Here is a 105,000-nt window from a genome sequence, read left to right on the forward strand (position 1 = left end):
ACGCGGGGACTGAGGCTTCTTCCATATATTAAATAACAGGTTGTATTTGTTGTTCTCCTTTATAAACAAGTATTGCTAAATGCTTATTGCTATTGTTTAACGTAATATCATTATTTTTAATACGGAAATATTGTCCTGCTATATATGAATAGCATGTTAGGGCTACACCAAGGATGACATTAATGGGCAACAAAAACACCTATTGAATGGGCAAAACGCAAAATGCAAATCAACATTGAGGAATTGTCCTTCAGAGCAGGGGAAATCGAAGGGGAATTTGGTACAGCATTAAAATCCTGTATTTTTTTTAAGAGATGCATATTAGGACGTTTTGTAGCCTATATAACTCTCACATAGTCAGATCAATAGACAATTACAGATACATTTGGTTATTTCGGTTTCAACCATGGTTGATGAATCCACAATATTGACATCCGGGGAAAAACAGGCCAGGTAGAAGAAGACGATATTTATGTATTTGATTTGATTTCTATTAACCCTATTTATTACTAGGTAAAGTCAGTTAAGAACAAATTTTATTTACAATGACGGCCTTCCAAAAGGCAAAAGTCCCCATGGGGGCCTGGGATTAAAAAATACAATATAAATATGGGACAAAACACACATCAACAACAAGAGACAACACAACACTACATAAACTGAGACCTAAGGCAGCTACACTATGGTATTAAAGTAGTCAAAAGTTTGGGATTTGGTCCCATATTCCTAGCATGCAATGATTAATCACAGCCAAGTCACCCGTGACACAAGTCAGTATTAGACTGAGGACTTTGGGAGATGACATGGAAACCTGCCACTAGGGGACCCCTGATTCCAATGGTTGCAAGTTCAAATCCAGGCTCTGATTCCAAAGGTAGCAAGTTTGAATCCTTGATAGAAAGTAATTTTATTATATTTTGTTTTATGCCTATCCAAAAATGTAACCCTTACCTTAGCCATTCAGAGTAGTTAATGCCTAACCTTAGCCATTCAGAGTTAATGCCTAACCTTAGCCATTCAGAGTTAATGCCTAACCTTAGCCATTCAGAGTTAATGCCTAACCTTAGCCATTCAGAGTTAATGCCTAACCTTAGCCATTCAGAGTTAATGCCTAACCTTAGCCATTCAGAGTTAATGCCTAACCTTAGCCATTCAGAGTTAATGCCTAACCTTAGCCATTCAGAGTTAATGCCTAACCTTAGCCATTCAGAGTTAATGCCTAACCTTAGCCATTCAGAGTTAATGCCTAACCTTAGCCATTCAGAGTTAATGCCTTAACCTTAGCCATCAGAGTTAATGCCTAACCTTAGCCATTCAGAGTTAATGCCTAACCTTAGCCATTCAGAGTTAATGCCTAACCTTAGCCATTCAGAGTTAATGCCTAACCTTAGCCATTCAGAGTTAATGCCTAACTTAGCCATTCAGAGTTAATGCCTAACCTTAGCCATTCAGAGTTAATGCCTAACCTTAGCCATTCAGAGTTAATGCCTAACCTTAGCCATTCAGAGTTCATGCCTAACCTTAGCCATTCAGAGTTCATGCCTAACCTTAGCCATTCAGAGTTAATGCCTAACCTTAGCCATTCAGAGTTAATGCCTAACCTTAGCCATTCAGAGTTAATGCCTAACCTTAGCCATTCAGAGTTAATGCCTAACCTTAGCCATTCAGAGTTAATGCCTAACCTTAGCCATTCAGAGTTCATGCTAACCTTAGCCATTCAGAGTTAATGCCTAACCTTAGCCATTCAGAGTTAATGCCTAACCTTAGCCATTCAGAGTTAATGCCTAACCTTAGCCATTCAGAGTTAATGCCTAACCTTAGCCATTCAGAGTTAATGCCTAACCTTAGCCATTCAGAGTTAATGCCTAACCTTAGCCATTCAGAGTTAATGCCTAACCTTAGCCATTCAGAGTTAATGCCTAACCTTAGCCATTCAGAGTTAATGCCTAACCTTAGCCATTCAGAGTTAATGCCTAACCTTAGCCATTCAGAGTTAATGCCTAACCTTAGCCATTCAGAGTTCATGCCTAACTTAGCCATTCAGAGTTAATGCCTAACCTTAGCCATTCAGAGTTAATGCCTAACCTTAGCCATTCAGAGTTAATGCCTAACCTTAGCCATTCAGAGTTAATGCCTAACCTTAGCCATTCAGAGTTAATGCCTAACCTTAGCCATTCAGAGTTAATGCCTAACCTTAGCCATTCAGAGTTAATGCCTAACCTTAGCCATTCAGAGTTAATGCCTAACCTTAGCATTCAGAGTTAATGCCTAACCTTAACCATTCAGAGTTAATGCCTGTACTTAACCTTAAACATTTTGAGTTCATGCCTAAAGTTAACCTTAAATACTTCAACATTTGTCACTTGGAACAAACTGAAATTTGACATTTGAGAACGTGAATGAACGTCTAATTCCGACATGAGAATGTCTAATTCCGTCGTGGTAGTACATCAACCTTGTGACTCTACAAACTTGTTGGATGCATTTGCTTTTGTTTTGGTTGTGTTTCAGATAATTTTGTGTTCAATAGAAATTATTGGTAAATATTGTATTGTGTCATTTTGGAGTCACTTTTATGTAAATAAGAATCTAATATGTTTCTAAACACTTCTAAATGAATGCGAAGCTACCATGATTACAGATAGTCCTGAATGAATCGCGAATAATGATGAGTGAGAAAGTTACAGAAGCACAAATCATACCCCAAGACATGCCAACTCTCACCATTTAAAAAACAGGGGAAGTTAGTTTGGGGGGGGGGGGGGGGGATATATTCCTCTGTAACTTTCTCACTCATCATTATTCACAATTATTTCAGAATTATCCGTAATCATTGTATCAGGATTATCCGTAATCATGGTAGCAGTATTATCTCAAAACCGAAGTGCTGGACTACAGAGTCAAAACAACAGTAAATGTGTCACTGTCCTAATACTTTTGGAGCTCACTGTACATATTGCAGAGAGCAAATAAATTGTGTAACTTCTTTGACACAACAGTATTGATGTAGGACTTGATTGTCTGGAACGGAAAATACAGTAGTCCAGCACATTTTTGTATCTTCAAGACAAAGGATAGGCCTACATCCTATCCATGCATGTACTGTGCATGTTAATGTGTTCTGTCAGTTGTTGAACATTGCTGCTTTGATTTTGAACCATAATTTGAATACAAATGCATGCAAATGGTTGATTAGTGAGGGAGGGACAGAGCATGCCGAAACATCCATATTCAACCGACATTGTGGATCCTTCCCCTGGTACTGTATGGCTCTGTGATCATCCAAAGCATTCCATATACAACAGAGCAGGCTACTGAAAGACAGGGTGGGAAGTGATGGTTTGTTTTGATTTGGGAAGTCGTTATAAACGGTTAGAGAAAACGTCTTGTCTGAGTTGTAGAGGGACACCATTAAAACACCAGATTTAGGAAAGGCCTGCCATAGTAGCTTTCAGTTCTGTCATAAGCCTACCTTATACAGTATATGTATTCAGTTCTTCGGCATGGTTGAAAATGGCTTCTCAGTCCCAAACGTCTCTAGGCTATTATTTCTTCAAGAAAAATGGGTTTGCATGACTACAGAGTTTGGGTATTATGGCTCTATCACTTATGAACTGCTTTTGTAGGTGTTATAGACAGGTTGGTTGTTCAGCAACAGAACCAGCGGGTGTCCAACTATGGGGAAAAACAGACGGGTGGCTTAGAATGCTGACAACATGTAACCTATATTTAGTCTCCAATGTTTATTGAAAACATAAATACATTTGCACAATGAGCACTTGTTGTCTCTCAAATACATCATTACAGTTGATGGTTAGATAGCTAGCGAATTGTATCCATATTAGCATAAACATAAGATCAGTCAAAACAAGACATGGTATCAAGAACAAGATAAAACTTGCTGAAAGGGCCACCTACAATGTCCTATATGGCAGCTCTTTGTCATTGTTGCTAGCTATCTGGCCATCCAGAATCACAACACATGGACTTCTGCCCTATTGAATCGCGTGCATAATTCGTGACATTGTCAACTAACCAGTCTGTACAGCCAGGGGTGTAAAGTACTTAAGTAAAAATACTTTAAAGTACTACTTAAGTCGTTTTTTTGTGGTATCTGTCTTGTCTTAATTTATTTAATTCACTATTTATATTTTTCCAAATTTTACTTTTACTTCACCACAATCCTAAAGAAAAGAATGTAAGTTTTACTCCATACATTTTCCCTGACACTCAAAAGTACTCGTTACATTTTGAATGCTTAGCAGGACAGGAAAATGGTTAAATTCACAAATGTAGCAATCCCTGGTCATCCCTACTGCCTCTGATCTGGCAGACTCACTGAACACAAATGCTTCATTTGTAAATTATGTCTTAGTGTTGGAGTGTGCCCTGACTATCTGTAGATATAAAAACAAGAACATTGTGTCATTTGGTTTGCTTAATATAAGCAATTTGAAGGGATTTATACTTTTACTTTTGAAACTTAAGTATATTTAAAACCAAATACTTTTAGACTTTTACACAAGTAGTATTTACCGGGTGAGTCATTTTTATTAAGGTATCTTTACTTTTACTCTAGTATGACAATTGGGTATTTTTTCCACAACTCTACAGCAACATGAACAGTGTACCATTAAATATTTAGAAGCATGCTTATTTTCCCCAAGTGAACTCGCCCTGGTTCCTCTCACGCAGTCGAGTGACAGCGCACGCTGTCGTTTCAGCACCAGTGCAGAGTGGACATCGCTCACTTGAGCCGCTGCCACGTCCCCACTCACTATTCAGAAAAAGCGTGTGGACAGGACAGCACTCTCAGTCTGAGTGTATTACCATCATCTTTCTATTCACTCTTTTAGCATGGAGAACTGTTCTGACTATAGGTCACTGTGACTGCCTGGGCTAACGGCTCTATTTTAAAATCTTGTCATTGACATTTTTCATATTCTCATTCTCCTCTCTTTTTTCCCTCCTTCTTCCCCAGATTCAAGGATGAAAGAAAACAAGCACAAATGTAGACTGTAACTTTTCCCCATCCGGATTGCCTGTTGGACAAATTGGAACTCGGTGGAACTCTCGTTAGTTCAAAATGGAGAAATCCTCAACGGGATTGAATAAGAATGGCTCGCGATCGACCGCATCACTACCCCCGGAACCGGCGTACATAATCCACAGCAAGTCATGCTACCGCCGGGTAAGGCTCAACGTTGGGGGTTCCACATGAGGTCCTCTGGCGAACGTTGGATAGGTTACCACGCACCCGGTTAGGGAAACTACGAGACTGCAACACCCACGACTCACTCATGGAGGTATGTGACGACTACAACTTGGATGAGAACGAGTACTTTTTCGACCGGCACCCAGGGGCGTTCACGTCCATTTTGAACTTCTACCGGACCGGTAAGCTCCACATGATGGAGGAGATGTGCGCCCTGTCGTTTAGTCAGGAGCTGGACTACTGGGGCATAGATGAGATCTACCTGGAGTCCTGTTGCCAGGCCAGGTACCACCAGAAGAAAGAACAGATGAACGAGGAGCTCAAAAGAGAGCAAGACACCTTGAATGACAGAGAGGGAGAAGAGTTCGACAACACGTGTTGTGCTGAGAAACGAAAGAAACTCTGGGACCTTCTGGAAAAGCCCAGTTCGTCTGTCGCAGCTAAGGTAACCTTTAATTCTACATATCACATGTGGACAGTATGCATTTAACTTGTTTATCATGACTTATTTTTATTGATAAAAATGCACCACGTTATAGCAGTGGTAGAGAGAGAGAGAGAGAGATAGAGAGGGAGAGAGAGAGACAGAGAGAGAACTGATAATTAAACATGTGTGACTATTGACTAAATTAATCAGAATTAGGAAAGTCAATCAGAAAACAGTCATAGCTTCTGTGCGGTCATGATGGGTTTATTATATTAGGGCCTTATCAGGCCTGCTGAAATACAATCACTATTCCTTTGCTGTGTTACATCAACGTAATACCAACCATGAGCCCAGTCGTGATGTGATCAGGTTGTAAACTGGAATGGATGAGCTCAGCCAGCATTGCTCATTACTTCTTCCTCTAAGGCCATGTCAGGAGGGCTCAGCTAGAGCTAGCTTTCTTCACGCTGCTCAGAGAGCGAGAGAGCGAGAGAGAGAGTTTTAAATAATCTTTATTGGGTCTGGGGGCCCACCACACAATAAATACTCATACAAAACCACAGTTACACATCAATTAAAAACACAACTCCAATTCCTCCTCCACAGTAACTAAACACAATAGCCTCTGAATACCCATATACTCAAAAACAGATCAATGTTGTTGACAAGTTTATAATAGGCAAACTCAACCCTTAGTCTCGCTGCCAACATTCCCTCCAGCATTCCCACCACATCCACAGACCCCTGTCCCTGAATACTGTTCTTTCGGGTCTTCCACATCGCTAATTTTGCTGCCCCTAACGCAAAATTAAGCAACACAACTACACCCTTTTGACTGAACCTGTACATTGGCCCAAATATATACAGTTGGGAAGAGAAAACCTCTCCCAACGTTGAGAACCAATCAGTTCAATCATCCTGACCAACCTGGGACACAGTAAAAACAGATGTGCCAGAGATTCAGACTCGGCACAGAATGGACACCCCTCCCCAACAGTAGGGTCCAGGTGTACCAGATGCATGTTGGTGGCTATAGCTCCATGTATTATCCTCCATTGGAGGTCAGCTGTCCTCTTATCAATAGGCAGTTTGTATAATGATCGCCAACAGCCTTTTGGAGAGGCACCTGGACCAAGCACACCCGCCCACCTCATCGATTTTACCCCTTCCAGGGAAGAGGCATGGGACACCTTTACACATATTCTGTACCTGGCCTTCTTTCCCACCTCCTTGAACTCCCCCAGCTCCAGGGTATCGAAGGAAAACAGCATCCCCACATCCTCCTCGAATGCCCCCATCGCAGCACTAACAATCAGTGCAGGGAACACATAATCCAGACCCTCCTTCCACCGATCAGAATTGGAAGTGTCAGTCACATACTGGAGATGAAGCACTGGCAAGGAGTCGCAGACCTCAGCGACGACCTTCCTCAGTAGGCGAGATGATCGGATCCCCGCTCTTTCTACCAGCTCCTCCAACGATCTGCTCCTGCTCCGCATCAGATGACCCAGCTTGGTACACCCCACGCCTAACAGGCATGAACGTAGGCTTGCTGAACCCAAAACACGGGACTGGATGGCAGTATTGTGAAAAAGAGGCTCTTCAAAAAGCCACATCCCTGGTGGCGTGCCAGCCTTACGGGACTTGACAAGGACTCTCCAAGTCTGCATAACAGACTCATAAAATGGAGTCAGGCCAGACAAATCACCCCCCTCCAGCTTTAAGAGGAAAAGGTGCTTGTCTAAGCCCAAACAGCCCGCTCTCCTCATCAATACGTAGGCTGTTTCGACCCAGCAAGAACCGTCTCTGTACAACAATCTCTGGGCTGCTTGAAGCCGGAAAGCCATGATTCTAGAGGAAATGTCCACCAGGCCTTGCCCACCCTCATGCAGTGGCAGGTGCAGGGCTGCAGCTTTAATCCAGTGTTGTCCAGACCAGAAGAAATTGACAAGAGTCCTCTGAAGCTCTTGTATCAGACCCTTTGGTGGCTGCAAAATCATTAGTCTGTGCCACAGGGTAGAGGCAGCAAGATTATTAGCTACCAGGACCCTTCCCCTATAAGACAGCTGGGGCAGCACCCATTTCCATCTTGACAGTCTGGCACACACTTTCTCAAATACACCCTCCCAGTTCTTTTTCTGAAAGACATCGGAGCCTAGAAAAACCCCCAAAGTCTTCATCGCATCTCTGCCCCACTGAAGCCCCCCTGGTAATTGTGGAGCGGACCCCGTTTGAAGCTGACCTGCCCACAGCGCTTCACTCTTTCCCCAGTTGACTCTAGCTGAGGAGGCCCCCTCATACAGCTTTAAAGCGTTTGAGAGAACCTTAACATCCTCACCCCCTGTAATAAAAACAATCACATCATCTGCATACGCAGACAGTGCTATCGTGGGACCCTTCATTACACCTGGCACAGAGAAACCAGTAAGCTTCGCTCTTAAAAAACAAAGCATTGGTTCAATCGCCAGACTATATAACTGCCCTGAAATTGGGCATCCCTGGCTGATGCCCCTTTGGACAGGGATAGGGCAACTCAAACCACCCCCCACCTTCACCATACACGAGGCCCCAGCATACAGTAAATTCATCCAAGACAAAAAAACATCCCCAAACCCAAAGGCTTTCATCGTTTTAAACAAGTACTGGTGGTCCACACGATCAAAAGCCTTCTCCTGATCCAAAGAAAGTAAACCCACATTTACATCAGACAGTTTACAAATGTCTAAAACATCTCTTATCAGAAACAAGTTGTCAAAAATAGAGCGATCAGGTACACAGTAGGACTGGTCCTTGTGGATCAATAATCCCAGATACTCTTTCAACCTGTTTGAGAGACATTTAGAAACAATTTTGTATTCAGCGCACAGAAAAGCAACAGGTCCAATTTTTTATGAGAGCCAATCCCCCCTTTTTGGCAACAGTGAAAGCACCGCACGTTGACAGGATACAGGAAGAGAACCCTCATGAAAAGATTCACACACCATTTCATAAAAATCCCCCCCAATAGACCCCCAAAAGTGCTTATAAAACTCAGATGGTAAACCATCGATGCCAGGGGCTCAGCCTGTTGAGAGCTGCATAACTGCTGTGGACAGCTCTTGCAGTGTAATTTCAGAGTCCAATGCGACTCTCTGCTCAGGTCCCAATTGAGGAAGACCGTGTAACAACTGTTCAGTACACAGAGAGTCACAAGCCTTATAGAGGGCCGAGTAGAAATCCAAGTCATGTTGACGCATTTCAATGTCATCCGTGGTCACCTTCCCATCAGGGAGACGAAGGCAGACCATCTGTTTACGTTGAAATGTCAACTGTCCTAGTTTTTTTTTTAAACGCTAGGAGCATCCATATCCTTGAGGGAAGCGAAACGAGATCTAAACAAGGCACCCTTCACTCTTTCATGCAGAAACGACCTCAGTTTATGTCTCTTGTCCTGTAAGTTCATGACTAGTCCAGGGTCATTCTGAGTGAGCAGCTTCAATTCAATAGACTTGATGTCCTGTTCAAGGGCCTGATAGTCTCTTTAACTTCAATTTGAGACAGAGCAGTATAATGTTGACAAAATACTTGTATTTGGGCCTTCCCAACCTCCCACCATTGTCTCAAGGACTCAAAATTCCCTTTCGTAACCCTCCATTTTTCACAAAACAACAAAAACCTGTCACAAAACATGACATCATGTAACAATTTAACATTAAAATACCAGTAAGGTGATGACCTTTGTGGACAGGACAAGTGAATATCAACAGTAACAATATGATGATCAGAGAAACCCATAGGAGTAATGGCACACTTTCCAACATTACTACAGTATTGCTCAGATACATACAACCTGTCTAACCTTGCTGCACTGACATGACCTTCATACATTTTTTGCCATGTGTACTGCCTAACTTTTGCATTCCTTACTCTCCACACATCAGAAAGCTCAAACTCAGTTAATAGGCCAGACATGCAAGTGGCTGACCGCAGGTAAGGTTCTTCAGCGGTGCGATCAACAGTAAAATCCACTGTACAGTTCCAGTCACCCCCTAAAACCATACACCCCTCTTGATCACACTGTCTTGAGGTTTCCTTTATTTGATCAAATATAGCAATATGCTCTCTACCCTCATTAGGAGCATAAACATAAAAAAAATAACTAAAAAAACATAACATCCACCTTGACCAATAAAACTCGACCCTTGACAATCTCTGTTGTAGATACCACAGTCACCCCTAAACCTGAGGAAAACAAGATTGCCACCCCAGCACTGAAATTAGTACCATGACTGAGTACATGCTGCCCCTCCCACCACATACCCCAGTCAACCTCATTTTCCTCATCACTATGTGTCTCCTGTAGGAAAACTACCTTAAGCCTTTTCTGTTTTATTACTTCTAATACCCAAGCCCTCTTATTCCTGTCCCTTCCCCCATTAATATTGAGAGAACCTACCGTTAGTACCTCCATATAGAAAAGAGAAAAGAAAAGCAGAAGAAACCACAGAGAAACCAAGGAGAAAAAAGACACCCTATGAAGCATGAAGCATGATCCTCATCATTGTTTTAATCTTCTCTTATTAACCTGACCACGTCTCCCACCACCTTTTGCTGCTGCAGCAGCAGTAATACATTTCCTCAAGTGAAACCGCTTCTTCTCACTCAATTGGTCTAACCCCACCGTCTTCTGTAACATCACAGCTGACCTCACAAACTTATCAACATCAAAATAATCTGCCAATTTGACAGATTTCCCAAAAGTCTGATCCAGAAACTAATTTACCTCCTCTAGATCGTAAATTGAGTCCTCACCAGCAGCTATCATATCAAAAGAGATATCAATATCCTTCTCCTGATCCTCAGCTGAGACCACAGACAACTGACTCCCCTCTACCACATCCCTTTCAACACTCCCCACTTGCACCTCATTACTCGTACCAGGCATCTCCTCCACTACCTGGGAGACTAGCCCCACCTGAACCTCATTACTCGTAGTGGGCATCTCCTTCACTACCTGGGAGCCTAGCTCCACATGAACCCCAGCACTCGTAGTGGGCATCTCCTCCACTACCTGGGAGCCTAGCTCCACATGAAAACCCTCCTGTACCTCATTACTCGTAGTGGGCATCTCCTCCACTCCCTGGGAGCCTAGCTCCACATGAACACCCTCCTTTACCCCAGCACTCGTACTGGGCACCTCCTCCACTACATGGGAGCCTAGCTCCACATGAACCCCCTCCTTTACCCCAGCACTCGTACTGGGCACCTGCTCACCAGTCTGAGGAACTGGCTCTTAAGATACATCCTTACCTTCTACAACAATACTTTTCTGCTGCATAACATTTCCCTCTAATGCAAGTTGCAACTCCGTGCCCTCAACACAGATAACTTGTTCCTCAACAACAGGTGCTTGTGGCTGCTCTACCGCTGTCGGTCCACCTCTCCCTACATCAGTGGGTCCAGTCGTTACGATGACCACCTGCGCCCCTCCCTATGCCTTCTCCCTTTTCGGGCAAGCATGTCGCTTATGACCAATATCCCCACACTCAAAACACTGTTGACTACCCGTACTAGCATAAGCCATATACATTCTATTGTCATACTTGATTTTAAACAATAACTCTAAAGTCTGCTCCGGTGAGTCCAAAAACATAAACACCTGTCGCCGAAATGACATAACCTGTTTCAACGCCGGGTGTTTGCAACGGGACAACCTTAATTGAACTGGCGAACTTCCCAAAGCGCAATAACTCGCGCTCCAATGGCTCATTTGGAATAAACGGAGGTACATTTGAAATCGTTACCCTTGTTGACGGAGAAAAAAAGCAGCGTAACTTGAATAAACATTCCTTTAAGAAGTACGCCATGCTCAACCATCCGATCAACCAGACACTCTTCTTTAAGAAGTACGCCATGCTCAACCATCTGATCAACCAGACACTCTTCTTTAAGAAGTACGCCATGCTCAACCATCCGATCAACCAGACACTCTTCTTTAAGAAGTACGCCATGCTCAACCATCCGATCAACCAGACACTCTTCTTTAAGAAGTACGCCATGCTCAACCATCCGATCAACCAGACACTCTTCTTTAAGAAGTACGCCATGCTCAACCATCCGATCAACCAGACACTCTTCTTTAAGAAGTACACCATGCTCAACCATCCGATCAACAAGACACTCTTCTTTAAGAAATACACCATGCTCAACCATACGATCAACAAGACACTCTTCTTTAAGAAATACACCATGCTCAACCATACGATCAACCAGACACTCTTCTTTAAGAAATACACCATGCTCAACCATCCGATTAACAAGACACTCTTCTTTAAGAAATACACCATGCTCAACCATCCGATCAACCAGACACTCTTCTTTAAGAAGTACACCATGCTCAACCATCCGATCAACAAGACACTCTTCTTTAAGAAATACACCATGCTCAACCATACGATCAACCAGACACTCTTCTTTAAGAAATACACCATGCTCAACCATACGATCAACCAGACACTCTTCTTTAAGAAATACACCATGCTCAACCATCCGATTAACAAGACACTCTTCTTTAAGAAATACACCATGCTCAACCATCCGATCAACAAGACACTCTTCTTTAAGAAGTACACCATGCTCAACCATCCGATCAACAAGACACTCTTCTTTATGAAATCCACCATGCTCAACAATCCGATCGACAAGACACTCTTCTTTAAGAAGTACGCCATGCTCAACCATCCGATCAACAAGACACTCTTCTTTAAGAAATACACCATGCTCAACCATCTGATTAACAAGACACTCTTCTTTAAGAAATACCACCACCGCTTTATTCATCCGGGATGCATAAGCAACATTCTCATAGCCTACCTTCTCTCCTACGGTGACCAGAAACTCCTGCACCGTGACAGTAGCTTCAGTAACACACCTAAAGTCGTGCCGAAGTGACAGGGACGGCGTCCCCATTCGGGCTGCCTTCCCCGCCAAAATCAGGGTAATTTCGATACGAAAAACAAATACTTAATTCTATCACAAGAAAAATAATAACCTTAATCATGCACAGAAGAAAACCAAAAAAAGACACCAAGAAATAGAAAACCGAAAGAAAGTTGTGAATATCTAACTCTCCACAAAACACGCAGTCCTTCGCTCATACAATTCCCAGCATGCACCAAACACTCCCAGCATGCAGAGAGAGAGACGGAGAGAAGTGGAGAGGTACAGAGATGGAGAGACAGAGACAAACAGTAGGTATAGGTATTGAGTACACACAGCAGAACACTGAATATTTCCTGGAGAAGCGACCTGGGGGAACAGAGCAAAGAAGTGTGTCTCTCACTCCCACCTGGTTCTTAGCTGGACTGGAGGGATCAAACATAATCCTCCCTCCTGCTAATGACATTTAAAGGGTTAGTAGTACGCACTGCCTTGTTTGCAGACTTGGGTTCAAATTATATTTGAAATCTTTCAAGTACTTAAGCTGTGCTTGATTAAATGTGCCTGGCACAATGGAATAGGCCCGAAAGTGCAAACCCCATCCCATTTGGCAGGTTCAAGCTAATTAAAAGTATTTGAAAGATTCTCCCTCCACCACCCCTTCTCATGATGTCAAAAGGAGCACACACTTGTAAAGGGGTTACCATGAATTTGACAGTAGCTTACAGGCAGCTCGGTGGGAAGTAAAATTCTGTATTTCATATTAGAGTACTTATAATGTACAGTAATATAAATGCAGTATCAAAGCAAGTACTGTGTAAGGACACACAGTACAAAACCATACAATTGGCTGTATTATACTGTAAAAAATGTTATAAAAATGTAAATACTACCATAATTGGAATGAATGAATGAAATCCATTGGGGGGAGGGGTTAGAATTTCACAGTATTTTCCTGTAATTACAAGAGGTTGTTGCAAGCAGGTTGGCTGTTAGGTAAAGTGTTTACACATTACACTATGTTACAGTACATACAGTACCAGTCAAAAGTTTGGACACACCTACTCATTCCAAGGTTTTCCTTTATTTACACTATTTTCTGCATTGTAGAATAATAGTGAAGACATCAAAACTATGAAATAACGCATGAGGAATAATGTAGTAACCAAAATATAACCAAAATATATTATATATTTGAGATTCTTCAAAGTTGCCACCCTTTGCCTTGATGACAGCTTTGCACACTCTTGGCATTCTCTCAACCAGATTCACCTGGAATGCTTTTCCAACAGTCTTGAAGGAGTTCCCAAATATGCTGAGCACTTGTTTGCTGCTTTTCCTTCACTCTGCGGTCCAACTCGATGCAACATATATAGCCTCGTACAAGGCATGCCTCAAAATATGTTATTGAGCCAGAAACAACAATACCATACACCCACTAGTGGTCAAAAGTTTTTTTGCGCGCCAAAGTTATGGTACGGTACTGTATTATGTGCGGTGGAATTACAGTACCATTCGAAATACAGCAATGTTTTGCTCCGCCCACATCATTTTCCCACAATGCTTTAGAATTTACAGTTTGCTGCAGTAAAACGTTTCAGAGTATTTTACTGTTGATAATACCCTAAATTAGCACACACTGCTTTATTGTGCGGCCTGTAGCTGTTCTTGCCTTGTTTTTGAAATAGAATTAGAGCAGGAGTCGATGTCGCTGCTGAAGCTTTATAGGAGGTAGCTACGCTACTGTATATGTGAGGGCTGTCAGTACTTTACAAACAGACCGTGGAGTAGATGAGATCAGTGAGTATAGTGTATCAGCGTAATGACTCGTTCACATAGGCATCAAGGAGATGCAAAATCAATGTTTATCAGGTTAACTTGAGGTTATGTTGTAGTGCTACTATAAGATTGTAAGTAGGTTGATCTTATACCGTTCTGTCTTAGTTATTCTGACATTGGCGATTGACCTCTCTTCAATCACCTCTTCAATTAATAAGTCAATGGAGAAACTTCAGGCTGGTCAAATTCCCTACCTAATTAGACATTATTGATATCTTGTAAGCTATTGATATTAGAAGTATTGAAATCTCTATCATGAGGACTAGATTTTTTTACACCAGTACTTCCTTCGAGGGCAGGCTGACTGTGTAGTTAACAACCCATTGACGTAATTTCTTGATGTAATGCCTGGCTGCAGCGCTTTCAGTCAGATAGCCGTTTGGCCATACTGGAAATGTATGTCACTCCTCGGAGTCTCTGGAGATTGTAATGTTGCCTGGACGATGTGTGTGCCAGGAAAAATGGCAGCCTCTACACAATATGTGGGAGTGTTTATCGATTCCTAATTAGTTTAAAAGGACAAATTAAAACCACAGACCGACACTACTAAAAGCATTAATACAGCTGATGCATTTCTCCTACCAACCTTGTTTCAGTTGGCAAACTGTGTACACTGTGGGCATGTTGAGTTGAGTCTCACCAGCACCTTAAGCCCCAAGCCCTTCTGCTTGACTTCACCTGTGTCCCTGTGAACGTACCACTCTCCTTGGCTAATGGTGTGATCATCGAACACACACACACACACACACATTCGCACACACACACAGCTAACCTTGTGGGGACACACAATTCAGTCCCATTTAAAATCCTATTTTCACTAACCCCTAAACCTAACCCTATCCCATACTCTTACCCTAACCTTAACCTTAACCCTAACCTTAACTGAAAAACCTAACCCTAAACCTAACCCTAGTTCCTAACCTTAAAACTAACTTTAGCTCCTAACCCTAACCCCTTAATGTAATTCTAACCCTAACACTAATTAGAACCTTAACCCTAAACACCCTAGAAATAGCATTTGACCTTGTGGGTACTAACAAAATGTTCCCAGTTGGTCAAATTTTTGTTTGTTCTTGTGGGGGCTTACAAGAATAGTTAAACACGTCCACACACACACACAATAACCCATCAACAGATGGTCACCTGGCAACAATAATATAATTTTATTATCTTTATAAAAGGGTTAGTCACAGAACGACAGTTCGTGTGTGTGCGTTTGTGTGCATGTGTGCGGGTGTACTGTATCCGTGTGTGTGTGTGTGTGTGTGTGTGTGTGTGAGAGAGACAGAGAGAGACAAAGAGACAGAGAGAGATTGAGAGAGAGCGTCACACTTCATTCTGACTCTTGCATAACTTAGTTAGCCAATGCCAGTGGCTGCATGCCAAGCACTAAGATGTGTAATTACATTTTTAAACATTAATGCAGAAGAGGTGCAGTGACCTTCAGTACTCTTCACTTACTGTAAGCATGTGTCCCCAGTCAGTACACAAGAGAGACATTTAAAACATTGATGCTATTTATGTCTGTGCCTGACTTACCTTGTCTCTCCTTTAGCATCTCTCCCTTCTTCTTATTTTCTCTTCCTATCACTCTCTCGCTCAGTCTTTCTCTTTGACTCTCTCTCTCTCTCTCCCTCTCTCTCTCTCTCTCTCTCTGAGTCAATGACTTTGGCATGAAGTGAACATTTATTCGGTATGAAAAACCATAGAGGGAATATGTACTCTCTCTCTCTCTCTCTCTCTCTCTCTCTCTTTCCATCTCTCTCCTGGCCACAGGCAAGTCTGCCTCAGTCTCAAATCAGATTTGGGTCTATGGCCATACTACACAATGAGATTGTGCTTGACCGCAGGCGTATCATTGTGTCTGCTCCCAGCCTAGACCTGGCTTTTTTTCACATTCACTTCTATTAACCTAACAAACCTTACCATGGCCCGGCAATGTCAATAAACCATATCATTTAGTGGGATAGAGTAATGCATTCAGTGGAACAGAGCAATACATGTGATGGTTTGGTTAAAATTGCTGTAAGCCTTAGAGCCTTAGAGAGTTATGTTCCATGCTGTGACTACACAGATCTCTGGAGGACTGATATGTAGTCTGACTCATAGCTGTTATCTGATAATGACATGTAGTTGTGGTTGGCTGTGTGTGCTGCTGAGATGTGACTTGTCTGATTGGTCACAAGATCATTTGTGCCTCCATCCTAGGAGGGGGACGTAGAGCCCCTGACTGTTTCTCTCACTGACTGTCACTGACTATCTCAATCCAATACAGTACTGCCCTATCCCCAACTTGATTGTGTAAGTTTAAGGTATCATAATACTCATTAACTTTCTCAATACTCACCTTATTGTTTGCTTTTGGCTTTTTTTTTAGCTAACTGTAGGGCAATGATGAAATGAACTGTCTCTGAAAGCTACCCTCTGACACACTAAACTGATGTTAAGTTGAGAAATGGAATGAAATACCTAGATGAGTTTGGCTCCAGGGAAGTGTTCAGAGCAAACATAACAAACAAACATAGAAGGAATAAAAGTGCCACATTTGCTTGGTTTTGTCCCTGTCCAACTGAGCAGTGGGGAATTACAGCACTGTCAACTGTCATTGTGCAGCAGACGTCCAGGCAACAAATTCCAATTATGCCTTTCTCATGTCATACTTTAGATGGCAAATTAAAGCTGTTCGTCTTCATTCCCACTCATAAATCCGACGGACATCTGGCCTGACACCAAGCTGTGAGTCGGCTGTGTGTGTTTCACTGTGTGTGTGTTTTTCGCTGTGTGTTTCGCTGTGTGTGTGCGTTTCGCTGTGTGTATCGCTATGTGTATCGCTGTGTGTGTGTGTGTGTGTGTGTGTGTGTGTGTGTGTGTGTGTGTGTGTGTGTGTGTGTGTGTGTGTGTGTGTGTGTGTGTGTGTGTGTGTGTGAATAATCACTTATCACGGTGCTCCCAGCCTGATCTCCTGCCTCTCTGCCTTCCAAGGGGTTAGTGCATTCCACAGATACAGGCCCCTAACATTTGTGCAGGGGGAAGATTGAATGCCCAAGCGATTGCTGCTGCTTTCGTGGCAGACGCGCGATCTTGGCGGTCTCTCCCCTCATGGCGTTTTTCCATCAACAGCAGAGCAAGTGGTCTGTAAGGGCAATGTCCCCTTGAATCAGAGTTAGAATCATAGGCTTCATCCCAAATGGCAGCCTATTCCTTATTTATCACGATATAGTGAATAAGGTGCCATGTGGGAGGAAGCCAGAGGCAGAGCGAGTGCATCCTAACTCCTGAAAGTCAATAGGGACTGATCAGATCCAAAGACTTGAACCGTTCCTAGACCTTATTTTAAAAACCATATCACCCTTTTCCTTTAAGTAACTCTTAGGGAATCATGTGCAGACCTTTTACCAAGTCTTATAGGGTATCATGTACAGACCTTTTACCAAGTCTTATAGGGTATCATGTACAGACCTTTTACCAAGTCTTATAGGGTATCATGTACAGACCGTTTACCAAGTCTTATCGGGTATCATGTACAGACCTTTTACCGTCTTATAGGGTATCATGCACAGACCTTTTATCAAGTCTTATAGGGTATCATGCACAGACCTTTTACCAAGTCTTATAGGGTATCATGTACAGACCGTTTATCAAGTCTTATAGGGTATCATGTACAGACCTTTTACCGTCTTATAGGGTATCATGTACAGACCTTTTACCAAGTCTTATAGGGTATCATGTACAGACCTTTTACCAAGTCTTATAGGGTATCATGTACAGACCTTTTACCAAGTCTTATAGGGTATCATGCACAGACCTTTTACCGTCTTATAGGGTATCATGTACAGACCTTTTATCAAGTCTTATAGGGTATCATTACAGACCTTTTACCGTCTTATAGGGTATCATGCACAGACCTTTTACCAAGTCTTATAGGGTATCATGTACAGAACTTTTACCGTCTTATAGGGTATCATGTACAGACCTTTTACCGTCTTATAGGGTATCATGCACAGACCTTTTACCGTCTTATAGGGTATCATGTACAGACCTTTTACCATCTTATAGGGTATCATGTACAGACCTTTTACCAAGTCTTATAGGGTATCATGTACAGACCTTTTGCCAAGTCTTATAGGGTATCATGTACAGACCTTTTACCAAGTCTTATAGGGTATCATGTACAGACCTTTTATCAAGTCTTATAGGGTATCATGTACAGACCTTTTACCAAGTTTTATAGGGTATCATGTACAGAACTTTTACCGTCTTATAGGGTATCATGTACAGACCTTTTACCAGGTCTTATAGGGTATCATGTACAGACCTTTTACCAGGTCTTATAGGGTATCATGTACAGACCTTTTACCATCTTATAGGGTATCATGTACAGACCTTTTACCGTCTTATAGGGTATCATGCACAGACCTTTTACCAAGTCTTATAGGGTATCATGTACAGACCTTTTACCGTCTTATAGGGTATCATGCACAGACCTTTTACCAAGTCTTATAGGGTATCATGTACAGACCTTTTACCAAGTCTTATAGGGTATCATGTACAGACCTTTTACCAAGTCTTATAGGGTATCATGTACAGACCTTTTACCGTCTTATAGGGTATCATGCACAGACCTTTTACCGTCTTATAGGGTATCATGCACAGACCTTTTACCGTCTTATAGGGTATCATGCACAGACCTTTTACCAAGTCTTATAGGGTATCATGCACAGACCTTTTACAGTCATATAGGGTATCATGCACAGACCTTTTACCAAGTCTTATAGGGTATCATGTACAGACCTTTTACCAAGTCTTATAGGGTATCATGCACAGACCTTTTACCAAGTCTTATAGGGTATCATGCACAGACCTTTTACCGTCTTATAGGGTATCATGCACAGACCTTTTACCAAGTCTTATAGGGTATCATGTACATACCTTTTACCAAGTCTTATAGGGTATCATGCACAGACCTTTTACCGTCCTATAGGGTATCATGTACAGACCTTTTACCAAGTCTTATAGGGTATCATGTACATACCTTTTACCAAGTCTTATAGGGTATCATGCACAGACCTTTTACCAAGTCTTATAGGGTATCATGCATAGACCTTTTACTGTTTTATAGGGTATCATGCACAGACCTTTTACCGTCCTATAGGGTATCATGTACAGACCTTTTACCAAGTCTTATAGGGTATCATGTACATACCTTTTACCAAGTCTTATAGGGTATCATGCACAGACCTTTTACCGTCCTATAGGGTATCATGTACATACCTTTTACCAAGTCTTATAGGGTATCATGTACAGACCTTTTACCAAGTCTTATCGGGTATCATGTACAGACCTTTTACCAGGTCTTATAGGGTATCATGTACAGACCTTTTACCAAGTCTTATAGGGTATCATTACAGACCTTTTACCGTCTTATAGGGTATCATGCACAGACCTTTTACCAAGTCTTATAGGGTATCATGTACAGAACTTTTACCGTCTTATAGGGTATCATGTACAGAACATTTACCGTCTTATAGGGTATCATGTACAGACCTTTTACCGTCTTATAGGGTATCATGTACAGACCTTTTATCAAGTCTTATAGGGTATCATGTACAGACCTTTTACCAAGTCTTATAGGGTATCATTACAGACCTTTTACCGTCTTATAGGGTATCATGCACAGACCTTTTACCAAGTCTTATAGGGTATCATGTACAGAACTTTTACCGTCTTATAGGGTATCATGTACAGAACATTTACCGTCTTATAGGGTATCATGTACAGACCTTTTACCGTCTTATAGGGTATCATGTACAGACCTTTTACCAAGTCTTATAGGGTATCATGTACAGACCTTTTGCCAAGTCTTATAGGGTATCATGTACAGACCTTTTACCAAGTCTTATAGGGTATCATGTACAGACCTTTTATCAAGTCTTATAGGGTATCATGTACAGACCTTTTACCATCTTATAGGGTATCATGCACAGACCTTTTACCAAGTCTTATAGGGTATCATGTACAGACCTTTTACCAAGTCTTATAGGGTATCATGTACAGACCTTTTACCGTCTTATAGGGTATCATGTACAGACCTTTTACCGTCTTATAGGGTATCATGTACAGACCTTTTACCAAGTCTTATAGGGTATCATGCACAGACCTTTTATCAAGTCTTATAGGGTATCATGTACAGACCTTTTACCGTCTTATAGGGTATCATGTACAGACCTTTTACTGTCTTATAGGGTATCATGTACAGACCTTTTACCTTTAATCTAAGCTAGATGCCCTCAATCTCACACAAATCATCAAGGAACCCACCAGGTACAACCCTAACTCTGTAAACTATGGCACCCTCATAGACGTCATCCTGACCAACTGGCCCTCCAAATACACCTCCGCTGTCTTCAACCAGGATCTCAGCTATCACTGCCTCATTGCCTGTATCCTCTACGGAGCCGCAGTCAAACGACCACCCCTCATCACTGTCAAACGCTCCCTAAAACACTTCTGTGAGCAGGCCTTTCTAATCGACCTGGCCCGGGTATCCTGGAAGGACATTGACCTCATCCCGTCAGTTGAGGATGCCTGGTCATTCTTTAAAAGTAACTTCCTCACCATTTTAGATAAGCATGCTCCGTTCAAAAAATGCAGAACTAAGAACAGATACAGCCCTTGGTTCACCCCAGACCTGACTGCCCTCGACCAGCACAAAAACATCCTGTGGCGGACTGCAATAGCATCGAATAGTCCCCATGATATGCAACTGTTCAGGGAAGTCCGGAACCAATACACGCAGTCAGTCAGGAAAGCTAAGGCCAGCTTCTTCAGGCAGAAGTTTGCATCCTGTAGCTCCAACTCCAAAAAGTTCTGGGACACTGTGAAGTCCATGGAGAACAAGAGCACCTCCTCCCAGCTGCTAGGTAACACGGTCACCACTGATAAATCCATGATTATCGAAAACTTCAATAAGCATTTCTCAACGGCTGGCCATGCCTTCCGCCTGGCTACTTCAACCTCGGCCAACAGCTCCGCCCCCCCCGCAGCTCCTCGCCCAAGCCTCTCCAGGTTCTCCTTTACCCAAATCCAGATAGCAGATGTTCTGAAAGAGCTGCAAAACCTGGACCCGTACAAATCAGCTGGGCTTGACAATCTGGACCCTCTATTTCTGAAACTATCTGCCACCATTGTCGCAACCCCTATTACCAGCCTGTTCAACCTCTCTTTCATCTCGTCTGAGATCCCCAAGGATTGGAAAGCTGCCGCAGTCATCCCCCTCTTCAAAATGGGGAGACACCCTGGACCCAAACTGTTACAGACCTATATCCATCCTGCCCTGCCTATCTAAGGTCTTCGAAAGCCAAGTCAACAAACGGGTCACTGACCATCTCGAATCCCACCGTACCTTCTCCGCTGTGCAATCTGGTTTCCGAGCCGGTCATGGGTGCACCTCAGCCACACTCAAAGTACTAAACGATATCATAACCGCCATCGATAAAAGACAGTACTGTGCAGCCGTCTTCATCGACCTTGCCAAGGCTTTCGACTCTGTCAATCACCATATTCTTATCGGCAGACTCAGTAGCCTCGGTTTTTCGGATGACTGCCTTGCCTGGTTCACCAATTACTTTGCAGACAGAGTTCAGTGTGTCAAATCGGAGGGCATGCTGTCCGGTCCTCTGGCAGTCTCTATGGGGGTGCCACAGGGTTCAATTCTCGGGCCGACTCTTTTCTCTGTGTATATCAATGATGTTGCTCTTGCTGCGGGCGATTCCCTGATCCACCTCTACGCAGACGACACCATTCTATATACTTTCGGCCCGTCTTTGGACACTGTGCTATCTAACCTCCAAACAAGCTTCAATGCCATACAACACTCCTTCCGTGGCCTCCAACTGCTCTTAAACGCTAGTAAAACCAAATGCATGCTTTTCAACCGGTCACTGCCTGCACCCGCATGCCCGACTAGCATCACCACCCTGGATGGTTCCGACCTAGAATATGTGGACGTCTATAAGTACCTAGGTGTCTGGCTAGACTGCAAACTCTCCTTCCAGACTCATATCAAACATCTCCAATCGAAAATCAAATCAAGAGTCGGCTTTCTATTCCGCAACAAAGCCTCCTTCACTCACGCCGCCAAGCTTACCCTAGTAAAACTGACTATCCTACCGATCCTCGACTTCGGCGATGTCATCTACAAAATGGCTTCCAAACCTCTACTCAGCAAACTGGATGCAGTCTATCACAGTGCCATCCGTTTTGTCACTAAAGCACCTTATACCACCCACCACTGCGACTTGTATGCTCTAGTCGGCTGGCCCTCGCTACATATTCGTCGCCAGACCCACTGGCTCCAGGTCATCTACAAGTCCATGCTAGGTAAAGCTCCGCCTTATCTCAGCTCACTGGTCACGATGGCAACACCCATCCGTAGCACGCGCTCCAGCAGGTGTATCTCACTGATCATCCCTAAAGCCAACACCTCATTTGGCCGCCTTTCGTTCCAGTACTCTGCTGCCTGTGACTGGAACGAATTGCAAAAATCGCTGAAGTTGGAGACTTTTATCTCCCTCACCAACTTCAAACATCAGCTATCTGAGCAGCAAACCGATCGCTGCAGCTGTACATAGTCTATTGGTAAATAGCCCACCCTTTTCACCTACCTCATCCCCATACTGTTTTTATTTATTTACTTTTCTGCTCTTCTGCACACCAATATCTCTACCTGTACATGACCATCTGATCATTTATCACTCCAGTGTTAATCTGCAAAATTGTAATTATTTGCCTACCTCCTCATGCCTTTTGCACACATTGTATATAGACCCCCCCTTTGTTTTCTACTGTGTTATTGACTTGTTAATTGTTTACTCCATGTGTAACTCTTTGTTGTATGCTCACACTGCTATGCTTTATCTTGGCCAGGTCGCAGTTGCAAATGAGAACTTGTTCTCAACTAGCCTACCTGGTTAAATAAAGGTGAAATAAAAAATAAATAAATAAAAATGTACAGACCTTTTACCAAGTCTTATATTAGGGTATCATGTAATGAGTACATAATATAGAGTTTATATTACATCATATATTCCTGTAAGCTATTGATTGCTTGGTGCTGAATCAAACCTGAATAACGAGTTGCACACAGTACATTTGGCCTCGCCAACGTTCTTCTCATCTTTGTCCACTATAATATTAAAACTTGTCCCTGAGGACAGTCCCCTTGTCAGCTTAACTTTAGTCTTTCTTCTTTAACTTTTGTTTTAAACACATTTCAAGGTAAGACCCAATTGCAGACAATGTCAAAGTAACAACAGTTTATTTATCCAACAGGGGCAAGCAAAAGACAGGTCAAGGGCAGACAGGGGTCAGTAATCCAGATAGGTGGGGCAAAGGTACAGGACGGCAGGCAGGCTCAGGGTCAGGGCAGGCAGAAGATATCAAAACAGGATTAACTATAAAACAGGAACAATCGAGAGACAGGAACAGAGGTCAAAACGCTGGTAGGCTTGACTAAATAAAACAAACTGGCAACAGACAAACAGAGAGCGCAGGTATAAATACACAGGGGATAATGGGGAAGATTGGAGACACCTGGAGGAGGGTGGAGACCATCACAAAGCCAGGTGAAACAGATCAGGGTGTGACAGTTCTACTTAAATGAAAAATAACTACATCTTCGCAATCAACGTTAGCCTAGGCCAAGGCTCCTTTTACTCACTCTCTCTCTCTCTCTCTCCTCAGCAGCAGATGCAAATGAGGTGAGCAGCTAGAACCAGTTTCAGCTGGACATAAGCTATACGGTTTTATGGAGTTGCAATTGGCTGACATGGATAAAAAGCTGGAGCAGTTCTCATCACACAAACAGTAAATTAACAGAGGACAGGACCAATTGGGTCCAGTCAGTAAATCAACTTGAATTGCACATACCCGATACCTGTGGCAATTATATCAGACCCGATCTTGATCCAGGACAAAAGTCAGAATTTAGGACCCAGACCCAGATCCAGAATTTTGGATCTGTTGGACCCATGAAGACCTCTAAGAGAGAGTAGAGAGTAAAGGGAGTAGATAGTCGAGGGAATAGAGAGTAGAGGGAGTAGGGATAAGAGAGTAGAGGGAGTAGAGGAAGTAGAGGGAGTAGGGATACGCGAGTAGAGAGTAGAGGGAGTAGAGGGAGTAGAGAGAAGAGAGGGAGTAGAGAGAGTAGAGGGAGTAGAGAGAGTAGGGAGAGTAGAGGGAGTAGAGGGAGTAGAGGGAGTAGGGAGAGTAGAGAGAGTAAAGGGAATAGAGAGTAGGGAGAGTAGAGGAAGTAGAGGGAGTAGGGATAAGCGAGTAGAGGGAGTAGAGTGAGTAGGGAGTAGAGAGTAGAGAGAGTAGAGGGAGTAGTAGAGAGTCCCTCTAGTAGAGAGTCCCTCTACCCCCTCTACTCTCTACTCCCTCTACTCTCTACTCCCTCAACTCCCTTTACTCTCTCTACTCCCTCTACTAGAGAGAGTAGAGTGAGTAGAGAGAGTAGAGAAGAGTAGAGAAGGTGGAGAGGGTAGAGGGAGTAGAGAGGGAGTAGCGAGTAGAGGGAGTAGAGGGAGGAGAGAGTAGAGGAAGTAGAGGTAGGGAGAGTAGAGGGAGTAGAGGGAGTAGAGGGAGTAGAGAGAGTAGAGAAGGTGGAGAGGGTAGAGGGAGTAGAGAGGGAGTAGCGAGTAGAGGGAATAGAGTAGAGAGAGTATAGGGAGTAGAGAGTAGAGGGAGTAGTGCGAGTAGAGGGTAGAGGGAGTAGAGGAAGTAGAGGGAGTAGAGGGTAGAGGGAGTAGAGGAAGTAGAGGGTGTAGAGGAAGTAGAGGAAGTAGAGGGAGTAGAGGAAGTAGAGGAAGTAGAGGGAGTAGAGGAAGTAGAGGAAGTAGAGGGAGTAGAGGGAGTAGAGGGAGTAAAGGGAGTAGAGAGTAGAGGGTAGAGAGTAGAGAGAGTAGAGAGTAGGGAGAGCAGAGGGAGTTGAAGGAGTAGTGAGTGTAGAGGGAGTAGAGAGTGTAGAGGGAGTAGAGAGTGTAGAGGGAGTAGAGAGTTTAGAGGAAGTAGAGAGTGTTGAGGGAGTAGAGAGTGTAGAGAGAGTAGAGAGAGTAGAGAGAGTAGAGAGAGTAGAGAGAGAAGAGCGGGAGTAGCAAGTAGAGGGAGTAGAGGGGGTAAAGGGAGTAGAGAGAGTAGAGAGAGTAGAGGGAGTAGAGGGAGTAGAGGGAGTAGAGGGAGTAGAGAGATTAGTGAGAGTAGAACTATTAGAGAGTAGAGAGAGTAGAGAGAATAGAGAGTAGACGGAGTTGAGAGAGTAGAGAGAGTAGTGGGAGTAGAGGGAGTAGAGAGAGTAGAGGGAATAGAGAGTAGAGAGAGTAGAGGGAATAGAGAGTAGAGGGTAGAGGGAGTAGAGAGAATAGAGGGAGTAGAGAGAGTAGAGAGTAGAGAGAGTAGTGCGAGTAGAGAGTAGATAGATTAGAGAGAGTAGAGAGAGTATAGAGACCAGAGTGTAGAAGGTGTAGAGAGAGTATTGAGTATAGAGAGTAGAGAGTAGAGGGAGTAGAGAGTAGGGAGTGGGGTAAGGAGAGGGTGGTGACTATGGACTTATTAGCCACATCCTGTCCATTATTCAGAGTGGATCTGTCGTGTTGTGCAGTGAGAGATGAGCAACCAGGCATCACCAATAGCACAACTGCCTGAGAGAGAACAGGGAGCCCAGCCTGGATAAGCGAGAGAGAGAGAGAGACTGAGAAAGACTGAGCTGCACTTCCTGCCAAATGTACAGGAAAACCACATTACAAATACATATTTCCCACAGACTCACAACGAATTTGAAAACAAAGCAAACATTGATAAACTCCCATATCTGTAAGGCGAAATACCTCACATCACAGCAGCAATATTTGTGGCCCGTAGCAATGAGAAGAGGGCAACCAGTGGAGCACAAACAACATTGTAAATACCACCAATATGTCTATTTTTATTTATCTTCCCCTACTTTTCTTACCATAACTATTTGTACTAAATCACTGTACATGGCTGATAATATAGTATAACATTTTAAATGTCTATCATTTTGAAATGTGAGATGTTTACTTTTCATTTCTAATAGTGTTTTTGTTGATGTTGTTTTTTTAATTTTTAATTTCACCTTTATTTAACCAGGTAGGCTAGTTGAGAACAAGTTCTCATTTGCAACTGCGACCTGGCCAAGATAAAGCATAGCAGTGTGAACAGACAACACAGAGTTACACATGGAGTAAACAATGAACAAGTCAATAACACAGTAGAAAAAAAGGGGAGTCTATATACATTGTGTGCAAAAGGCATGAGGAGGTAGGCGAATAATTACAATTTTGCAGATTAACACTGGAGTGATAAATGATCAGATGGTCATGTACAGGTAGAGATATTGGTGTGCAAAAGAGCAGAAAAGTAAATAAATAAAAACAGTATGGGGATGAGGTAGGTAAAAATGGGTGGGCTATTTACTGATAGACTATGTACAGCTGCAGCGATCGGTTAGCTGCTCAGATAGCAGATGTTTGAAGTTGGTGAGGGAGATAAAAGTCTCCAACTTCAGTGATTTTTGCAATTCGTTCCAGTCACAGGCAGCAGAGAACTGGAATGAAAGGCGGCCAAATGAGGTGTTGGCTTTAGGGATGATCAGTGAGATACACCTGCTGGAGCGCGTGCTACGGATGGGTGTTGCCATCGTGACCAGTGAACTGAGATAAGGCGGAGCTTTACCTAGCATGGACTTGTAGATGACCTGGAGCCAGTGGGTCTGGCGACGAATATGTGGGCCAGCCGACTAAAGCATACAAGTCGCAGTGGTGGGTGGTATAAGGTGCTTTAGTGACAAAACGGATGGCACAGTGATAAACTGCATCCAGTTTGCTGAGTAGAGTGTTGGAAGCAATTTTGTAGATGACATCGCCGAAGTCGAGGATCGGTAGGATAGTCAGTTTTACTAGGGTAAGTTTGGCAGCGTGAGTGAAGGAGGCTTTGTTGCGGAATAAAAAGCCGACTCTTGATTTGATTTTCGATTGGAGATGTTTGATATGAGTCTGGAAGGAGTGTGTCTTGCCACTTTAGTTTATTGTTTATTTCACTTGCTTTGGCAATATAAAAACATCAAATCAAATGTTATTTGTCACATGCGCCAAATATGACAGCTGTAGACCTTATAGTGAAATGCTTACTTACCAGTAGAGATGCACCGATATGGTATTTTTGGCCGATACCAATATGCAATATTTTCCTTGCCAAAAATAAAACAATACCGATAACGATATTTTTTAAATTTGCGGCCTTTTAAGCATTCTGGTACAGTTAAATAGTTTAAACACACGCGCACACACACACTGACCAAAAAGTTATTTAGTTGACATTTACGTATGTATATTTTACCAGTAACATTTTACCAGTAAAACATAATCAAAACCTATTTCTTTCACTTACTTGCTGTGCTGTTTCGTTGTTCATTTGTTCAGTCTCAACCAGGTCTTCATCATACATGTCAAGCAGTGACGTTTCAGCTCGGTCTGTCCGTGGCCTCTCTTCCTCGGTGCGCACTGTCACTATGTCCGTTTCTATCTTGTACAGCTGTGTCACATTTCACGTAAACCGTGTTTCTTGTCTGCATCGAAGTAGCGGTTCTTGTACCTAGTGTTGAGCATGGTGGCGACCTAGTAGAGGCTCAGAGAGAACTCTAGTAGAGTACCTTTCCAAGTTAACCCGACGGTCTGTGTCAGCAGTTTTGTTGAGCAGGCATCTCAATGTCACGTTTGCTGCAGACGCAGTTGAGCTTATTTCTCGAGTCAGCTGCTTGAATGGAGCTAGGAGTGTTCATGTTTCCAAGTTTCAAACATGTTCTCTAATGCCTTTGAAATGGCCGCAGCGGTATGAGAGCCAGTACATTCTTGAGCATGCAATACGGCTTACCTCAGTACAAAATCCTCGTCGACCCACTGTGTTGTCAGACTCATAATGCTCATGGGGCTGACATCGCTGGTCCAAATGTCAGTCATGAAGCTAATAGCAGTGACGCTCATGGATTTGAGTTTCAAGAATGCTGTGTAACTTCGGGAGGGCAACATCCGAAAAATAACGCCTACTGGGTAGTGTGTACCGGTGCTCGACAAGTCAACATCATCCACAACAGAGAACGGTTGATTGTCAAGGGCAATGAATTCCATTATCTTAGAGTTAATGGATTTCGCCTTTGAGTTGTCTCGCTAAAATGTTCTTACTCTTTCAAATGGCTGCTCGACTTGTTGATTGCTAGCTCCACACAGCAGACGTTGTGGGCTAGGTTTGGAATGCTGTGTTGCACGTGTATCGCTATATTTTTCGTGGCATCATTATGTCATCTACCTACATTATATAGGTATGCTTTGACATGGGTTTTGCACAATGCCGTTAAACTAGACATCGGGCCAATGCCGATGTTGAATTTTTAGCACATTTTGGCCGATTCCGATATGCTTACTGATATATTGTGTATCCCTACTTACAAGCCCTTAACCAACAATGCAGTTCAAGAAATAGAGTCAATGTAGATAGCCCGGGTGGCCATTTGATTAGTTGTTCATCAGGCTTATGTCTTGGGGGTAGAAGCAGAGAGAGAGAACAGTCTATAACTTGGGTGACTTTTATATTTTTGGGGAAGGCTGTCAGGAACCAAGTGATGTACTGGGCTACTCACTACCCTCTACAGCGCCTTGCGATCAGATGCCGAGCAGTTGCCATACCAGGCGGTGACGCAACCGGTCAGGATGCTCTCGATGGTGCAGTTGTAGAACTTTTTGAGGATCATGCCAAATCTTTTCAGTCTCCTAAGGGGAAAAGGGTGTTGTTGTGCCCTCTTCACAACTGTTTTGGTGTATTTGGACCATGATAGTTTGTTGGTGATGTGGACTCCAAGGAACTTGAAACTCTCGACCCGCTCCACTTCAGTCCAGTAGATGTTAATAGGAGCCTGTTCGGCCCCGGGCCACTAGGAGTGCCGCTTCTGGATGAGCATTTTCTTGTTTGCTTATGGCCTTATACAGCTCATTGAGTGTGGTCTTAGTGCTAGACTCAGTTTGTGGTGGTATATAGACAGCTACAAACAATATAGATGAGAAGTCTCTTCACGGAGACATGGCTAGCTGGGGACATCCTGTCTGAGTCCAGACAGCCAATGGAATTTTCAGTGCATCGCACCGACATGAACAAACATCTCTCGGGTAAGAAGAAGGGCAGGGGTGTATGTTTCATGATTAACCACTCATTGTGTAATGGTAGCAACATACAAGAACTCAAGTCCTTTTGTTCACCTGACCTTAGAATTCCTCACAATCAAATGCAGACCTTATTTTCTCCCAAGAGAACTCTCCTTGGTTATCGTCACAGCCGTGTATATCCCCCTGCAAGCAGATACCAAGATGGCCATCAAGGAACTTCACTTGACTTTATGCAAACTGGAAACCATGTTTCCTGAGGCCGCATATATTGTAGCTGGGGATTGTAATCTGAGAACAAGGCTACCTACAGTAAATTCTTTCAGCGAATCGATTGCAGTACATGAGCGAATAACACACTCGACCACTGCTACTCTAAATTCAGCGTTGCATACAAGGCCCTTCCCCACTCTCCTTTTGGAAAATCTGACCATGAGTCCATTTTGTTGCTCCCCTCCTATAGGCAGAACCTAAAACAGGAAGCGCCCGTGCTTAGGTCTATCCAACGCTGCTCTAACTAATCGGATTCCACACTTCAATATTGCTTCGATCACGTAGACTGGGATATGTTCCGGGTAGACTCAGACAGTAACATTGACATATACGCTGACTCGGTGAGCGAGTTTATACGGATGTGTATTGGAGATGTTGTACCCACTGTGACTATTAAAACCTTCCCTAACCAGAAACTGTGGACTGATGGCAGCATTTGCGCGACAATGAAAGCACCTTTAATCATGGCAATGCAACTGGAAACATGACGGAATACAAACAGTGTAGTTATTCCCTCCATAAGGCAATCAAACAAGCAAGTGTCAGTAAAGTGGAGTTCAAAGTGGAGTTGCAGTTTAACGGCTCAAACACGAGACGTATGTGGCAGGGTCTACAGACAATCACGGATTACAAAAAGGAAACCGGTCATCAACGTCTTGCTCCCAGACAAATTAAACAACTTCTTTGCGCACTTTGAGGACAATATAGTGCCACCGACGCGACCCGCTACCAAAGACTGTGGGCTCTCCTTCTCCGTGGCCAACGGGAGTAAAACATTTAAACTTGCTAACTCTCGCAAGGCTGACAGCCCAGATGGCATCCCTAGCTGCGTCCTCAGAGCATGCGCAGACCAGCTGGCTGGTGTGTTTACGAACATATTCAATAAATCCCTATCCCAATCTGATGTCCCCACATGCTTCAAGATGGCCACCATTGTTCCTGTTCCTAAGAAATCTATTGTAACTGAACTAAATGACTATCTCCCCTTAGCACTCACTTCTGTCATCATGAAGGGCTTTGAGAGACAAGTCAAGGATCATATCACCTCCACCCTACGTGTTACCCTAGACACAGTCCAATTTGCTTACCGTGCCAATAGGTCCAAAGACGATGCAATCACCATCACCCTGCACACTGCCCTATCCCATCTGGTCAAGAGGAATATCTATGTTAGAATGCTGTTCATTGACTACAGCTCAGCATTCAACACCATAGTACCATCCAAACTCATCATAAAGCTTGAGACCCTGGGTCTTGACCCCACCCTGTGCAACTGGGTCCTGGACTTCCTGACAGGCCGCCCCCAGGTGTTGAGAGTAGGAAACAACATCTCCACTTCGCTGACCCCAAACACTGGGGCCCCACAAAGGGGCGTGCTCAGCCCCCTCCTGTACTCCCTGTCCACCCACGACTGCATGGCCATGCACGCCTCCAACTCAATCATCAAGTTTGCAGACAACACTACAGTGGTAGGCTTGATTACCAGCAATGATGAGACAGCCTACAGGGAGGAGGTGAGGGCCCTCGGAGTGTGGTGTCAGGAAAACAACCTCTCACTCAATGTTAGAAAAACAAAGGAGATGATCGTGGACTTCAGGAAACAGCAAAGGGACAACCCCCCTATCCCCATGATGGGACAGCAGTGGAGAAGGTGAAACGTTTTCAATTCCTCGGTGTACAAATCACCGACAAACTGAAATAGTCCACCCACACAGACAGTGTGGTAAAGAAGGCGCAATAGCGCCTCTTCAACCCTCACTAACTTTTACAGATGCACAATTGAGTTTATCCTGTCGGCCTGTATTGCCTTGTACAGCAACTGCACTGCCCATAACCGCAGGGCTCTCCAGAGGGTGGAGCAGTCCGCACAACGCATCACCGGGGGCATTCTACCTGCTCTCCAGGACACCTACAACACCCAATGTCACAGAAAGCCAAAAAAGATAATCAAGGACAATAACCACCCAAGCCACTGCCTGTTCACCCCGCTTCCATACAGATGGCGAGGTCAGTACAGGTGCATCAAAGCTGGGACAGAGCGATTGAAGCTGTTTTTCAATCGCAAGGCCATCAGATTGTTCAACAGCCACCACTAAAACAGAGAGGTGGCTGCCTACCAACAGACTTGATATTATTGGCCACTTTAATAAATTGGACACTAGTCACTTTAATAATGCCACTTTAAGAATGTTTACATATCTCGCATTACTCATCTCATATGTACGTATATACTGTATACTGTATCCTTCACTATCTATCCTTTACTATCTATTGCATCTTAGCCGCTCAGTCACTGCTCATCCATATATTTTATACTTATATATTCTCATCCCATTCCTTTACTAGATTGTGTGTATTATGTTTTGTTGTGGATTTGTTAAATATGTTTTGTTGTGGAATTGTTAGATATTACCTGTTAGATACTACTGCACTGTCGGATCTAAAAGCATATGCATTTCACTACACTCGCAATAACGTCTGCTAACCATGTGTATGTGACCAATAACATTTGATTTGATTTGGTAGATAGTGTGGTCTACAGCTTATCATGAGGTACTCTACCTCAGGTGATCAATACCTTGAGACTTCTTTATTAGACATCGCGCCCCAGCAGTTGTTGACAAATAAATATCGGTGAAAGTTTAGTGTCCCATTGGTAGGAATGTATACAGGAATGTATACAGGGAGTATACAGTGCCTTCAGAAAGTTTTCACATCCCTTGACTTTTTCCACATGTTGTTCTGTTACAAATTGGATTTACAATGGATTTAATTGTCTCTTTTTTTCAACGATCTACTCAAAATACTCTGTAATGTCAAAGGGGAAGAAAATCTTAATGATTTTTAAAGATTAATAAAAAATAAATCTATAAATATTTTGATTATATACAGTACATATTAAACCCCTGAGTCAATACATGTTAGAATCACATTTGGCACCTGTGTCTTTTTGGGTAAGTCTCTAAGAGCTTTGCATACCTGGATGTTATAAAATTTGCCCATTATTCTTTTTTATACTCTTCAAGCTCTGTCAAGTTGATTGTTGGTCATTGCTATACAGCCATTTTCATCAATTTTCAAGCCAATTTAAGCCAAAACTGTAACTAGGCCACTCAGTAACATTCAATGTCGTCTTGGTAAGCAACTCCAGTGTATATTTAAGCAATAAGGCACATATATTACGGTATATTAGACCGAATACCATGGGTATGACCCCCAAAAAAGTTGAATGTTCTAATTACGTTGGTAACCAGTTTATAATTGCGATAAGGCACCTCTGGGTTTTGTAGTATATGGCCAATATACCACAGCTAAAGGCTGTTTATAAACACGATGCAACGCGAAATACCCGGATTATAATTGGCCTTTAGTTTTAGGTTGTTGTCTTGATGAAAGGTGCGTTTGTGTCCATGGGTCTATTTGAAAGCAGAACTGAACCAGGTTTTCCTCTAGGATTTTGCCTGTGCTTAGATCTATTCTGTTTTTTTTTATCCTAAAAAACTCCATGGTCCTTGCCGATGACGAGCATACCCATAACACGATGCAGCCACCACCATGCTTGAAAATACGTTCTATTCTGATGTGTTGTGTTGGATTTTCCCCAAACATAATGCTTTTTTTTCAGGACAAAAAGTTCATTTCTTTTCAACAATTCTGCAGAATGTGTGTTGCAAACAGGATGCATGTTTTGAAATATTTGTATTCTGTTCAGACTAATTTAGGGTAGTATTGAAGAATAACTACAATGTTGTTGATCCATCCTCTGTTTTCTTCTCTGACAGTTACAGAGTTTAATGACTGTTTTCAAATCACCATTGGCCTCATGGTGAAATCCCTGAGTGGTTTACTTCCTCTCCGGCAACTGAGTTAAGATTCAGTGTCGGATTTTTAAAGGTTTACCCATCTACCAATACGTGCCCTTATTTGCGAGTCATTATAAAACCTCCCTGGTCTTTGTGGTTGAATCTGTGCTTGAAATTCACTTAAACTGAGGGACCTTACAGATTATTGTATGTGTGCGGTACAGAGATGGTGTAATCATTCATAGTTCATGTTTACCACTATTATTGCACATAGAGTCCATGCAACTTATTATGTGACTTGTTAAGATACTTATTACTTCTGAACGTATTTAGGCTTGCCATAACAAAGGGGTTGAATACTTACTTATTGACTCAAGACATTTCAGCTTTACATTTTATATTCAATTTAAAAAAATTATACAAACATTTTAAAAATCCACTTTAACATTGTGGGGTATTTTGTGTAGATCAGTGGCACAAAATCAACATTTAATAAATGTTATATTCAGGCTGTAACAACAAAATGTGGAAAACTTCAGGGTGTGTGAATAGTTTCTGAAGGCACTGTATGTGGTCATGTGTGGCTCAGTTGGTAAGAGTGTTCGCTATCAATGCCAAGGTTGATGTCACATACACTTACTAAAAATATATTGTAAGTCAAGTTGAATAAAAGTATCTACAAGGGCCATATGTTGCTTCTACACCTGCATTGCTTGCTGTTTGGGGTTTTAGGCTGGGTTTCTGTACAGCACTTTGAGATATCAGCTGATGTACGAAGGGCTATATAAATACATTTGATTTGATTTGATTTTGATTTGATGTTGATCCATGCAGTATGGTCTGCAGAGTGAGTAGAGCTGGTAGGATGTACTGTCAGTGTGAAATTTGTTTAAATGACCCTGGTCTGAATTAACATGCTCTCTAAGTATGTGAGATCTGAAAAAACATGACTTAATTCTCCCTTTGCTGAGATAAGTGAGATGCCTAATCTGAAGGTCATTGTTGATCAAAGAACAACGTCCCGCTTGTGGTTTCACAGAGGAACAATATGTCTAGTTTATGATTGAAGTCCCCTTCCAAGCCTTGAATATGGATTTCTCTGTTTTCTGATAACTAGCGATGGTTAGTGTGTGTGGGGGGGAGGCACTAATGTGTGTGTGTGGTCATGTCTAACAAACTATTTCCTTTGCAATGTATTGTTGATTGAATGTGTTTGATTGGTGAAGGTTGGTTGCCTTTACAATGAAGGCTTCTTGGTTACTTTGAACCTTGAAAGTGCTGATACAAAAATACCACACAGCTTCAACTGAATTATAGCATGAAAAACAATACAACTGGGGGAATACGCTTTAGAGCAATCCCTATACATAACAAACCAATCTTTTCACTATAGCAACTAGACTTGACATGTATAGTACCACACATTCATTCAATACTTCAATTCAATTCAAACTGTATTGTCCAGAATGGAAATAAATTCTGCAGCCATGCTTTAATATGCATAATTAATTCAGCAATCTATAAGCAGATAATTTTTATTGCTTGAAGAAAGTGGTATAAATGATAAAGTGTATCTGACATCATCTGCACACCTTGTCCTTTCAGCACCTGTGTATATTTGTGTGTGTGTTTGTGTGTGTTTGTGTGTGTGCGCGTACATGTGCGTATTCATCGCTGGCTGGCAGGGTGGCCCTGAGTCGTCCCTCGGCCTTGGCCCTAATAGGCCATGTCACCATTACAAATCAATCAATTTCAATCAAATGTATTTATAAAGCCCTTACATCAGCTGATGTCACAAAGTGCTGTACAGAAACCCAGCCTAAAACCCCAAACAGCAAGCAATGCAGGTGTAGAAGCACGGTGATGAGGGGCCTCTAACATGGATAGAGTGGTCAACACATTCAACAGACAAACAATACAGAGCCCGACATAAACAATAAACCAAACCAGAGATCAGTATAAACCAAACCAGAGATCAGTATAACCCAGACCAGAGATCAGTATAAACCAAACCAGAGATCAGTATAAACCAAACCAGAGACCTGTGTAAACCAAACCAGAGACCTGTGTAAACCAAACCAGAGATCAGTATAAACCAAACCAGAGATCAGTATAAACCAAACCAGAGATCAGTATAAATCACGGACTACAGGAAGAAATCCAGCCCAGTCACGGACCAGGATGTCTTGCTCCCAGGCAGACTAAATCACTTTTTTGCCCGCTTTGAGGACAATACTGTGCCACTGACACGGCCTGCAACGAAAACATGCGGTCTCTCCTTCACTGCAGCCGAGGTGAGTAAGACATTTAAACGTGTTAACCCTCGCAAGGCTGCAGGCCCAGACGGCATCCCCAGCCGCGCCCTCAGAGCATGCGCAGACCAGCTGGCCGGTGTGTTTACGGACATATTCAATCAATCCCTATACCAGTCTGCTGTTCCCACATGCTTCAAGAGGGCCACCATTGTTCCTGTTCCCAAGAAAGCTAAGGTAACTGAACTAAACGACTACCGCCCCGTAGCACTCACATCCGTCATCATGAAGTGCTTTGAGAGACTAGTCAAGGACCATATCACCTCCACCCTACCTGACACCCTAGACCCACTCCAATTTGCTTACCGCCCAAATAGGTCCACAGACGATGCAATCTCAACCACACTGCACACTGCCCTAACCCATCTGGACAAGAGGAATACCTATGTGAGAATGCTGTTCATCGACTACAGCTCGGCATTCAACACCATAGTACCCTCCAAGCTCGTCATCAAGCTCGAGACCCTGGGTCTCGACCCCGCCCTGTGCAACTGGGTACTGGACTTCCTGACGGGCCGCCCCCAGGTGGTGAGGGTAGGCAACAACATCTCCACCCCTCTGATCCTCAACACTGGGGCCCCACAAGGGTGCGTTCTGAGCCCTCTCCTGTACTCCCTGTTTACCCACGACTGCGTGGCCACGCACGCCTCCAACTCAATCATCAAGTGTGCGGACGACACAACAGTGGTAGGCTTGATTACCAACAACGACGAGACGGCCTACAGGGAGGAGGTGAGGGCCCTCGGAGTGTGGTGTCAGGAAAATAACCTCACACTCAACGTCAACAAAACTAAGGAGATGATTGTGGACTTCAGGAAACAGCAGAGGGAACACCCCCCTATCCACATCGATGGAACAGTAGTGGAGAGGGTAGCAAGTTTTAAGTTCCTTGGCATACACATCACAGACAAACTGAATTGGTCCACTCACACAGACAGCATCGTGAAGAAGGCGCAGCAGCGCCTCTTCAACCTCAGGAGGCTGAAGAAATTCGGCTTGTCACCAAAAGCACTCACAAACTTCTACAGATGCACAATCGAGAGCATCCTGGCGGGGTGTATCACCGCCTGGTATGGCAACTGCACCGCCCTCAACCGTAAGGCTATCCAGAGGGTAGTGAGGTCTGCACAACGCATCACCGGGGGCAAACTACCTGCCCTCCAGGACACCTACACCACCCGATGCTACAGGAAGGCCATAAAGATCATCAAGGACATCAACCACCCGAGCCACTGCCTGTTCACCCCGCTGTCATCCAGAAGGCGAGGTCAGTACAGGTGCATCAAAGCTGGGACCGAGAGACTGAAAAACAGCTTCTATCTCAAGGCCATCAGACTGTTAAACAGCCACCACTAACATTGAGTGGCTGCTGCCAACACACTGTCAATGACACTGACTCAACTCCAGCCACTTTAATAATGGGAATTGATGGGAAATTATGTAAATATATCACTAGCCACTTTAAACAATGCTACCTTATATAATGTTACTTACCCTACATTATTCATCTCATATGCATATGTATATACTGTACTCTATATCATCGACTGCATCCTTATGTAATACATGTATCACTAGCCACTTTAACTATGCCACTTTGTTTACATACTCATCTCATATGTTATACTGTACTCGATATCATCTACTGTATCTTGCCTATGCTGCTTTGTACCATCACTCATTCATATATCCTTATGTACATATTCCTTATCCCCTTACACTGTGTATAAGACAGTAGTTTTTTTGGAATTGTTAGTTAGATTACTTGTTCGTTATTACTGCATTGTCGGAACTAGAAGCACAAGCATTTCGCTACACTCGCATTAACATCTGCTAACCATGTGTATGTGACAAATAAAATTTGATTTGATTTGATTTGACCAAACCAGAGATCAGTGTAAACCAAACCAGAGATCAGTGTAAACCAAACCAGAGACCAGTATAAACCAAACCAGAGACCAGTATAAACCAAGCCAGAGATCAGTATAAACCAAACCAGAGATCAGTATAAACCAAACCAGATCAGTATAAACCAAACCAGAGATCAGTATAAACCAAACCAGAGATCAGTGTAAACCAAACCAGAGATCAGTGTAAACCAAACCAGAGATCAGTGTAAACCAAACCAGATCAGTATAAACCAAACCAGAGATCAGTATAAACCAGAACAGAGACCTGTATAAACCAGACCAGGGGCCAGTATAAACCAGACCAGAGACCAGTATAAACCAGACGCCTTACACTCCACGAGATGACCTGGGATGCGTCCCAAATGTCAACCTATTCCTTATATAGGCCAGGGCCCAATGGTCAGAAATAGTGCACTGTATAGGGAATAGGATGGCTTTTTTTTATTAATTTTTTTATATATATATTATGTTATTTAATTAACCTTTATTTAACTAGGCAAGTCATTTAAGAACAAATTATTTGCAATAATGGCCTAACAAAAGGCAAAAATCGTCCTGCAGGGACGAGGGCAGACCCTGTCTTTCAAAGATAATTCGTAAAAATCCAAATAAGTTCATAGATCTTCATTGTAAAGGGTTTAAACACTGTTTCCCACACTTGTTCAATGAACCATAAACAATTAATGAACATGCACCTGTGGGACACTAACAGCTGACAGTAGGCAATTAAGGTCACAGTTATGAAAACTTAGGACACCAAAGAGGCCTTTCTACTGACTCTGAGCACCAAAAGAAAGATGCCCAGGGTCCCTGCTAGTCTGTGTGAACGTAGCTTAGGCCTGCTGCAAGGAGGCATGTGTCACGGCTTTCTTCCTGGGAAGGAGAGGCGGACCAAAACGCAGCGTGGTTATAGTTCATGGTTCTTTTAATAAGAAAATCTCAACATGAACACAACTACAAAACAAGAACCGTGAAAACCCGAAACAGTCCCGTGTGGCACAAACACTGGCACCGGAAACAATCACCCACAAAATACCCAAAGAATATGGCTGCCTAAATATCAAATCAAATCAAATCAAACCAGAGATATAGTTCCCAATCAGAGACAACGATAAACACCTGCCTCTGATTGAGAACAACACTAGGCAACCATAGACTTACCTAGACAACTAAACTGAACACAACCCCATTAATCTAATAAACCCCTAGACAAGACGAAACACAATAAATCACCCATATCACACCCTGGCCTAACCAAAATAATAAAGAAAACAAAGATAACTAAGGCCAGGGTGTGACAGCATGAGGACTGCAGATGTGGCCAGGGCAATAAATTGCAATGTCCGTACTGTGAGACGCCTAAGACAGTGCTACAGGGAGACAGGATGGACAACTGATCGTCCTGGCAGTGGCAGACCACATGTAAGATCACCTGCGGGACAGGTACAGGATGGCAACAACAACTGCCAGAGTAACATCAGGAACGCACAATCCCTCCATCAGTGCTCACACTGTCCGCAATAGGCTGAGAGAGGCTGAACTGAGGGTTTGTAGGCCTGTTGTAGTAAGGCAGGACCTCACAAGACATCACCGGCAACAACGTCGCCTATGGGCACAAACCCACTGTTGCTGGACCAGACAGGACTGGCAAAAAGTGCTCTTCACTGACGAGTCGCGGTTTTGTCTCACCAGGGGTGATGGTCGGATTCGCGTTTATCGTCGAAGGAATGAGCGTTACACTGAGGCCTGTACTCTGGAGCAGGATTGATTTTGGAGGTGGATGGTCCATCATGGTCTTGGGCGGTGTGTCACAGCATCATCGGACTGAGCTTGTTATCATTGCAGGCAATCTCAACGCTGTGTGTTACAGGGAAGACATCCTCCTCCCTCATGTGGTACCCTTCCTGGAGGCTCATCCTGACATGACCCTCCAGCATGACAATAACACCAGCCATACTGCTCATTCTGTGCGTGGTTTCCTGCAAGACAGGAATGTCAGTGTTCTGCCATGGCCAGTGAATGACAGTCATATGACATGGGATCTCAATCCCATTGAGCACGTCTGGGACCAGTTGGACTGGAGGGTGAGGGATAGGGCCATTCCCCCCAGAAATGTCCAGGAACTTGCAGGTGGCTTGGTGGAAGAGTGGGGTAACATCTCACAGCAAGAACTGGCAAATCTGGTGCAGTCCATGAGGAGGAGACTGATTTACTTAATGCAGCTGGTGGCCACACCAGATACTGACTGTTACTTTTAACCCCCCCTTTGTTCAAAGACACATTATTCAATTTCTGTTAGTCACAAGTCTGTGGAACTTGTTCAGTTTATGTCTCAGTTGTTAAATCTTCTTATGTTCATACAAATATTTACAGATGTTAAAACTTGTTAAGCCTATGGGTTCCCCTACAGGAACTACACCCCCCCCCCCCCCCCGTTCAGCTGAAACTGTGGTGCAGGGAATGAAAAAATATTCTTAGAAATATTTAACCTCCACACATTAACAAGTCCAATACCTCAAATGAAAGATAAACACCTTGTTCATCTACCCAGCGTGTCAGATTTTTAAAATGTTTTACGGCGAAAACACAGTATATATTTATGTTAGACCACCACCAAAACAAAGAGAAAACGTAGCCATTTTGTACCACAAAAGATAAAATGACAAAAAAAAATCATTCACTAACCTCTTGAAAATCTTCATCAGATGACAGTCATATGACATGTTACACAGTACATTTATGTTTTGTTCGATAATATGCATTTTATATCCATAAATCTCGGTTTACATTGACGCCATGTTCAGAAAATTCTCCCAAATGTCCGGAGGAATTATAGAAAGCTACGCCAGATAACAGAAATACTGATCATAAACTTTGACTAAAGATACATGTTCTACATATAATTAAAAAGGTACACTGGTTCTTAATGCAACCGCTGTGTCACATTTCTTTTTTACGTTACGGAAAAAGCCTAACATTGCAATAATCTGAGGCAGCGCTCAGACGTAGCAATATTTCTCCGCTATGTTGGAGTCAACAGAAATACAAAATTACAACATAAATATTCCCTTACCTTTGATGGTCTTCGATCAGAATGTAGTGCAAGGAGTCCTAGTTCAACAATAAATCGTTTTGTTTCATAATGTTCAATTCTAGTGTCCATGTAGCAGCATTTGCTACCACTTTCAGCTCAAATGCCCAAAAAATGACTTCTGGTCAAGGATAATTTTGCATCAAAACTTCCAAATTACATATTACAGGTCGACAGATCATACAGATCGAATAGCATTCCAACCGGGCCATCCTAGTTAATCTGGGGCTGATTGGAACAGACGAAGCACTCCAACGCATACGCGCCTTCAAGCACATGAATCTTTTGCGACACTCTAGCACTTTCCTTCCCATTAGGTCAAAGTTCACAGCAAATGCTCCATTACACTTTCTACTGAATGAGGACATCTATTGGAAGACTTAGGAAGTGTTTCCAGATCCATAACTTGTTGGGAAGGGAGGGGGCGATGGCGTCAAAGTTGCCCCAACTTTCAGGATTTCAAAACTAGTTTGCAAGATTGCCTGCCCTGTGAGTTCTGTTATACTCACAGACATAATTCAAACGGTTTTAGAAACTTCAGAGTGTTTTAATTATAATATGCATATATTAGCAATTATATTAGCAATTTAGGACAGATTTTGATGCAGTTCACTATGGGCACGCAATTCATCCAAAGGGGAAATACTGCCCCCTATCCTTATTAAGTTTGCTGAAAATAAACTCTGTTGACAGTGAGAGGACGTTTATTTTTTTGCATCACGACAAGAGCGACACCATAACACTACATAAAGAGAGACCTAAGACAACAACATAGCATGGCAGCAACACATGAAAACACAGCATGGTAGCGACACAACATGGCAACAACACAACATGGTAGCAGCACAAAACATGGTACAAACATTATTGGGCACAGACAACAGCACACATGGAAGAAAGGTAGAGACAATAATACATCACGCAAAGCAGCCACAACTGTCAGTAAGTGTCCATGATTGAGTCTTTGAATGAAGAGATGGAGATAAGACCGTCCAGTTTGACTGTTTTTTGCAGATCGTTCCAGTCGCTAGCTGCAGCGAACTGAAAAGAGGAGCGACCCAGGGATGTGTGTGACTGGCAGAACCGGTGTTGTATGTGGAGGATGAGGGCTGCAGTAGGTATCTCAGATAGGGGGGAGTGAGGCCTAAGAGGGTTATATAAATAAGCATCAACCAGTTGGTATTGCGACGGGTATACAGAGATGGCCAATTTACAGAGTAGTATAGAGTGCAGTGATGTGTCCTATAAGGAGCATTGGTGGCAAATCTGATGGTTGAATGGTAAAGCACATTTAGCCGCTCGATAGCACCCTTACCTGTGAACTATAAATTACGTCTCCGTAATCTAGCATGGGTAGGATGGACATTATGAATTTAATCTTCAAATATACAGAATAATACCCAATATACATTTGTAGGCTATTCTTCTAGTAATGGACAGTTTTTGGCCTACAGTAATTTGGCTCTACCACGGTGTCCACATGGACCTGGAATAGGCTACTGTGGGTATGTTCAGAACATTTGGGAACACAACCCAGCTTTTCTTGATTTCATGGCCGCCCTCTTTGTTGACATTTTCTCGGTAGCAGCTGTTCTAAAGACGTGATTGGAGATAACATTCATCAAGACAGCCAACGGACGTCTGATTGGAGAGAAACTGAGATGCACTGCATTATACCGTTTCGCCACTCAGGAGCCAAAACCGTTAGAGGTCTTTCACTTTGTCAAAACGCTACTCAGACTGGCTGGCACGCAGGCATGCAGGCATACACACACACACACAGTGACTAGTAAAGTCAGTGTTGATACACTAGTAAAGCCAGTGTTGATACTAGTAAAGTCAGTGTTGATACACTAGTAAAGCCAGTGTTAATACACTAGTAAAGCCAGTATTAACACACTAGTAAAGCCAGTGTTAATACACTAGTAAAGCCAGTGTTAATACACTAGTAAAGCCAGTGTTAATACACTAGTAAAGCCAGTGTTAATACGCTAGTAAAGCCAGTGTTAATACACTAGTAAAGCCCGTATTAATACACTAGTAAAGCCGGTGTTAATACTCTAGTAAAGCCAGTGTTAATACACTAGTAAAGCCAGTGTTAATACACTAGTAAAGTCTGTGTTAATACACTAGTAAAGTATGTATGGGGGCGAAGTTGCAATCTTCTGCAGAGATAGCCTGCAGAGTTCTGTCATACTATCCAGGTCTGTGCCCAAACAATTCGAGCTTCTACTTTTAAAAATCCACCTTTCCAGAAACAAGTCTCTCACCGTTGCAGCTTGTTATAGACCCCACTCAGCCCCCAGCTGTGCCCTGGACACTATATGTGAATTGATTGCCCCCCATCTATCTTCAGAGTTTGTACTGTTAGGTGACCTAAACTGGGATATGCGTAATACCCCTGCAGTCCTAAAATCTAAGATAGATTCCCTCAATCTCACACAAATTATCATGGAACCTACCAGGTTCAATCCTAAATCTGTAACCATGGGCACCCTCTTAGATCTCATCCTGACCAACTTGCCCTCCAACTTACACCTCTGCTGTCTTCAACCAGGACCTCAGCGATCACTGCCTCATTGCCTGCGTCTGTAATGGTCCCGCGGTCAAACGACCACCCCTCATCACTGTCAAACGCTCCCTAAAACACTTCAGCGAACAGGCCTTTCAAATCAACCTGGCCCGGGTATCCTGGAAGAATATTGACCTCATCCCTTCAGTAGAGGATGCCTGGGTGCTCTTTAAAAATGCTTTCTTAACCATCTTAAATAAGCATGCCCCATTCAAAAAATTTAGAACTAAGAACATATATAGCCCTTGGTTCACCCCAGACTTGACTGTCCTTGACTAGCACAAAAACATCCTGTGGCGTACTGCATTAGCATCTTATAGCCCCCACGATATGCAACTTTTCAGGGAAGTCAGGAACCAATATACACAGTCAGCTAAGGCTAGCTTTCTCAAACTGAAATTTGCATCCTGTAGCACTAATTCCCAAAAGTTCTGTGACACTGTAAAGTCCATGGAGAATAAGAGCACCTCTTCCCAGCTGCTCACTGCACTGAGGCTAGGAAACACTGTCACCACCGACAAATCTACGATAATCTATCATTTCAATAAGCATTTTTCTATGGCTGGCCATGCTTGCCACCTGGCTACCACTACCCAGGTCAACAGCTCTACACCTCCAGCAGTAACTTTCCCAAGCCGGCCCCCCTTTCACCCAAATCCAGACAGCTGATGTTCTGAAAGAGCTGCAAAATCTGGACCCCTACAAATCAGCTGGGCTAGACAAACTGGACCCTCTCTTTCTAAAATTATCCACCGGAATTGGTATCGTCTGAGATCCCCAAAGATTGGAAAGCTGCCGCGGTCATCCCACTCTTCAAAGGGGGAGACACTCTAGACCCAGACTGTTATAGACCTATATCCATCCTGCCCTGCCTTTCTAAAATCTTCGAAAGCTAAGTTAACAAACAGATCATCGACCAATCCCAACGTACCTTCTCCGCTATGCAATCTGGATTCCGAGCTGGTCATGGGTGCACCTCAGCCACGCTCAAGGACCTAAACGATAGCATAACCGCCATCGATAAGAGACAATACTGTGCAGCTGTATTCATTGACCTGGCCACGGATTTCGACTCTGTCAATCACCGCATTCTTATCAGCAGACTCAATAGCCTTAGTTTCTCAAATGACTGCCTCACCTGGTTCACCAACAACTTCTCAGATAGAGTTCAGTGTGTCAAATCGGAGGGCCTGTTGTGCGGACCTCTGGCAGTCTCTATGGGGGTGCCACAGGGTTAATTTCTCGGGCCGACTCTTTTCTCTGTATGTCAATGATGTCGCTCTTGCTGCTGGTGATTCTCTGATCCACCTCTACGCATGTATACATCTGGCCCTGCTAGTAAAACTAAATTGCATGCTTTTCAACTGATTTCTGCCTGCACCCGCCCGCCCGACCTACTCTCGATGGTTCTGACTTAGAATATGTGGAAATCTACAAATAATTAGGTGTCTGGTTAGACTGTAAACTCTCATTCCAGACTCACATTAAGCATCTCCAATCCAAAATTAAATCTAGAATCGGCTTTCTATTTCGCAACATAGCCTCCTTCACTCATGCTGCCAAACAAACCCTCGTAAAACTGACTATCCTACCGATCCTTGACTTTGACGATGTCATTTACAAATTAGCCTCCAACACTCTAATCAGCAAACTGGATGTAGTCTATCACAGTGCCATCCGTTTTGTCACCAAAGCCCCATATACCACCCACCACTGCGACCTGTGTACTCTCGTTGGCTGGCCCTCGCTACATATTCGTCGCCAAACCCACTGGCTCCAGTTAATCTATAAGTCTTTGCTACGTAAAGCCCCGCCTTATCTCAGCTCACTGGTCACCATAGCAACACCCACCTGTAGCATGCGTTCCAGCAGGTATATTTCACTGGTCACCCCCAAAGCCAACACTTCCTTTGGCTGTCTTTCCTTCCAGTTTTCTGCTGCCAATGACAAACAAATTGCAAAAATCACTGAAGCTGGAGACTTATATCTCCCTCTCTAACTTTAAGCATCAGCTGTCAGAGCAGCTTACGGATCACTGTAGCTGTACACAGCCAATCTGTAATTAGCACACCCATCTACCTCATCCCCATATTGTTATTTATCTTTTTGCTCCTTTGCACCCCAGTATCAAATCAAATCAAATCAAATGTATTTATATAGCCCTTCGTACATCAGCTGATATCTCAAAGTGCTGTACAGAAACCCAGTCTAAAACCCCAAACAGCAAGCAATGCAGGTGTAGAAGCACGTTGGCTAGGAAAAACTCCCTAAAAAGGCCAAAACCTAGGAAGAAACCTAGAGAGGAACCAGGCTATGTGGGGTGGCCAGTCCTCTTCTGGCTGTGCCGGGTGGAGATTATAACAGAACATGGCCAAGATGTTCAAATGTTCATAAATGACCAGCATGGTCGTATAATAATAAGGCAGAACAGTTGAAACTGGAGCAGCAGCACGGTCAGATGGACTGGGGACAGCAAGGAGTCATCATGTCAGGTAGTCCTGGGGCATGGTCCTAGGGCTCAGGTCCTCCGAGAGAGAGAAAAAAAGAGAGAATTAGAGAGAGCAAATGTGGGGTGGCCAGTCCTCTTCTGGCTGTGCCGGATGGAGATTATAACAGAACATGGCCAAGATGTTCAAATGTTCATAAATGATCAGCATGTTCGAATAATAAGAAGGCAGAACAGTTGAAACTGGAGCAGCAGCACGGCCAGGTGGACTGGGGACAGCAAGGAGTCATCATGTCAGGTAATCCTGGGGCATGGTCCTAGGGCTCAGGTCCTCCGAGAGAGAGAAGGAGAGAATTAGAGAACGCACACTTAGATTCACACAGGACACCGAATAGGACAGGAGAAGTACTCCAGATATAACAAACTGACCCTAGCCCCCCGACACATAAACTACTGCAGCATAAATACTGGAGGCTGAGACAGGAGGGGTCAGGAGATACTGTGGACCCATCCGAGGACACCCCCAGACAGGGCCAAACAGGAAGGATATAACCCCACCCACTTTGCCAAAGCACAGCCCCCACACCACTAGAGGGATATCTTCAACCACCAACTTACCATCCTGAGACAGGGCCGAGTATAGCCCACAAAGATCTCCGCCATGGCACAACCCAAGGGGGGGCGCCAACCCAGACAGGATGACCACATCAGTGAATCAACCCACTCAGGTGACGCACCCCTTCCAGGGACGGCATGAGAGAGCCCCAGTAAGCCAGTGACTCAGCCCCTGTAATAGGGTTAGAGGCAGAGAATCCCAGTGGAAAGAGGGGAACCGGCCAGGCAGAGACAGCAAGAGCGGTTCGTTGCTCCAGAGCCTTTCCGTTCACCTTCCCACTCCTGGGCCAGACTACACTCAATCATATGACCCACTGAAGAGATGAGTCTTCAGTAAAGACTTAAAGGTTGAGACCGAGTTTGCGTCTCTGACATGGGTAGGCAGACCGTATCTCTACTTGCACATAATAATCTGCACATCTATCACTCCAGTGTTAATGCTACATTGTAATTATTTTGCCTCTATGGCCTATTTATTGCCTTACCTCCCTAATCTTCTACCTTTGCACACACTGTACATAAATTTTCTATTGTGTTATTGACTGTACATTTGTTTATGTGTAACTCTGTGTTGTTGTTTTTGTCGCACTGCTTTGCTTTATCTTGGCCAGGTCGCAAATGAGAACCCTGTTCTCAACTGGCCTACCTGGTTAAATAAAGGTGAAATAAAAGTAAAATAAATAGAAATATGTTAATACACAAGCAAAGTCTGTGTTGATACACTAGTAAAGCCAGTGTTAATACACTAGTAAAGCCAGTGTTAATACACTAGTAAAGCCAGTGTTAATACACTAGTAAAGCCAGTGTTAATACACTAGTAAAGCCAGTGTTAATACACTAGTAAAGCCAGTGTTAATACACTAGTAAAGCCAGTGTTAATACACTAGTAAAGCCAGTGTTAATACACTAGTAAAGCCAGTGTTAATACACTAGTAAAGCCAGTGTTAATACACTAGTAAAGCCAGTGTTAATACACTAGTAAAGCCAGTGTTAATACACTAGTAAAGCCAGTGTTAATACACTAGTAAAGCCAGTGTTAATACACTAGTAAAGCCAGTGTTAATACACTAGTAAAGCCAGTGTTAATACACTAGTAAAGCCAGTGTTAATACAATAGTAAAGACAGTGTTAATACACTAGTAAAGCCAGTGTTAATTCACTAGTAAAGACAGTGTTAATAACACAGTCAGTCAGTGCCGTCCGTATCTAGGACTCAGCGTGAGGATTCAATGACAAAACAATAAAAGCCAGGCAGCAGTTTGAGTCATGACCATTTTAACACAGACATAGAAGCTCCTCACTGAACATCCCCTGCTTAACGTCTATCCAACATTACAACATCATGGAGGATTTGCCAGCTAATCTGAACAGCTTTAGTGTTCCTTACAGTCTCAATGTGATTAGGAAAACCTGCCAGGGAATCAGGGAACACCCTGTGATATAGGGCTTCCCTTTACTACAGACCCGGGTTCGATCCCAGGATGTGCCGCTGCCGTCTGCTACTGGGAGACCCATGAGGCGTTGCACAATTGGCCCAGCGATGTCCGGATAAGTGGAGGTTTTGGTCGGCAGGGATTTCATTTTCCCATCGTGCTCTAGCGACTCCTTGTGGCGGACCGGGGACAGATACACGCTGGCAGTTAAAACACATACACACACGTCAGTCTCCTCCGGCTTGGCTGGGTCATGTTTTGCAGGACGCATGGCTCTCGACCTTCGCCTCTCCCGAGTTCGTACAGAAGTTTGCAGTGATGGGACAAGACTATAACTACCAATTGGATATCACGAAAAAGGGGTGAAAAGCACTCTCAGCTCCATCTTTATTTTGTGAAGGCATATTCAGCATTGTTCAAATGAGATCAACATAAGTGCACTTGTGTGTGCTTAAGCATATACATTATGCTGTGTTTGTTCCCTGTCAGTGAATCAAGATAATAACCATCTCTGTTTTATCAGCCATAGTGGTGGTTGTCTCCTCTTTTGTTTTTGTGGTTTTGTGAATGTGAATGTCTCCATCTTTTCTGTGTCATCTCTGCATTGCTAAAAAGCCTACCACCACTGTCACCATAGCAACTGTCTGTCACTCTGCCATTCTTGAAAACACAGCTGTCTACTCTGAGGAACGTGTGCGTGTGTGTGTGTGCGTGCGTGCGTGTGCGTCTGTCTGTCTGTCTGTCTGAAGGTCTAGGTATGTGTCTGTCTATGTGTCTGTCAGTCCTCTCTTTTTGTCTATATCATTGAAGAGGAGTATGGGTGGCTCTGGTTATCTTTGTTCCAGTTTAGATTCTGCCAGGAACATGTCTTAGATGTCTATCTCTAGCAATCACATTGATTCTGTAAAACTCATGATCTGTTCCTCAAAATCTGTTTTGAGGTTACAGATGTGTGCCAACATCACACTCACACACTCCTTGCAGGTGATGATCAGACCTTCACAGAGAACTGACTGACTGACTGACTGATGAGATAGGAGGATGATAACATGGACCCAGATCTGTTTCTGCTGCCTTGCCAAATCCAATACAAATAGATATCAGGCTAGAGAGATTTTCCATTTTAGCCTGTTAGGAGCCAGTGTTGTTTTGGCCGTGGAGTCTGGCAGGTGTAAACCTTAGCTGGCCAAACACGAGGACCATCACGTTTGCTCATCCATTTTCGGTCTCTAAGTACCCAAGCTGAACTGTATGATTCTGTAGGAGGATCAAATCAAATCAATGGTAGATTTGGCGTGTTTGTAGCCAGTGTGGGTTTGGCTGTGATGGACAGAGTTAGACAGAGCAGAAGAGCTCAGTAGGTGGCCTGGCAGTTAAAACCATCACTGTTGGTCACCCATTTTTGGTCTAAAAGCAATTGTTGGCACATCTGCCCAGCATCAACACTCATCCATTTCCCAGTGTTTCAGCACTGGACAGCTCCACTGTATATGTCATGCATGGTGAGTGAATTCACAGACATTTGTGGCCCATGCCAAGAACGAGATGATATCACTCCTGATATCAGTTGTGCATCACATAAAAACTAGTTTTAGCTCATACTTCAGATCAGCCTTGGAGCAGAAGCATCGCTGCCTGTCACTCTTCCTGTTCCCTCCGGGCTTTCATCCATCCTGTCTCTGGCCGCTGGAGGAGGAGGAGCTGGATGTACACACACACACACAAGGTTCTAACTATGTCCTCCTCACGTCAGTCTCCTCCAGATCCTCTGTGGAGGGAGTGACGACCAGAGGACTAGACCCTCAATAGAGGGAGTGACCAACAGAGGACCAGACCCTCAGTGGAGGGAGCAACCACCAGAGGACCAGACCCTCAGCGAAGGGAGTGACGACCAGAGGACCAGACTCTCAGCGGAGGGAGTGACGACCAGAGGACCAGACCCACAGTGGAGGGAGTGACGACCAGAGGACCAGACCCTCAGCGGAGGGAGTGACGACCAGAGGACCAGACCCTCAATGGAGGGAGTGACCACCAGAGGACCATACCCTCAGCGGAGGGAGTGACGACCAGAGGACCAGACCCACAGTGGAGGGAGTGACGACCAGAGGACCAGACCCACAGCGGAGGGAGTGACGACCAGAGGACCAGACCCTCAGCGGAGGGAGTGACGACCAGAGGACCAGACCCTCAATGGAGGGAGTGACCACCAGAGGACCATACCCTCAGTTGAGGGAGTGACCAACAGAGGACCAGACTCTCAGTGGAGGGAGTGACCACCAGAGGACCAGACCCTCAGTGGAGGGAGTGACCACCAGAGGACAGGACCGGACAGGCCGGCAGTTCATGAATTATATAAATATAGACCTCTGGAATCTCCTCATCTCGCCAGGCATGAATAATTGAAGAGAAAGGAGATGAGGTGGGATGGGATTGGTTCAGGAGATGGAGGTGAATGGTTCATGCAGTGTCTTTCTGTCCAGTTGAACGCACTGATTAGTGACATACTGACTGACTGATACTGTGGTGGGGTTTATCAGAGAGGGAGAAGGAGAGGGTGGGGGAGAGAGATTGAGGGAAGGAGAGAAGAGAGAGATTGTTTTATTTGATTTATTAGGATCCCCATTAGCCCACGCCAGTGGTGACAGCTAGTCTTACTGGGATCCGACACATAACGAAAAAGACATTACAGACAAAACACTTCACAATTGACATACATTTAAAAACATTAACATGTAGTGTGTGTGTGTATCTATCAGTTACACATACATGTCAGTACATACACACAAGTAGGTCACATGGTGGATAGGCGTTGTGCCGTGAGGTGTTGCTTTATTTGTTTTTTGAAACCAGGTTTGCTGTTCACTTGAGCTATATAAGATGGAAGAGAGTTCCTTGCACTCGTGGCTCTGTATAATACTGTACGTTTCCTTGAATTTGTTCTGGACCTGGGTACTGTGAAAAGACCCCTGGAAAGAGAAGAGAAAGGGAGGGAGTGGGAGAGTGAGAAAGAGAGACTGGAGGGTGTATGTGTGTGAGAGAGTCCTACACAGATTATTTGATGATCACAGCTGTGTTCTATCTCTGTAGGCTTCGGGGCGATTTGGCCACAGCTGTATCAACAATGCCCCAGTCTTGGCTCGTATTTGGTCTTCATGGCTGGTTTGTGTGTTTGTGCGTTCATGCCTGTGTTTATGAACTTGTGTGTGTTTGTGTGTGCGTGCATGTGTGTGTGTGTGCGTGCCTGTGTTTATGCATTTTTGTGTGTTTGTGTGTGCATGTGTGTGCGTGTGTGTATATGCATGTGTGTGTTTAGAAGTGTATTTGTATTTATTATGGATCCCCATTCATTCCTGCCAAGGCAGCAGCTACTCTTCCTGGGGTCCAGCAAAATTAAGGCAGTTTATACAATTTTTCAACCATTACAATACATTCACAGACTGTGTGCCCTCAGGCCCCTACTCCACAACTACCACATATATACAGTACAAAATCCATGTGTACGTGTGTGTATAGTACGTATGCTATCGTGTGTGTGTGTCTGTGTGTGTGTGTGTCTGTGCCTATGTTTTTGTCGCTTTGTGTGTTGTTTCAGCCATCACACTGTGGGAAATGTGGAAGACAAGTTCTCCTCCCATCTCCATGGTAACCCCATCTCTTTCAGAAAGGCAGGGAGGGAGGGAGGGGGAGAGAGAGAGGGAGAGAGGGAGGAGAGAGATATGTCGGAAATGCTACATTCACAATCAGCAGGCTGTATTACATCACATTATCTTCCACTCAACAGTATTACACAGTATCACTCTGATGTCACCAATCGCATGCCTTCTAGCAAACCTGGATGACAAATCAAAATGTTATGCCATTTGCAATGAATCATCATATCCCCATGCATATGCTAGGATTTTACAATGAGACGTTCAAACACAGAGGAGTTTGCAAAATGTTGAGTCGTGCTGCTGGCAGTTTTCTGTACAGTGAGCTCTCAGAAGGGTTGTTGTATAGTGAAGAACATAGATGTATAGTTCCTCTAGCTAAAGCCAGTGCTACATATCACTATCACGGTCAATTCAGCTGTTTGGGTTGGACATGCAGCCATAGACCAGCACAGCTTGACTGCCTTCAGAACCTTCTAAGGTTTCTAAACAATACAACTAACAATAAAATATCTCTAGTTTATGTCAGCTGATTAAAGAAAAGAAAAGGAAGAGAAGAGGGAGGACATAATGAGAGGTGGAAAGAGACAGTTCAAAGAAGCACAGCGAGAGAAAGAGAGAGAGAATGCTTGCATGTGCACGTTCATGTGTGTGTGTGAGAGAGAGAGACTGTCAAACTTACTTTTCACAAATAGCTCCACATAGCTACCTCCTGTCGAGCATCAAGGTGGTTGTCATGGTATCCAAGCGTTTGAGAGCGTGGCATGAGGTACCTGTGGCAGACATAACTGTCCCTGCCTCAGGGAAGGAGTAAAAGTGGAGGTCAGGGGAAAAATACCTTTAGATGTCAAACTTTGTATCTTGTATTTTATTCTACCCTTTAGTCGGCCTCATTTAATCTTTTTTTGTAGTCTACATTTTGAGAGAGAGAGAGAGAGACCCTCTGCCTGATGCTTCTATTTATAGGACTGCCCTGGGCATGGGCCTGCCGTGTGTGTGTGTGTGTGTGTGTGTGTGTGTGTGTGTGTGTGTGTGTGTGTGTGTGTGTGTGTGTGTGTGTGTGTGTGTGTGTGTGTGTGTGTGTGTGTGTGTGTGTGCGTGTGTGTGTGACAGGCATGCAGTCCGTGAATGATATGAATATAGACCTCTGCTGTGTCTGGAATCTCCTCATCTCGCCAGGCATGAATTATTCAGGAGAAAGGAGATGAGGTGGGATGGGATTGGTTCAGGCAGTGTCTTTCTGTCCAGTTGAGCACACTTATTAGTGACATACTGACTGACTGACTGATACTGTGCTGGGTCTGTCAGAGAGGGAGAAGGAGAGGGTGGCGGAGATAGATGGAGGAAAAGAGAAGGAGGGAGAAAGACTGAGGGAAAGAGAGAAGAGAGATATGTTTGTGTTTGATTTATTAGGATCCCCATTAGCCGACACCAGTGGTGACAGCTAGTTTTACTGGGATCCGACACATAACGAAAAATATATTACAGACAAAATACTTTAGTAATACTTTAGTGTGTGTGCATTTAACAGTTATACATGCATGTCATATAGTGAGTAAGCGAGATAGTGAAAGTGAGGGAGAGAGTGAGTAAGTGAGATAGTGAAAGTGAGGGAGAGAGTGAGTAAGTGAGATAGTGAAAGTGAGGGAGAGAGAGTGAGTAAATGAGATAGTGAAAGTGAGGGAGAGAGAGTGAGTAAATGAGATAGTGAAAGTGAGGGAGAGAGATTCAGGAAATGAGATAGTGAAAGTGAGGGAGAGAGAGTCAGGAAATGAGAGTGAAAGTGAGGGAGAGAGAGTCAGTAAATGAGATAGTGAAAGTGAGGGAGAGAGAGTCAGGAAATTAGATAGTGAAAGTGAGGGAGAGAGAGTCAGGAAATGAGATAGTGAAAGTGAGGGAGAGAGAGTCAGTAAATGAGATAGTGAAAGTGAGGGAGAGAGAGTCAGTAAATGAGATAGTGAAAGTGAGGGAGAGAGAGTGAGTAAATGAGATAGAGTGAGGGAGAGAGATGGACACAATATGAGCTATATCCCTGTGGAGTGTCATGGCTTCCTGAGGGCCCACCAGGTACTGAGTTCAATGACAATGGTGGAGGAGGAATTCTCTGGAACAGTCTAGTTCGGGCACAGCACACACACACACGCACACACGCACACACACACACAGCACTCAGTTGGGCCTGGTAATGAGATGGATGCCAGCTTCGAGGTCTTCAAGTTCCTTCTTGTTGCCCTGCCTTCTGGGATGACAAAGCACTTTCCAGGATGTGCACTCCGCTGCATAAGACCCCTGCCCTGATCAGAGCTGTTGCTTACTAACACACAGTGGAGCGAAGGATTCATAGTTACTGGGACTCAGCTCTATGTAGGGTATCTCCTTAGAGGATAGTATACAGTCTGTAGGAGATAACCAGAGAGGATGGTATACAGTCTGTAGGAGATAAACAGAGAGGATAGTATACAGTCTGTAGGAGATAACCAGAGAGGATGGTATACAGTCTTTAGGTGATAAATAGAGAGCATAGTATACAGTCTGTAGGAGATAAATAGAGAGGATAGTATACAGTCTGTAGGAGATAACCAGAGAGGATGGTATACAGTCTTTAGGTGATAAACAGAGAGGATAGTATAGTCTGTAGGAGATAAACAGAGAGGATAGTATAGTCTGTAGGAGATAAACAGAGAGGATAGTATACAGTCTGTATGATATAAACAGAGAGGAGAGTAAACCGTCTGTAGTTGATAAACAGAGAGGATAGTATACAGTCTGTAGGTGATAAACAGAGAGGATAGTATACAGTCTGTAGGAGATAACCAGAGAGGATGGTATACAGTCTGTATGATATAAACAGAGATGATAGTATACAGTCTGTAGGAGATAACCAGAGAGGATAGTATACAGTCTTTAGGTGATAAACAGAGAGGATAGTATACAGTCTGTAGGAGATAACCAGAGAGGATGGTATACAGTCTGTATGATATAAACAGAGAGGAGGGTAAACAGTCTGTAGGTGATAAACAGAGAGGACAGTATACAGTCTGTAGGAGAGAAACAGAGAGGATAGTATACAGTCTGTAGGTGATAAACAGAGAGGATAGTATACAGTCTGTAGGAGATAAACAGAGAGGATAGTATACCGTCTGTAGGAGATAAACAGGTAGGATAGTATACAGTCTGTAGGTGATAAACAGAGAGTATAGTATACAGTCTGTAGGAGATAAACAGAGAGGATAGTATACAGTCTGTAGGAGATAAACAGAGAGGATAGTATACCGTCTGTAGGAGATAAACAGAGAGGATAGTATACAGTCTGTAGGAGATAAACAGAGAGGATAGTGTACAGTCTGTAGGAGATAAACAGAGAAGCAACTGAATACCAAACTGTTTTTGCCAACTCAAGCAGTGAACTAACAGGAATAAATGAGCTCATTTTGAAAAGGTTTGGGTGCTAATTAGGCTATACGTTTCCTTGTAATGCAGAAGCTTATTGAAGTAGTTGTATTAAATTGATGCTCCAAAGGTTTTGTATAATTTGAGCCAGGGATTTTGAAAGTAGTGCTCATGAGCCATAACGGGTACCTGGAAATTGTGCACAATTGTGTACTACGTAAGCCATTTTGTATGATACAGTATGTTACGAATTGAAAAAGTAATAAACTAATAATAATATATATTTTTTGTCCAATTCGTACAATATGTTACACATTTTTAAGTGCTTAAGATTCAAGATTGCAACATTAAGTGGCACACCTCCTGTAATAATACACTGTACAACCATTATACTGTGAAATCTTTCATAGAGGATCCTTTACATGAAAACTCTGCCTTCCTAATGGCACCCTGTTTCCTATGTAGTGCACTACTTTTGACTAGGCCTCATAGAGCTCTGGTCAAAAGCAGTGCACTATGTCGGGAATAGAGTGCCATTATGGACGTGGCCCTGTGAATTGTATCATCATATAAGATCGTCATGATTTCATGAATAATGCCTTTGTCTGGAATTAACATGATCTTCAATGTTATGACATTTCCTTTGATTTAGGTCATCATTGTTTCAAGGAAACATCACTCCAGTGCACATCTTGTCAATGACACAATAAAACATAGTATATTACATTACTTCAGTACACCAGTACCTTATTACAGTGGCTATCAGTGGCTATGTTGGCAGACTGCCTATTCCTTTAGAGCTGTTTAGTGTTGTGTTGTCTGCTTATCTGGACTGGTACGCCCACCAACAATGTCTGGGGAATCTTCGGAAATAGCTTGGTGGAGGTTGGGACGACCTGGTCTAACACAATGTCTAACACAATGTCTAGGCGCTGTCTGCAGTACTGTGAGAGAGCTGTGGCATGCCCGGTGCGGTGGAAACGTCAGTGTGTCGTTTCTGAGTGGCAGGTGCTGTTAATCTGGTGTGGCCCAACCAGCCACATCACCCCCTCTGGCAAGTGCCAGAAAGTTCTCTCTCTCTCTCTGTCTCTCGTTCTCTGTCTGTCTCTCTGTGTCTGTCTCTCTCTCTTTCTCTCTCTCTGTCTGTGTCTCTCTCTCTCTTTCTCTTTCTCTCTCTCTCTCTCTCTCTCTCTCCGTCTCTGTCTGTGTCTCTCTGTCTGTGACTCTCTCTCTGTCTGTCTCTCTGTGTCTGGCTCTCTCTCTTTCTCTCTCTCTCTCTCTGTCTGTCTGTCTGTCTGTCTCTCTCTCTCTCTCTCTCTCTCTCTCTCTCTGTCTCTGTCTGTGTCTCCATCTCTCTCTCTATCTCTGTTTGTCTCTCTCTCTCTCTCTCTCTCGCTCTCTCTCTGTCTATGTCTCTCTGTCTGTCTCTCTCTGTCTCTCTCTCTCTCTCTCTCTCTGTCGCTCTCTCTCTCTCTCTGTCTGTCTCTCTCTCTCTGTCTGTGTCTCTCTCTCCCTCCCTCCCTCTGTCTGTCTGTCTGTCTGTCTGTCTGTCTGTCTGTCTGTCTGTCTGTCTGTCTGTCTGTCTGTCTGTCTGGTCTGTCTGTCTGTCTGTCTGTCTGTCTGTCTGTCTGTCTGTCTGTCTGTCTGTCTGTCTGTCTGTCTGTCTGTCTGTCTGTCTGTCTGTCTGTCTGTCTGTCTGTCTGTCTGTCTGTCTGTCTGTCTGTCTGTCTGTCTGTCTGTCTGTCTGTCTGTCTGTCTCTCTCTCTCCTCCTGGAGATGTTTCTACAACTTGATTGCAGTCCACCTGTGGTAAATTCAATTGATTGGACATTATTTGGAGAGGCACACACCTGTCTATATCAGTGCATGTCAGAGCAAAAACCAAGTCTCGAGGTCGAAGGAATTGTCCATAGAGCTCAGACACAGGATTGTGTCGAGGCACAGATCTGGGGAAGGGTACCAAAAAATGTCTACAGTATTGAAGTTCCCCAAGAACACAGTGTTTTCCATCATTCTTAAATGGAAGAAGTTTGGAAGCACCAAGATTCTTTCTAGAGCTGGAAGCTCGGCCAAACTGAGCAATCCAGGTTGCATCACATCCAGCCGGGATTGCGAGTCCCGTAGGGCGATGCACAATTGGACCAGCATCGTCTGGGTTTGGCCGGGGTAGGCCGTCATTGTAAATAATAATTTGTTCTTAACTGACTTGCCTAGTTAAATAAAGGTTAAATAAATAAAAAAGGGGAAGGGCCTTCTTAGTCAGGGAGGTGACCAAGAACCCAATGGTCACCCTGACAGAGCTTTATTGTTCCTCTGTGGAGATGGGAGAATCTTCCAGAAGGACAACCATCTCTGCAGCACTCCACCAATCAGGCCTTTATGGTACAGTGGCCAGACGGAAGCCACTCCTCAGTTAAAGGCACATGACAGCCCGCTTTGAGTTTGCCAAAAGGCACCTAAAGACTCTCAGACCATGAGAAACAAGATTCTCTGGTCTGATGAAACCAAGATTGAACTATTTGGCCTGAATGCCAAACATCACGTCTGGAGGAAAAGTGGCACCATCCCTTTGGTGAAGCATGGTGGTGGCAACATCATGCTGTGGGGATGTTTTTCAGCGGCAGGGACTGAGGATCGAGGCAAAGATGTATTTGGCTCCATCCATCTTCCCATCAATTTTAACCATCTTCCCTGTCCCTGCTGAAGAAAAGCAGGCCCAAACCATGATGCTGCCACCACCATGTTTGACAGTGGGGATGGTGTGTTCAGGGTGATGAGCTGTGTTGCTTTTACGCCAAACATAACGTTTTGCATTGTAGCCAAAAAGTTCAATTTTGGTTTCATCTGACCAGAGCACCTTCTTCCACATGTTTGGTGTGTCTCCCAGGTGGCTTGTGGCAAATTTTAAACGACACTTTTTATGGATATCTTTAAGAAATGGCTTTCTTCTTGCCACTCTTCCATAAAGGCCAGATTTGTGCAATATACGACTGATTGTTGTCCTATGGACAGAGTCTCCCACCTCAGCTGTAGATCTCTGCAGTTCATCCAGAGTGATCATGGGCCTCTTGGCTGCATCTCTGATCAGTCTTCTCCTTGTATGAGCTGAAAGTTTAGAGGGACGGCCAGGTCTTGGTAGATTTGCAGTGGTCTGATACTCCTTCCATTTCAATATTACCGCTTGCACAGTGCTCCTTGGGATGTTTAAAGCTTGGGAAATCTTTTTGTATCCAAATCCGGCTTTAAACTTCTTCACAACAGTATCTCGGACCTGCCTGGTGTGTTCCTTGTTCTTCATGATGCTCTCTGCGCTTTTAACGGACCTCTGAGACTATCACAGTGCAGGTGCATTTATACGGAGACTTGATTACACACAGGTGGATTGTATTTATCATCATTAGTCATTTAGGTCAACATTGGATCATTCAGAGATCCTCACTGAACTTCTGGAGAGAGTTTGCTGCACTGAAAGTAAAGGGGCTGAATGATTTTGCACGGCCAATTTTAAAGTTTTTGATTTGTTAAAAAAGTTTGAAATATCCAATAAATGTCGTTCCACTTCATGATTGTGTCCCACTTGTTGTTGATTCTTCACAAAAAAAATACAGTTTTATATCTTTATGTTTGAAGCCTGAAATGTGGCAAAAGGTCGCAAAGTTCAAGGGGGCCGAATACTTTCGCAAGGCACTGTATGTATAAAAGAAATACCAGTAAACATTACATTACACACATTTCAAATGTCATATTTTGTGCAAATAGTTAAAGTACAAAAGGGAAAATACAAATATGGGTTGTGTGAGGATCGACGCTGGAACAGCGTTTGGAGAGGGGAAATATAACTACATAAATGCTGGCACAGGGAACAAAGTGAGGAGCAGACAGAAATAGTAGGGAAGTCAATCAACAAAGTGAAGGAGTCCAGGTGAGGCCAGTGAGCGCTGATGCGTGTAATGATGGTGACAGGTGTGCGTAATAAAGGGCAGCCTGGTGCCCTCGAGCCCACTAGTGGTGGTGTCCCACCTGGGCGAGCCTGACGGGCCGGCCGAGGCATGGTCACTGGACAAGCCAGCTGGGGGCGTAGAAGCCCAATGAGACAGACAAGCCCAATGAGCCAGAAGCGGCGTGGGAGGCTGCCGATCCCGGTGAGGCATGGGAGCTTGGTGAACCGGCTGAGGCGTGGGAGCCCCGTGAACTGGCTGAGACATGACGTGGGATGGGCGCCTGATGAGCCGGCTGAGGCGTAGTAGACGACAAGCCGGCTGAGGCATGACGTGGGATGGGAGCCTGCCGACCCAACCGGGGCAAGCAAACCTCTCGAGCCAGCTAAGGCGTGAAAGCCCGACGAGCCAACTGGGGCGTGAAAGCCCGACGAGCCAGCCGAGGCACCCCCATTGGCAGCGGCAGCTGGATCCGACGTCACCAAAAAATCCCTGATGCTTAGTACAGTGGTGTCAGCATTCTGTGAGGATTGACGCTGGTAGACGAGAAGCAGGTACAGAGAGAACATTTAATGAACAACGGACATGAAACAGAACACATAGCCTGTCTTCTCTCTTCTCTAGCCAGGTCTGCCTATGGCGGCCTTTCTCAATAGCAAGGCTATGCTCACCGAGTCTATACATAGTGAAAGCTTTCCTTAAGTTTGGGTCAGTCACAGTGGTCAGGTATTCTGGGAATTGATGGGAAATTATGTAAAATATATCACTAGCCACTCTAAACAATGCTACCTAATATAATGTTTACATACCCTACATTATTAATCTCATATGTATATGTATATACTGTACTCTATATCATCTAGTGCATCTTTATGTAATACATGTATCACTAGCCACTTTAACTATGCCACTTTGTTTACATACTCATCTCATATGTATATACTGCACTCAATACCATCCACTGTATCTTGCCTATGCCGCTCTGTACCATCACTCACTCATATATCTTTATGTACATATTCTTTATCCCCTTACACTTGTGTCTATAAGGTAGTAGTTTTGGAATTGTTAGCTAGATTACTTGTTGGTTATTACTGCATTGTCGGAACTAGAAGCACAAGCATTTCGCTACACTCGCATTAACATCTGCTAACCATGTGTATGTGACAAATAAGATTTGATTTGATTTGATTTGCACTCTGAGGTTAGGGCCAAATTATATTTTTGGTTTCTCATGTTTTGGTTGGTTCTAATTGTGTTGCTGTCCTGCAGCTCTGTGGGGTCTGTTTGTGTTTGTGAATAGAGCCGCAGGACCAGCTTGCTTAGGGGACTCTTCTCCAGGTTCATCTCTCTGTAGGTGATGGCTTTGTTTATGGAAGGTTTGGGAATCGCTTCCTTTTAGGTGGTTGTAGAATTTAATGGCTCTTTTCTGGATTTTGATAATTAATGGGTATCGGTCTAATTCTGCACTGCAGGCATTATTTGGTGTTTTACATTGTACAATGAGGATAGTTTTGCAGAATTCAGCATGCAGTCTCAATTTGGTGTTTGTCCCATTTTGTGAATTATTGGTTGGTGAGAGGACTCTCTCTCACATAGCCCATTGACACACAGACAGCAAAATATATATAAAACAACAACAGCCTACATTGGTGTGCTCGGCTCACGCTTACTCATATTAGACAGATTACCTGGGGCTACATGAACACTATTTTTAGACAGACAGACAGACAGTTTCATCATGCATGTTGCCACAGGGTCCAGAGTCAGTGTCTATCACCAGACTGCCCTGGTATTTACTGTCTGCTGTCACAAACAGTAGTACCACCAACAACTCTCTGGAAATATGTGTGCATGTGTGTGTGCACGTGTGCATGTGTGCATGTGTGTATGTATGCATGCGTGTGTGTGTGTTTGCATCGCCCCTTAAAGCAGTTGTTTACTTCCCGATCTCTCTTTTACAGTGGGATGGATTACTAACAACCTACTGCCCTCACTTAGAGAGAGAGAGAGAGAGAGAGAGAGAGAGAGAGAGAGAGAGAGCGAGAGAGAGAAGGGGGGGGGCCTGGGCCCTGGCAGTAAACCCCATAAAGACTCAAATTCTGACCTTACAGAGAAGATGCAGATCTCAGGGAATTAGACCAACGTTCTCAATTGGTGCAAAATATAGAGAGTACTGCACACACTGCAATTACTGAGGTTTAAAAATAAGCTCAACTGGACACCTTAATGAGGCAGTGAATGAACTGAGAGCAAAAGCACGCAGGGCATTCTACGCCATTAAAAAACAAATTCAAATCGAAATACCTATTAAAAGTTGGCTAAAACTAATTGAACCAATTGCACTTTATGGCAGCGAGGTGCGGGGTCCACTTGCAAAACAAGATTTCACGAAATGGGACAAACACCCCATTGAAACCCTGCATGCAGAGTTCTGTAAGATTCTCCTACATGTCCAGAGGAAAACTACAAACAATGCATGCAGGGCACAATTAGGCCAATATCCACTAATAATAACAACTCAAAAAAGAGCATTTAAGTTTTGGAAACATCTAAAATACAGTGACCCCATCTCATATCATTACCAAGCCCTGCAGTGCCAAGAGCTGAGCAAAGAAAATTGTCCACTCATCCAGCGGTCCTGGGGCTGAGTTCACAAACCTGTTCTACCAACACACTGAAGCCTCAGGACCAGAACATCCAATCAATCAGAATAAATCAAATTACAACACAGTCAAAACAAAACTTCATTGCTTATTGGGAAACACAAGCACAAAGCAAAATGCAGTGCTATCTGGCCCTAAATCACCAGTACACCATTGCAAACTATTTGACCACAGCAAAGAGCTGTGGGTTGGCAGCGCACTACATTGCTGCCTGCCTTAAAATGAGGGACAGTGTCTGACAGACCAATCAACCTGCACATGTCCTCTACTGTATGCTTGTTGTTATTGTTCAATTTATGGTTATTTTGACCCTTGGTTATTGTTGTTACTGTTGTCCTGTTGACAATTTTGATTTTCATATTGTAAATATCAAAAGTAAGCTTTGGCAACAGACAGACAGACAGACAGACAGACAGACAGACAGACAGACAGACAGACAGACAGAGAATAGAGAGAAGACAGACAGACAGACAGACGGACGGACGGACAGACAGACAGAGAATAGAGAGAAGGTAGACAGACAGACAGACAGACAGACAGACAGACAGACAGACAGACAGACAGACAGACAGACAGACAGACAGACAGACAGACAGACAGACAGACAGACAGACAGACAGACAGAGAGTGAGAGAATAGAGAGAAGACAGACAGACAGACAGACAGACAGACAGACAGACAGACAGACAGACAGACAGAGAATAGAGAGAAGACAGACAGACAGACTAGAGAGAAGACAGACAGACTAGAGAGAAGACAGACAGACAGACAGAGAATAGGGAGAAGACAGAAGTGGGACAGAGAAAAGGGACAGAGAGACGAAGAGAGAAGACTGAGAAAAGGGACAGAGGGAGACGATCAGAAGATGAGAGAAGATGCCAGAAGATGAGGAACACTGTCTGACAGAACAACCAAGCTGCACATGTCCTCTTGGCCATTGTTATTGTTATTGCTCAATGTATGGTTATTGTTGTTACTGTTGTCCTGTTGACAATATTGATTATTATTATAATCAACCACCGGGCCTTCACAACTGGACTACCGACGTTATATGCCCGAGGGAGTTATCCAGCTGGCTCCTCCGTTGCGACGTTAGCCGAACGCCCATCTGCGGTCCGCTAATCGTTAGCTGTCTTATCGGCTGCTATCTGAATAGACCTATCGGACAATTTTTTTCTATTTTTCTTGGCCTCTATAACTATATCTATCTATTGGATTGAGCCCCTCTACCACACGGAACCCCACTAATCCTACCGACGGAAACGCACGAGGTGGCTAAAAACAGACCTCCATCCTATGCTAGCTGGCTACCGATGGCCCGGCTAGCTGTCTGAATAGCCGTGACCCCAAGCACTACTCACTGGACCCTTTTGATCACTCGACTAAGCATGCCTCTCCTTAATGTCAATATGCCTTGTCCATTGCTGTTCTGGTTAGTTTTTATTGGCTTATTTCACTGTAGAGCCTCTAGTCCTGCTCACTATACCTTATCCAACCTATTAGTTCCACCACCCACACATGCGATGACATCTCCTGGTTTCAATGATGTTTCTAGAGACAATATCTATCTCATCATCACTCAATACCTAGGTTTACCTCCACTGTATTCACATCCTACCTTTGTCTGTACATTATACCTTGAAGCTATTTTATCGCCCCCAGAAACCTCCTTTTACTCTCTGTTCCAGACGTTCTAGAAGACCAATTCTCATTGCTTTTAGCCGTACAAAAAAAAATATATTAAAAATGTTCATCCCAAACTACAACATTTTCAGACAAGATAGAACTGCTAAAGGGGGCGGTGTTGCAATCTACTGCAAAGATAGCCTGCAGAGTTCTGTCCTACTATCAAGGTCTGTACCCAAACAATTTGAACTTCTACTTTTAAAATCCACCTCTCTAAAAACAAGTCTCTCACAGTTGCCGCCTGCTATAGACCACCCTCTGCCCCCAGCTGTGCTCTGGACACCATATGTGAACTGATTGCCCCCCATCTATCTTCAGAGCTCGTGCTGCTAGGCGACATAAACTGGAACATGCTTAACACCCCAACCATCCTACAATCTAAGCTTGATGCCCTCAATCTCACACAAATTATCAATGAACCTACCAGGTACCTCCCCGAAGCCGTAAACACGGGCACCCTCATAGATATCATCCTAACCAACCTGCCCTCTAAATACACCTCTGCTGTCTTCAACCAAGATCTCAGTGTTCACTGCCTCATTGCCTGCATCCGTAATGGGTCAGCGGTCAAACGACCTCCACTCATCACTGTCAAATGCTCCCTGAAACACTTCAGCGAGCAGGCCTTTCTAATCGACCTGGCCCGGGGTATCCTGGAAGGATATTGATCTCATCCCGTCAGTAGAGGATGCCTGGTTATTTTTTTTAATGCCTTCCTCACCATCTTAAATAAGCATGCCAATTCAAGAAATTTAGATCCAGGAACAGATATAGCCCTTGGTTCTCCCCAGTCCTGACTGCCCTTAACCAACACAAAAACAGCCTATGGTGTTGTGCATTAGCATCGAACAGCCCCCGTGATATGCAGCTTTTCAGGGAAGCTAGAAACCATTACACACAGGCTGTTAGAAAAGCCAAGGCTAGCTTTTTCAAGCAGAAATTTGCTTCCTGCAACACTAACTCAAAAAAGTTCTGGGACACTGTAAAGTCCATGGAGAATAAGAACACCTCCTCCCAGCTGCCCACTGCACTGAAGATAGGAAACTCTGTCACCACTGATAAATCCACTATAATTGAGAATTTCAATAAGCATTTTTCTACGGCTGGCCATGCTTTCCACATGGCTACCCCTACCCCGGTCAACAGCACTGCACCCCCCACAGCAACTCGCCCAAGCCTTCCCCATTTCTCCTTCTCCCAAATCCATTCAGCTGATGTTCTGAAAGAGCTGCAAAATCTGGACCCCTACAAATCAGCCGGGCTAGACAATCTGGACCCTTTCTTTCTAAAATGATCTGCCGAAATTGTTGCCACCCCTATTACTAGCCTGTTCAACCTCTCTTTCGTGTCGTCTGAGATTCCCAAAGATTGGAAAGCAGCTGCGGTCATCCCCCTCTTCAAAGGGGGGGACACTCTTGACCCAAACTGCTACAGACCTATATCTATCCTACCGTGCCTTTCTAAGGTCTTCGAAAGCCAAGTCAACAAACAGATTACCGACCATTTCGAATCTCACCATACCTTCTCTGCTATGCAATCTGGTTTCAGAGCTGGTCATGGGTGCACCTCAGCCACGCTCAAGGTCCTAAACGATATCTTAACCGCCATCGATAAGAAACATTACTGTGCAGCCGTATTCATTGATCTGGCCAAGGCTTTCGACTCTGTCAATCACCACATCCTCATCGGCAGACTCGACAACCTTGGTTTCTCAAATGATTGCCTTGCCTGGTTCACCAACTACTTCTCTGATAGAGTTCAGTGTGCAGAGGGTCTGCTGTCCGGACCTCTGGCAGTCTCTATGGGGGTGCCACAGGGTTCAATTCTTGGACCGACTCTCTTCTCTGTATACATCAATGAGGTCGCTCTTGCTGCTGGTGAGTCCCTGATCCACCTCTACGCAGACGACACCATTCTGTATACTTCCGGCCCTTCTTTGGACACTGTGTTAACAACCCTCCAGGCAAGCTTCAATGCCATACAACTCTCCTTTCGTGGCCTCCAATTGCTCTTAAATACAAGTAAAACTAAATGCATGCTCTTCAACCGATCGCTACCTGCACCTACCCGCCTGTCCAACATCACTACTCTGGACGGCTCTGACTTAGAATACGTGGACAACTACAAATACTTAGGTGTCTGGTTAGACTGTAAACTCTCCTTCCAGACCCATATCAAACATCTCCAATCCAAAGTTAAATCTAGAATTGGCTTCCTATTTCGCAACAAAGCATCCTTCACTCATGCTGCCAAACATACCCTTGTAAAACTGACCATCCTACCAATCCTCGACTTTGGCGATGTCATTTACAAAATAGCCTCCAATACCCTACTCAACAAATTGGAAGCAGTCTATCACAGTGCAATCCGTTTTATCACCAAAGCCCCGTATACTACCCACCATTGCGACCTGTATGCTCTCGTTGGCTGGCCCTCGCTTCATACTCGTCGCCAAACCCACTGGCTCCATGTCATCTACAAGACCCTGCTAGGTAAAGTCCCCCCTTATCTCAGCTCGCTGGTCACCATAGCATCTCCCACCTGTAGCACACGCAGGTATATCTCTCTAGTCACCCCCAAAACCAATTCTTTCTTTGGCCGCCTCTCCTTCCAGTTCTCTGCTGCCAATGACTAGAACGAACTACAAAAATCTCTGAAACTGGAAACACTTATCTCCCTCACTAGCTTTAAGCACCAACTGTCAGAGCAGCTCACAGATTACTGCACCTGTACATAGCCCACCTATAATTTAGCCCAAACAACTACCTCTTTCCCTACTGAATTTATTTAATTGTATGTATTTATTTATTTTGCTCCTTTGCACCCCATTATTTTTATTTCTACTTTGCACATTCTTCCACTGCAAATCTACCATTCCAGTGTTTTACTTGCTATATTGTATTTACTTTGCCACCATGGCCTTTTTTTGCCTTTACCTCCCTTATCTCACCTCATTTGCTCACATCGTATATAGACTTGTTTCTACTGTATTATTGACTGTATGTTTGTTTTACTCCATGTGTAACTCTGTGCCGTTGTATGTGTCGAACTGCTTTGCTTTATCTTGGCCAGGTCGCAATTGTAAATGAGAACTTGTTCTCAACTTGCCTACCTAGTTAAATAAAGGTGAAATAAAATAAATAAATACAATTTGAATTATGTTAATATTGTAAATCTCCAAAGTAAGTTTGGCCACATGTACACTTTTGCGTCATGCCAATAAAGCAAATAGACAAAAAGAGAGAGTGTCATGTGTAGAGGGAATCCCCATTAGATGGCTGCAAGGACAGAAGGTACCAGAAGGAACACAACACACTACAGGCTTTCCTCCTATAGTGGAACATAGTGCAGCAGCAGCAGAGGCAGCAATGTGCCATTATTAAACTCCCTGTCTTAGCAACCTTTTTATAGTAGCCTTCCAATCCTATCATCTCTATCGTTTCCTGTCCTACACAGGCACCTCTTCCCCACGGGCCTCACTCTTGGGGACCCTCACATACACACTTACACACAGAAAACACACACACACACAGGCACGCTCCCGGGGACCCACACACACAGCAGGGTTTAAAAGCAGGAACCAGGTTACCAAGATGTACCACCCACACCCACACCTGTGTTCTGAGATAAATAACTGTGAGAAACCAGTAAATTATAATTAATAATTTATATTAACACCGTGAAGTGAAATGGAACTGTTATAGGATATGCAAGGTCTGATTTAGCCTTCTCTACTGTATTCAGTCCTCCGCTATATGTATGATTACTCATGAACGCTCAGTGTGTCCCAAGGATGGTGCCGCTTCTAGTCCTTAGCAAACTGTGCAGTATTTGTTTGTTTTTAATGTATTATTTCTTACATTGTTAGCCCAGAAAACCTTAAGTGTTATTACATACAGCCGGGAAGAACTATTGGATATCAGAGAGACTTCAACTTCAACCAGCATTACGACCAGGAATATGACTTTCCCAAAGGGGATCCTTTGTCTGTGCCTCCCAGGGCATTTGAACTGATTGCAGAGCCCGACCCAAAACAACACCACCGGAGGAGAGGGTGCTGGAGCGGTCTTCTAGTGAGGCTTTGGATGCGCACACACCACCCACCGCTTCCGAGTATATTACTCGCTAATGTCTAGTCCCTAGTTAACAAATTCGATGAAATCAGGGCAAGAGTTTCTTTCCAAAGAGACATCCGGGATTGTAACATACTCTGTTTCACAAAAACATGGATAGCTTGGGACATGATGTCGGAGTCAATAACGGGATTTTCAGTGCGTCGCGCCGACAGGAATAAACATCTCTACAGTACAAAGAAGGGCAGGGGTGTACAGTGGAAGTCGGAAGAATACACCTAAGCCAAATACATTTAAACTCGGTTTTTCACTATTCCTGACATTTAATGCTTACTTATGAGCCCCTAACCAACAGTGCATTTAAAAAGAATATGGATAAGAATAAGAGATAAAAGTAACAAGTAATTAAAGAGCAGCAGTAAAAAATAACAATATATACAGGGGGGTGTCGGTACAGAGTCAATGTCCAGGGGCACCTGGTTGTGCTAGTATGTACATGTAGGTAGAGTTATTAAAGTGACTATGCATAGATGACAGTGGTGTGGCGAGGGTGGGGGGGCAATGCAAATAGTCTGGGTAGCCATCTGACTAGATGTTCAGTAGTCTATTTGGATTGGGGGTTGAAGCTGTTTAGAAGACTCTTGGACCTAGACTTGGCGCTCCTGTAGCGCTTGCCATGCGGTAGCAGAGAGAACAGTCTATGACTATGGTGGCTGGAGTCTTTGACAATTTTTAGGGCTTTCCTCTGACATCGCCTGGTATAGAGGTATTGGATGGCAGGAAGCTTGGCCCCAGTGATGTACTGGGCCATTCGTACTACCCTCTGTAGTGCCTTGCGGTCAGAGGCCAAGCAGTTGCCATACCAAGCAGTGATGCAACCAGCTCTCGAGGGTGCAGCTGTAGAACCTTTTGAGGATCTGAGGACCCATGCCAAATCTTTTCGGTCTCCTGAGGGGGAATAGGTTTTGTCGTGCCCGCTTCACGACTGTCATGGTGTGCTTGGACCATGTTAGTTTGTTGGTGATGTGAACACCAAGGAACTTGAAGCTCTCAACCTGCTCCACTGCAGCCCCGTTGATGAGAATGGGGGCGTGCTCGGTCCTCTTTTTCCTGTAGTCCACAATCATCTCCTTTGTCTTAATCCCGTTGAGGGAGAGGTTGTTGTCCTGGCAACACATGGCCAGATCTCTGATCTCCTCCCTATAGGCTGTCTCATTGTTGTCGGTGATCAGGCCTACCACTGTTGTGTCAACGGCAAATTTAATGATGGTGTTGGGCTCGTTTCTGGTCGTGCAGTCATGAGTGAACAGGGAGTACAGGAGGGAGTTGAGTCATTCCGCTACCCAAGAATAGTAAGCCCCCTTTACTGGCTCAAATAGCCGACCAATCAGCCTGTTACCAACCCTTAGTAAACTTCTGGAAAAAATTGTGTTTGACCAGATACAATGCTATTTCACAGTAAACAAATTGACAACAGAATTTCAGCATGCTTATAGGGAAGGACACTCAACAAGCACAGCACTTACACAAATGACTGATGATTGGCTGAGAGAAATTGATGATAAAATTATTGTGGGGGCTGTCTTGTTAGACTTCAGTGCAGCTTTTGACATTATCGGTCATACTCTGCTGCTGGAAAAACATATGTGTTATGGCTTTACACCCCTTGCTATAATATGGATAAAGAGTTATTTGTCTAACAGAACACAGAGGGTGTTCTTTAATGGAAGCCTCTCAAATATAATCCAGTTAGAATCAGGAATTCCCCAGGGTAGCTGTTTAGGCCCCTTGACTAATGACATGCCACTGACTTTGGGTAAAGCCAGAGTGTCTATGTATGCGGATGACTCAACACTATACACGTAAGCTACTACAGCGACTGAAATGACTGCAACACTCAACAAAAAGCTGCAGTTAGTTTCAGAGTGGGTGGCAAGGAATAAGTTAGCCCTAAATATTTATAAAACTAAAAACATTGTATTTGGAACAAAACTCTCACTAAAACCTAAACATCAGCTAAATATTGTAATAAATAATGTGGAAATTGAGCAAGTTGAGGTGACTAAACTGCTTGGAGTAACCCTAGATTGTAAACTGTCATGGTCAAAACATATTGATGCAGTAGTAGCTAAGATGGGGAGAAGTCTGTCTATAATAAAGCAATGCTTTGCCTTTTTAACAACACTATCAACAAGGCAGGTCCTACAGGCCCTAGTTTTGTCGCACCTTGACTTGTGTTCAGTCGTGTGGTCAGGTGCCACAAAAAAGGACTTAGGAAAATTGCAATTGACTCAGAACAGGGCAGCACGGCTGGCCCTTAGATGTACACAGAGAGCTAATATTAATAATATGCATGTCAATCTCTCCTGGCTCAAAGTGGAGGAGAGATTGACTTCATCGCTACTTGTATTTATGAGAGGTACTGACATGTTGAATGCACCGAGCTGTCTGTTTAAACTACTGTCACACAGCTCGGACACGTATGCATACCCCACAATACATGCCACAAGAGGTCTCTTCACAGTCCCCAAGTCGAGAAGAGACTATGGGAGGCACACAGTACTACATAGAGCCATGGCTACATGAAACTCTATTCCACATCAAGTAACTGACACAAGCAGTAAAATTTGATCTTAAAACAGATGAAAAAACCACCTTATGGAACAGCAGGGACTGTGAAGCAACACAAATATTGGCAGAGACACATGCATACACACACGCACACACACACCCATGCACGCACGCACGCATGCACACACACACACACGCATGCACGCACGCACGCACACACACACACACACACACACACACACACACACACACACACACACGCACTATACATATACACAGCTTTAGTACTGTAGATTAGATATGTGGTAGTGGTGGAGTAGGGGCCTGAGGGCACACAGTGGGTTGTGAAATCTGTGAATGTATTGTAATGGTTTTAAAATTGTATAAACTGCCTTAATTTTGCTTGACCCCAGGAAGAGTAATAAATACTAATCCAAAACTATTTCATCTTGAGCTCTTTCCCGAACACTTCCTTTATGTACCCTACCGCTGTAGCTTGTCATCATTGACCCCTGACTTACTCGCGAAAGATATTGTCACCATAGTCTATTTGTAAAGACGGAGAAATCAGTTCAGAGTCGTACAGTCTGAGACTCACTGCCTGTTTTATTAGGATAATACATTTCCATTCCTTGCGGCCCTTCCATCACCCCTTCTGGTCCTTCCTGCCCAGCATATACACACACACACACACACACACACACAAACAGATGTAGAGCTTGATGTTAAAAAACTTCTCTGCTCCGGGAGCATTTAATCCAAACACCAGATTTCAAGCTGAAAGAAGTAGAGAATGGAGAGAAGGAGGAGAAGATAAACAGATGAAGATAAACAGATAGGGTCATTATTCACATCTGCCGTGACACTATGGCAACAGTGTGCTCTGTCTCTTATTGGTCATAGATAAGGCGGCCTGGCTGGCCATCAGAGAGAGAGAGAGAGAAAGAGATGGCTGGGTTGCCCATTTGTTAACTAGTCCTTTTGTAAGTCTGCATGTGATACAGGTGGGTAATACTACAGATAAATTGGCAAATTGTGAGGGTGAGTTAAGTTGTTGTTTAGTAGCCTAATATACTGATGAGTTGTAGGCCATAGAGTAGCAGTGTATCCTAATATACTGATGATTTGTAGGCAGGGCCGGCCCTGGACCCTTTGCCGCCCTAGGCGAGATGAACCCCCCCACCCCCCCAAAAAATATAGAATTTTCAGGGAATAATGGACAGGAAAATAGGCATTCTTACCATATTTCTTAGTGTCCTACCAGAGTTTCTTCTTTGCAACGCTGTTTGCAAATAATTACATCTTAGACATCCTTATGAATCTAAGCATTGCACTTTCAAAAGTTACCTTTTCACCCAGACAGAGCAGAAAAATGTAAGCTTCAACTGCTGGCTACTCATCCATTGCATAACCCAACAACAGAAGTGTTTCCCTAAAGGCTGCCTGGGTTTAAACAAACATCTCTTTTCAGAAATTGAAATGCTCAATTGATAGGGACAGAATGGCAAAGTACTTTTTTTTCTCCTCGAATATTATAGGCTGCAGCTCAGCTTCAGAATGTCATAGATAGGAATCAATCTATCAAACCAATCTATCCCCATATGCATCGGAGTCATGTCTTTCTCGGCCACTTTAGAGCTTGTTTTTACCATTAGGCATCAACGAGTTAAGCATTGTTATAGAATGCTTGATATAATCTGGATACGTTTCATGTATTTATTTCAAAATATAAAGCAAACAATACATATCCTTTTCTTTAACAAAGGGTATGTGATACCATCACTAAATTCAATCCCTGGTTTTAACCAAACACACCAAGACCTTCCCAGATACCGAGGTATTTAATCAGTGCATGCAACAGTATTGTATTTGGCTATACCGAAATCTATGAATAGCATAATTGTGTCTGTCAAACAGGTAAGCTTTCCACTTATTTTTTGGAGTAGGAAGAAATAGGCTCCAATTATATATGTAATTCTATGATTATGCCCATAGAAAATGTTGGTGCACACGTGCACATATAGGAGGTCCCTTACCAGGCAGAAGGGAATATTAGACTTTAACTCCTGCATTTGAGAGTTACAATGTTTCTATCACTATGCAGCAAACTGCCTATAGTAGGAAACCGAGTGTCTTATTCATAATATGCCTCCTGTTATCACACATGGCACGATCCCATAATTGTTACAATAAAGATAACAATTTTATATAACATTTTTAACACATATTTTTGTATTCCCGTAGAACTGTAAAAAATAGTAAGATAATTTGAGCTTCAGGAAGAAGTGCTTTCATAAATACATGGCAGGCCTCGTTTGGCTGGAGCAGTGTAAAATAAGCTTTATTTCAATGGCCCACGCTTAACGAATTTTGTTTATTTACATATTGAATTTGATTGTCCAACATCAGTTTCAGCATTTATTTATTTAGTCTCTGCCTAAAGCCGCTTTCCTCTTCTGTGGTGCTGCATTGCAGTCAGTGATGTTTTCTCTCGGTAGCTGCCCATGGTCCTGAAATCAAATCATCTGATAGAGACAGAGAGAGATAGAGGGGAGAGAGAGATTAGGATGTAGTCTATTTAAATTGTAAAAATACAATTTAAACAGGTGATAGATAATTGAATAATCTCTCATTATTGAGTACTCATTCATGATTCCATCAAAGATTCCCAAGATTTCCACAAACTTCAGAAAGTTCCCATTATTTGGCTCATTCAGCCTGTCGGTGGTCCCACATAACGCAATGTTCTGGGTGGCCATTACGCGTATCAGGGCTATGAGCCTCTGCAGCACCTGCTGCCAGTTGAGAGTCTCTCCGTCAATCGCCCGTTAGGCTTGGGACAAGAGAGTTTGCTTGGACACGAGCCTGATCTCCAGCTCCTTCCACCTCTGGAAACTAACTTGGTGGTCATGCAAATTCTCATGTGAGCTGAGGAGGTGGAACAGATTCTTCCAGTCCCTGCTTCCATCCCTGACCAGCGCAGATTTGCAATACTGTTAAAAAAGTTTGCAGCAAAAACAGAAGACTGCATTGATAGGAAAGACAAGCAATGGTCTCTCCACTCTCTCCCTGTTCGCCATCCTCCTATTGTAACTTTCGATGCCCCTCATCTCTTGGGAAATTCCCGTCTTTATCCTGATGTGGCCCAGCATGCACTAACATATCCTGTAAAGATCCATTCATATATTGTGGCCACTCACCGGGATCTCTTTTTTTTGTTGTTGTCTGGAAGTCGGATTTAGCAGCAGCACCACCACTGTCAACGGGAACGAGGAGTGACGAATCTGAGCCCGGGTCCAAGATAGCAGGGTCTTTGCCGGCATTGTTTGGAGGTGTGGCTAGGCCTAGTGCAACCACTTGTCCTTTTCCAGCCAGAGAGCTGTCATCATCGGTGGAAGTGCATGGCTCGGACTCCTCCGGTTTGCCCTCTTTGCTGCTAGAATCAGCGAACGGGGGGGGGGGGGGGGGGGGTCATTGTTCTCGCGCGAATTAATGGCCTGTCCTCGGAGGCTTGTCATTCTCCACACCGGCTGATGGACATTGCTCTTTTCTCATTCGTTTTAAAAAATAGATTTGTTTAGATAGATTTTGTCTTTTAGATATGGTAGCAAATTGTTTCAAAACTCTATTGCTTACTTTTAGCAAAGATTATATCCATTATTAGTAACTAGCTAACATTAACAGGCTAGGTTAAGCTACTGCCTTAATCACTAATCGTCTTTGTCACTGTCACTCCTGCTCCCGCTCTTCCCCCCTGGTGCTTGAGTGTACCAGGCTCCCCAGCATTGCGCACTCCTGCCACCATCATTACGTACGCCTGCCTTCCCCCCGTCACGCGCATCAGCGATTATTGGACTCACCTGGACTCAATCACCTCTGTCATTACCTTCCTTATATATGTCTGGTTCTTCGCTCTGTTCCATGCTTTAGCGTGAATTGTCACACAGGAAGTATGGTGAAGCCAGGTAGGAGACCTGAGACAACTTCCTGTGCTTACCGTAGGGCGAGAGAGACCGGGCAGGCACCGTGTTATGCTGTGGAGCGCAAGGTGTCCCCAGTGCGGGTGCATAGCCCGGTGCGGTACATACCAGCTCCTCGTATCGGCCGGGCTAGAGTGGGCATCGAGCCAAGTGCCATGAAGCCGGCTCTACGCATCTGGTCTCCAGTGCGTCTCCTTGGGCCGGCGTACATGGCACCATCCTTGCGCATGGTGTCACCGGTTCGCCTGCACAGCCCAGTGCGGGCTATTCCACCTCGCCGCACTGGAGGGCGACCGGAAGCATTCAACCAGGTAAGGTTGGGCATGCTCGGTGCTCAAGAGCACTCAAAAGCACTCACAAACTTCTACAGATGCACAATCGAGAGCGTCCTGGCGGGCTATATCACCGCCTGGTACGGCAACTGCTCTGCCCACAACCATAAGGCTCTCCAGAGGGTAGTGAGGTCTGCACAACGCATCACCGGGGCAAACTACCTGCCCTCCAGGACACCTACACCACCCGATGTTACAGGAAGGCCATAAAGATCATCAAGGACAACAACCACCCGAGCCACTGCCTGTTCACCCCGCTATCATCCAGAAGGCGAGGTCAGTACAGGTGCATCAAAGCTGGGACCGAGAGACTGAAAAACAGCTTCTATCTCAAGGCCATCAGACTGTTAAACAGCCACCACTAACATTGAGTGGCTGCTGCCAACACACTGACTCAACTCCAGCCACTTTAATAATGGTAATTGATGGGAAATGATGTAAAATATATCACTAGCCACTTTAAACAATGCTACCTAATATAATGTTTACATACCCTACATTATTCATCTCATATGTATATGTATATACTGTACTCTATATCATCTAGTGCATCTTTATGTAATACATGTATCACTAGCCACTTTAACTATGCCACTTTGTTTACATACTTATCTCATATGTATATACTGTACTCGATACCATCTACTGTATCTTGCCTATGCCGCTCTGTACCATCACTCATTCATATATCTTGATGTACATATTCTTTATCCCCCTACACTTGTGTGTATAAGACAGTAGTTTTGGAATTGTTAGTTAGACTTGTTGGTTATTACTGCATTATCGGAACTAGAAGCACAAGCATTTCGCTACGCTCGCATTAACATCTGCTAACCATGTGTATGTGACAAATAAAATTTGATTTGATTTGATTTGATTTGAGAGCTCCAGTGCGCCTGCACGGTCCGGTCCATCCAGTACCACCTCCACGCATCAGCCCTCCGGGGAGCACCAGGCCTACAGTGCGCCTCGTCTGTCCAGCGCTGCCAGAGCCTTCCTCCTCTCCAGCGCTGCCGGAGTCTCCCGCCTGTCCAGCGCTGCCGGAGTCTCCCGCCTGTCCGGCGCTGCCAGAGCTTCTGCCCTTCAGTCCAGAGGCGCCAGAGCTCCTCCGTCCAGTGCTTCCAGAGCTTTCCTCCTATCCAGCGCTGCCGGAGTCTCCAGTCTGCCCAGCGCCGCCTGAGCTACCCGTCTGCCCAGCGCCATCAGAGCCGCCAGTCTGCAAGGAGCCGCCAGAGCCGGCAGTCTGCAAGGAGCCGCCAGAGCCGCCAGTCTGCAAGGAGCGGCCAGTCTGCAAGGAGCCGCCAGTGCCGCCAGTCAGCCAGGAGCCGCCACTGCCGCCAGTCAGCCAGGATCCGCCAGTGCCGCCAGTCAGCCAGGATCTGCCAGAGCCGCCAGTCAGCCAGGATCCGTCAGAGCTGCCAGTCAGCCAGGATCTGCCAGAGCCGCCAGTCAGCCAGGATCTGCCAGAGTCGTCAGCCAGTACGGAGCTACCCCTCTGTCCCGAGCTGCTTCCTCTGTCCCGAGCTGCCCCTCAGTCCAGTGGGGTCATTTAGAAGGGTCGCCGTGGTTAGGAGGCCACGGAAGCGGACAATGAGGCGGACTAAGACTATGGTGAAGTGGGGGCCACGTCCAACACCAGAGCCGCCACTTTGGGGGGGGGGGGGGGGACTGTCACACCCTGACCATAGTTTGCTTTGTATGTATCTATGTTTTGTTTGGTCAGGGTGTGATCTGAGTGGGCATTCTATGTTGGATGTCTAGTTTGTCTGTTTCTATGTTTGGGCCTGATATGGTTCTCAATCAGAGGCAGGTGTCAGTCATTTGTCTCTGATTGGGAACCATATTTAGGTAGCCTGTTTTGTGTGGGGTTTTGTGGGTGGTTGTTTCCTGTCTTTGTGTTTGTTGCACCAGATAGGGCTGTTTCGGTTTTGCCACATTTATTGTTTTGTATTATGTTCATGTTGAGTTTACCTATTAAAAAACATGAACTATAACCACGCTGCATTTTGGTCTGCCTCTCCTTCCCAGGTGGAAAGCCGCTACAGTTGTAGGCTATAGAGTAGCCGTATTTCATTATATACAGTTAAGCTAACTTGCGCTAATGTGATTAGCATGAGGTTGTAAGTAACAAGAACATTTCCCATTACATAGACATATCTGATATGGGGTGAAAGCTTAAATTATTGTTAATCTAACAACACTGTCCAATTTACAGTAGCTATTTCAGTGAAAGCATACCATGCTAGTGTTTGAGGAGAGTGCACAGTTATGAACTTGAAAATGTATCAATAAACCAATTAGGCACATTTTGTCAGACTTGATACAACGTTTTTAACAGAAATGCAACAGTTCATTGGATCAGTCTAAAACTTTGCACATACACTGCTGCCATCTAGTTGCCAAAATCTAAATTATGGCTGGGCTGTAATAATATATTATGGCCTTCTCTTGCATTTCAAAGATGATGAAAAAATAATAATATATATTTATAAAAATACGTTTTTTTCTTTGTATTATCATTTACCAAATCTAATGTGTTATATTCTCCTACATTAATTTCACATTTCCACAAACTCCTAAGTGTTTCCTTTCAAATGGTATCAAGAATATGCATATCCTTGCTTCAGGTCCTGAGCTACAGTCAGTTAGATTTGGGTATATCATTTTAGGCGATAATTGAAAAAAAGGGTCAGATCCTTAAAATGACTAAAATGTCAACTTTGTGGGAGGCAATGGGCTCTTTTAGAACTGTCATACTGGACTAGCCTCAATGAGGCTGTGGCTAACTTTCAAGTAACATTCCATACAGACGCACGCACACACACCAACGCACAATGTATACACAAACAGATAAACAAACACAGGCACAGACATGTTTCACACATGCTCTGGAGAGATGGATTATCTGCAGTGATACTCCAGCAAACCCCAGGTTAAAGCACTGCTGTTGTTGGATAACATCAAGGTCAGATTAACAGTTACCTTGGGATCTATCATGGGCATTATCATTGGAATTCATTTGAATTTGAATACAGTTGGAATCTTTTTGAACAAAGCTACCTCTACGTAGGCTTGTTTGTTCTAAAATATACACTCTCAGTGTTTTTTTATTTTTTATTATTTATGACAAAAAAACACAAGGAAGGGGTAACATTAAAGTATGTGTTTGTATTCAACCTTTTAGATAGAGCGAATAAAACAGTTATGAAATGTATAATTTTTTATTTTAACCTTTATTTAACTTGGCAAGTCAATTAAGAACAAATTCTTATTTACTTATGGACGACTCTGGACCAGTTGGGACTCCCAATCACAGCCGGTTGTGATGCAGCCTGGATTCGAACCAGCGTGTCTGTAGTGACTCTTAAAGCATTGAGATGCTGTGCCTTAGACCGCTGCGCCACTCGGGAGCCGAAATGAATTTGGAAATAGGATTTTTCTGCGACTTTTCAGGCTCTCAAAGATATTTCCATCCATTGTTTGACTTTTTTATATTTTGGTTGAAATGTCAGATTGTTGTTGCCATTCTGCTGGCTAAGCATTATCTCTCACTCTAACGCTCATTCATAGCGAGGAGGCAATTGTAGTCAGATAAGTGGGTCATGAATTAATAACTGTTCCAAGTCAGTCCCTCTTCATTAGGCTGAACTCCTACCCAAACACACAACAACTTGTGTAAGCTTTTTTATTGTGTGGTGGTTGATTGGAACCAGGAACCTTGTCTTCAAGACTACGCATTTTTATAATGCATTCAGAGTTTTTCTTTAATACTACTCTTCTCAATTTGTCCTCAATAAATTTGAATCTAGGTATGTGTCAGATGTGCAGATCTTTTCAGAATAACACACGACAGCAAAAAACGAATGTGCAAATCACACTAGACAATAAAGTTGTTTGTTGTTTGTTTTCCCATTCATGGGGCTCACAGAGCCTCTGTTTGTCCTCCTCTTCTCCTCTTCTTGTATTTTAATGTTTAAGGATTCTTGGAAGATTAGTCCAAATGGGGACTAAAAGAAATCCAAATCAAATCAAATCTCCTGACATCTCCACTGATACTTGCTCACATATTGTACTTTACAGTCACTTTGTATGAAGGCGTCTGCTACATAGCGTATATCATTGACACTGATAATGTCTTTGATAATGACCCTGAGTCTCAAATGGCACCCTATGAGCCCTTGTAAAAAGTAGTGCACTATATAGGGAATAGGGTTTGATTTGGGACGCATTCATTCTCTTTGTCGCAAATCGTCCACAATGATAACCTCTCTCTCTCTCTTTCTCTCTCTCTCTCTCTCTCTCTCTCTCTCTCTCTCTCTCTCTCTCTCTCTCTCTCTCTCTCTCTCTCTCTCTCTCTCTCCTCCAGATCCTAGCCATCATCTCCATCCTTTTCATTGTCCTCTCCACCATCGCCCTGTCCCTCAACACCCTGCCTGAGCTGCAGGACACAGATGAGTTTGGCCATGCCTCAGACAACCCCCAGCTGGCCCACGTAGAGGCCATCTGTATAGCCTGGTTCACTATGGAGTACCTCCTCCGCTTCCTCTCATCCCCCACCAAATGGAAGTTCATCAAAGGTGAACACTTCTGTTTTTAATGTACATTTAAGATGTGCTACCTTTAGTGTCTGTCTGTGTGTCCACTGTTGTGTATTTATTGGTGTTTTATATTTTAGCTGGTGCAAACAAATTTCCCTGAGGATGAATAAAGTACTATCTTATCTTTAAGGTCCCCTGAACGTGATCGACCTGCTGGCCATCCTTCCTTATTACATCACAATCTTTCTGACAGAGTCCAACAAAAGTGTTCTACAGTTCCAGAACGTCCGGAGGGTGGTTCAGATCTTCCGGATAATGCGCATCCTGAGAATTCTGAAGCTGGCACGTCACTCCACGGGGCTACAGTCTCTAGGTTTCACCCTGAAGAGGAGTTACAACGAGCTGGGTCTACTCATCCTCTTCCTAGCCATGGGCATCATGATCTTCTCCAGCCTAGTCTTCTTTGCCGAGAAGGACGAGGATGACACCAAGTTCAAAAGTATCCCTGCCTCCTTCTGGTGGGCCACCATCACTATGACCACGGTAGGCTACGGGGACATTTACCCTAAGACTTTGCTTGGGAAGATTGTGGGGGGTCTCTGTTGCATTGCAGGGGTGCTGGTGATAGCCTTGCCCATCCCCATCATCGTCAACAACTTCTCTGAGTTCTACAAGGAGCAGAAACGTCAAGAGAAAGCTGTGAAGCGTCGGGAGGCACTGGAGAGGGCGAAACGCAATGGGAGCATTGTCTCCATGAACATGAAGGAGGCATTTGCCCGCAGCGCCGAGCTGATGAACGTGGTGGTGGAGAAGAGCGAGAGGCTGCTGACGCAAGACAACCACCTCTCACCCAGCCACTGGAAGTGGACTCCAAAGCGGACTGCCAACGCCTCAGAGACCAGCTCGGCCCACTCCTTCAACCCTGTGGAGTCCCAGATGGGTTCCCCCAGCAAGGCCAGGGCCTCCAGTCCTCAGGGGCTCAACGCTCAGAAGCTGGAGGAGATGTATTACCAGATGGCCAAGACCCAGTCACAGCCCAACCTCAATGCCAAAGACAACAGCTCCAGGGCTGGCAGACAGAGGGATGAGATTGAGCTGGGAGCCATCCCTGGAGGTCCAGGGGACCCTATGCTAGGGGGTCAAGAGGGCGTGGGGGACATGAAGAGCCTGTCTAGTATTGACAGCTACATCAGCTGTGCTGCAGACTTCCAGGAGAATCCACGTGGTGTCTACCCCCTAAGTCCAGCCTCCGGCCTGGCCCTCCTTGCCCAGGAGACCAGCCGCTTCTCCCGTATCAGCCCAGCTACGGCCCTCTCTGGGTGGGTCAGCACCAACCCTGGCCTCCAGACCACCCTGGAGCATGAGTTTTTTTCTGCTGCAAAAAACGTAGTCTCGGACAACACTCACAACTTCAACAAACCTTTGAAAGGTGGCAGCCACTCCTACAAGGTGAATTACCAGAGCAGTGGAGGGGAGTCGGGGCCAGGACCAGGTCGGTTGCCCAGCAACGGTGATCCTCTCTCAGGCATCTCCATCCTGTCTGACCGCTCCCTGCTCAGCCCGGAGACGTCCAACTACACCACGGCCAGTAGCAGGACCCCACCCAAGTCTCCGGACAGCTCCACCCTGACCACGGCCCCGACCTCCACCCCGGCTGTCTTCACCTTCCATGACTCCTCCATCAGTAAGTACATTGACGCCGATACAGATGATGACGAGCACCTGAGGGACATGTCGGATGCCACAAGCCCCCCAGAGTGCCTGCTGGCCAGCTCCAGTGCCCCCAAATGCAGCCGGAACATCAACAGTGGCTACAACCATAGAGGCATCAACCACCTGGCATCAAGCACCACCCAGCGAATGCTGGGGCAGAACTGCCTGTTCCCCAGCCTGGATGGGGGGATGCGGGGGAGCGGGGGCCACATGGAGAACAATGTGGTGCCGGAGCTGCCCCGCAGGCCCAAAGGGGACAGAGGAAAGTCTAGTACCATTGACCAGAGCCTCTGAGCTGCAGAGGGACATCCAGGGACATCCAGAGAGACACGGACTAGCCGTGTGAGGAAGGCGGAGAAAGAGAAAGGGATAGAGAGATAGAAAGAGAGAGAAAGAAAGGGAAGGAAAGAGAGACACACTGTGCCAAGTCCCTTTACAAACTAACAGAAAGGGTCAGGAAATGAGAGAGATTCAGGGCAGAGTTTGGGCTGTGGTGTGGTGTTGAATACTCTGGGAAAAGACTTGTAGAATAGATCGAGAACACCACTCTCCCTCCCTATTAGCCACAGTACACTAGCTACCACAAAACTGGGCAGAGCACTCCCAGGGACCCATCTGAGCAGGGGCCGCACAGGGAGATGTGGGAGTAGGTCAAAGGTCAAACCAGAGCATGCTGGGATGGGAAATGGTCTGTTGGTTGGGGCTGTGGTGGTTCAGGTCAATTCATTGGCTCTGGGGTAGGGGGAAAGAGGTGAGGCAGAATGGATGAAGGGGGGAACTGGGAGGCGGGGAAGAGCAAGGAGAGATTCATGTTGTGAGCATAGGGATAGAAAGACAATCATCCCCTATATTCTCCTACAGTTCTACCTATCTCAGGTGACCACTGTCCCATTCATGCCTGAGCCCCAGCCCAGCTCACACTGTAGTAGGGATTCCAGAAGAGGAGTTACGGTAGACTCCAATAAGCTACTTACTAGTGCCCCCCCAGCCCCAAACCTGGCCTTAGTCATATGTGTGTGTGTGTGTGTGTGTGTGTGTGTGTGTGTGTGTGTGTGTGTGTGTGTGTGTGTGTGTGTGTGTGTGTGTGTGTGTGTGTGTGTGTGTGTGTGTGTGTGTGTGCATGTTTAAAGGATAATTTGTGTATCCACATTTTGAGATTGTCTTACCTGATTAATTTATTTTTATATAGATAAAGGAGGTTACCTATATGAGTCTTGGATTTACTAGTCTGTTGTGTCATGACCATATCTGTTTGAGTATTTCTGTATGGGATATTTCTTCTTGTCAGACAGTTATTGGAGATACAATCCAGACTTTTTTAGGGGAAACCAGTCTGTGAGTCTTGTTCTTCTTGGTACAGTTTGTTTATCTCGTGGTGAGAGTAGAGTACCACATCTGATCTTCCATTTCTGTCTGTGAATATGTCTTGATTGTCTGTTGTTTTGTGTTACACTGAGTTTGAGTCAGAGGGGAATGGTTGAAAGAATCTGTACATTTTGGTATGAAAGTGAGGAATCATAATCATCCCTGAAGATTTGTGCACCAAGCACACATTTAGGAGAGCTCTGCTCCAAGGCATTCATGTACCGAACAGCCTGCCGCTTCCTCCTAGTCATACCACCAAGACACAAGGGTTCAAAAGAATCGCTTCAGACGAAATGCTGAGATGTGCAAAATAAAAATAACCTGTTTATTTTTGTGGTATTTTATAAAGAATGTGGTGAATGGATTTATGAATTTATATTTCCAAATGCAAGCAAACATTTAGGATATATGCTCATATTAAAACAGTGTGAAACATTGATACACAGCTGCCCCAACATGCATCATCATCATTTTCCTTTGAACAACATAAAAAGACTGAGTGTTGAGAGAAAGGGTGGAGGGGACTGAGTGTTGAGAGAGAGGGTGGAGGGGACTGAGTGTTGAGAGAGAGGGTGGAGGGGACTGAGTGTTGAGCGAGAGGGTGGAGAGGACTGAGTGTTGTAGAGGAGGGTGGAGGGGACTGAGTGTTGAGAGAAAGGGTGGAGGGGACTGAGTGTTGAGAGAGAGGGTGGAGTGGACTGAGTGTTGAGAGAGAGGGTGGAGGGGACTGAGTGTTGAGAGAGAGGGTGGAGGGGACTGAGTGTTGAGAGAGAGGGTGGAGGGGACTGAGTGTTGAGAGAAAGGGTGGAGGGGACTGAGTGTTGAGAGAGAGGGTGGAGTGGACTGAGTGTTGAGAGAGAGGGTGGAGGGGACTGAGTGTTGAGAGAGAGGGTGGAGGGGACTGAGTGTTGTGAGAGGGTGGAGGGGACTGAGTGTTGAGAGAGAGGGTGGAGGGGACTGAGTGTTGAGAGAGAGGGTGGAGGGGACTGAGTGTTGAGAGAAAGGGTGGAGGGGACTGAGTGTTGAGAGATGGTGGAGGGGACTGAGTGTTGCGAGAAAGGGTGGAGGGGACTGAGTGTTGAGAGAAAGGGTGGAGAGGACTGAGTGTTGAGAGAGAGGGTGGAGAGGACTGAGTGTTGAGAGAAGGGGTGGAGGGGACTGAGTGTTGAGAGAGAGAGTGGAGGGGACTGAGTGTAGAGAGAGAGGGTGGAGGGGACTGAGTGTTGAGAGAGAGGGTGGAGGGGACTGAGTGTTGAGGGTGGAGGGGACTGAGTGTTGAGAGAGAGGGTGGGTGGGAGGACTGAGTGTTGAGAGGGGGGGAGACTGAGAGCGAGATCCTACATGCGGTACTCCTTGGGTACAAGCCATAAATTCATCCAGAATGCTATCTGAACAGCATATTAATTCATAAAGGGAAGAGCTTACGTAACCAAACCTGGTTATAGGTTTGGATTGAAGTTATTTGAGTGCGTCTGCATTCATTCACACAGACATTAATACATTGAAGGCCAGCTGATACACAGGTCTTATATGGCAGACATCTTCACGATAGCTCCAGCCCAGTTTCCATAGTAACAGGCTCTCTCCTGGCAAGGCTGATACCAGGGCTGCGTAGCTCTGCTAATTTGGGTGGGTAGTCTGATTGTATCAAAATGCATGCATTCTCATCCGTTTATACAGTTTGAAAACTCTCAAACATACTGTAGTTAGTACACAGGTATGTACATAGATAAATATCCCTCATGAAGCCACAGCTCCGCTGCATTGTTCTGTAATTCAGATACAGGCATAATGCAATCCTAGTTTTGAATATATCCATGATAATCCTATCTGAATAATAGACATCACAGTGCATACTGTAGATATCGTATAAAATCATAGACAGATCCACAACACTGTCCACTTACACGTCCATGTGCTTGTCCTTTGCTCTCTTTCGCTCTGAGAAAAGGCGAGAATTCTGCATCCCCAGAGTCACATGTATCACTCCTGTCCCTGTCTGAGCTGGATCCGAGCGAGTGGAGCTGAGGTGTGAAAGGAATAGCAATGACTGCGGAAGGGGCAGAACCTCTGAAAAAGTGTGTGTGTTGATAATTTCTAAAGGGACTGCTGCTCAGCCAAGCAGAGAGCTAGTGATTAGAGCTGTGGTTACTGCTTAGTGGAGGAAGTTGAGCTGCTTCCAGTGTGTGTGTGTGCATATGTTCGTATTGGACGAGATAGTTATGATCTAGAGGGTGTATGTCGTTTTCAGCCCTACAGACTTGCACCTGTTATCATCAACAGTGATTAGTGTTACAGTAATATCTGGGGAACACCATTTGCCTATATACTGAGCACTGCTTTTTCACTGGCTACAGTTTTTCTCTCTGCCTGTAGAGCTCTTCAAGGCAATCTCTACCTTCACATAACACTCTAGTTCATAGTCTATTTAATGACAGTAGTTCACGGCCTATTTCATGTTTAGGCCTAAACAGTCACAGTGGTGTGCATGCGTGTGTATGTATATGTTAGTGAGAGAGAGAGAGAGAAAGAGAGAGAGAGAGAGAGAGAGAGAGAGAGAAAGAGGAGATATATAACTAGACTTCTACTTTGTTTGACAATGTTAACATGAATGACTTTAGCTGTAGGGTGGACATACAGTACAATGTCACAGGTTTATTTTCATTGTGTTCACAATGCATTTCAAATCCTCCTTCAAATCCTTCCTTTGACTGCCCCGGTGGTCGAATTAGCTGTCATCTGTAGAGCGCTGGCTTCTCGTGCTCGGTTCTGGTTTTGAGCATTGAGATATGTGGTCCTGTCCCCTATGTTTTACATTACCATACATCAATGTATGCTTTCACTGTAAGAATATATTGTGAGGGTCAGGGACCGCTTTTTCATGGACACTCTCTCTTTAAAGAATGATGACAATCAAATCCTCATGAATAGACATGAAATAAATTGTAGCATTGTGAAGAGAAGATCCAAAGGAGAGTCATAGGATGGACAGAATGACTGGATCCTGTCATGGACAGACATTCAGAGACATACAGGTCAAGCATCTACTTATAGCCTTTATATATTTCTGTTTTGGTAGGAGGGATGACTCTGGAAAATATTCTGACAAGGTCAAATTTCTTTACTAGTATACTGTGACCGCTGACTGGTATGTTTTAAAAAACGATTTTCTACATCAGTCCTCTCTTCCATCTCCAAGTCACCCAACATCCAAATGTCCTGTAGTACAGTGTTTCCCAACCCTGGCACTCCTTTAGCTTCTACTGTGTTCCTGTACAAGAGGATTTCTGGTGTCAATGGATTTGTAAATGTTATGGTAAAATGAGAAAGCATCATCAAGTGGCTTCTTTTATTTCTCTTTTTTTTTTTTTTAAGCTATGAAAAATGTACAATTAGGAATTTGCCAAATGCAATTGAAATGTGTTAGATTTCAGGGTTGGGGTCCATTTGAAATGCTTTGGTAAATTAGAATTAAATTAAATAATTTTATTTGAAATTTGAAGAGAATATGATGGAATAAGATGGAATTGATTCCAACCTTGCCGAATCCACCAGTCATTGTAACATACACAAATTCCAGGGAAATTGTGTATGTTAAACCTCTTCTTCTACTGTTTGTAGGTCTCTAGGCTACTGTTTGTAGGTCTCTAGGCTACTGTTTGTAGGTCTCTAGGCTACTGTTTGTAGGTCTCTAGGCTACTGTTTGTAGGTCTCTAGGCTACTGTTTGTAGGTCTCTAGGCTACTGTTTGTAGGTCTCTAGGCTACTGTTTGTAGGTCTATAGGCTACTGTTTGTAGGTCTCTAGGCTACTGTTAGTTTTGTAATGTTTCTACCTGTTGTCTTTCCTATGCTGTAAGTTGTTTCTGTATAAATGTTCTGTTGTTCTATCAATGCATGTTGTAACTTTGGAGCCGTGACTGGCTGTGAAACACACACACAACTCCGGTTTACCTGTCCTGTAAAAAGTGTCTCAATGTCCCAAGATCTTTCTTTACATTCCGCTTAGATGACTGACAGTTAAATAAAATCAAATTAATTCATGGTTTTGTAGTCCAGACATGTATTCCAGGCATTATTGAAGGCTTTCAGTGATACAAAGAAAATTTTAACTGACAGTTACATACTCTTAGGAAAGAAGCAGATCTACAATAGCATGTTTCAGAAGGAAGATTCTGTCCAACCAGAGAACAAAATTACCCAAAACACCCATATAAACAAGACTTATATGTTGGCAGAGGTTTCATACCAATTTTTATGGGAGATATTGGTACAGTCTGGTCCATATGCATGTACACACTGTCTGAGTGGCATTCTGATTATGCCTGATCCCTGTGCTGTCCTGTGTCTGTATGTCCATGAAGAAGAGGTAGACAGTAACCCAGGGTTATATTAAAAGGAAGGAAGGAATCAGAGGAATCAGAGGAATCTGTCCAGGGTTATATAAAAAGGAATCTACCCAGGGTTATATAAAGAGGAAGCTGTCCAGTGCTAAATAAATAAGAAGCTGTCCAGGATTATCTGAAGAGGAGGTTGTCTAGGATTATCTGAAGAGGAAGCTGTCCAGGATTATATGAAGAGGAAGCTGTCCAGGATTATCTGAAGAGGGAGCTGTCCAGGATTATCTGAAGAGGAGGTTGTCCAGGATTATCTGAAGAGGGAGCTGTCCAGGATTATCTGAAGAGGAAGCTGTCCAGGATTATCTGAAGAGGAGGTTGTCCAGGATTATCTGAAGAGGGAGCTGTCCAGGATTATCTGAAGAGGAAGCTGTCCAGGATTATCTGAAGAGGAAGCTGTCCAGGGTTATATGAAGAGGAGGTTGTCCAGGATAGTATGAAGAGGAAGCTGTCCAGGGTTAAATAAATAGGAAGCTGTCCAGGGTTATATGAAGAGGAGGTTGTCCAGGGTTATATGAAGAGGAAGTCCAGGATTATCTGAAGAGGAAGGTGTCCAGGATTATCTGAAGAGGAAGCTGTCCAGGATTATCTGAAGAGGAAGCTGTCCAGGATTATCTGAAGAGGAAACTGTCCAGGATTATATGAAGGGGAGGTTGTCCAGGGTTATATGAAGAGGAAGCTGTCCAGGGTTATATGAAGAGGAAGCTGTCCAGGGTTATATGATGAGGAAGCTGTCCAGGATTATATGAAGATGAAGCTGTCCAGGGTTATATGAAGAGGAAGCTGTCCAGGGTTATATGCAGTGGAAGCTGTCCAGGGTTATATGAAGAGGAAGCTGTCCAGGGTTATATGAAGAGGAAGCTGTCCAGGGTTATATGAAGAGGAAGCTGTGGATGGTGGGACAGGAGCAGGAGTCTAGTCTCCCAACACGTCTCCACACAACACGACACCTGGGGTTCCCCACTGCCTGCCACTGCTGAGACTGCCTGCCACTGAGAGAGGGGGGAGGGAGAGAGAGATCAAATCTGAGAGAGAGAAGGGGGGGGGGTTGGAGAGAGAGAGAGAGAGAAACAACTGCTGTTTACTAGACAGACTCGTCTAGACTAAGCCTGCCACCTAGTGGCTGAAATCTAACTCTCCAAACAAGAAATACAATATTGGGTTAGTATGTAAACATTATTTAAATATTTACTACATATCTATAGACTCTCCTCTCCTTGTGTGCCCAGCCTGTCTTACCTCTCCTCCTCACCGTCTCCAGTGCAGTGTCTCTGCCCGGCAGCGAGGGCAGGAGGCTGGCACTCCACACACACCTGGTGGCCTTCCTTCAGGTATTGCATCCAGCGGGTGTGTGGCCCCACACTACGCTGGCACCAAGGGGTCAGGGAGGTCAGCTGGAACTGCACACAGTGCCTGGATATGCATACACACACACAAACATAAACAAAAGCATATATAGACGTCACATTCACATTTTTAATTTAACCTTTATTTAGCTAGGCAAGTCAGTTAAGAACACATTCTTATTTACAATGATGGCCTAGGAACAGTGGGTTAACTGCCTTGTTCAGGGGCAGAATGACAGGTTTTTAACTTGTCAGCTCAGGGATTTGATCTGGCAACCTTTCGGTTACTGGCCCAACGCTCTAACCACTAGGCTACCTGGCGCACATAAACACGGGTTAGATATCATATTTCTCTGAAGATAACAGGAATACCATGGAAGAACACAAACACATAAACCGGGCCTCTCACCCTGTGACATCATCATCATTGTTAACAGGAATGTCTTTCTTCTTCCTGGCGTTGCCAGAGCCACCGGTAGTGATGAGAGCCGGTACTGCAAAGACAACAACATCCATAATAACAACATCATGACATCAACAACAGATTTAGTTCCCCCCCCACACACAATATGTTTTTTTATTTAGACTATATTTAACCAGGTAGTATCATAGAGGTCAGAAGACTTATTTTCCAAGGGAGACCTGGGAAGGTAACCTTATTTGAAGACAGAGGAATATTTGACATAGACAATATGCCATTAACAGCATATGGGTAAGGTCCTAACCAAAGCTAGATGCAACCTAAGGCTATATGTTTGGCTGTGGTACTTACCCAGTGATTTACTGCACTGCCGGTGGTGGTCCCAGTACTCTGCACAGCCGGCATGCTCCTCTACGTGTGGACAGGGTTCCCCCTCCTGCAGGACTTGCCTGCTCCTCATCCGAACTGTGGCCCTGCAGGACTCAGCACAGCCAGACCATGCACTCCACTCACTCACCACACAGGACACCGCTAGGAAGGAGGACAGAACTGGGTGAGGACATATCAGGGAGGAAATGAAAGCAAATACAAGCATGACTCTATGGTTGTGTCCTCTACCATGTTTGCTACTGATAAAGCATGTCGTCAAAGTGAGACAGATTAAGTATATTGGTATACAGTACATCTATAAGCAATACATATATGAATTACAAACAAATCATATGTCTGACACAGAAATGAATAAACCCACTTCCAGGAGAAACTCAATTACCTTTGCCCCAAACTGGGTTTTAAAATCACTGTATGTATCCAGTGATGTTAAAAACAGATAACAGGCCAGTGTTGTGTTGTTGAAATTGACACAATTTGGGCAACATATAATTTGTCAAACTTCTTACCTGGGCAGGCTAGTTCATAATCATGACAGCAGTCCAGGGTAGAGGTACAAGCCTGGTCGCAATAGCAGGTGCCATACGAACGGTCAGCTCTCCATCCCTTACTGATGCACAACGGGTCACGGCCGGTGCATCAGAAACCAGCCTCCTCACACCCTGCATCCAAAAAACGACCAAGAAAACCATCAGCCCGACACAATAATAGATCCAGCGGCCGGTAACAGTATACCTGAACGGGGGCATGGCTATGGCACAGAGGAGTAGCCTAGCTTCAGAGAGCTGTTCGTTCACACGCTCAAATTGAGAGAGTTTCTCATGTAATTTATCTCTGTAATTCGATTTTAGAAAATATATATAATTCAGAAATGTTTTTGACACCAAGTTTGTTCAGACAAATATCCCCATGAATTCAAATGTCAAATTGGTCTTCTTGCTCAGACAAACCACCCTGGCAGGCTGTTGCTGTACCCTCTATTTCTGTGCGCTGGGTCGAAGTGTCATCGGGCAATCATGCTGAAATCTCTGGCCTCTTCAATGGCCTATGTCAACCCCATGTCTCTCTCACTCTCTCTCTTAAAGGGACATAGTTTCTCTAACCACAGTGCTCCCTACAAGGAAGCTCATTACCCACCTGCACAGACGTCAATTCAACGTCTATTCCATGTTGGTTCAGCATAACTTCATTGAAATTAAGTGGAAATAACATTGATTCAACCAGTGTGTGTCCAGTAGGTAGTCTATTAAATAAATGAAAACAGTACAGCTGTGAATCACAGGCTTCTTATTCATATTTGTCCTTATTTCCATAAGATCCTGCAGGGCTCCTAATTACAAATAACATGGCAATTAAGCAGACTACTCTGTACTATATTGTAATAATTGCATGGTTTGTGGGTGTGCATTTAAAATTGTATATGATCATGGTACATTCCTAAGAGCAGCTTTACTTAGGTCTACTGTACATATCCATGAGGTTTATGTTATGCTCAGTAGCCTAAAGTGACAGTATGTGTAGCAGGGGCCACACTTCCATGGTTAAATTAATGGGAGGCCTGAATAGCTTGTTTGCTTTGCACAGCCCATCCTTTCTACCCATTGGCTTAAGCTGTCAGTTTTCCTGGCTGTTTGTTCCTCAACATGTGAAAGGAGTGGATTAATCAAATTCCTATGGCCAGGGCCATTCATGCAGAAAAAAAAATACTGTGAACAATGCGGCAGCACAGGGCTTCCACTCGGATACACATTTCCCAGCTACTTACTGACTGACTGTGTATGTGTGTGGGGGGGCATATTCCCAAGCATTGACCTGACTGCAGTACCTCTCTCTCCACACACATACCTACAGTGTGAGGGGCCCTGTCCTGGTATACAATGGGAATTCTGAAGAACCTCTAATAAACCCCTAGTCAGCTCCAACTGTCGCAGACAGTCCAAAGACACAGACCATATTCACAGTGCAATCAAATGTTACTTTGGTAGTTTCCCCAGGTCATCAGATAAGCGTCACATATAGTAAACTCATTCAATGATTCATAATTATCAGTTCATAATTGTAGTCTATCTGTTGAAAGATTTGTGTTATATATTAACTTCTCTCTGAGTGGCATATTATACATAGCAGCAATAACTCTGCCTCGTTCTCTCTCAAACTCCTTCTGTTCCTCTCTTTTTGTCTCTGTATCAAGCAGGGCGAGGACAAACTCAATACACTTTAAAATGACTAAAACCAGATCGAAACTGTGTAGGAATGTTAATGGACCTTCTTCATTCATACATGTGTCCCGCTTGCTAATAAAAAAATAGAAGCTAGACAGTCAGGGAGCACAACAAATTCCAGAAACGTTGGATAGGGGATCATTTATTGCAAATTTTGACAGCGAACAAATATTTCCAAAAATTGGTGCGGCCCTCCGTATCTCGTTGAAGACCAAATGCGGCTCTAGGGGTAAAATGAGTTTGACACCCCTGGTCTACATCATAAATGAAACAATACATCACACAAGACATTCTGCACTTTACAAATGGCTACTGCTTCACTATTACAAATTGTAAATATAAAATGTACAACATTTCAACAATACAATATTACAATGTGTGGGTGTGTGTAGAGTTGTGAGAGTGTGTCTGTCTCTCTTCACAGTCCACGTTGTGCTGTGAGGTGTAATTTCCATGTAATTTTAACCTGATTTTACAGCTAGCTTGAGTTACCTGATGTGGAAGAGAGTTTTATGTAGTCATGGCTCCATGTAGTACTGTACATTCCCAGAGTCTGTTCTGAACTTAGGGACTGTGAAGAGACCCCTGGTGGTATGTGTTGTGGGGTATGTATGGGTGACTGGGCTGTGTGTTAGCTGTTTGAACAGACAGTTTGGTGCTTTGAACACATCAATACTTTTCACAAGTACAAGTAGTGATGCAGTCAAGCTCTCCTCTACATTGAGCCAGGAGAGATTGATGTGTACATTTAAGGGCCAGCCATGCTGCTCTATTCTGGGCCAACAGTAATTTGCCTATGTCGTTCTTTGCAGAGCTTGAGCATATAACTGGGCAGTAGTCCAGGTGTGATAAAACTAAGGCATGTAGGACATGTTTGGGTGATCGTGATGTCAAGAAAGCAGAGCATTTCCCCATTTTAGCAACCATTGCATCAATACATTTTGACCATGTCAGTTTACAATCTAGGTTTAGACCAAGCAATTTAGTCTCCTCAACTTGTCAAAAGTTTAATTGACAATGGTGCTGGCTCCACCAAGTCTTCATGCATTGGGCAACTGAGAAATATTGTTATGCTTTTATTGTTGATCTCTGGTAATGTGCAACCAAACACTGGGCCGGTAGATACCATGCAATCTCTACCGACTCCCTATGATTTTAAAAACAGAGCAGGCTTGCTAGCTAATTTGTCCTATTTAGCTAGCTTGCTGTTGCTAGCTAATTTGTCCTATTTAGCTAGCTTGCTGTTGCTAGCTAATTTGTCCTGGGATATAAACATTGAGTTGTTATTTTACCTGAAATGCACAAGGTCCTCTACTCCGACAATTAATCCACACATAAAACGGCCAACCGAATCGTTTCTAGTCATCTCTCCTCCTTCCAGACTTTTTCATCTTTGAACTTATATGGTGATTGTCATCTACAGTTCCATAGTATTACCACGACAACCGGCAAAACATTTCGTCTTTCAATCACCCACGTGGGTATAACCAATGAGGAGATGGCACATGGGTACCTGCTTCTATAAACCAATGAGGAGATGGGAGAGGCAGGACTTGCAGCGCGAGGCAGCCCTTGGCAACGCAGATGCTCTTTGGCGCGCACGAGCAGTGTGTGTGCAATAATTTAATAACATGGATTTGTAAAATGTATTTTGCGACGCTTGCGCACGCGACGTGTCCAATCTGGTCAACATGTAAGAAACAAATGTACAGGATAGATCAGGAAGTCCAAATCAGATGACTATTTAAATGCAGTCACAGAGAACCTAAACAAACAAGGCCTCTAATGTAAACTCTGTTACAGATAACTATGACACAGGCCCTTGTTAACCATTTTAACATTAAGCCTGTTTCTTATACTGAGGTCCATACTGTAGCCAACGTCGTCTATACTGTAGCCAACGTGAGTAAAACATTTAAACGTGTTAACCCTCGCAAGGCTGCAGGCCCAGACGGCATCCCCAGCCGCATAATCAGAGCATGCGCAGACCAGCTGGCTGGTGTGTTTACAGACATATTCAATCAATCCTTATCCCAGTCTGCTGTTCCCACATGCTTCAAGAGGGCCACCATTGTTCCTGTTCCCAAGAAAGCTAAGGTATCTGAGATAAATGACTGCCGCCCTGTAGCACTCACTTCCGTCATCATGAAGTGCTTTGAGAGACTAGTCAAGGACCATATCACCTCCACCCTACCTGACACCCTAGACCCACTCCAATTTGCTTACCTCCCCAATAGGTCCACAGACGACGCAATTGCCATCACACTGCACACTGCCCTAACCCATCTGGACAAGAGGAATACCTATGTAAGAATGCTGGTCATCGATTACAGCTCAGCATTTAACACCATAGTACCCTCCAAACTCGTCATCAAGCTCGAGACCCTGGGTCTCGACCCTGCCCTGTGCAACTGGGTCCTGGACTTCCTGACCCAGTTGGTGGTGAGAGTAGGTAACAACATCTCCATCCCGCTGATCCTCAACACTGGGTCCCCAAAAGGGTGCGTTCTCAGCCCTCTCCTGTACTCCCTGTTCACCCACGACTGCGTGGCCATGCACGTCTCCAACTCAATCATCAAGTCTGCAGACGACACCACAGTGGTAGGCTTGATTACCAACAACGACGAGACGGCCTACAGGGAGGAGGTGAGGGCCCTCGGAGTGTCGTGTCAGGAAAATAACCTCACACTCAATGTCAACAAAACAAAAGAGATGATTGTGGACTTCAGGAAACAGCAGAGGGAGCAGCCCCCTATCTACATTGATGGGACAAGTTTGGTTGGATGACAAGTTGTCCTTTAAAGTTCATGTGGATAATCTTGTGACAAAGCTTAAATTGAAATTGAAATGTTATTTTCGTAATAAGGTTTGCTTCCCGCTTATGGCTAGAAAGAAGCTTGTTCAGGCCACTTTTCTCTCTGATTATTCTCTCTGATTATGGTGACTTGTTGTATATGCATGCAACCTCTTCCGTCTTACAGAAACTGGACTCTGTTTATCATGCATCCTTCCGCTTCATTACAAATGCCAAGTCACTCACCCACCATTGCACATTGTACCAAATGGACCTCACTTTATATGCACAGAAAGATACATTTGTATGCGTTCATCTACAAAGCCCTTTTGGGTAAACTCCCTCTTTACCTCTGTAGTCTGGTCTCCTTCACCACCAGCAGTTACCATACCTGGTCTGCTAGGTGGTTTCTACTTAAAGTCCCCAAGACATTCACAGTATTAGGCAAGGCTGCCTTCTCTTCTTGTGCACCAGACGCATTGAATAATCTACAATCCATGCTTAACTAGATATGTTAGTGCCACTGAATTAATTTCAAATATTGATGTTAGACTCTGTTACAGAGGAGTGTAAATGCTTTTTTTAGGCTGGATCACGTTGTTGTATTGTTATATGTTTTAATTATGTAATGTATTTATTGTTGCTGCCTTCTTTACCAGGTCTCCCTTAAAAAATGACTCTGGGTCTCAGTGGGCTTTTCCTGGTTAAATAAATACAATTTGTTACAAGATTTAAATGAGGTTAAGGGTTTAGAGAGTGATTTGTACCAAATTCAAAGCTTTAAAAGGATTATCATATTGCTAGACACCCATTCTGAAACTGACTGCAGCTCTTTGTTAAGGGTTGCAGTGATTTCACTTGCTGTGGTAGATGATGTGTATAATGTTGAGTCATCAGCATACATAGACACACAGGCTTTACTCAAAGCTAATGGTAGGTCATCAGTAAAAATAGGAAACAGTAAAGGACCAAGACAGCTACCTTGAGTTATACCACACTCGACCTGAGAGACTTCCATTAAAACCATTTATGCATTAGGGGGCCCTATTAACATTTTTGGATGAAAAACGTTCCCGTTTTAAACAAGATATTTTGTCACGAAAAGATGCTTGACAATGCATATAATTGACAGCTTTGGAAAGAAAATACTCTGACGTTTCCAAAACTGCAAAGATATTGTCTGTGAGTGCCACAGAACTGATGTTACAGGCGAAACCCAGATAAAAATCCAACCAGGAAGTGCCGCATATTTTGAAACCGCCTCATGCCAATGACTCCTTATATGACTGTGAATGAGCTACGAATGAGCTTACGTTTTCCACGTATTCCCCAAGGTGTCTACAGCATTGTGACGTCTTTTTACGCATTTCCATTGAAGAATAGCCGTAACGGACCATATATAGCAAGTTGTCACATGGTGTCTCCCACAGAAAATCTTGAGTAAAATACTGAGGTAGCCATTTTTCCCAATCGCTACTTATGAGAAACCAATTGCCTCGACGGATATATTAATTTAATATATATGTTAAAAACACCTTGAGGATGGATCCTAAACAACATTTGCCGTGTTTCTGTCGATATTATGGAGCAAATTTTGAAAAAAGTTCAGCGTTATAGTGGTAGCATTTTCCGGTCGATTTCTCAGCCATGCATGATGAACAAACGGGAGCTATTTCGCCTACAAAAATAATATTTTTGGAAAAAAGGAAAATTTGCTATCTAACTGGGAGTCTCCTGAGTGAAAGCATCTGAAGTTCTTCAAAGGTAAATGATTTAATTTGGTTGCTTTTCTTATTTTCGTGAAAATGTTGCCTGCTGCCAGCAGAGCCTAGCATAGCATTATGCCATGATAAACTTACACAAATGCTTGTCTAGCATTGGCTGTAACGCATATTTTGAAAATCTGAGATGACAGTGTTGTTAACAAAAGGCTAAGCTTGTGTTTGAATATATTTATTTAATTTCATTTGCGATTTTCATGAATAGGAAAAGTTTCTAGGGGTATATAGGTCAGCTGCGTTATGCTAATTCGTTTGAGGCTATGATTACGATCCCGGATCCGGGATTGCTCGTCGCAAGAGGTTTTAACAAGGTTAATGTTCTGTTGGAGAGGTAGCTCTCAATCCGCGATATGCCAGAGGATGTAAAGCCATGACACATATGTTTTTTCAAAAGCAGGCTACTGAAGCACTAAAGTCTAACAAAACAGCTCCCACAATCTAATCAATTTCTTTCAGCCAATCATCAATCATGTGTGTGTCAGTGCCGTACATGTTCGGTGCCCTTCGTTATAAGCATGCTGAAAGTCTGTTGTTAATCTGTTTACTGTGAAATAGCATTATATCTGTTCAAAAAATGTTTTACCTAACTTTTACTAATGGTCAGTAATAACCAGATTGGCTGGCTGTTTGAACCAGAAAATAGTGCTTTGCTATTCTTGGTTAATGGAATGACTTGTGCTTCTCTCCAGGCCTGAGAGCACACACTTTCATGTAGGCTTAGATTAAAGAGATGGCAAATAGGAGTGGCAATATAGTCCGCTACCATCCTCAGTCATTTTCTATCCAAGTTGTCAGTATCAGGTGGTTTGTCATTATTGATAGACAGCAATAATCAGAGTAGGACTTCTGATCCAGCATTGCCTTTTACATCATAATGAATATGGGCCAGATGTATACTGTAAGTTTGTCAGCAGTCCTTTAAGGGCACATCTCACCTCATTTAAAGACGGACAAGTACTGTACATGTATATTGACTAGCCTTTTTGGTAATATACTAAACACACACTCTCATATTTACATTTTGCGTTATACAGTGTGATCATAGGTTTTAATGTTGTGAGTCAGGATAAGAACTATCAACATCAAACCAAAATCAAGACAACTGTTATAAGGGAAACATAGGACTGCTAGCTAATGGTGTGATTTGATTATCCCCACAGGCAGCAATAATGTAATGATCAAACGCTAACTCAGGCATTAGGGCCTATCCTGCTATGTGGGCAGGACTTGGCTGGCTGGCACACCATCAGGCAGAACTATGTGCCAACAAGGCAGCCTGAGCCTTAGATCCAAAGTATTACTGGACTTAGGGCAATTGGAAGCTTTGATAAGATATTTGCACAGTTTCCAAGTCTCAACAGATGTCAGGCCATGCCAGCCACTCTGTAGTAGTAATATAAAGTTGACCTGGTTCCAGGACTGTAAGCAAAGGTTTGTCTGTTAATTATGATTTCTCTGACTGATCAGCCAGGTGTTGTTCAAGGTGTTTAATTCAGACGTGATCCTTCACTTTTATCCAACCACACCCCGATGAAGGCTCTTTAGCAGAAACATTGGTGAAATAAATAAACACCAAGTAGAAATGAGTGTCACCTTTTTCTTTTCTAACCACCAAAGAAGCAACCACACCCAAATTATAGAACATTGTGCTGTTCCCATAGAAATAGAATTAGTAATTGTAGTTATTTTATCTCTATGGCTGCTCCCCTCCCATAACACTGGAAAGGAATGACCTTAAATAGCCTTTAGTCTTTACATTGATTGCATAACCCTGATTCACATGCATGTGTTGCTGTCTTATATTTCCCTTTGTTCAGTAAGTTTGATGCGTGCCTGTGACATTGAATTCATGTTAGATAATTAGGAGTTCAAATAAAATTCTATTTAAATACAATGTTATTGGTCTTGTACACATTTTAGCAGGTGTTATCGGGGCTGTAGTGCAGCCGGAGCACGGGGCTGGTAAAACTACTTCTGGAATATATATTCTGATGAATTCTAAATGAATTAAATTTAAATCACCACAGAAATTCCATGAAAACCTATAGAATGACAAACCAAATACATATGTAGAGCAGCCTAGAAGTAGGTAAATGGTGATATATTCCCAGTCTTCTCTGGTGATGAAGAACTGTAGGCTATGGCGGAGGCCACGGTGGGTAGCGAGCTCTTTCCACACAGTGTGTGGTATTGTCTTCAAAGCGCTCTGCGCTCACAGTGAGTGGGCCAAATCGGACATACATGTAAAAAGAACAGCCACAGACAGAAACCTCAAGGTGCTGCTTAAACGTCTATCTTGTGCCAACTTGGGGCTCATGTACGAAGCACTTATTAATAAATTTGACCTACTGTAAGAGTGCTTACAGAAAAGTAACACCTCTATTGCATATGCATAGACTGTATGTAGTGCGCGGAAGCGTCTAGTGGTGGCTGTTTAACAGTCTGATGGCCTAAGGATAGAAGCTGTTCATCAGTCTCTCAGTCCCAGCTTTGGTGCACCTTTGGTGAACAGGCTGTGACTCGGGTGGCTGACGTCCTTGGTGATCTTCTTGGCCTTCCTGGGAGGGCATAGGCCCTCCCACTGGGAAGCCAGCACCAGTCAATCAGAAATAGTTTTCCCCCACAAAACAACTTTATTACAGACATAAATACTCCTCAGTTTCATCAGCTGTCCGGGTGGCTAGTCTCAGACGGTCCTGCAGGTGAAGAAGCCTGATGTGGAGGTTGTGGGCTGGCGTAGTTACACATGGTCTGCGATTGTGAGGCCGGTTGGACGTACTGCCAAATTCTCTAAAACGATATTGGAAGCAGCTTATGGTAGAGAAACGAACATTCAATTCTCTGGTGGACATACCTGCAGTCAGCATGCCAATTTCACGCTCCCTCAAAATTTGAGACATCTGTGGCATTGTGTTGTGTGACAAAACAGCACATTTTATTGTCCCCAGCACAAGATGCACCTGTGTAATGACCATGAGGTTTAATCAGCTTCTTGATATGCCACATCTGTCAGGTGGATGGATTATTTTGGCAAATGAGAAATGCTCACTAGCAGGGATGTAAACAAGTTTGTGCACAAAATTGGGGCGAAATATGCTTTTGTGCGTATATATCATTTCTGGAATCTTTTCTTTCAGCTCATGAAACATTGGACCAACACTTCACATGTTGTGTTTATATTTTTGTTCAGTATAGTTCAGTTACCTTCACTTTCTTGGGTCCAGGAACGATTTTATACATCTTGAAGCCGGTTGGGCCAACAGACTTGTCATGGGTAGTGAGAGTTTGAATATGTCCGTAAACACTCCAGCCTGCTGGTCTGCGCATCCTTATCTCACCAACAGAGATTTTTTTATGTAAAATGAAACAATATTTTAAACAAATGTTATTTTGTCAAGTTCCTCCAACCTCATTTGACAATAAGTTTTGTGATATCATTTTTTTTTAAACTATCCTCGACACAAAAAAAAATATTGTGAAGGCCTAATTACATGACAAACTATGGTTGGCAATTGATTATTTTCAGATGGGGAAAACCCCTGGTCTCAATGAAATTCCAAGAGATACAGTGCATTCAGAATGTATTCAGACCCGTTGACTTTTTCCACATTCTGTTATGCTACAGCCTTATTCTAAAATGGATAGAAAAGTTTTTTCCCCACACATGAATCTACACACAATACCCCATAATGACAAAGCAAAATTTGGCAAATTTATCCAATTAAATTAAAACTCAAATATCACCTTTACATAGGTATTCAGACCCTTTAATCAGTACTTTGTTGGAACACCTTTGGCAGCGATTACAGCCTTGAGTCTTCTTGGGTATGACGCTAAAAGCTTGACACACCTGCATTTGGGGAGTTTCTCCCATTCTTCTCCACAGATCCTCTCAAGCTTTGTCAGATTGGATGGGGAGCGTCGTTGCACAGCTATTTTCAGCTCTCCAGAGATGTTCAGAGACTTGTCCAGAAGCCACTCCTGTGTTGTCTTGGCTGTGTCCTTGGGGTCGTTTTCCTGTTGGAACCTTCGCCCCAGTATGAGGTCCTGAGCGCTCTGGAGCAGGTTTTCATCAAGGATCTCTCTGTACTTTGCTCCTTTCATCTTTCCCTCGATACTGACTAGTCTCCCAGTTCCTGCCGCTGACAAACATCACCATAGCATGATGCTGCCACCACCACGCTTCACCGAAGGGATGGTGCCAGGTTCACTCCATACGTAACACTTGGAATTCAGGTCAAATAATTACATTTTGTTTTCATCAGACCAGAGAATCTTGTTGCTCCTGGTCAGAGTCCCTAGGTGTCTTTTGGCAAACTCCAAGCAGGCTGCCATGTGACTTTTACTGAGGAGCACCTTCCATTTGGCCACTACCATAAAGGCCTGATTGGTGGAGTGGTGCAGAGATGGTTGTCTTTCTAGAAGGTTCTCCCATTTCCACAGAGGAACTCTGGAGCTCTGTCAGAGTGACCATCGAGTTCTTGGTCACCTCCCTGACCAACGCCCTTCTCCCCCGATTCCTCAGTTTGGCCGGGCTATGAAGAGTCTTGGTGGTGCCAAACTTCTTACATTTAAGACTGATGGAAGGTGTATCATCGGAAGCAGTGTATACTCTGCGCATCAATGTTTTTCTTGCTGAGACGGCCACAGTGCTTGCGGAAGTGTCCGAAGGGCAAGAGAAGTTCATCTCAACTACCGTATTGCACAACTGCAAGGAGGAGGGAAGTTGCTCATTCACAGAGACAGCTGGCTCGAAATCATAACAAGAATGGTCAATCAGATTGGCTGATGGAATGTGTCGAGATATCGTAATATCTCCTTGGATCGGATTCTGCCCCAAGAGGTTTCTAAACGTCTTTTTCCCAAGGGGTGATTTTTACAGATACCCCTCGTGAATGACTGCGTTGCAGCTAGCGTTAGGGGACGACAGTGTGGTCGGTGGAGAAGGCACTGTAGCCTGTGACCATGCCTGGTTGGTTTTCTAATCCATCAATGGGAGTAACCGATCCATCAAATCTGCTCCAAGTAGCAGGGGTACAGTTTCGAGGCTGGTAACATACACAGAGTGGACGAGCGATACGTCCTTGAAGTGTAGTTTCAGCATGACTCTCAATGTGGGAGGCGAGGTAGTCTGAGTGACCCCTCGAAGTGTAGTGTTGCATCGTTCCACTTTTAACCAACGTTTAGTTGGCTTGAAAGCGCTTTTTAGATCATCAAACAATGTTTGAGATATGAGTGATATTGTCGCACCAGAATCAATTAACGCATGACAAGTTAAGCAGTCCTCCAGGACTGTTTCTAGGTATGGTCGTTTTGATTTATGTTTAATGGACATATTCCCCACAAAGTGGAGTGGTCGTTCGCAACAACGTGATGTGTCAATTCTGTTCAAGGTGGAAGCAGATCGACTTTTCCGATTTTGAGCGGGCTTGGCTTTAATGAAGCCTTTGACCTTTTTCTTCGCAACCTTTGTATCAGAGTCTATAGGCAAAGCCTGTGGGCTTGTTTCTTGACCAAGTGGGCCCTGGATAGGGTCTCGAGTGAGAGCGGGAGATAATTGAATTTTAATGTCCTTGTTATGGGTGTTAATTCCTGCGGACCTGGTGTCCGGTAATTCCCTGTCTAGTCCTTGTGACTGATCTTTTACCCTTTTCTCAAATGTTTCTTTGTTTAGTTCTTCACATAGCGGAACTTCTGGAGAACATTGGTCTACGTTTTGATCATCCTTCAACCCTTTGTTACCCTTGTGCTCTGACACTTTGTGTGGGTTGGGTGCAGGAACGTAGTGAACAGGTCGATTGTAGCGATAGTCGTTTTGATGGCGACGTACTTTACAGTTATTTAGACAGCGGAGGTTATTGGAAACATGGTTTCACGGTAGCAACTGTTGCTGTGCGCCATGTCTTAACGCTTCAATACCTGATAATGCACGCTCTAACTGGAGTGAATTCTCCTGGTCAAACTTCAAAACCGAGTGGTCAGGGCTCTTAGCGTTGCGAGCTTTTGATGCCTCAAAAGCTGTGCTTGCATGCTCTCTGAGTTGTAAGATAGGCAAGCCAAGGTGGGCGGCAGGGCCCAAGTAGGTAATGAAGGTAGGATACATGTTCGACAGGAACATTTGTTTAAATGGTAACAGGTCTTCCATGGCTGTTTCCGTGAGTAGGCCAAAGTAAGCTGAACGAAGCCTATGATAGTAAGCTTGTGGGTGTTCGTTCCGAGCTTGTTTGACCGTGTTAGCCAGTGAGCTATCGTGTTTGCGAGTCGCAGAACCACTGATTTCTAATTTCAAAGCTGTGGCAAGTTTAGCGTAGTCATTTAGCACGTGTTGCTGTTGTAGACGAATGAACCTTGTCACGTGTCTGTTTGACATTCGCTTCAACAGGTAAACCCTGTCAGAACCCGTAGCGTTCGGGTAGCCATCCAACGCGTCCTCTATGTCAGCTAGGAACGTCTCAGTATCATTTGGCTGACCTGGAAATGGGTCAAAGGTGGGGAAATTCTTGACAGGTTTGTCTAGGTATTCCGTGTCAAGCGGGCGGAGAGGGTTGGCTTCATCCTGTGGGGAAAATGGGGCCGAAAGGCCAAGAGGAGAAGCCAAGCTTTGGCTATGTTGGCCAAGAGGCGCCATATTACTCAGTGCCGAATGGCCAAGAGGAGAAGACTGAGGGACACTTAATGGAGGCAATGTCTGAAACCTATCATCTTCACTCCTTTGAGTGCAGGGCTCGGGTTGCTTGGATAGGTAGTCACGCTGTGGAGCGTGACCATTCTGGATTTCCTCCAGATGGTACCTAAGGGTGGTATTCTGCTGCATTGCAGAGTCCACTTGAGCGCTTAGAGTACTGATTTTGGACACGTGAGTGTCGCTCTTGCTCCTTTCGGTCTCAAACTTATCTGTCATGGTGTGCAGATAGAGGTCTTGAGTACGGAGGGAGAGATTCAGTGATGAGATTTCTTCCGCTTGCTTAGAAATCAAGATTTCCATCTTCATCACCCGAGTTCTCTCATCATTCATTTGGTCAGCGACTTCAATGAGTTCTGCTGATTTGTCATCCAACTTTGTCATTGTGTTCACTAATTGATTTTCTTTGGTCTGCAGAATTTTGAGTAGAACCGTGTTACTCTGAGTAACGTTCAACAAAATTGCCTGCATGTTATCAAATTGCGCACTCCTGTTTGTAGATATCTCAACATATTTATCTAGTTTGGAGTGGACTACCTCGTATTTAGTTTTGGCTAAATCGAGTTGTTCCTGGAGACAACGATTTTGTTGGAGAGTTTGTGCTCGTTCATCGTCATAAGTATTTGCAATTATTTTAATTGTTCAGATTTCAAACGCAGTTCCTCGACTAGCAGAATGTTTTCATTTCCTGCTTTTGTCAATAGTTGCTCAGTTCTCTCCACCTGTCCCCTCATGTTAGCCATGTCTGGCACGTGCTTCAGCTGTGCACTGTGGTATTGGACTGATGCCACATTTTTATGGCGATACATCAGTGCAAAAGTGGGGAGAACCGTCACAAAGCCTGTGATTGATGGTTGATTTTGGAGAGCGTTTGCAATTTCGGCTGTTTTTTCGCTAATGGCATAATTAGGGTTGACATCGCTGCTGAGGTCAGAGATCAATTATTTTATGGGTGGAGGTTCACTAATTAGCGGAGGAGTGGTGACCACCTCCTTTGATAGCTTGCACATTAGAAAAATTTAGTTTGGGTTTGGAATTCATTGGAAGCTGCAAAGACAAGTTTAATCTATTTATAGATGTTGACGAACCATCAGTACCATACCAGTAATGTGGAAGTTGGATGTGAATGAATTTGCAAAATCAAATTGAATTAATTAATAATTTCCAATGATTAATCCTACCTGGGTAGGCTATCTAGGTATTCAACTTTAATTAACCTGAGAAGTTTCTTCATCAAGGTTAATATGAGAAGTTTAAAAGTGTCTCATTTGATTGGAAGAACATTAGGTTATGTTCAACAATTTACTTATTAAATTGAATGAGACGATAATCCATACAATCTCCATTGATTGGATATCATAAGTGTAAACAGTAGATCAAATGTTGGGAACATTCAACACTGTGGTACACTTCTCCCTAAGGCCGAAGCCACATGGGATTCCCGCTGGGGCAGGGCTTCTGTCAGTACTGGATTAGTGAATGGTTTTGCAAAAACCTAATTTTACTGATTGATCAATTTAATGATAAATCAGGCCTGTATAGGCTATTTGGGAATTAAACTTTAATTAACCTGAGAAGTTGCTTCATCTAGGTTAGGTTGGAAAAAGTTTACAATGTCTTATTTAGAAAACTCATCAATTTGGATATTATTTAAAATATCTATTTCAGAATGTAAATTGCCAGATTTACACTTATTAGTTCAATTGGATAAGACATTGATATCTGTCTGGATATCACAAGTAATGACTTGAGTGTGACCTGAATAATTCTTCATGATCTAATATAGTAGGGCACACGTCAGCGGTCAATGATTTCACACCGTGAAATCAAACGTAACTACCCGGGGCGGGACTTCCGTTTCAATGTGACACAAGGAAAGGAAAATGGCTATTTTCCCTTGTTAGCTTTAGCATCTCATCCAAACTAAACCCTCCTTAGTGCCTGAAAATGCAGCACATAGGATTCCCTTGGCAAGGGAAAGGTTTTACTTACAACGTATTATGTTCAAACACTTTTCGGCGTTTTTTGACGATGTTTTAACCGGAACACGCGGCAAACAACGAAATGCACCGTGGTCTACTCGTGAGGAAGCGCGAGAGAGACAGAGATATATATATCGCTGGTCAAGCTTATATCTCCTGGATTTCAATTGGCTGGCTCTTTGTCCTCGCTCGAGAAATTAATAATGACAGAGCCTACCCGCGTCTGAAATGCGCCAGGCAGAAATAGCCCTGCGTTTGGCCAAACACTCTATTTCTCAGATTTCTCAGATTAGCTTTATCAGCCCTCATACAGAAATGTATTTGCTTACGTTACCCACTGACTACGTCAGAGAACAACACGGAGGCGGGGAATCCTCAGCACACACACACCCAATAATGCTTGTCTCTATCACTCCAAAAATGTGTACAATAAACTTGGTATATTATGTAATCTGCTATTCAATTTTATACAGGCTGAATCAAAATTAAAGCCTCATTCTATTTTAGATTCCTCACAGGGGGCACCAATAATGTTGTGTCTTTGGCTATGCCGGATTAAGTGATATGACATGCTATTCTATTAAATAATTTCTCCGTAATTAATATGACCTGATTGAGCTAATCATGTAAATGTAATTAACGAAAGTCGAGGCACCACAAAATAATATTTATAGAGCTGTTATCTTCTGAATAAACTCCTAGTAATATTTTACATCAATAGCAGTCAATATTAATCGTCACCTTAATTCAGTCTCATCGGAAAGAATGTCTTTGTCGGTCAATTGAATACGTTGTAGTAACGTCGTTGTGTGATAGACGGGATACTCTGTCTGTTCCTTCCTAACCCTCGTTTGCAGCGGCTGTTGCTAACTCAACGGCTAGGAGGTATCACTTCTGTAGTGAATAAGAGTTCAAAGTTCATAAAATTCGCAACCAAAACTCACGCTGATGTTGGCTTCGTTCTGTAGTTATTATCGGAACCATTCTGACATCGGACCGTCGTCC

General features: G+C 43.9%; 1 protein-coding gene across 1 annotated transcript; it reads left to right on the forward strand.

Moving 5' to 3' along the window:
* Nucleotides 1-5,054: 5,054 nt before the first annotated feature.
* LOC109891607 (potassium voltage-gated channel subfamily B member 1-like) lies at nucleotides 5,055-82,785 on the forward strand. The gene is given in 4 exon segments (XM_031825438.1): nucleotides 5,055-5,211; nucleotides 5,213-5,660; nucleotides 78,734-78,944; nucleotides 79,096-82,785. Coding segments are annotated over 4 exon segments (2,601 nt in total). The 5' UTR covers nucleotides 5,055-5,086; the 3' UTR covers nucleotides 80,913-82,785.
* Nucleotides 82,786-105,000: the final 22,215 nt, after the last annotated feature.

Source organism: Oncorhynchus kisutch, linkage group LG5 (assembly GCF_002021735.2).
Source record: "Oncorhynchus kisutch isolate 150728-3 linkage group LG5, Okis_V2, whole genome shotgun sequence".
Lineage (NCBI taxonomy): Eukaryota > Metazoa > Chordata > Actinopteri > Salmoniformes > Salmonidae > Oncorhynchus > Oncorhynchus kisutch.